The following is a 144,179-nucleotide window of genomic DNA, read 5'->3' as shown; positions in this document are numbered from 1 at the left end:
TAGTGGGAATTGTGGAGTCGCCAAGGTGATGAGGATGCAATCAAAATGTCTTTCCTCACCTACACAAATAGTGCTTGAATTGTCATATCCCAAGGGAAAAATACTTCGATAAGTCCTCGACAACGGTGCCAAAATATGTTTCCACTTCTAGAGACAGTCTCAGACTGCTTACAAGACCAGTGCCTAGAACATCTAGATTTTATGTGTCTCTTATAATTATCAAGAAACTCAAGACACCACATACATTTTTGTACACATTTATACATATATATAATACCAAAGAGCATGGGTTGGTTCATTCATCAAAATATATAAACCAAGTTTCTCATGGTACTTCTTCACAAACGCATTACACACACACACACACACACATATAAACTAGTGGAGGCCGAGCAGTTCAAGGTCCTACAGTTCAATCATTTTTAACAAAGCGATGAAAGGAGATGAAAAGATAGAATAACTCATTGCTTTAAAACTTCCAGAATTCTACATATATCTGAGTTAAAGATGGACCTGATGGATGAAAGAGGAATGAACGCAACGATTCATGGAGTGCGATTTAAAGATATAATTTCTAAGGCTCACACAGGCATGGGCATTAAGAAGTTAATACAAATGAAGTTGTGAAAATGTAAGAAACATTTCTAGCAACTGAATTAACATGACATCAGAGAGGAAACATGGAAATAATGGAATTTACATAGAGAGGCAACATAATGTACTTCTCAAACGTGGAATCACCACTCTTTCAATAATATTCTGAAATAAGCACATATTAAAGTCATAACATCAAAAATAACATGGCATTCTTCTTGCAAATTCTGAACCCGTTTTCTTTCTCTCTAATATCATATATACCCGAAACGATCTCTAAAGCATAGGCCGTTAGTGAGATATTCTTTCTTGATTATGTACATGATTACAAAAATTATGGATCATAATTTGAGCATGCACTAAGGCATCGCTCCTGTAATAGAAAGTTTTGCTAAAATCATAACAACTTAAAGTAAATGTAACTTAAGAGTAAAAAACAATTACCATTACTGGAAAAATAAACAAGATAATCAATGTCAATGAGAAGACCTAGATGCTTGGTGAGAAGTCGAATAACCCCATGCATGAACCATTTGAATCATGAGAGGATTAGTGAACTGCTCACATCGCTGCCACATATTCGGAGGAGGCGGTGGAATAGAACTGAAATGTCGGTAGAGGATTTTCAAATTGACCATTCTTGAGTAATCCAGTTTTTGTTGAGAAATACTTCTAACCTATTGAGGCCTCGAAAATCGCTGCCACAACAAAGGGGAAACCACCCGGTCCGTACCTTAGTGCAGCTCCTTTTCCGTTTGGAATAGTGGTTCCGACTGGGGATAATGGGACCAGTTTCCCAAGAACTATAAGTGAATGGGATGGATGAATGATTTATGACATAAGATGGTAATAAGCGGACAGCTAAACTATAAACAAAATGTAATAACTATAATTGGATCCCGGGACTTATCACTTGGCAAAGCGTAGCGTTTGATGATCTGTGCTTTAAGACAGGCATATAGATGACTCTAACACTTTAAGCATAGACGTTTAACCATTTAAACATTGCTCTACATAATTAGTTATGCAGAGCGATTAGAGCGAATTACTACACTTAATCATTCATATCATTGATACATACATGAGTGAAAGAGATAACAAATCACCAAAACATTCAATAGTGAAACGAAATGAAGATTCGCTGTTATATCGCATACATGCATTCAACAATAGCAAAGATAATAACACAGAAATTCATATAATAAGAAAGGACACAGATACAGATAATAGTACCATGTAAGCTGATCGATCAATCCAATATATTAATCACTATGTCGCAGTCCTTCCTTCCAATCGGAAAGCATTCCAAACAACAGACAGTCGTGCGCAATTGTATAAAACAGCCTTCTAATCAAAATTAAGAACCGTTGGTTGAGTTTCACAAAAAGAATATAGACTGAAGCACAATAGTGCAAACTTCAGCCTTTAAGTCTTATTACAAAATTTTACGACCCTTTCCAAAACAATGAAAGGGTCTATAAATACTATACTAATCTAAATATCTAAACAACTGAAAAGCTATTAAATCGGTATCAATAAATGTTTTTTTTTTTTCTTATCTTTCCTGGCGATCTGGCAGTTGGCGGCAATGATTCATTCGGTGGGTTCTTTTCCTTTACTCCTTAGCTGACATATCGCCAGCATTGGCTCTACTTCTGGTGGAGTGTTGAGACGCGAAGTCAGCTGAGCATCATATGTAGCATCCTGAATGTCAGGAATCAGGCATCCAAGGGCATCTGTTAAACACTTGAGAGCAGACCTTTGAGTATGTGGCTTAACTAGAAAGAGCCAATATGCTTCAGAGGTTAAAGTATTTACTCCGGTAATTAACTTCCTCTGTTCCTCTAAGCCAGGATAACTTGCTTGTTCAAGCATATCTGCTGTTGTTATACTTCCAGGTGTGCATTTAGAGATCATATTTGCCAGATAAAGTGTATCATTGACTAGGTCGATCATGTTGCTGGCAATTATTTTACACCTGGAAGCCGCCCTTTCTGCTTTCATTACCTGAGTATTCCATTCCGTGAAGAGTATGTCCTTATATGTTTCATGGATTCGGGACAAATTCGCCGCTTTCCCTTCCGGAGTGTCTTGCCACTCAACATATTCAGATATGGCATCTTCGGCCTGATCTAGCTCATTTCTGGCACTCTCTATTTGCTCACACACCGTTGTCGATATTTCGCATAATGACTCAGCCTTAGCAAGTTGTTGACATAGAAGTCTGATCTGAGACAGTAATGCGCTATTTATTTGAGTTGCCTCTGCCCTGAAATTTTTCACGTTCTGTGTGCTCTTGATGCCTTCAAGTTGTGCTGATAGTTGAGCTATTCGCTCATCTTTCGATTGCATCATCAGCTCATTTGATGCTTTCAACTGTGACAATGCCTCTAACAATTCTTTTGCCTTCTGTGCTTCACTTTGGTTTATCCTCTGTCTTTCAATTTGCAGTTGCTGGGTTAACAAATTGTTTTCCTGTTGTTGAGCCAACAACTGCTCTTCCACCTGCGCTGCTTTATTTTTTGCTTCAATTACCTCTGCCTGTAATGCATATATTTCATGATCCTTAGTCTTCAACAGAAGACTCACCTCCGATGCTTTGTCGATAGTTGCTGCGGAATAAGCTCCCGCGAATTGAGATAGTTTAGTTAGATCATCGGAGGGATCTAAATCCTCCTTCCAGACCATATTGCCCGTGACTGTTTGCTCAGGCAAGATAGAAGGTTGATCAAGCCTTCGTCTTTTCTTAGAGCGCTTAATAACGGCTCTATGCTTTGGGCTGTAAAAAATATCCAGGGGAGGAATTTCTTCCACCTGGAGAACAATTTGATCGGAAGGGTCCTTATTGATGATCTCAACATCCTGTGAAATGGGTGGGCCGCTGGTTCCTCCTAGAACCTGAGAAGAAGTGGTATCAGGCGCATCACTTGTTTTAGAGGAGCCTGTGTTTTTACCACTGATAATGGAATCGAATTGATTCCATTGCTTAATCAATTCAGGATCGATGGAGGTTTGCTTATGTTGCTCTGTATAGGCTTTGCTCCGTTCTTTCTCTTGTTCTAATTTCTGTTGTTCTTCAAGTGCTTTTCGTTGTTGCTCCTCTTGCGTTTTCCGCTGCTTCTCCTCCAATTCCTTTTTCTGCCTATCTGCTAGTTCTTTCTTTAATCTCTCTTCTTCCTTCTTCTTCCTCTGCTCTTCTTCCCTCTGTGCCTTTTGTTGCCTTTCTATCTGCTCCTTTTTCTGTTTCTCAGCCTGCAGCTTCTTCTGCCTTTCCTCTTGTTGTTTATCCTGTTCTTTAGTTGTAATAGGAGGTGAGTTTATCTGTTGCTGACCAGGCTCGCTTGAGGAAGAAGCTGGGGTTGTGGATAATAACTCTAGGGGCAGAGTTTGCAACCTCTGTTCCCTAAGTTTATTAAACTCTGTCAACGCTTCATCATTGTATTTCATTATGGCAAGCTGTTTGGCTTGGCTTATTGTCTCGGCACCTACGAACAAGTCATCAAACATATCCTCTTGATGATCAACTTTTGTTAAGTTTGCTTGTTCTAGGGCAATGTAGGCAGTTTTCTTCGGATCATAGAGTCTGCTTGGGAGAGTGGCCAGGGATAAAGCTTGGATTTTTGTCGCTTCTTTTTCTGCATGCTTGTAATTAAGCAGAGTAAAAACCCCAATTCTTAAAGGGAAAGAGGGCCAGCCTTTCTTCTTCTCTTCTTTGAGAGTTTGTGTGGCACTTTCGGCCATAATCTGGTAACAGATTTCCCGGGCTAACAGCTTGTCTGGGATATATAAAGGGAGGACATGTGGCCTAGCCTTACTCCCAAAAACTCTGATATAGGAGAAATACTCTTCCCCAAACCAACTCGCTACGGCAGGTAAGTCAAAGGAAGCTTCATAAGAAATTATGGAAATGGGTCTGTCATAAATAGAATAGTAAATGGGTGCCATGAAACCATTACAAATTTGGTACAAGTGGTCCTTGTAAGAGGACTTCCACAATTTCTGATGGTATAAATGAATGGGTGTTGGATCTTGGGTGGTCCATCTCCAACCGAGGACAGGAAACTCAGAATTAAGACACAGGGTATCCATAATGTAGGCAGAATAATAAAATGGCGGGATTTTCCTTTCGGAGACTATAGTTTTGTTTCTGAATTCACGAACAGCTACGACCAATTTATCAGAAAGAATAGTAGCCCAATCCATGATTATAGCATTGATAGCCGCTTCCATTAAGGGGACCATGTCAATATTGATATTAACGGAGTCATGTAATCCCCACAATCTGCACATCATAATCCCCGCATAGCAATAGGGAGAAGCCAAAGAAACGTTGGAGTACTTACCCAAACTTTCATGCTTGTGCTTGGCTGGGTTCTGCCTCCAATCTCGGAGGGGTTCGGATGGCGATTCATTTTCTTTTGCGAATTTCTCCACAAAGGTTTTGTTGTAGACTAGCTCCGGTTCAGGCAGATGATACATTCGCCTCAGGTCATCAGGCTTGAATGACCCGAAAATCCTTTCGTCCCTTGTATGGAAACTTCTATCAGTAATGGGGATTTCTTCAATTGTCCAGCGCACCACGTCTGTGTAAGGGAGAACCTGCTCTCTAGCCGCTATTCTGTGTAAAAAGGAGTCGGCCAAGTCTTTGAGCGTTGCATCAGACTTCCTTAATACATCTACACTAGCCGTTCTCATTGTCACTTTTGGTTGCTCGGCCTCCAACAGATTATATGTGCCCTGCCATGTGGTCCTAGCAAGACCAGTGCACGTAGTGTCCGAGATTAGGTCTTTCTTTGAAATTGAAGCAGCTTGTCTTGCAACAGGTGTTGTAGTAGAACCAGAACTCCTCTTATTTTTCTTCCCCATCATGTTCAGGCTTTCTTCAACAAACGAACTCTACACAAGTGCAAGAGAAATCGTAACACGAGGAATAATGAAGACAACGCATAATTGGAAAGATATATATCACTTGAAGCGTGGCGCTATTAATTTTCAAAAAGTGGCTGCGGATCCAATCACTGGTAAGAGATCGCATATGCATTAATGGTGATTTTAAGGCCTGCTACCCATTAAATGACCTTTACACTGTTATTCAGTTGAATGACCTCCCAACGCGTGCAACAGATATGATATGCCTTAAACGCAAGTATTCGTTAATCGAAGGGGCAAAGTTATTAATTACGCATGCATTACCTTATCCCTGCATTTAACGGTATTTTGAAGTCTGCGCCTTACCAACCGGATTTAAATATAACTTTAAAGCTTAAAACAATCACTTTTTGAAAATGTCGATTACCGATGAACAATGTCGCATCGCATGGGGGAAAGAGTTACACTATCGTTTGAAAGTAGCCCTGGCGAACGCCGATTGCGATATCGCATCGGACTAGCATGTGAACACATTACCAGATGCATATTAAGTGATTTGCCGACTTCCGATAGCGAATTCGCATCGCATCGGGGAAAGACCTGAGCGCCTTATAAAAGTGCATGGGATACCACCGACGGCCGATAGCGATATCGCATCGGGTCGGGGTTTATAACTTAAAGCGTTTTCTCACAAGAGGCAGTGCCGATAGCCGATCGCCGATATAGCGTCGCATCGGGGTATGAGATATGTGCTCTTTTTGTGTATGCAATGAATACCGCCGATTGCCGATAGCGATATCGCATCGGCAAAGACCAAAGTGCCGTTTAAGTGCATCTCTCTTGTCATTGCGATATGCGATCTTGCGATCGCTTTATCGCAATAACAAAAGATTGGTTTATTTTGGAAACATTGTTATTCGAAAAAGGCTTCAATTCACAAACACATTTGATTATCATACCTTTTTTCGAACAAATTCATTAATACCAATTAATTTTTAAAAGGGACCCATTTCATATGTTAATTGTTTGTTAATACAGATGGTATGAAATGGGGGGTTGTTGTAGGGCACAACAATTGGCGATTCATTGGTAGAACCAGTTATCTCTGAAATTAATATAAACACTCAAGCTTTTCCAAAAATAGAAACTCAATCAGAAGGAGAAATTTCTAATATAACTAGATATTCATGTGTTCTGACTAAAGTGAACTCCATTTCGTTAACTTCGTCCCATTCAGTTTCAAGAAACTAAAAACATAATAAGTTTCTAAAACAGGTCTTTATTGGTTCATAGTGATAAAAATAGAAAACTTTCCCAAATCAGCTTTTATAATTAACTCCTTTGTCATAGGTAGAGCCTCTGTTGCCAACAGACATTTATAGTCTCGACAGGGATACCTTTTAACCATAGTATTGTCAACTTTTCCATTCACATAAGAGTATGATTAACAGAGTGAATCCATAAAATATTGTCATATTTTATTTTTTTATCTGTTTTTCTTTGTAATGAATAAGATAAAAAGCCACTGTCCTGGTTTGGTAGACAGCTTATGACAATGCCATTCACTGGTAATAATTTAACTGATCAAGCTGGCTCGTGATGAGACCCCTTGTCTTGAAATTTCAAGTCATTACCCTGTTTTGGTAGGCAGTATTGGTAATGTCAGTTAAGCTATTTCCCTATGAACATGGTAAGCAGGCTTATGATAAGACCTCTTATCTTTAATCTTTTATATTTTAGAATTACACTCTGAATAATCATAACCTTTAGTGAGTGGGGTGAACAATTTTCTCCTTAAGAGCAGATGGATGACAGGTGAAGAGTTGAAGATACTGAAAATGGGTTAGCCTCTATCTTTTAACAGATAACCTTTGGAGACTAGTTTTGGAGACAGAAAATGATTCAGAACTTTTACCTCTTGAGAGGAGTTTTCAAAATTTAGATTATAGTTTCAGAGCACAAGGATATCTAATTTCCTAGAAACTATCTCTTTTGATTGAGGGTTCTGTTATCTAAAAACAAGTATTTTTATTATTTTGTGAGACAGCTCTCTCAAACACAACAAAAGGTCAATGGAGATACTCTACAGTTTTATTTTCTACTAATCCTACAAACTACGCAAATCTACAAAAGGGAGAAGGGGTTACCTTCTCAGTTAAAGAATTTCTTCAGGATCAGGCCATTGACGGGGAGAGAATCTCTCAACCCTGATAAGTCTTGCAATACAAAAGTTGAATGGCCTATCTTTTCACAGATCTGAAATGGTCCAAGCCACATTTTCTGGAATTTGGTATGCTTGCCTTTATCCTCATGGGCCTTGTCCCATTTGAGAACTAAGTCACCAACTTGAAGTTGTTTGGAATCGGATGATGCTGAGTCAAAAGATGCTTTGATGATTTGTTGATGTTTGGCATGAGTGATTCTGGCCTTTTCCCTTTCTTCTTCTAATTTGAGAATTTGGTCATGTCTAAGTTGGATAGAAGAAGACGGAGTCTCTTGAATGAACTGCACTAGGGCTAAAGATGGAAGAACAAGATTTGTAGGCAACACGACTTCTTTTCCATATACCAGATTGAAAGGAGAGGTCCCTATAGAAGCCTTGTGTGTTATTCTATCAGCCCATAATGCAAAGACCAAAGATTTATGCTAGTTTCTATGATTCTGTTCAATCGTTCGCTTAATGATTTTGATGAGGTTCTTATTAGTAGATTCGGCTAAACCGTTTCCCTGGGGATAATAATTGGAAGAATATTTCAGTTTAAACCCCCTTTTAATAGCAAAATCATATATAACGTTTCCTGAGAAATAAGAAGCATTGTCAAAAACAAGAGCGTTTGGAACACCAAACCTGGTAATGATGAATTGGTCAATAAACTCGATGATTGCCTCTGCATTTGCCGCCTTCAAAGGAATAGCCTCTACCCATTTAGTAAAGTAATCAGCAGCCGTAAGGATATACCTATGTTGTTTGGAAGATGGTGGAGTAATTTCCCCGATGATATCTAATCCCCATTGTTCGAATGGCTGTTCAATGTTGACAGGTTGAAGAGGGAAAGCCGCTTTTCGTTGTCTTCCACCAGATGTTTGGCAATTAAGGCATTTTCTTACGTGCTCGTGGCAATCTCTAAATAGAGTAGGCCAATAATATCCAGCATGAATAATCTTATGAGCTGTTGTGTCAGCTCCAAAATGTCCTCCAGCTGGTCCATCATGTAGCTCCTGCAAAACCTTTTGGGCTTCAGGTTTCTCAAGACATCTTAACAGGATAGAATCATAATTTTGTTTAAACAATACATCATCAATGAGAGTGAAATTCTTAGCTTTCAACCTAATGGCCCTCTTATTTTTGTAAGATAAATTTAGAGGAGCATAACCGTTCTTCAGATAAAATATCAAATCAGCATATTGAGATTCAGAATCAATGATGCTTATCTGATTGATGGATTTAATCTAATCTTCATCGCTTGATTCGTGAATGTTCGATGCTCCTGCCAATATCCTGCAAAAACCTTGGCCCCTAACAATCTTTGCTGGCTTTATTTCTAAGTCATACTCTTGAAGCGCTGTAACCCAATTGGCTCTTTTTTCACCCAACTCTTTCTGAATCAATAGTTGTCTTACCGCTGGGAAAGGAACTATAACTTTCGTGTGGGTTTTCAAAAGGAAGGGCCTATAATGTTTGACTGCTTTGAACACAGCAAAGGCTTGTTTCTCCACATCTGAATAATTCAATTTGGCACCTTGAAGATTTGAACTGAAAAATGATATGGGTGCTTCTAGGTTGTTATCATTCAGTTGTGTGAGTACTATAGCATATGAAGTGTTGGATGCGATAGTATATAGTGTAAAATGATTAGAAAAATTTGGAGTATTCAAGGCTGGGGCATTAATTATTGACTGTTTGATAACATCAAAACCTTGCTTTTCATCTGATCCCCATTTGAAGACTGAATTCTTCTTGATCATTGTCTGAAGTGGTAATACAATCTGTGAAAAATCTGGAACAAATCGTTTGACAAAATTAATCTGACCTAAAAAAGACTGCATTGATTTTTTGTTATGTGGGAAAGGGATTTCAGAAATTTCATTAATCCGATCAGGATCGATATAAATACCATCTTTGGATACTATAAACCCTAAGAGTTTTCCTTGGTCTAAAGCAAAGAAGGACTTTTTTGGGTTTAGAGAAATACCATATCTTTTGCATCTCTGAAAGATCTGATTTAAGTCGTGCAAATGATTATCTCTCTTCTTAGAATACACAGTAATATCGTCTAGGTAGACGACTACTGATCGATTAATTAACCCTCTGAAGGCCATGTCCATGGCTCTCTGAAATGTCGCTCCGGCGTTTATAAGACCAAAAGGCATTTTCTGATATGCATAGGTTCCCCATTTTGTTCTGAATGTAGTTTTAAGCTGGTCATCGGGATGTACCAGAACTTGATTGTACCCTGAAAAACCATCTAGAAAAGACATCAATTCAGAACCTGCCACCGATTGGAGAATTTGCTCCATAGTGGGCAATGGGAAGTTGTCTTTTAAGCTTGCTTTGTTTAAATTCCTGAAATCAATACAAATTCGAATGTCGCCATTTTTCTTCCTGACCGGCACCATGTTAGAGACCCAGTTTGAATGTTAGACTGGAAAAATAATTTTGGCTTTCAAAAGCTTATTAAGCTCTGACTTAATCTGGCTCTCCAAATTTGGGTGTATTTTCCTTAATTTTTGCTGAATTGGTTTTTTATCAGGAAGCATAGGAATTGTATGCTGGATAATAGAGGTATCATATGTCTTTAAGTCATCATATTTCCAAGCAAAAACCTGTTTGTTCTTTCTCAATAATTTAATAAATGCTTCCTTTTCATTCTGAGATAGCCCTGTTCCTAAATTGATGTTTTGAGGAGACTCGTTGGTTCCTAGATTTATCAATTCAAACCTAAGGGTAAAACTTTGAAGCTTTGTGTTGATTACAGGTCTAAACCTGTCTTTAATATCATAAAGATCTTCTAATTTTACCACTGGTTTGGGGATCGAATTTTCTTTGGGCACTCCTTTCATCTGGGAATCATGATCATCTTCCTCAATAACTTGCTTATCATAAGAATTCTCAGAAGTTAAAAACTGCAAAATATCATCATCATGATTAAATACTCTCCAATTAGTGACGTTGTCCGGAATTGAAGGTCTGAAAAGTAATTCAACAGAAAATCTATCAAGGCTGTAGTCTTCAGAAGGTAGAAGCTTTGAAGCTACATTGGCTAGTAAATCTGCGGCTGCATTTTGAGATCGAGGTATAGAAGAAATGTTGAATGCAAGAAAGTGTGAGGTAAGCTCTTGAACGAGCGATTGGTAATGTTTAAGGTGAGTCGAAAGGCAATGAATTGCATTTCTAACCTATTTGACAATGATTTCCGAATCGCCGAATACCTTTAGATATCGCACCTCCAGGCCGATTGCTTTGTATAACCCTTGGATTAAAGCCTCATATTCGGTTGTGTTATTAGTGCACTCGAACTCTAACCTACAAGATAACATTGTCTTTTCTCCTTGCGGACTAACCAATATACATCCAGCTCCTGAACCCTCCGGGGACTTAGAGCCATCAAAATACAAAGACCAAAATAAAGGATTAACTAAAGTATCTACATTTTTCTCAGCATCATTAAAACACCTGGACCTATCAGTTTGTGAAAAATTTTCTATTTGAGATGTAAAACGATTAACTGAAAAAGGAGATGGTTGGGCAACAAAGTTGCCAAAGAATGATTGTGCCGAATAGTTCCCCAAAATGTTATTATTGAATGCGACAGGCTAGTTTTCTTGCTCGAATTCAGTAACTGTGTGGGTCATATGCTTCTCACGATCGATCCTTATTTGATTTGGCTTTCCCTTGTAGGGAAGCCACATATGTGACCAATCTGTAGAAATATACCCGTGCAGTTTTTCGGACCAATCTCTGCTCAATATTAAACCATAAAATTCAGGTATGTCAGCGATTAAGATGTCAATTCTTTGAACAATTCTGGGGTCGGCTGACAACCTGATGGTTACAGAATTAATTTCTCCCACAACCTGCACTTTAGTTCTATCTAATTGTACAATATGGATTGCAGATTTCTGGGGTTCAATGTTCAACTTAGAGCAAACTGAAGCTGGCATTATATTAGATGAGGCCCCTGAATCTATTAAACAGTTGTGTAAGTTTCTATTATAAATCTCATAAGTGAGCAGGAAGGGTGGAGTATGAGAATTTGATTTATCTCCGATTAAGACTGAATCGGTAATTTCAACCATGCCTGCAGGAGGCTGGCCTGAATCGTTGGCAGCTCTTGCACTGGGAAGGGGGTTAGAGGGAACAACATTTAATTCTTTGAGGAGTAGCTTTTGCTGATGCTTCAGTTTACTGAGTTCAAACATGGTTATATTTGCCTTGGTTTTCTTCATATCATCAACAATGTTATATTCCATTGAATCGGATACCACTAGGGTCTTGGATGTCGAAGGAGCACTGGGAGTTGTAGGCTGGTTTTGAGGAACTACCACAGGTGACTTCTTTGGGGGAACTTTTTCTTTTGCTGTAGTAGCGCCTGCGCTCCTTTTCTTTGAAGTTGCCTGGGGAAGTTCAGAAGCAATTTTACTTCTTGTAGTAACCGGAAAGGCTTCTTCTTCATTTTCAGTGTCAGAGTTTGGGAGTATAAAATCCCACATTCCATGACATTCAACTAGCTCTTCTTCATCATCGGTCTGTGAAGGTGTTTCCTCTTCCTCTTCTTCCTGGTCTGAATCGGCGTTAGATATAACATTAGGTGGCTTTGATTCAGTTTTCTTAAAAGTCCTAAATGGTCTTTTGCTTGAAGTTTCGGCCACCTGCTTTTTAATCTCAACCATTTCATTAGACAATGTTTTAAGGACCTTTTGTAAACCTTCCATTTCATATGGGTCCTTTGGGGTTTTCTTCTTGGAATCTTCTTTAAATCAGACTTTTTTAGCTTTTCTATCTTCTAGAGCAGCTTTCTTTTCAAGAGCATTGATGCGCTTTTCAACTGCAAGTGCTTCTCTCATATTTTCAGCTAAGGTAGGTTTGCCAGCCCTGTCTACAAAGATAGCTATGTTGGCAGGTAGGGCAGTGATGTACCATTCGCTTCGGATTTTCTCACTTGGTTTAGAAGCGGTAGGGATTTTATCCAGTAGTTTATTAAATCTGGCATTAAACTCCTTTATTGGTTCCCTGTGCTCTATTCTCAAATTGGAGAGGTAATTTATTAAAGTTGCTAGGGACCGATCATCTCCATACTTGGTGAGAAACTGCTCTTGGCATGTAATCCAACTGGTAATTGAACCAGAGGGTAAGGAAAAATACCAGGATCCTGCTGATCCTTGTAAAGTGTAAGGGAACAGTCTTACTACGACATCTTGCTCTATTACTCCTTTTAGGTTAACTGCTAACATGAAGTTGTTGATGTGTTCTTCAGCTTGGGTTCCATTATTTGGATTAAATTTAGGTAGCCATTTTTCGGGTGCATCTGGTAGATCATGTAATGGTCCAGGCATGTTGACAGCACCCGGTCTAGTCCATGGATCTGCCATTATGCTAGCGACAGTGGTTGTCACTACTGTCGGGGTTCCAGATGTTTGGTGAGGTATTGGAGATGAAGAGTGAATAGGTTGGGATATTGAGGCTCCTGTTCCCTGATGAACAACAATTTGTAATGGAGGGGTGGGTGGTTGACTTTGCAGATGAGGAGATGAAATGGATGATGTGGAAGAAAAATCCCCACTGTCAGATCCTTCAGTATTTTTCTTTGGCTTTTTCCTTTTGGGTAAAGGAAACTCAGTAGGTTCAATACCAAGTTTTTCGCTCTGAAGTCTGGTAAGGGGATGAGTGAGGTTGAACAGCGAAGTCGCACTGCTTTCTGATATCTCAGATTTCTGTGGTGAGATCAAGAAGCTCTGAAGTTTATGGATTAGGGACTGAACTTCAGGAGATTCAAGACTTAGTTGTTCTGGGATATGATGGGATTGAGCAGTGGTGATAGATTCCTCTTCTTCTTGGTTATGGGCTGGCGAACCAGTATGTAATTGAGAAGAACGAGGAGATTTGGAGGGAGAATTACTCTTAGAATGACTTCTCGATTTGGGTCGGCTTGCCATTCACAGTTAGGCCCTCCTTCTAGCGCCAATTTTGTTGAGGCCTCGAAAATCGCTGCCACAACAAAGGGGAAACCACCCGGTCCGGACCTTAGTGCAGCTCCTTTTCCGTTTGGAATAGTGGTTCCGACTGGGGATAATGGGACCAGTTTCCCAAGAACTATAAGTGAATGGGATGGATGAATGATTTATGACATAAGATGGTAATAAGCGGACAGCTAAACTATAAGCAAAATGTAATAACTATAATTGGATCCCGGGACTTATCACTTGGCAAAGCGTAGCGTTTGATGATCTGTGCTTTAAGACAGGCATATAGATGACTCTAACACTTTAAGCATAGACGTTTAACCATTTAAACATTGCTCTGTATAATTAGTTATGCAGAGCGATTAGAGCGAATTACTACACTTAATCATTCATATCATTGATACATACATGAGTGAAAGAGATAACAAATCACCAAAACATTCAATAGTGAAACGAAATGAAGATTCGCTGTTATATCGCATACATGCATTCAACAATAGCAAAGATAATAACACAGCAATTCATATAATAAGAAAGGACACAGATACAGATAATAGTACCATGTAAGTTGATCGATCAATCCAGTATATTAATCACTATGTCGCAGTCCTTCCTTCCAATCGGAAAGCATTCCAAACAACAGACAGTCGTGCGCAATTGTATAAAACAGCCTTCTAATCAAAATTAAGAACCGTTGGTCGAGTTTCACAAAAAGAATATAGACTGAAGCACAATAGTGCAAACTTCAGCCTTTAAGTCTTATTACAAAATTTTACGACCCTTTCCAAAACAATGAAAGGGTCTATAAATGCTATACTAATCTAAATATCTAAACAACTGAAAAGCTATTAAATCGGTATCAATAAATGTTTTTTTTTTTTTTTTTTTTATCTTTCCTGGCGATCTGGCAGTTGGCGGCAATGATTCATTCGGTGGGTTCTTTTCCTTTACTCCTTAGCTGACATATCGCCAGCATTGGCTCTACTTCTGGTGGAGTGTTGAGACACGAAGTCAGCTGAGCATCATATGTAGCATCCTGAATGTCGGGAATCAGGCATCCAAGGGCATCCGTTAAACACTTGAGAGAAGACCTTTGAGTATGTGGCTTAACTAGAAAGAGCCAATATGCTTCAGAGGTTAAAGTATTTACTCCGGTAATTAACTTCCTCTGTTCCTCTAAGCCAGGATAACTTGCTTGTTCAAGCATATCTGTTGTTGTTATACTTCCAGGTGTGCATTTAGAGATCATATTTTCCAGATAAAGTGTATCATTGACTAGGTCGGTCATGTTGCTGGCAATTATTTTACACCTGGAAGCCGCCCTTTCTGCTTTCATTACCTGAGTATTCCATTCCGTGAAGAGTATGTCCTTATATGTTTCATGGATTCGGGACAAATTCGCCGCTTTCCCTTCCGGAGTGTCTTGCCACTCAACATATTCAGATATGGCATCTTCGGCCTGATCTAGCTCATTTCTGGCCCTCTCTATTTGCTCACACACTGTTGTCGATATTTCGCATAATGACTCAGCCTTAGCAAGTTGTTGACATAGAAGTCTGATCTGAGACAGTAATGCGCTATTTATTTGAGTTGCCTCTGCCCTGAAATTTTTTACGTTCTGTGTGCTCTTGATGCCTTCGAGTTGTGCTGATAGTTGAGCTATTCGCTCATCTTTTGATTGCATCATCAACTCATTTGATGCTTTCAACTGTGACAATGCCTCTGACAATTCTTTTGCCTTCTGTGCTTCACTTTGGTTTATCCTCTGTCTTTCAATTTGCAGTTGCTGGGTTAACAAATTGTTTTCCTGTTGTTGAGCCAGCAACTGCTCTTCCACCTGCGCTGCTTTATTTTTCGCTTCAATTACCTCTGCCTGTAATGCATATATTTCATGATCCTTAGTCTTCAACAGAAGACTCACCTCCGATGCTTTGTCAATAGTTGCTGCGGAATAAGCTCCCGCGAATTGAGATAGTTTAGTTAGATCATCGGAGGGATCTAAATCCTCCTTCCAGACCATATTGCCCGTGCTTGTTTGCTCAGGCAAGATAGAAGGTTGATCAAGCCTTCGTCTTTTCTTAGAGCGCTTAATAACGACTCTATGCTTTGGGCTGTAGAAAATATCCAGGGGAGGAATTTCTTCCACCTGGAGAACAATTTGATCGGAAGGGTCCTTATTGATGATCTCAACATCCTGTGAAATGGGTGGGCCGCTGGTTCCTCCTAGAACCTGAGAAGAAGTGGTATCAGGCGCATCACTTGTTTTAGAGGAGCCTGTGTCTTTACCACTGATAATGGAATCGAATTGATTCCATTGCTTAATCAATTGAGGATCGATGGAGGTTTGCTTATGTTGCTCTGTATCGGCTTTGCTCCGTTCTTTCTCTTGTTCTAATTTCTGTTGTTCTTCAAGTGCTTTTCGTTGTTGCTCCTCTTGCGTTTTCCGCTGCTGCTCCTCCAATTCCTTTTTCTGCCTATCTGCTAGTTCTTTCTTTAATCTCTCTTCTTCCTTCTTCTTCCTCTGCTCTTCTTCCCTCTGTGCCTTTTGCTGCCTTTCTATCTGCTCCTTTTTCTGTTTCTCAGCCTGCAGCTTCTTCTGCCTTTCCTCCTGTTGTTTTTCCTGTTCTTTAGTTGTAACAGGAGCTGAGTTTATCTGTTGGTGACCAGGCTCGCTTGAGGAAGACGTTGGGGTTGTGGATAATAACTCTAGGGGCAGAGTTTGCAACCTCTGCTCCCTAAGTTTATTAAACTCTGTCAACGCTTCATCATTGTATTTCATTATGGCAAGCTGTTTGGCTTGGCTTATTGTCTCGGCACCTACGAACAAGTCATCAAACATATCCTCTTGATGATAAACTTTTGTTAATTTTGCTTGTTCTAGGGCAATGTAGGCAGTTTTCTTCGGATCATAGAGTCTGCTTGGGAGAGTGGCCAGGGATAAAGCTTGGACTTTTTTCGCTTCTTTTTCTACGTGCTTGTAATTAAGCAGAGTAAAAACCCCAATTCTTAAAGGGAAAGAGGGCCAGCCTTTCTTCTTCTCTTCTTTGAGAGTTTGTGTGGCACTTTCGGCCATAATCTGGTAACAGATTTCCCGGGCTAACAGCTTGTCTGGGATATATAAAGGGAGGACATGTGGCCTAGCCTTACTCCCAAAAACTCTGATATAGGAGAAATACTCTTCCCCAAACCAACTCGCTACGGCAGGTAAGTCAAAGGAAGCTTCATAAGAAATTATGGAAATGGGTCTGTCATAAATAGAATAGTAAATGGGTGCCATGAAACCATTACAAATTTGGTACAAGTGGTCCTTGTAAGAGGACTTCCACAATTTCTGATGGTATAAATGAATGGGTGTTGGATCTTGGGTGGTCCATCTCCAACCGAGGACAGGAAACTCAGAATTAAGACACAGGGTATCCATAATGTAGGCAGAATAATAAAATGGCGGGATTTTCCTTTCGGAGACTATAGTTTTGTTTCTGAATTCACGAACAGCTATGACCAATTTATCAGAAAGAATAGTAGCCCAATCCATGATTATAGCATTGATAGCCGCTTCCATTAAGGGGACCATGTCAATATTGATATTAACGGAGTCATGTAATCCCCACAATTTGCACATCATAATCCCCGCATAGCAATAGGGAGAAGCCAAAGAAACGTTGGAGTACTTACCCGAACTTTCATGCTTGTTCTTGGCTGGGTTCTGCCTCCAATCTCGGAGGGGTTCGGATGGCGATTCATTTTCTTTTGCGAATTTCTCCACGAAGGTTCTGTTGTAGACTAGCTCCGGTTCAGGCAGATGATACATTCGCCTCAGGTCATCAGGCTTGAATGACCCGAAAATCCTTCCGTCCCTTGTATGGAAAGTTCTATCAGTAATGGGGATTTCTTCAATTGCCCAGCGCACCACGTCTGTGTAAGGGAGAACCTGCTCTCTAGCCGCTATTCTGTGTAAAAAGGAGTCGGCCAAGTCTTTGAGCATTGCATCAGACTTCCTTAATACATCTACACTAGCCGTTCTCACTGTCACTTTTGGTTGCTCGGCCTCCAACAGATTATATGTGCCCTGCCATGTGGTCCTAGCAAGACCAGTGCACGTAGTGTCCGAGATTAGGCCTTTCTTCGAAATTGAAGCAGCTTGTCCTGCAACAGGTGTTGTAGTAGAACCAGAACTCCTCTTATTTTTCTTCCCCATCATGTTCAGGCTTTCTTCAACAAACGAACTCTACACAAGTGCAAGAGAAATCGTAACACGAGGAATAATGAAGACAAAGCATAATTGGAAAGATATATATCACTTGAAGCGTGGCGCTATTAATTTTCAAAAAGTGGCTGCGGATCCAATCACTGGTAAGAGATCGCATATGCATTAATGGTGATTTTAAGGCCTGCTACCCATTAAATGACCTTTACGCTGTTATTCAGTTGAATGACCTCCCAACGCGTGCAACAGATATGATATGCCTTAGACGCAAGTATTCGTTAATCGAAGGGGCAAAGTTATTAATTACGCATGCATTACCTTATCCCTGCATTTAACGGTATTTTGAAGTCTGCGCCTTACCAACCGGATTTAAATATAACTTTAAAGCTTAAAACAATCACTTTTTGAAAATGTCGATTACCGATGAACAATGTCGCATCGCATGGGGGAAAGAGTTACACTATCGTTTGAAAGTAGCCCTGGCGAACACCGATTGCGATATCGCATCGGACTAGCATGTGAACACATTACCAGATGCATATTAAGTGATTTGCCGACTTCCGATAGCGAATTCGCATCGCATCGGGGAAAGACCTGAGCGCCTTATAAAAGTGCATGGGATACCACCGACGGCCGATAGCGATATCGCATCGGGTCGGGGTTTATAACTTAAAGCGTTTTCTCACAAGAGGCAGTGCCGATAGCCGATCGCCGATATAGCGTCGCATCGGGGTATGAGATATGTGCTCTTTTTGTGTATGCAATGAATACCGCCGATTGTTGATAGCGATATCGCATCGGCAAAGACCAAAGTGCCGTTTAAGTGCATCTCTCTTGTCATTGCGATATGCGAGCTTGCGATCGCTTTATCGCAATAACAAAATATTTTTTTATTTTGGAAACATTGTTATTCGAAAAAGGCTTCAATTCACAAACACATTTGATTATCATACCTTTTTTCGAACAAATTCATTAATACCAATTAATTTTTAAAAGGGACCCATTTCATATGTTAATTGTTTGTTAATACAGATGGTATGAAATGGGGGGTTGTTGTAGGGCACAACATAACCATACCAAGAAGATCAAATTCATTTTCCAAAAATTTCGTAATGGTTGGTCCCTTAAGGATGATCATTCTTTCAGGAGCTGCACCTGTCTTACACTTAACCAACATTAGATTTTTATTGTTCACCTCCTATGAGAGAAGTTCTCCATGATTTCCCCAACATTTATCTAGGCTGGCCTCAAGAAGTTGATTGAATGTGACATCAAAGTTTGATATCTCTTTATGCATCTTAGTCAGACTTCTCTTCGCCTTAGACTTGGCTTCCTCTTTGGAGATGAATTTGTAAATCAGGGCCACTACTTCCAACCTGTCCAATATATCAAGAGACCTGAGCTCCTGAGTCTTCCTTTCAGTCAAGAACTGAATGTATTTTCTGACACATTGAGAGTTTTTGATACTTTTTTGTTTGTTTTTTTGAACAGTTGGGGAATATTCCTTGCAAGAGCTTCATTTTTTCTTGTATCATAACTAATTGTTCCTAGCATTGGTCAACCCCATAGATGATCTTATCCCATACCTCTTGCCTTGATTTTGTGAGTGCCATATTTCCTTTTAGCTCGGTCTTCAACTCCTTGATATCTTGGGTTGCACTATGTAAGTCTTGAGTGAGCTTATCGACGTTAGAGTTTGTTGTTAGGAGTTTTCTTTATTTCTGGGTCACCTGGGCCTTAGATGCATCTAACTCCCTCTGAACTCTCCCCAACTCATCTTTAGAAATATTTAGTTCTGTCAACACCTTAATAAGGTGATCAATGGGGTTTTGGGGATCGTCTTGAACCAACACAGTACAAACATGAGAGTCGACTCAGCTCTGTAACTCATCCAGTCTTCGTTGTATGGATTCAAATCTTTCCCTACTTTCATTCAGTTCTCTAGTCAACACCTCCTTCTCCTTCTCACTTTGTATTAGCTCAGGAGTTTGAACATGCTAACTTCCTGTTAGCTTCAATTGTCTTCTCAAGGGTGAGATCTTTGTCTTGGTGTCCTTCATCACATCTACTACTGCTACTTCATCTGTAAGATCCAATCCCATCTTTACGATCAAATCTTTATAATAATCATTCTATTTGAAGTGAGCCCGAGACAAGGCCTTCTCAACTTTCACATTCTCAGCGAGCTTATCTATGTATTCTTGGGCCTGATCAATAGTCATTTGGTTCCTATTGATATCACTGTATAACATTTCCCCCACTTGCCTATGTAGGTTGACCTTGTCCACCAGAGGGATATTGGTCAAGTCGAGAGACACATCTAGGTCCTGAAACTTGGGGCCAGAAGGAAGGGTTTGGACAGACAGGTGTTTCAACATGATCGTCATCTCCTCCTTCTCTAGATATGTAGCATCTAATAACCTAGTGTGTCTAGGGGTGACCTATGAAGTCATGTCTTGATGCATCTTTTATTTTTCCCTTATGCTCCTCACATGTATGTTTATGCCCTATGCCCAGCCCATTCCTACTACATAAATACTTTCCTCTTATTCTAGAATAGCAACCTCAGTTGAGGATTTGGTTGATACCTCTGGAGGTATTTCCAAATTAACCTAAAAGCCCAGGTTCTTAATCACCTACCTTTGGAGTTGGATGCTTGGTTCTTCCTCTTCCTACTCTTGTTCAAGCTCTTGTTCCTGTTCTAGTCCTTACCCTTGACTTTTGGATTTTTTATGAGCGGTACTTCTTCCATGTCAGTTGTCCCTGAAGTGTGTGTAGCCGTCTTTTGTGACTTGTCCGTGCTGACTGGGGATTCGCTCTCCGTGTCTGTATTCAGAAGCCAAGAATCAAAGTTAGCTTTCCATTCGACCTCGGGCTTAGGATCATGCACATAAGATGAGGCTTTACTATTTTCCCTTCTTTGAGCAAGGAAAAATTGGGGATCGTAATGCTGGATTTGACCTTTCTAGAATTCCATGCCTTCAAGCATAGTTTCAATTGTTTTAAAGGCTTTCCATGTATTTATCACAAAAGGGCCTATCGGCTATCCCATTTTAAAGATATAGCCTTTCTTAGCCCATACAAAGTGGAGCAGATCCACATCCAGGATTTACCACAAGGGCTTCACTAGGGGAGCAATACCATACGATGTGCATTCATACTAGGGGATATATATTGAGGGAAAAATGACATAATATATTAGGGGATATGTAGGGGTAAAGAGTTTTTATATTAGCAAGTATAAAAAATGGAGCTCAAAGTTAATGACAAAATATAAAGGGGTATAAAAATTGTTAATGAAAAAATGGATACCTACAATATCTAGTGAAAGTAGGGGTTTTTTTAATTGGGAAGGTGTATTGGATTTGCATTGCTAGGGGGTTAAATGATGTGATTTTTAGAGGTATTTTCCAGTATGTAGTCCAATTAGGGGTATTGTTTACTATGCCACGAACGCACATGATATGTTAGAGGTTCATTAAGTGAAGCCCCTGTGGGATTTGCCTAATAAATTCAAGGGAAAACACTATCATTGGTAGGAACACTGGAAAATGATAAGGGGGCAGCTTGCAACAATAAACCCAGATCTCTATGTAATCATCATAGAGGTACCAGTCTCCAATTGCAATTTTCTCATGAAGTTGGAGAAGATATTTTTCCTTAGGGAAGATTATGGGGGGGGGAGATTTCATGAATGATTCTGTATGCAATTGGCATGAAGGACGCGAGGAATTGAGAATAGCCTCCCAAGCCTAGCCTTTTCCTTACAAAAATGCTCTATAATAACATTGAATTTATTTCCTTGTCGGGGGTAAATGCATCTATGTGAAGGCATTGGAATTATTCAATGTGAGTATAAAGAAACAAATAAAATAATAGTGAATAGTAATAGAAGCAGGCAGCTATTCTGAGGTAGATAAATTGAAAAATAGATGGAGTCTGCAAGGTACTCTGGTATGTTTAACTGGCGTCTGGGTTGCTTCATCTTGTGCAGACAACTTAGAACCATCCTGCTTAATTGTAGAGTGGTGTTCTTTCCTAAAATACCGATGATAATAGCTAGGATTGGTTGAACAGAGGGTTTAAATAGAGTTAGAAAGAGCTAAATGTCTAAGGGCAAGGCTTTTGCCTCAAGAGTGAGAATTTTCTCTAGGAATGAATGCATTTCTCTTTCAAGGAGTGCAATGAAATATCTCTCTAGGGTTGAGTCGGTGAAGGAGCACATGGAGGAAGATCTGAGGAAGTTGAGAGCTCTATGGATTAAAAGAGGGGCTATTTCCAGGATGACATTCCCTGAAGGGGAAAAAACGATTCCTCTCAACTTGGTAGGAATCTAGCAACCAAACTACAAACTCGGGGAGATGATGAACTAGGGGAGCAATATGGTAGTATAACCCAGAAGCAACAACTTGGAATGGGTCTTCATTCTTCACATGGCTCGAGATTATTCCATAATGAAGGTTGGTGAGGGAAAAGGGGCAAACAAGGTCCAGGATATGAGCCTCAGTCTCGGTAAGAGGACTAGTACCATGGTTTTTAACCTCATGAGTGTTTGGGGTTGTAGGCGCAGCATGTTTCCTCCCTTCGAGTAAAACAAAATGAGCAAACAAGGAAACTTGGTGGTTTTAGGTTACTTGGAGCCTGTAGGGGAATGAAAGCGACTTGGTAGGGTGCCCATGGTTTTCGGGAGGATGGACAAAAATCTCTTGTGTAGTTTTTCCAGGTGGGATACTCTTTGACCGTGGTGAAAAGAAATCGTTGTCGGGTAATGATTTTTAGGGCTCTGTTTTCTTTATGTAGTGTTAAGGCTTTATGCCTAGGTGGTAGGAGATGGAGGTGCGAGAGGATGACATGTGGAGGTGGAGGGTTGGTTGGGAAGGGAAAGGCATTAACTCAGTTCATTAGACCACCACTTTAACTTTACCTTTTACATTTTACCTTTTATACATTGACACAGATGATGCAACCTTGCAGATACCCTGAATCTTCCAACCATGAATGTGAGGAATCCACATGGCAGGTGGTCCCTACTTGTTTCGGTGGGGCACATCACAGCATGGAGCAATATTATATCAAGGCCAGAATCACTTGGGGTCGTCGTTCAGGCGTTGAATTATTCAGCACCAAGGCTTGTGGTGGTGTTAAACTGCTTGCGGTTATGCAGCCAGAACTGCGTTTGGACGCAACCACATGTGGGTTGCGGGGAGGGAAGAAGCTCGTACTTTAACTACCTTAAAATTTAGACACTCTTTCTCCCATATCATTAGTTTATGCCTTATTTCTTTACCTTAAGTCTGTATAATTGCTTTATCCTCCTGTAAATGTGTAATTTTCGCCCTTTGCAGGTTAGTGTGCTCCCTTTGAATCTGGCTTATGGCCTTTATGCTCGTGGCTTATTATATCGATCCTAAGAAGAAGCCTTGGTGATATCTATTGATAACACATCCTTTGCCAAGGCTTCCTCGCATCGAAAGATACAAAAACCAAGGCATATCCCTGCCTCAAACCATCATATTGGTCATAGAATGCTCATGGTAATAAATGGACACTATTGGGTACCAGTGTCGCACAATGGCCCCGTTCCTGAATACTTTACCAGCATACTGTTGCATTTTCCAATTCCTTTTGTTGTTTTTCCACTAGATTTAAAATAAATTGAAATAAATTCACATCATACCTCATTGGTAGCTTCTCAATAAGGTACACTTGCAATCTTGTTTACTTCCTGCCACAACAAGTCAAACTAGCATCTTTGACCAAATCAACATGTATAAAAATATCACATCAGGCTAGCTCAAAACAAAACCATCATAGATCAAAATCATGAATCACATGTAATCATCATAAACCAGAATCATAGCTCCCATTTAATTAGAATACACTAGATTCATAAATCAGATGCATAATAAAACTAAAGTAAAATTTTGATACTTATCCTTTAATCAATCCTTAGCTTCTACCTTGGTCTTTATTCCTTACGCACTCTAGATCAGTTTCCACACCCGAAAAATACCCAGTGCCTTCTCCTCAACAATGTGCACATACACGTAGTGTGCATCACACACATACAACCACACACGGCATAAAACATCATCCAATACATACACCTACACCTGGCATACAACACATACACCTACATTTAGTGTACAACAAAACACATACATACACCTACACCCGGTGTACGACACAACGCAATACATACATACACCTACACCCAGTATACGACACAACACATACATTCTCCTACATCCGGTGTACAACATAATACACATATGTACACAAACTACAACACAACGAATGCACATTTCATGATACCACGACCACACAATGCACATACGTAGTACTGCATGTATACAACACAACATGTATGACTTGCACATAATACCACATGTACACTAGTACCATATGTACAACATGTACACAGTACAACTTGTACACAACACACCCTGCACAAAGTGTGCACAGCATAACATGTACATAGCACCACTTGCACAACGTGTACACAATGCCACATGTACATCGTACCACCTACACAACGTGTACACATTGCTAGGCGTACACAACACCGCATGCACAACATGTAAACGAAACCACATGTACACATCACTATATGCACGACATGTTTACATCACCTCCTACACATAGCACCACATGTACAACATGCTCACAACACCACTTGTACAATCATGCACACTACACCATATGTATATAGCAGCACATGTACAATATGTACACAACACCATATATACATAGTACTATGTTGATCAGGAAAAATGACCCTTTCAACATTCTAAGGGGACCACTCGGTCGGGAACATAAAGTAACTCCTTTTCCGTTGAAATGGTGGTTCTGATTGTTTCATTTGGGCCCAGTTATCCTCTCTCTATCTCTACTAGCTTAAAGTATGACTTTCACCTAGTAATAGAGAAGAGACATCAGATTGGATCTTCTTGTTGATCAGGCAAGAAATTGATCCTTAAGCTAACTTTATGGCCTAGCCAAACCACTCTAAAGATTGCCCCTATATGAGGGGACTTCTAGGATGCAGAAAGTAGAACTAAATACAAAGTATAATCTAAGATGCATTTAATCCTAGACCTATCTCGATTGAAGGAAGGATTAGTCCTTCTCTCAATCAAGAGAAAGCTAAAAGGATAGGAAAAGAAGCATGTAGGAATTGAAATAAAATGAAGGAACTAGACCAAGGAAATAGTTCACAAGATCTAATCCTTGTTCAAACAATTATGAACAACTAAATACCGAATAAGTAGTTACTAGACACTTAACTGTAAATAAATCCAACTCCTAATAAACATATGCATAAGAACGAGAAATTCATGTCATAATACTGAAGTAGTTCAAATAAAATTCCATGTAGAAAAGAAGGAAATCTATATCTTTAAACTGTTAGATAGCTAGCCAACCTAAAGAAATAAAATTTTGTTCTTATAAAATTTTCAGTTTTCAATGATACATTTCCAATAATTATACAAGGTAGCTTGATCAAAATTTTAAATGAGCTAATAATTAACATTTCACAATAGTGCTAAAGCCAACTAAAATACTCATACAACAGGAATGAAATTGAAATCTGAAGAATTCATTTCAATAATTGATGCAAACAGTAGTGCTATGCATACACTTACATAAATAAATTTTATTACAAAATTGAATCAAGTTACATGAACCCCAAAAGACTGTAGTAGTGAAAATCCCCTACTTCCAGCAACTCGATCCCTGTCTATAAAGAATGGATTTGACCCCACCACAGCAGTGTGAATGAGAATTAAAACTCCTCTACAAATGGGTTGAAAGCTCTAATATAATTCAGCCTCTTCTCCTGGATTTGAATCCCCTTCTCAAAATCAAAGATGGGTATTTATACATAATGGAAATATTAACAGTCCCCCTCTATTTCTCAAAAAGTGAGTTAATTAAAAGAAAATGAAACAAAACGATTCCTTCAGTTTGGGTTCTGGCCAAATGTATATGGCCATGATTGAGAAAAATTCCCAGTTTAGTTTTCTCTCTGCTAAGTTTGTCCAACTTGTTTCAAACTGATAGGAGGAATTTAACTACTTCAACAACTTTTGTTTATTAAGAAATCCTTTTTCCATCTAGATGGGTTTCTTTGGAAATATTTACTGGATCTATTCAATATCGTCATTCATGGAAGCCTCTCTACTACAACGGATAATAAAATCAGTTGCAAATAGAGGAAAAATGGCGAAAATAGGTCAAAACGCTATAATACTTATAAAACTTCATTTATGCCATGAGGCCCTTTTCAAATTAATTAAGTGGAATTTTATTTATAATGATAATAATGGTCAAATCAGGAGTGACACATGGCAAGATCTAAGTGGTATCAAAGGTAAGCCCATCAGAACTTTTTATAATGTTCACAAACAAAAAATGTCGATACACTGGTATTAGGAGGCTCCGATATGGAGCAGATGCAATATCTTTATAGACCAGAATTAATACCATATCAAGTCTGACATATCAGAGCCTAGCATATATCAGAAGTCGGAGGGGAAGGAACATTTGGATATCGATGATGGATGTTTATCAAAGTATTGACAGAGTGTTATATTGGAGGTTGAAGGGGCATGGATATCAGAGTATCGGTAGAGTGATATATCGAAGGTTTTAACAATGTGACACACAAAAATCTCCAATATGTAAAAGATACAGGGTTGCTATAAGGAATAATGCACGGGTGGTTATGGTTGAAATACCCTCTCAGATCTTCCCAAGATCCAAGGCAAATTATTTAATATTAGATGCAACTGTCACAAAGAAACATACATACTCATATCAATCTATGATTGAAAAAGTGAAGGGAGAAGCATTACCTCAGTCCTTTGTGTAGCCCTGCTAGAGAACTCAATGTGGAAAAGTGGAATACCTCTCCGCCAACTCCTAGATCACAACCTACACATAGACAAGACAAACTGTAATCCTACAACATATAAACCTTGATAATTAAAACACAAATATATGATAATATAATCTATCATGCATATAAGTTGCTTATTAATCACAAAATCGAATCAACATGTAAAGGAACACGATATCGACACCATCAAGTAGAAAACACATAAGTAGATCTATATTATTAGGTAGAGGAAGAATGATTACAACCATCTTGGTTACATCAAGCCTCCTCTAGTCCTTCATCTCTTCTCTCTCTCTCTCTCAAATTCTTGGTAGCATAACAATATTAAATCTCTTTCAGAGTTTCAACAACCATTCAACCTCTTTCAAAATGACTAAGTCTCCAATATATAGATGGAGAGAGTCTCATCCTTGCCAATTCTTTCATGAGTTCCATTGAGGCAAAATATTGGATGTTGCCTCACTTTATTGCTCTTTCCCTTCCCATGAGACTCTGTTAGGAATAGAAATGTCCTTAGTTAGGCTAGAGGTAGATGTTTCCTACTTTTCAAGCTGAAATTTGAGTGAAAAGCGGAGTGTTAGTCAGCCAGTTCGCGCTTTGACCTCCAGAATCTCATAAATATCCAGTAACTCTACCCTTTAGGAAAACCAAAGCATTAACCTACGAACTAATGCCTTTGGCTAAGAGATGGAATGTGTTATAACTCTCCTTGTCTATTTCTGAGGTGCGTACCCTGGAAAATAGGTATGTGATTGAGATTGTTTCTTCAACCAATGTATATTTCTCCTCTAAGATGATGAGTAGGTCATTTTCCTGTATAACAGATGACCCCTAAAGTGTTAGGTCATAGACGAAGACGATGGCCGAAATAATTTATATATATTGCAATAAAAGAGAGAGAGGATCGGAGCTTCAGGACTGTGGGAGACCTAAAATAAACCAAATATGTCAAAAAAATGTATAATATCATGTCCTGAGTCGAGAATTCCCATGCTCAGTAGTTGTGTCAGAGTGATTTCCCAAAAAGAGATATGACGATCATGTCCACTGATAAGCACAATGTGGAATTGTGTCATCATATGATCATCTTGACGAGTTGTCTCCAAAAACAATATACGCAGCTTGGGAGTGGAAACAAGGCTGAGTGATGTACGCCTATACCCAAGTTCTTAGCCGTCACTTATTTGAACAAAAAAAATTTGCACATGTGAATAAAAGAGTTGAAGTCTTGCACGAGTAAATGATGAAAATTGTTAACAAACGTAAAGATGGCCACCAATAAGGATGATGGTCTCCAAGATACACAGTATAATCTAGCGAGTGTGAGAAGGATGTTGTTGTAAAATACTCATAGAATCATTCAACTGGGATCCAATGATGAAAACCCACAATCAAACACAAGGTAACCTGCCATTAAGGACTGCAAATTCTAGGGTACTGATGTGTTTGTAGATCTGCTTCCTAGATAGAGGTTTGAAGTCGATAAGAAGAAATCTGTCAAAAGGCGAGCAATGAGGTGTCTGACATCAATGGACATGAAACAGGACAAGAATGATTGTTTTGGAGATAAATTTTTAGTAATGGGTCAAACAGATGGAGGGAATTTTTGAAGTATATGAGGGATGGTCGATACAGGAAGCAGAGGATAAATAGGTCCCTTGAACAATAGAAGGCATGACACAAAGGTTTACCAGGAAGCTTAGACTTATGAACACCAAAGAGTGTTAGGATACAAAGATGTAGGAATATCATAGTATGAAGTCTAAACTCATGGGATGGTAAGGTTCAATGAGAGGTTGACAAAAGAGGTTTGTTGAGGGAGTGCCATGTTCAAGGGGTAGACTACTGCCAAAAAATATTTATGAATACAGATATTGAGTCACTGCGTTGTCCAATTTTTCCCCATCTGATTAATTTTAACGAGTCCATATGGGTAAACTCGATGGTCTTTTCATAATTAGAGAGTGTGAAAATATCTTTAAGAGAAAATCAGGGGGGTCCCTTTGTCATCGTTGATAACCAAGTGCGACAAAGGTTTAATAGTATAGCTCGCAAAGTTCCTTTTCCATAAGTTAGTCTACTGAGTCCAGAGAAAGTGATAAACATATGCTCAATAGATGCCTGCCTCATTTTGTTACGAGTACGAGGGGATGGAGGTAATCCTTCTCCCTTCACTTTTTCAATCATTATTGATATGAATATATGTATGTTTATTCATGATAGTTGTAGCTAATCTTAAACAATCTGCCTTGGATCCTGAGAAGATCAGAGAGGGTATTTCAGCCACAAATACCCGTGCATTAATCCCTATAGCAAAAATGGAGACTCTGATGGGGAAATCAATGTGGCAAAGTGGAAGACCTCTCCTCCAACTCTTAGATCAGAACCTTCACATAGATAAGACAAAGCATAATCCTACAACATATAAACCTTGATAATCAAAACATCAATAGATGATAATATAATCTAGCATGCATCTAAGATACTTATTAATCATGGAATTTAATCAACATGTAAAGGAACATTATATTGACACCATCAAGTAATAAAACATAGAAACATATCTATATTATTAGATAGAAGAAGAATGATTACAACCATCTTGGCTGGATCAAGCCTCCTATGTTCCTTCAGCTCTTCTCTCTCTCTCTCTCTCTCTCTCTCTCTCTCTCTCTCTCTCTCTCAACTTCTTGGTAGCATAACAATACTAAATCTCTTGAAAAGTTTCAACAACCATTTGATCTCTTTCACAATGACCAAGCCTCCAATATATAAATGAAGAGGGGCTCATCCTTGCCAATTCTTTCATGAATTCCATTAAGGAAAAATATGGGATGTTGCCTCGCTTTATTGCTCTTTCTCTTCCCGTGAGACTCTATTCAAAATAGAAATGTCCTTAGTTAGGCCGGAGGTGGATGTTTCCTGCTTTTCGAGCTGACATTTGAGTGAAAAGCGGAGTTTCAGTTAGTCAACTCATGCTTTGACCTCCAAGATCTCATAAATATCTAGTAACGCTACCCTTTAGGAAAAACAAAGCATTAACATAGGGATTAACGCCTTTTGCGGAGAGATTGAAAGTGTTATAACTCTCCTTATTTGTTTCTGGGGTGTGTTACCTTGGAAAATAGGTTTATGATTTATGTCTTATGTTCAACCAATGTGTCTTACTCCTCTTAGCTGATGAGGAGGTCATTTTTCTGTATAAAAAGGGCCCTGATATGTATTACAAAGGATTAAACTACAACCACTCATTATAAGCCTTCAACCATGTTATATGACCATTTTGTAATATGAAAGGCTTTACAAAAAGGAACATTTTTAATAATAAGTGAATTATAATGGCTCAAAATCCAAAGCCACTTTGTTTTGTTAAATAATGAAACTATAGCCACTATATAATTAAAAAACTTGGTCTCGAGGACTATTTAAGGGATAAAAATAAAAACACTATTTACAAATATAAACAAATATTTTACAAATAATAGTAAAAATAAAGAATAAAACCTATAAAACAAAAAGGTAAAATGCATTATATACATATCATTAGGCCAAGGTAATGAAACAGCTAGTTTTCTTTAAACAACTAGTTTTCTTCCTAATTCTCATGGACCAGGTCAACCCTTGCTTTTAATATTATTTTATTAAATTATTTTATTATTTAATTAATAAATTTCAACTATTTCCATAATAAATAATTATTTACTACATAACAGCTAGTTTCTAACTAAATAATTTTATTTCACCAACGACTAATTATGAACGGGGAACCCTGAACAGTGATTCATCCATGCTATTTATTCTCCCAGATCGATTGATTTCTCACCTTCTCCTGAGGATAAACCACATTAGTTGGTTTGAAACGTCGACCCAATCATTTCAATGTGATTAATCCAGAAGACTGCTCTCTAAAAATATCTAATCGACAATGTTGTGTGTGGAGCATGATTGTTCAGAGGTCTTTGTTTCAGCCAGATGTATACCCCAGGAAGTTTGTACACCCCTCCACGTGGGGGGGTGCGGGTGGGACTTGTCCCCCCCGCAGGGGTCCGGGGGCCAGCAGTCCCCCGTCGGGGACTCGAGGGCAGCGCCCCCGAAGCTAAAAACAAATGTAAAATTTCCTTCTAAAAGTATAGTAATTTCTAGTCAATCTGGGTCATTCATTAGGCAGATGATCTGACGGCAGAACTTATGTTTAGTTTAGGGTTTTTTGCCCTAGAAGGCAACCCCTCTCTTTGTATGAGGGCATTGTATTTGAGGCTGAGATATAGATGTGTATTCTGCATGCGAGAAACTGAGAGGTGAGACTGTGAGAGAAAACAGAATATATTACAACGGATTTGTTGTAGGTTGTGTCTCTTCATTTTGCTGGATAATAGAAAGGAAGGACTGGCTGTTCGGGGTGGACGTAGCCCAAACTGGGTGAACCACGTATATCTGTGTCTCTCTTGTTTTATGCATTTTCTATGTTTATATTTCTGCAATATTTTATGTGTTCCATTTCTCCGTAATATATAATTTCTAACAGACAATTGGGCGCCATTCAAACCAAATGTCCAAATGAGATCAAATGAGTTATGATATGAAGATAATAACAGATTGAACTCATTGAGTCCATCCAAATACTCCAAATCAAATAGTAATATGACCAAAAATTCAATCAAAGGGTCCCCATAATGAGAATTAAGTTAATAATGGGGGGGGGTTGTGTTTTTACCACAACACACTGCATAGACAACATGTACATAGCCCCCTATGTACACATCACTGCATATCCAACATGCGCACAACAACATATGCACACAACATCACATATCCATCATGTGCACAATACAATATGTACACAACACAACATATCCAACATGTACATAGCACCATCTATACCCAGGACTGCATATGCAATATTCACACAACACTATCTGTACCACCCTGTACATAACATTGTATAAACAACATGTACACATACTATATATACACAACACTGCATGTGCACAACATCACAGATGAAACTTGTACAATATATACAACATATGCACAACAGTAGTACCACACATCCAAAACCACATTATCTCTACCAACAAACTTTCTTTAAGTGTCTCTCTGCCATCCATGCTTATCTCAACATCTCGAAGACCACACTACTTTCATTTCGTTGATGTATCCCTTGGTATAGCCTGTCCATAACATAGAAATAATATAATCACATAATATTAACTCATAACCACATGATACTGACCTCATGTATTTGTCATGACTACTCTTCCACTTGATTCCTGATAAACCAAGAACCTCGTCATGTCATTCACCTGCATAAGAAATCATTCCTCCACAAGAATCATTCTTAACGACCCTTTCAGACAACAACATACATACATACATATATATACATATAAATATCAGCATTAATAATGATGATCCATGATGACCCTGTCATACATGACTGAAATACATACATACATGTATACACATATAGACATCAACATAATCATGGTCACAACATAATTACTATATATCATAAGGTCAAGGTTAAGAGAACTCCCTTTATGCATGCAACACATGTGCAACATCGAGAACAACAGTTCCAAACATAGCCAAGGCATATGACGCCTCAAATCCATTCACCTTATCTTTCTTGATTACCTTTCCCATGATTATCCTACCATCATCCATTTACACCAATCGACCCAACCAGTCCAACTAGTTGTCATACTCTTCCCTTCAACTACCCCTATACATGCACCGAGCTTCATCTACATCTTACCTTATCTTTTGTGTACCACACATCTCTCCCCAAGCTCCATTAACTTCCTCCTTCCCTAATCAATTCCCAAGACTCTCAAAACAATAAAGGGAAGATCGAGAAGCAAACAAGAAGAAAACCATGGAAAACCGACAACAACATGATACCACAATCAAAGTTGCATGGACATGCACAAGACACAAACAAAACCACAATCAAGCACAAAAAATCACGAACATACCAAAAGAAAAATACTAACAACAGATGCCATGACTCAATCCCCATGGTTCCTAATGCTTCCAAGGGAATTCAACCTGAGCCTTCTTCAATATTTCATGGCAGTCTCTTTTTCCATGAAATCCCCTGCATCATACTTCTATAAACACACAACTATCAGTGCATAAATAAAAATAAAAATACACTAGTTACCTTAACTTGTTGCTCCAAGTATGTTGTCTTGCATCTGAACACATCCATGTCATCTCTCAAGGGACTACAATTTCTTTGACAAATCTAGCTATAACTAGAAACCAACTATTATACCTTCCAAATACATGTCCATGAATATTGCACATATCCACACAATTTCAGACAAAATCAAGGTTAAGAATACTTCTTCTATACAAAGCACTCATTTGTTTGGAATTAGGGTTTCCAATCATAGCCAAAGGAATCCTTGCCCAATTCCTTTCTTTTACCCTTTTTTCCTTGTTGTAACTGAGTCTTACTATGTAATATCATATCACCCAATTGTTAGTTATATAAAACATCAGCTATCACATTGTCAAACTAATACCAATCATGTTTCCCTACAACTACTCACATATGTCAGTCTCACGTTCCAAAGATCAAGACATCATGTATATTAATTTGAAATCAACTTTTACCAAGTCCAAAAACCATGTCATACTCAACAATCAACTCACATTCATCAGTCATAATACATAATGCTACAACTATCACCTACTTACACGCAAATACATATCAGTTTTCTCAATGCATATGTGTTAGTACAACCATCTTAAAACAAAATCATTCCTTCAGGTAATATTACATACACATAGTCATATTATGCAATTCATCAAACATTCAACCAAATTGCAAACATGCCATGTTAAATAAATCAATTAGATGATATGATTAAACAATCAAACATCAAATAGGCGACATAATCAAACATTCAAGGACAAAGTAAACGACATATGCAATCCCATACCTTAATGTATCTCAGGGGAGGCTATCTTGTATGCACAATCAATCTAGATTAGCATGATATAACTTCAAAACATATCAATTCAACCATAAATAATATCATTATGTCCATGATAGTAACTAACTAACATGTTCACATCATAAGCTCATAAACATTTGTCGTTCATGCATAACAATCACATATGTACGATCAGTCTAGATTAGTACAACACAATGTCACAATAATTCGACTCATACCTGAATGTCATAACCCTAACCATCTGCATAGGTCAATCCAATTTAGCATGATACATATAACATCAAGATATTAATGTTATAACCCTAATCATCAAGTTAACTAACATATAACAACAATAAGTTAACATATAACATGCTCATCAACAACATATAACATAGTCATCTAGTTAACTAACATAAAACAACAACAGCAATGCATAGAACCATAGGTTATTATCATTCATGACTATCTGACACGTGTATATGACTACATTGATCAACTAGCATTTATCATACATGTAACCATAATAATAATAAAATGACAAACATGTATATAACCCTAATGGATATTACAATCCATTAACTAACATAGTTGCATGTCAAACATACAATACATGTATGTGTAGGTTTTAACCCCGTACAGAAATTCCCTGCATACGAATTCTAAAACACACAAAAAATAAACAATGCTAGTGCATAACACATAAAACACATATACATAGAGATTTTCCCCTGGATCCCAAAACCGAGACTACCAGCTTAATTTTTCATTATTTTCTTTTCAATGTTATAATACATATTTATACATGCTGAAGCATCCAATACCATGGACCAAAAACCATCGCGTCCAAAAACATGTGCAAAAATCATGCACAAAACCATAGGTGGGTCTTCCCATCCTAACATAGGGTCCAAAACCAAAATTTTTTGGGGCACTGCTTTGGACCCCATAAAGTAGGGTTACGGGTACACCTCAAACCCCCTGCGACCCCCCCCCGCTACACAATCGGTGCAACAAAAGGGGGCTCTGCCCCCCTTCTAACCCCTCGGTTAACTATGTGGGCTAGTCGTGGAAAGAATAGAACACAACCCAACATTCTCCCACTTGTTGTTTTCTTTCCATAGGGTGCCACATGAGAGCTTAGTCATTTTTCCAGCCCTGAAATGCCCATTGTCTCTCTACACCAAGAGAACTTCTCAGAGCTCAAAATTTTTTTCAATGCATCTGCAGCATTCTTCAAAGTGTCCACCTTTACCAGCAACACCTTTTTTTCTTCTATCATATCCCTCACAAAGTGATACTGAACATCAATGTGCTTTGTCTTTGAATGATATGCGGGGTTCTTTGCTAATAAAATTGCACTTTGGTTGTCATAGTCTATCCTTATAGCTCCCTATACTAACCCCATACTTGAACACAATCTCTGCAACCAAACTACTTCCTTGCTTGCATGAGTGGCTGCCATGTATTCTACCTCTGTAGTTGATAGTGCCACTATAGATTGTTTCTTACTAATCAACCTGACTGCACCTCCAAATAGGTTAAACACATACCCACTTGTAGATCTTCTCTGATCCAGATCTCCAACCCAGTCTGCATCAACAAGGCCACGAATATCCAAAACTCTGTCCAATCCTGGTCTTCCTTGGTATCACAAACCATAATCACTAGTGCCACGCAAATACCTAAAAACCCGCTTCACTGCTGTCCAATGCTCCTTCCTTGGTTTTGACATAAACCTGCTCAATACTCACACTACATGTGCAATGTCTGGTCTAGTACAGACCATTGCATACATCAGGCTACCGACTGCACTTGCATATGCAACAAGGGACATGTCCTCTTCCTCTTCTTATGTCTTGGGACACTGTTCAGCAGATAACCTCACACCTACAGGAATAGGAACCTTCACCGGTTTACTATCCTGCATATTAAACCTCTGCAATATTGTCTCCACATACTTCCTCTGGTTTAACCAGAGCTTCCTCTATGTCCGATCTCTTTTAATTTCCATGCCCAAAATATAGTTTGCAGCACCAATATCTTTCATGTCGAATTTGGAGGACAAGTGGGTCTTCAAATCCTAGATAATTTCCTTTTCATTTCCAACCAACAACATATCATCCACATACAAGACCAAATAAATAACACGGTCACCAATTAATATAAAATACACACAGTGATCTGCTTTACTTCTGGTGAAGCCAAGTCCCCATATAAATGTATCAAATTTTTTATACCACATCCTTAGTGACTATTTTAACCCATACAGAGACTTGTTTAACTTGCACACCAATTCTTTCTTACCCTTCACCGCAAAGCCTTCAGGTTGATTCATGTAGATTTCCTCTTCCAGATCCCCGTGAAGAAATGTTGTCTTCACATCCATCTATTCGACCTCAAAATCAAAAGCAGCAACAATAGATTAAAGTAATCTAATAGAAGTTACCTTGGCAACAGGAGAAAAAATATCACCAAAATCAATTCTTGGCACCTGGGAATAACCTTTTGCTACCAACCAAGCTTTGTATTTCTCCACTTTTACTTCTGCATTTGTCTTCTTTTTGAACACCCATTTGTTGCCAATGGGTTTCCTTCCAACCGACAACTCCACCAGATCCCAAGCCTCATTTTTGTGCAAAGATGCCATTTCATCAACCATGGCCTCTTTCCATAGTTTTCCATCCTCTGAATCTATTGCTTCCTTCACAGTTCTAGGATCATCATCAGTAATAGATAAAGAAAAATTTGAACAGAAAGCAGATGGACTATACCTTTCTGGTTGCTTTCTTTCTCGAACTGATCTTCTCATGCCTAGAGTTTGTGGCTCTTCATCTTCTGATTCCTCCTCTCTTTAGAGTCTGATTCTTCCTCCTTTAGTTCAAACTCTATCTTCTCAAGTTCCTTTGGTTGTAATTCATATTTAATAACATCTTTCACCTCTCTAAACACCACATCTTGGCTGTACACAACCTTCCTTGTTACTGGGTTCCAAAGCTTATAACCCTTTAAACCATCCTTATATCCAATAAAGATTGTTATGAAACCAGCTCAAGAAAAGATAGAAAAGATAGATAAACACCTTAGAATTCAGCCTCTTCGAGGGGGCAACCTCCTTTACATTACATAAATGAACAATTCTTGGATGATACAAATGAAAAGACCTCCTTTCTATATATAGGAGTCTAAGGGGTTATAACATAAACAGAGCCGACATAACAATAATAATGTAAGGGTACAATAATAACAATAGTGGGCTTTTATGGGGCACAATAGTAACAATATGGGCACTACATCGGTACATCAATATAATAAGTGGGTTATACTAATAACAATAAGGGGTTACACTAGTAGTATAGGGGTTTAACATGCCCCTCTCCTTCAAAAAGCGTTGTCCTCAACACTTGAGTAGTTCTTGATGCTTTTGTATAAAATTCTTGTCCTCCCATGTGGAATATTCAGTGGGTAAGTTCTTCCACTTGATGAGATACTTTGAAATTGATTGATGTAGCTGTCGGGTTCTTGTTTCTGTGACTGCTCCAGGTTCCAATATGATTTTTCCTTCCTCTTCAATTTCTGGCAATATTGCTTGAATTGGGATCTTTTGCAACTTTTGAAAAAGTGGCCATACTTCTTCATCCTTCTTCCATTCATCCCTTGCTTCGTTTATCCAATTTGGTTGGATAATATAAATAGCACAAAACAATGCTTCCACATCCTCATCCTTGAAGAGTCTTCCCATTCGGTAAGGTCGCCATTTTCTAAGTGCATGTAGTATTGCCAACATTTCCTTCTCATAAATAGCTTGCTTGAGATGTAGCAGTAAAAATACCCAATCACCTACATCAAAACATTTTTCACTACGATGTTGATCTACCTGTTGTTTTGTTTGATTTTGCACCGAAGTGGCGTTATCCTTTAAAAGTTGGAGAACTTGTTGTTGATGCTCGATGTAATCTTTCTCTGCTTGAACCTTTTTCTTCTTGATATGTCCTTCTATCTTTTGAGGAGTGGTAATTTCTTCCAGTCCTTTACAACATATGGTCGGATTCATTTCTTGATGCTCGATGTGATCTTTCACTTCTTGAACATTTTCCTTCTTGATGTGTCCTTCTATCTTGATAGTTTGAGGAGTGGTAATTTCGTCCATTGAATAACAAGATATGGTTGGATTCATTTCTTCTTCCTCGATGTGATCTTTCACTTATTGCAGCTTTTTCTTCTTGATATGTCCTTCTATCTTGAGAGTTTGAGGAGTGGTAATTCTTGCCAATGCTTTACAAGATATGGTCTGATTCATTTCTTCTTTCTCTGGGGTGGTGTGCTGGCGTGTATCCTCTTATTTTGATGTTTCTTGATCCTTTTCTTCCTCCTCTTCATATTCTATGTAAAATAATTTCTTCTTGGTACACCTATGACCTTTAGTGCATTTGCTATCACAATTGTAACAAAGCCCTTTTTCTCTTTTTTCTTCCAATTGTTGTGGTGTAACCCTCGTAGGTTGTGGAAGGCTGGGAGAAACAACACTTCCATCTTTATAGTTGTGAGGGGTATGCTTCCTGGTTTCCATAATTTTTCTTTCCATTATGTCACAAATCCCTTTTACTCTTTCCAATTGTTGTGGTGTTGCTCTAAAGAAGGTGTTGCTCTTTGTATCCTCATAATGTGCTATCATTTCCTCCGTGAAAATTGACCAAGTAACAAGTTTTTTACGAGAATAAAGCCCTTCATACCATAAAAATTGATCTGGTTCTAAATATGAAGATGCAATGCATACCTTTTGTAACCGTTGTACACCATGTAGATCAAAATATTTCTCCATCTGAAGTATCCAACTTACCGGATCCTTGCCATCAAACTTCCTCATCTTGCTTTTTCTTGATTTTAGGAGTTCGACCTTGAAACGACTGTAACTCTGTACTTTCAGATCTTTAAGTTCTGAAATTTTGAATTATAGTAGCCCTCTGTGTCCTCTTTCCAATGCCACCAGTCTGATCCAAATTGGATTCTCTAAGAAAGAGTTATGCACAATCTCCCAAGATGACCTGATTATAGACCTTTCCAGAAGAGCGAAATTGTATGAAGTGCCATGTGTCACTGTTTCAACCTTTGGATCTGAAAAACACCCACAAGAAACTACAGTCCGTCATATTTCTGTACCTTCTTATGAAACTTCAATCCGATCCCCAGAGAGAAAGTTATAACGATTTTCCCCAGGTCACTTGTTTTGAATGTAATTCAGGAGTCTACAAAAAAGACCAACTTCCTCAGATCATATCTCCACAAATATCGCGCGAAAAGCTCTGAAATTTGGACCCAAGGTTCAGCGCGATTTCTTCTCAAATGGGTTTTTTTTGCGACTTCTGAAACGTCACAGAAAATAAGTTATAGCGAAAATTCCACGATGACCTGTTTGGAGCAGCGAAACCCTAGAATCCAAAGCTCTGATACCAAATGTTATGAAACCAGCTCAAGAAAAGATAGAAAAGATAGATAAACGCCTTAGAATTCAGCCTCTTCAAGGGGGCAACCTCCTTTACATTACATAAATGAACAATTCTTGGATGATACAAATGAAAAGACCTCCTTTCTATATATAGGAGTCTAAGGGGTTATAACATAAACAGAGCTGACATAACAATAATAATGTAAGGGTACAATAATAACAATAGTGGGCTTCTATGGGGCACAATAGTAACAATATGGGCACTACATCGGTACATCAATATAATAAGTGGGTTATACTAATAACAATAAGGGGTTACACTAGTAGTATAGGGGCTTAACAAAGATGCACTTTTCAAATTTACTATCCAACTTGGTTTGATTCTCATTTGGAAATGTACATATGCATCACATCCAAATACCCTCAGATGTGAAAGAGAGGGTTTCTTACCAGTCCATACCTCTTGTGGAATCTTATCCTCCAACACTGATGAAGGTGATCTGTTGACCAGGTAACATGTTGTCTCCACCGCCCCTGCCCAGAATTCTTGTCCTAACCTGGCACCACTAAGCATGCTTCTTGGTCTTTCCATCAACATCTTGTTCATTCTTTTTGCAACTCCATTTTGCTAAGGTGTATATGGAGTAGTATTTTTCCGTGCTATACCACACTTCTTATAGAATTCTTCAAATTCCTTACTTCAAAACTCTCCACCGTTATCTGTCCTCTGCATCTTTATCTTCTTCTCTATCTGGTTTTCCACAAGAGCCTTGAATTCTTTAAAATTGTCAAAGACTTTAGATTTCTTCTTAAGGAAATATATCCATGTATTCCTTGAGAAGTCATCTATAAATGATACATAGTACATAGACTTACCCAATGATGGAACCTTCACAGGTCCAAACACATCACTATGCACAAGCTCTAATATATGTTTCGCCCTCTTACTACCAGAGGGGAAACTCACCCGATTCTGCTTCCCATATACACAATTTTCACAGAAATCAAAATCCAGAGATCTATTACTCATACCTTCTACCATACCTTTACCATGAAGTATTCGAAGGCCATTATCTCCAATATGTCCAAGCCTTTGATGCCATAACATGGTCTTCTCTCCAGAGACCACTAGATTTTCTGCTCCACTTTTAGGAACCACAAAACTATTGCACCCATCAATAACAGTGCTACCTTGCAGCTTGTACAGAGTTCCAATTCGAACTCCCCACATCAATACCAGTGCTCCTGAACCATTTTGTAGGTATCCTTCTTGAACACTTTTTTTACACTTGCATCATCTAGCTTGCTTACAGAAATCAAATTTTTGGCCAATGCAGGAATATGTAGAACACCCGGAAGTGTTCTAACCCTTCCACCTTGCAAATTCAACTTTAATTTTCCATGACCAATGATTCTAGCCTTCCTATCATCCCCTAAGAAGACATCACCACCATCGTATTTCTCATACTCGCAGAACCACTCTCTATGGGGACTGAAGTGAAAGGATGCACCTCAGTCAATCAACCATGCCTCATGATCTACATGTGTACTTGAAGAAGCCAAGTACACATCCCCACCTTCATCTGAGGTGGTTTTCGCCTCTGCAGAAGGAGCAACATCAGATCCCTTTCCTTTATCAAGAGCTTTAGATTTACAGTCCCTTTTGTAGTGCCCTTCCTTTCTACATTTCCAGCACACCACCTTTACAGGTTTTCCTAGAGATTTAGATCTGCCTCTAGATTTATATCTCCCACTCGATGACTTATTTTTGTTTCTATTCTGGTACCATCCTCGTACAGAAAAGGCATCACCATTTTGTCTCTCCATATTTTTTTGTCTCATCTCCTCCGTCAGCAAGGATGAGACTATTTCATCAAACTGCAAGGCAGTTTCATTGCTACCTATTGCAATAACCAGACTATCCCATGAATCTGGTAGAGAACACAACAAACTGATGCACTTATCTTCATCTAAAATTTTAATATCAACAAATGCTAACTAAATTACCACAGTATTAAATGCGTTCATGCGCTCTGTCACCGAGTCTCCATCTTTCATCCTCATCTTATACAGCTTTTTCCGCAGGAACAGTTTATTCACCAGAGACTTAGATTGGTACAAAGTCCCTAACTTGTTCCACAAAGCCTTCGTCGTAGCTTCCGCTGATACATTTAGCAATACTGAATCTAAGACACACAATCGTATTGTGCTCTTTGCCTTCCGATCCAACTTCTTCCATTCTTCATCAGACACTCTCATTCGTTTAGTACCTAGATCTACCATGATCCATTGATCTTTATCCACCAACAGATCCTCCATCTTGAGTTTCCACAACTCAAAACTCTGACCATTAAATTTCTCAATCTCTATCTTTCCACTGCTCGCCATCTTCTTTCACCACCAGAATCAATCTCGTAGATCTCCCACTGAACAGGGTCTACCACAGGCTTGAGCGAAACCCCTCAACAACAAAAGCGTCCCCCTGAAGCCAAAATTGCACTGATACCAAATGTAGGTTTTAACCCCGTACAGAAATTACCTGCATACAAATTCTAAAACACACAGAAAATAAACAATGCGAGAGCATAACACATGAAACACATATACACAGAGATTTTCCCTTGGATCCCAAAACCAGGACTACTAGCTTGATTTTTCATTATTTTATTTTCAATGTTATAATACATATTTATACATGCCAAAGCATCCAATACCATGGACCGAAATCCATCACGTCCAATACCATAGACCGAAAACCATCACGTCCAAAAACATGTGCGAAAATCATGCACAAAACCATAGGTGGGTCCGCCCATCCTAACATAGGGTCCAAAACCAAAATTTTCCAGGGCGCTACCCCGAACCCCATAAAGTGGGGTTATGGGTACACCTCAAACCCCCTGTGACCCCCCCTGCTATGCAATCGGCACAACAAAAGGGGGCTTTGCCCCCCTCTAACCCCTCAGTTAACTACGTGGGCTAGTCGTGGAAAGAATATAACACAACCCAATAGTATGATGGTATTCTCTCACCCCAAAATCTAGTGTTGCAACTTCACTTTAATGGTTTACATCTCCTGCTCTATCTCAGTCAACACATTATAATCATAACATAAAAAATACATCATGATGAAATAACCACACCCAATGACCTCACAATGCATATCTAACCTATAGACACTCACATACATAACAAATTCATATACAGCCCTACACTCATGACGACACATTCAACAACAACACCATCAACCTTCACATGGCGACATCACTACAACCATGATCAACACCATGAAAATGTAACAATCACATGGACTACAAACATAAGGAACACATATGAAATCGACATGAATGCATGACCAACCCACCACCCATCTAGTCTGAGGGGTGAACCATGCTTTGATACCACTGTGTAACACCCTCCTCCCACATCTACCCATGTAATCGTCCAATCAGGGTAAACATGTGATGATAAGTTACTATGATATTATTTGACCTCCTAAGTCATGTTAAGGAAGTGGAACCAATGGAAACACACCATGTAGACCTTCCACAACAACAATAAGACTCTTAGGAAACATCCCAACCTATTAGGTAACCAATCCCTCAGTCCCACTAAGTTTTTAGACCAATTAACCCCTGACACTCCCATGATATGGGTATGCCTGCATCCAAAAGGATTTGGACACTCCCACAACATGGTATGCCAACCTTCAGGGACTATTTTTCTTAGTGTTGTGATAGCGTCACCAGGATTTGAGCCACTTTTTCAGGCCCAGAGCCCAAGTCACTGCCCAAAATTTTGTGATACCTTCAGAACATAAATATAACAATGGAATGATGATACAAATGTCATTACTTAAACAACCCTTGACTGGACCCCTACCAGCCATGACAAGCATTTCGTCAAACATATCATAGATATGTAATCTACAGGTTTAAACAACATATCTGAGAATAGGGGTCTCATACTTATCTGAGAATCGCTAAGAAGCATTGATGCCTCAACACATTAGTTGTAGTTTCATCCATTAGGCCATAGATACATTGTTCATTCATATACAAGTAAAAACATGATGGGAGCCATACATAGCCATTCTCATAATACATATTCATAACCAACATAATAACAACAGAATTACCAAGGAAACAATAGCCATATAATCCACATATAAACCAGTATAATACTCATGAGATAACAAGGAGAAATAACCTCATATTAATGATGTAAAATCCACCCTGATATGGGACTACGACATTCCACCCGACCATAGACATGGCTGAGCCAAATATCTCTTCAGCCAGTCACCCTTGTGCCATATTCCAAGCATGAATGTGGGATCACATAAAACAAATCAATCAAAACCATACAGAGCTTCCAGAGGTGAAACCACCTCAACTCATCAAACAGTGATTCCACCTCACAGTTAGAGATCACAAAACCATCATTAGATTGGTCTTTACCCAAGACTTCTAGGGCTCTAGAGCATTTGCTCCAACCCAACCTCCAGGACTAGTAACTCAACCCATGACTGTTGTCGGGCTCCACAACATTTGTCCAACCAAGGCTCCAGGACTAGTAACTCAACCCACATATTTTGCGAGATTCCAAATTGTTTGTCCAACCAGGTATTCCAGGACTAATAATTCATCCCACCAAGGGCTTCCAGAGCATTTTTCCAACCAACGCTTCCCGGACTAGTAACTCAACCCAGGTTGTTACAAGGCCTCTAGACGTTTGTCTAACCAAGGCTCTGAGACTAATAACTCAACCCAAGTCGTTACAGGGCTTCGACCATGTTTTTCCAACCAAGGCTCTAGGAACTAATAACTCAACCCAATATAAAGGAAACATGATAACCAACAATAAAAATAAAGACATGAACCCACAACACCATGGCTATCTAGGAAATGGAAAGGCTAGACAAATCCACTGACAATCCAAGTAATTCTCCATGCCAAAGATAGATCATAACCACGAAACCACATGCATCTTCCATGCATGCCAAAACTAGTGAGGAAAACATACATGCAACTTAGTACCTACAAGGAAAACTCATTGTAGTTATTGATCATGATGTCCTCTTATGCTTTCGTACCCTTCCTTTTCCTTCTTGCTCCAAAATTCCAAGTATTCCACACTCTACCAAGAGTGCTCAAAGAAAACTATAAGTGTCCAAGAGTATGAGAGAGAGAGAGAGCATAGAAGAGAGTTCCACCAAAACATGTCAACAGCTTGCCAACTAATCCTCAAAAGCCTTTTATCAATGAGGCCTCTATTTTCTTCATTTTCTATTATTTTCTTTCAATTTCCTCCTCACATGCAACATGTGACCTTTCACCTTCCTTTTCTCCTAATTTCCTTTATTTTCATAAATAGAATGTCAATTAATACCTCATTCCTTTCCAAAGCCTTTTTCATTGTCTTCTCTGGTTTCCTTAGCCATAATAACTTAAATGAACACCCACTAGGATGTTTTTTCCCGCCATTCATCTTGGAAGATATGTCCCATGATCGTGTTCTTATATATTTTTACATGGATTTTTAACCAAGGTGTTACAGAACGCACCTTTGAATGGTCAAATCAGGCCCAATTTTGTGTAGTTCTCCATCTATCCAAGAATAAGGTGCACCATATTTGATAACTTTCTGCTTTTCTTTGGCTGGTAACTGTGGGGGTATCATTCTTGTAGCCAATTAATTAACAATATCTGCAAACCAGGGAGTATTAGTAGATACTGCAAAAAGATATTCAGAAGGAAAATTATCCTCTACAGGAACATCATCATTATTATTCTGCATTCTAGAAAGAAAATCAACAACTGTGTTTTCTTTTCTTGGTCTATCAAGGATAGTAATGTTGAATTCCTGCAATAATAACAACCATATTCTAATTTTACTATTAGTAATTAGTTTTTTCATTAGATACCTAATAGTATAATGGTCTGTATGAATGAAAGTTTCATAACCAGTGATATAATGACTAAACTTATTAATGGCGTGCAGAACAATTAAAAACTTCTTTTCTCTTACAATGTAATGTAACTATGCAAGAGTCAAATTTTTTCTTATGTAATAAATTCCATAAGGAGTTAGATATTTATGTCCCAACACATACCATAAAGTTGTATCTGAAGAATCATCTAAAATGTGAAAAGGAAGAGACCAATTAGTTCCTCTTAAAATTGGTGCTTCAGTGATTTTCTGCTTCAAAGTCTCAAATTCTTTCTGGCAGTCAGAATTCCAAACAAATTCACAATATTTTGTGAGAAGTTTGAAAAGTGGAGGGGATATTTTTATGAAATTTTCTATGAATATTCTATAATAACCAACAAAACCAAGAAAACTTCTAACATCTCTTTGACAAACAGGAATTGAAATTTTAGAAATTACTTCTATCTTAGAGGTATCCACTTTAATTCCATCACTTGAAATATGGTGACCTAAAATAATTCCTTCATTAAACATCATAAAACAATTCTCATGACTTAATGAAATATTTTCTGCTTTACATCTAATGAGAACTTTTTCTAATTTTTCAAGAGATTTTTTGAAAGTATTTCCATAAACAGTAATTTCTGTTAGGATATTCCGACACATAGGATATAGTTAAGTTCAACTTGGTCTAGTATAGAGTTAGGTTAGAGTTAGGTAAAGTGTGTTTCTTTACCGTTGTACATTTTGTAACTTACAATCCGACGGTCACGATATGTAGTGATCCGACGGTTCACTCTCACCTCGGTATTACCGACACTTGATCCGTGGCTTGACACCCGATTGGTCCATGAGTTCTATTTAAAGCGCATGGAGGGTCATTGTTCGGGTAATCCGTGCATGAGAGAAGCTTATGTAAATTTTCATTCTTTGATTAATAAATTGTCTGTACCCACGTTGGGACAGGCCGTGGACTGTTTCCCTCCTTGCACTCTGAGGGTTTTAACCACGTCAAAAATACTGGTGTATTGATTTGAGATCTGGTTGTGAGCGGTGTCCTTTTGGTATTCTTTCTGAGGAACTTACCCTGTAAATTCCTACATGGTATCGGAGCTATTTGAGGGCCGCGTCCATTGGTGATCCAAATCTGAAGCCGGTAGAACTGCATGCGGCTGTCGTTTCCTAGATCTGCTGTTTCTGACTGCTTTCGGGCCGAGAGGACTGCTCTGTTGCGTTTGGAGCATCTGTTTCAGTGAGGAACCCCTTTCGTTTCACGCGAAAAGGTTTCCGGTAGCCCTAGTTGCGTCATTTTTCAGATCGGGAGGTATACAGTGTTTTTTTTGCAGTTTACTGTCATTTTCTCTCTGCTTATTTCGGTTTCGGTTTATTTAGCCTTTTTTTTCCCGGATCTATACCTTTCATTTCTGCGTATGCTCTTTGCCCTGCGACTCTGTGCGATCTGGGCAAATCAGAAACAGAAAGAAAGGATTTTTCTCATGTGTATGCTCTTTTCCCTGCACCTTAGTGTGATCTTGGAAAATCAGAAACATTGAGAAAAATATTTAGTTTTTCGGTAAAAGCTAACTTTGAGATTTTTTTTTAAAATTCTAGTTTTTTGGCTAAAGCTAACTTTGAGCCGTAAGGTTCGTTTTTCTTTGCATATTCGTGTTGGGTTTTGTGTTTTGTGTTTTGTAGGGGAAAAGAGCCTTCCCAAGGCAAGCACGCAAATCGAGGCCCCCCCCCCCCCCCCTTCTCTCTCTCTCTCTCTCTCTCTCTCTCTCTCTCTCTCAAATATTTTGTATAGATCAATTGGTTCAAAGACTTTTTAAGAGAGTAGAGGTCTTGGGTTCAAGTCTCCATTTTGTGGGGGCGGATTTTTTCATTCCCGCACATTCGCGCACTTTGCCGGCAACGTCAACAATTTTTTTTCAAAAAGCCATAACTTCTTCATCCGGAAGCCTTTTTCAGAGCCGTTTTTTTTAAAACCGCCTATTTTTTCGAGATCTATCCATTGGACCACTTACTTTCAGCATCTTCAGCTTCAGTTTTTTTCAAAAAATGGAAAGTCCATGCCAAGTCATTCTTGACAGCACTAACTACTTCCAATGGGTAGCCTACATGGAGATTTACTTAGAAGTAAAGGTCTCTTCAGAATAGCCACAGACCAAGAGAAGAAACCCAAAGATGAAGACAAGGCCGAAAAATGGGAAAATAGACAAGATCAAGCACGTGGTTTGATAGGAATGTCTGTTTCTCCTGATCTTAGATTCCACATTGCAGAAATTGAAACTCCTCATGAAGCATTAGAAAAACTTGCTAAAGTTTTTGGGATTAAAAATGAAATTAGAGCCCATCAACTTGAGAATGAGTTGCTTACTTTGGATCCTAATAATTTTTCTTGCATTGAAGATTTCTTGTCCAAATTCAAGACCCTTAGATATCTCTTGGAAGGTGTTAAAGTTAAGAAAGAAGATGGTAACCTTATTTATTCCATCCTTACTAAGTTGGGACCAGCCTACTCTGTATTTGTTTCCACTTTCCATTCTACAAGGGAAGCTTTCATTTGTCAAGGCAAAGACTACAAACCCCCTTCCTTTGACTCCTTTTGTGATTCCTTAATAAGAGAACAAGAAAAACTCTTACACCTTGGTCTTCTTAATCTTGGAAACTCTTCCTCGAAAGCGTTAGCCGCCCAGCAGCAACCAAATTCAAAGAATCCTAAGAAGTCTTATCCTCAAAGGAATGGTCCTAAACCAACTCAGCCTCAAGATGAAAGATCATTTCAGCAAAATGACAAGACCAATAAAAAAAAATGGAAGAGGACTGACAGACATTGTAACTTTTGTAATCGAGATGGCCACTTAGAATCTAAATGCTTTAAGAAGATGGAAGCCTTGGAAGCCGCAATGAAGAAACATAACATCCATCTGGAGCCTACTTCAACTTCAACTTCCGGAACGGCACTTTCTGCATGTCATCGTCAATCATCTCAGTCTGGTTATGCATTAAATGTATCTTCTTCTTCTTCTCATTCTCATGAGTGGCTCATTGATTCTGGAGCCTCTTGTCACATGGCCAAAAACCAAGCCATGTTTTCTTCTTTAAATGATTGTAACACCAAAAATATATATGTTGGTGATGATAGATCTCTTAATGTTGTAGGGACTGGAACTGTTCATCTAGACAATGGTCAGTTCAATGATGTATTATGTGTTCCAAACTTATCCTGCAACCTTCTATCTGTCTATCAGATAACTCATTCAGGTGAAGGTAAAATTGTTGAATTTTCACCTCATGATGTTGTAATCAAGGATCTAAAAGATCCTAAACAGATTCTAGCTACTGGTCTTGCTGATGATTCCAAAAGGTTGTATAAGTTTCACAACTTTGGGTCATCCCATCTTCCCTCAGTGTTTGTTGCTCATAATGATGAAGTGAGCAAACTTTGGCATGAGCGGTTTGGTCACTTAAACTATCGCTCCCTTCAGCATCTATGTAAAGAAAATATGGTGACAGGTCTTCCTATGGTATCTTGCAAAGATGGTGTTTGTTCCGGATGTGTACTCGGAAAACATCATCGGGACAGTTTTGACAAACGTGCCTCTTGGCACGCCTCAGCCCCTTTACAGCTTGTGCACAGTGATTTATGTGGTCCTCTTCCTGTTGCTTCATTCTCTGGCTGCAAGTACTTCTTAACTTTCATTGATGATTTCTCTAGACGCACTTGGGTATACTTCTTAAAACTCAAGAGCGAAGTATTTAGCACTTTTTTGGCCTTCAAAGCATTTGTTGAAAAACAATCTGGACATCAAATTCTTAAGCTAAGAACTGATAATGGTGGAGAATATGTTAAAAACGCATTCATCAACTTTTGCACCGAAAATGGAATTCAAATGCAACATACTGTTCCATACACTCCACAACAAAATGGTGTAGCTGAAAGGAAAAATCGCACCTTAAAGGAAATGGCTAATTGTATGCTGCAATCTAAAGGACTCAGTCTTAGTTTTTGGGCCGAAGCAATTAATTGTGCAAATTATATAATCAATCGCACTCCTACTAAGGTTCTAGAGAATATCACTCCAGAAGAAGCTTGGAGTTCCATTAAACCAGATGTAAGTCACTTTCGTGTGTTTGGAAGTGAAGCATGGGCCCATATTCCAGATGAAAAGCATAAAGCTTTAGAACCTAAGAGTGAGAAATGTACTTTTGTTGGATATTCTGAAGATGTAAAAGGTTATAGACTTATTCCATTTAAGTCCAAAAATGTTATCATTAGAAGAGATGTAAAATTTGATGAAAATAAATCGGCCTGCGAGCCTAGTCCGGCGGATGTGCCACCTCTTCCTATCTCTTCTATCTTTGAAAACATTTCTTCTTCTGATGATGAAAGCGAGGATGATAATCCTCCCCCACCTTCTCAGGATCCTCAACTTCCAAGATGGGTCCGTGCTACTCGGGATGCAGCAGGTGATCTTGCCGGTGATCCTACAGATCAGCGACGTACACGTTCTCAGTTTGAAAGAGCCTCTTCTTTACTGGCTCAAGCTCCAGTAAATCATGATCCTGACACTTTTGCAGAAGCTTCAGGCCATCCACATTGGGAAGCAGCTATGAATGAAGAATATCATTCATTGATGACAAATGATACATGGGATCTTGTTCCTCTACCAAAGGGACGCAAACTTGTTAGATGCAAATGGGTTTACAGAACCAAGTATGGACCAGATGGGAAAGTTGATAAACATAAAGCTCGTGTAGTTGCTAAGGGCTTTTCACAGGTTGAAGGCATTGACTACACTGAAACCTTCTCTCCAGTTGCCAAAATGAACTCTATCCGCCTTGTTCTTTCCCTTGCTGCCTCTTTAAAATGGGAAGTCCATCAAATGGATGTTAAATCTGCCTTCTTGCATGGGGACTTGCAGGAAGAAATCTATATGGAACAACCCATTGGCTTCATACAAACAGACTCCAGCCTCGTTTGTCGACTTAAGAAATCCCTTTATGGCCTCAAGCAAGCTCCTCGGGCTTGGTATGCCAAAATGGATAGCTTTCTTTTAGAATCTGGCTTTTCTAGGTGTCATTCTGACAATACTGTCTACACCAAGAAAGTGGGCAACTCTCTTATCATCCTTGTTCTTTATGTTGATGATCTTATTCTTACTGGTAGTGATCCCAACCTTATAAACCATGTGAAGTCCAGCCTTAAAAAGAAATTTGAAATGACAGACTTAGGACACTTACACTATTTTCTCGGTCTTCAAGTCTTGCAATCCCAAGAAGGTATTTTCCTTTCCCAGTCCAAGTATGCTTGTGATATTCTTCGTCATTTTCACATGGAAGACTGTAAGCCAGCCCCTTCTCCCTTTCAGTCTGGAGTCAAACTTTCAGTCTCTTGTACTTCTCCTGAAGTTGATGCTACCTTATACCGTCAACTTGTCGGAAAACTCTTGTATTTAACCCATACTCGTCCTGATCTTTCCTTTGCTGTTGGCCTTGTTGCTCGTTTTATGCAAAACCCCCGTGAAAGTCATTGGAAAGCAGCTAAAAGAATACTTCGTTATGTTCGAGGTACAGTACAGTTTGGGATTCATTACAGTGCCAAAGCAGCTCCTCTGTTAGTTGGTTTCACTGATTCTGATTGGGCTGGTGACCTTGATGATCGGAAGTCTACTGCCGGTTATGTCTTCACTCTTGGTTCAGGACCTATTACATGGGCTTGTAAGAAACAGGCTGCCATTTCTCTTTCGTCAGCAGAAGCAGAGTATCGTGGTGCCGTGGAAGCTAGTAAGGAAGCCTTGTGGCTTCGTCAGATCCTATCAGAATTTGGCTTTGAGCAGCAACATCCAACCACACTTTGGTGTGATAATCAAAGTGCCATTCAGCTATGCAAAGATCCAGTCCAGCATCAGCGCAGCAAACACATTGAACTACACATGCACTTCATCAGAAAGCTCATTCATGACCATGTTCTTGAAGTGCAATATTGTCCAACGGATGATCAGGTTGCAGACATCTTCACAAAGGCTCACAGAGGCGAAGTTCACTAAACTTCGATATATGCTTGGAGTTCAGGAAGTTGTCACTAAGGGGGGATAGGCTCTAGTGCCTCCTTCCTTCTCCTATTGTGTCATATTTGTAAATCCTTCAATCCTATCCCAAGTTGTTCTTAAGGGGGGATGTTAGGATATTCCGACACATAGGATATAGTTAAGTTCAACTTGGTCTAGTATAGAGTTAGGTTAGAGTTAGGTAAAGTGTGTTTCTTTACCGTTGTACATTTTGTAACTTACAATCCGACGGTCACGATATGTAGTGATCCGACGGTTCACTCTCACCTCGGTATTACCGACACTTGATCCGTGGCTTGACACCCGATTGGTCCATGAGTTCTATTTAAAGCGCATGGAGGGTCATTGTTCGGGTAATCCGTGCATGAGAGAAGCTTATGTAAATTTTCATTCTTTGATTAATAAATTGTCTGTACCCACGTTGGAACAGGCCGTGGACTGTTTCCCTCCTTGCACTCTGAGGGTTTTAACCACGTCAAAAATACTGGTGTATTGATTTGAGATCTGGTTGTGAGCGGTGTCCTTTTGGTATTCTTTCTGAGGAACTTACCCTGTAAATTCCTACAATTTCATCCATATAAACCTCCAAACAATCATGAATTTGATCAGAAAAGGTACCCAGAACTGCTCTTTGAAATGTTGCAAGTGCATTACATAATTTGAAAGGGAGTACCCTGTAAACATATGCTCCCCATGGACATGTAAAGTTTATTTTATCTTGATCTTCTGGTGCCAATTTATTTGCTTATACCCATTGAAACCATTAAGAAATAAAAATAATAATATTTCTTCTTTGCTATGGTATCTAATACTTGATCTATAAAAGCTAGTGGAAAATGATCTTTTAAAGTAGATTTGTTCAATTCCCTATAATTAATGCACACTCTCCCTTTTCTATTCTTCTTTGGAATAATCACCAAAAGTGACACCCATTGACTATCTAATATTGGATAAATAAAATTCACATTAACTTTTGTAATTCCTACTTAACAATATCTCTCATATTAGGATTCATCCTTCTTTGAGGTTGTCTAACTATCTTGACATTTTCTTGAATATAAATATGATGCATAAAAATTTTAGGATCAATTCCTTTCGTATCAGTATATTCTTATGCAGAAGCAGAGGAATTTTTTTGTTTCATATTTATCAATTCTCTTTTGAAATTCTTCAAAGTTATTATTGATGTTTAATGTTTTTTTCTGGGAAGATTTCTACTAGATAATTCCCAAACTTTTCCATAGAATGAAAATCCATTTGATGGGATGATAGATATTCAATATTACATTGTTTTTGAAAAATCTAATCTTGTGCATAATATGAAGAGGAATCATTATTATTCATTAAATTTATTACTTGGCCTTCTTCATCTATTTGTGAAAGAGTAAATACTGGTTGAATATCATCAAAGTCTTCATTATCATCATCTATCTAGACTTCACTTTCTACTTCAGTTATTATTTTTGCAAGTGGATATAATGTGAATTTCTTAGTAGAGTTTCCATCAAAAATATACATATCACCAGATCTACAACTTATGAATGCATCAGTTGTAGCTAGCCAAGGTCTACCAAGGATCAATGGATGGCCTCCTAAATTATTCTTGGGAGCTAAAATCATAAAATCAATAAGATATTCCCAAGAATCTAAAGAGACAGATACACCTTCTGATATTCCATCGGGCTTGATAACATATCTATATGTTAATTGTAATACCATAGGGTTATATTAAATATTAGGAAGCTTTAATTGATCCATAGTTTGTTTTCTCATGATATTTATAGTTGCTCATAAATCAATCAAGGTGTTTGGAATCTTAATACCATTGATGTAAATTTTTACAATATGGCTACAGGGATCTAGATATTTTTGAACTATCGGTTTCCCCATCATAATATAAACAATGTTTCCTACCAATTGATTTTTTTTAACATCTTTTATTTCCCTTCCTAGTTTTCTAATGCATAGCTCCTTAATGGTTTTTGCAAATATTGGTATTTCCTTTATAGCTTTAAACAAAGGAATTTTGATGCAAATATTTTTTAGTTCATCTAGAATGTCATATTCTGGTAAAACAATTTTCCTTTCTATTCCTTTATCAATTTTGAGCCTTTCAGGAAAAGGCGAGTCTGGAAATAGAAAAGTTGTTCTACTAGAGGAACTATAGGAGATGGATTTATTTGGTCATCCTTCAAATGTATAGGAACATCTTCCTTTTGAGGAGTATTTTCTTGGTCAAGGAGTGTTTCTTTTTCAAGTACCTCATTCTCTTTAGATTTTTGGATGGAAATTGGTGGTGACTTCCTTTTCAAAACCCTACCACATCTGAGTTGAACATCATTTAAACCTAATGGGGCTATCATAAAAGTTTGAAATTTTTTAACCTTCTATAATATAGACAACTTGTTGGTTTGTATTGTTTGGATTTGGGAGTGGTTGAGCAGGTAGTTGATTGGATTTTTTAGGAAATGGAGTGGATGGTAATGAAAGTTGTTGATTTGGTGGTTGGGATTGGAATTTAGGGGATTGGTTTTCTTGACGAGGATAATATTGAGGTGGAAAAGGGGAATAAGATTGTTGGAATTGAGGATTTTTGCCATAAGAATTTGACCAACCTTGTGCCTAAGATATATTTTGGGGTTGAGGAGGCCAAGGTTGCCAACACATAGGTGCAGTACAATTATTTTTTGGTTGTGCATATGGTTTATATTGAGTATTAAAACCTTGAGTCATATTTGGCAGTTGATTTGCCATGGTGTTTTAGCAACAATGCAAAGTGATTCTACTTGGCTTGTTCCAAGCTCATCCTAAAAGAAAAATTTAAGACCAAGTATTAAGGGGCATTCTTTTTATCTGATTTTCAGCACATATGACACATATTTATATACTATCAAGAGGATATTCTCTCAAATCATCTTTCTTCCTACACCTAGGACAAAAAGTAGATAATGCATCATTTTCATATTTTTTCTTGTTTTGTATTTTGAGAGTATCTAATTGTTCACTGAGATTCCCAAGGATATATGTTTTAAAGATATCAATAAAATTTCCTAATTATTTTCTACTTATTGTTCTAGTTGTTGATTTACTAAGTCTTGAAATGATTGGATCTCTTGAAATATGTTTACACAAATCACATATTTCACCAAATGAAAGTTGAGAAACATCTCGTTTTCCCATTAAGTTGATAAGGTCAATACACTCATCTCTTATACATTTTAACAAAATATCTTTTAATGTTTTTTCATCTAATTCATGCGTCCTAGCCCTTTTAACATTATGGCAAATCTTTGAACTAAGTCTTCAAGGTTGTCATCCTCCTTTTGCATCATCTTAAATACTTCATCCTTAAGGTTATTGGGAATACAATAATATGTATATTTTTCTAGGAACACTCTTTTCATTTATTCCCATGTTCTAATACTATGTGTTCCTAGTCCCATGAACCATTTAAGTGCTCCATCTTTTAGAGTAGCTGGAAATGATTTTATTTTTTGAGTAGCATGGAAATAATCATAGGATCCACATAATAATTCAAACTCAAAAAGAAATGTTTATCGATCCTTAGTTCTCAAGACATGAAAATTAGGAAGAATAGAAGGTGAGATATTCTTCAATGTGGTTGTGGTATCTTTAACAAACATAAGAAATCCATAAGGATTTGGTTCTCCCCTACCTCCTCTACCACCATGTCCTCCACCTCCTCCTCTATTTCCTCCTCTGCCTCTTCCACCTCCAATCCTAAGTTCACCATTTACATTGTGTACTTCTCCTTCCCCTTCCCCTACCATTCTAGATTCTTTAGAGCTGATATAAGGTTCAATGATATGATTATCTAGCTCTTCCTCGGATTCCTCTACTAATGGTATCTCAGAATAAACTTCCTCTTCTTCACTAGCTACCTCTAGCTCTTGTCCTAATAGTTGCTCCCCTGTTGAAGAGGGAAATATTACTCATTTTGTTGGGAATGTTGGTCCTTCCACTACAACTTCAGTAGAAGAATTTGGTGAATCCCTATGTTGTATTTCAAATCTATGCACCTCAAGAAGTCTATGTCTACCTACTATGAATGGAATATGAGTATCGTTGGATGATGTGTCACTACGTGGTCTAGCAGGAGTGAGTGGTGATGTAGGAATTGAACTTTGTCCTCTACTTCTATTTAGAAATATACCCCTAGAATCCCTTTCTCTATTCATGCATTATAAATTATTTTTCTCATGCTTTAATTATGCATCTATAAGATTGAATGCATATAAAATTATGTGCAAACCAAATGAAAAATGAAATGCTATATATACTTTTCTAGAAATGACATCGAAATGTTGGGTGGTTAAATTACTTCATTAATTTAGATAATTGTCTTTCAGATTAATCACATTTTTAGGATTGGGTTGACCTTTCGAACCAACTAATGTGGTTCATCCACATTAGTTGGTTCGAAAGATCAACCCAATCCTGAAAATGTGATTAATCCAAAAGACATTTATCTACATTATGGATCACAAAAATTCTCAAATCTAACAATACTTCATTAATTGTCAACCAAGGTTCGTGTACTTACGAAGTGCATGTGCACAAGGTGTTCTAGGAATTCTATTTTTGGTTTTAAAAGATGAAATTATCTAAATGTGAATGAAGTTAAATTGAATCAAAGTGTTCCAACGCACATGTTCTTTCCATTAAAATTACTTCAAGGAAAAATGAAATCAGAATTTTAATTACTAAATTGAACTTAAATTTTAATCTATGAATTCAAAATCACAATTTATTTTAATTGCATAATGGAAATTCTAATATTAATTGTAGAATGGAAATTCTTAATTCTCATTTTAGAATGGAAATTCTAATTCTAATTGTAGAATGGAAATTCTAATTCTAATTGCAGAATGGAAATTATAATTTTAATTGCAAGACATTAAAGCATTCTAACTATTTCTACTCTGCTTGATAGAAGGAAATAAATCAAAACTAGACTTCTTCAACAAAATATTAAATTGAATTGTAACTTCAAGGGATTACTAGGGATTACATAATTCATGAAATCACTTAGAAAAATTAACTGAATTACTGAATGAACCATGGGAAGAAAATATTTTTGTATTTTTATGAGCACTCTGTTTGTTTAAAAAAAACAATGAAAATTAAACTAGGAATTGATCAATAAAATGCATTGACAAACTATAGTGAAAGAAAGTTATTTATCCCCCAGATGAGGGTGTTTAATGGAACTGGTATAGTGCAGCTCATCCGAGCGGGCAAGTGGCGTGACCACATGGCCACCCATGCTGCAACCAAGACGCCCACCACCACAATTTATGGCGTTTTAATGCTGTCTGAAAGCCAGAAAACATTAATGATGGGTGAGGGCCAAGGTTACCTAACTCTGATCCTTAAGATGGAGAATGTGGAGCGCATTCCCCCTGTTCAACCTCCTCTAGCCTGTAACTGCCTCCCCGCTGTTGCAAAGCCAAGCTCTCGCACGACTACGGGGAGAAGGTGCCAGATCCTCTGTTGCATTGAAATGGTCGAAGGTGCCCACTTCTCGCACAACCTGCTTTGCTACTACAGAGTTGCTGCTTCGGCCCTGAACTCTGCCTCTGGTAATCGAATTCCTCACTCTCCTACCTCCACGAGCCATTCCATCCCTCCTCCTGCTCCTCCAAGCACCCATCGAACCAATACTTACCAGGAAAATATGCCTCGTTTGAGGCACAAGATGAGATGTAGAAGGGGTAGCAGCAGAGGCAGAGCTACTCACCCTCCCTCCTCACCCTATAGATTCCTCCTATAGATTCCTCCTCAACTCCTATAGATTCCTCCTCACCCTTGACGACTACTCACTGCACGGATCGGTATCCCAACACCCGCAGTGGCAGAGGGAGTGCCCAGATGATTGGCTTTAGGCAAGATGCAGAAGCCCAACAACCCCTTGATGACTCTGTGCTGATGATGAATCCCTGTCATTCTACCCAGTTCCAGTTCAGGTGCACTTTGGAACGCCCATGTATTATTGCTACCATCTATGTCGCCTTCAGAGAGGAGCCACAGAGCACTGACGTCCCGGCACGCATCATTCAGGACAGGACTGGTACTAGCAGACGACAAACTCATGGTAGCAGTTCGGGGACGCGCAGAACTCATGGTGAAGCTCTGAACCAGACAGACATAGCTCAGGTTCACAACACTCCAGATGACAAGGCGAAGATGGAAGCCACGACGAGCACTCCAGGTGGCAGCTCACATAGTAATTTTCGACTGGTTTCCCCTTGAGGGCAGTCTCTTTTTCAATTACTATTTGTTAATACTTGGTAAACTCTGAGACAGGTTCTGAAAAGGCCGGTGCCTCCATGTATCATTATTTTTTGTCGCTTTAATAGATTTAGTCTTATTTAGAAAAATAAAAATAAATAAATAGATAAATAAATAAAAATTATTTAGCAAATGAATTGTAATGAGCATAATCAAAATCTATTCTATTCTTACAGCTCTCCAGGTGGCCCTCCTGTTGAGTGAAAGTACCCAATCAGATATCAAATCACTTAGCCACGCATTAGTTACAACAAAGTATTTATATTAATTGCCAAAGTCTTCAACATAGAATAATTATAGAAATTAACAATGATGATGGATGTCTCAATTCTTTCCTCGGGGCTTTTTATACTCTTTCTTTAAATAATTGTTTCAGATTCACAAGTCGAGATGTAATCAATCTAATTCAAGAACTAAGAAGTAAAATGGAAATAAAAGATTTATTCTCGTGATTTGCTACTGAAAGATAAAATCATGAGGGATTCCCTAAAACACATTAGCTTCGAATATTTCTCGATCATTTCTATGCTTGCTTAATCTTGCTATGAACCGCCTTCAAAATTTGCTTGTCGTTGGAGCGTCAAAACCAGAGTTGAATTAGGGTTTGACTTCTAGATCTCTCGAACCATGTAGCTTGCTAGATCATCAAGACAGGTGGATATCCATTTATTGACCATTTTCCATCTTCATGTACCTTTTTATTCATTCTCAAATGTACGGGAACCTGTCTAACCATGACAATAGTTGTTGAATCCTTGGTTAGCTACTGAATCCTTGGTTAGCTGCTAAATCCATGTGATTTAGTATCTATAATACTTTTTGAAATAAATTTCATAAAGAAACAATATATTATAAATCATGGATGTTTAATACCTTTTTGGAGCTTTGAGAATGTCTAGGATGACCTTTTAGCTTGAAACTGCAACAAAATTATTATGGAAAAGGATGGAAAGGAAGGCAAAATGATTGTCAAAAAGAGGAAAATTTCAAACTTCAACACTAAGTTATTCTGAAACTACCTCCTTCTTAATTTCATTAGAAAAATTACCCAAAACAATTATCCTCTCATCAATATACAAGCAAAATTGCATGAAATAAGGTGACATGAAGAGGTAGCATACATTGGTCAAAATGAAAATTGATGGAGTAGAATAATGCGATTATAAGGGTGAAATTGATTAAAAAGGTGAGGAAATGATGGTAAAAAAGATGTCAATTCCAAGACCGAACATCTACCCCCAACTAAAGTAACTACAGGTCCTCATGCAGACCCTTTAAGAAGCTCCCAATGCATGTTGTAAGTGTGGATCAGAAAAATTGTAGGTGGTTGTTGTATGCTCTGTAATGGCCCTGCAACCTTAGGAAATACTCAAATTTAACCTCATTTCTGCATCTGCAAGTTTTAATTGAAAGTGGTGTTGATACGTCAATGCAGTAATCCAACTTTATGGAAATATGATATTTAACTCAAGCAAATTGGGCCATGTTGATGGTGTTGGACCCACCAACATTTAGGGGATTTCCCTAATATGAAGTCCCAATTAGACCTCACACCGTTTGGTGTAGAAGTACCATCTAGGATACAGCTCGATTGTCGATGCAGTGGGTTTTAATGATGTGCCTTGGCCACAATAACACATAGAGTGGTGTACGATGACTTTGGTGGGAATAAGTGTGTGACTCTGCGGAAGGTCAAGTGCAATGCATTAAGGTTCTACCATATGAAGGGAAAATGAGTGAGTCCCTTAGAAGCCTGTAACAGTATGCAGCTTGAAAGGAACACATGAGCATAAATAAATCACAATCTAATCTTCGAAATAGTTCACAAGTTAATAGTGATGGAATTATACAGCAACATGCATTCAAAAATAGTTGTACCAATGGAAATGAAATAGTTCATAAGCATAAGTGTAAGTTAAATAGCATACATTGAAAACATAATAATAATAGTCCTACTATATTCACAACATATGCATGAAAATATGTCAGCTCTGAGTTTTTATTAAGTGAAATTTCCCATCATACATCTACCATTGACAGACCACTAGCCCCAATAGTGGAACATGAAGTCAACACCCACTCCTCCAAAGAAAGATACTCCCTCTATGCTATGGAGAAGCCAAGGCTCTCACAAACTCCCAAGATCCTTATGCTAAGCCAAAGCCTAGCCAAAATATTGGCTCCCAAAAAACCCTTTACATGAATTATGAGGGTCTATTTATAACAAAAGGGGTTCACTTCCCCTTATGACCCTTGGCCTTCCCTCATGACTCTTCCACTTCTTTACAAAATGACTCTTTACATTCGTTACATCATGACTCTTCACATTCCAATATTGAAAATTGGAATTCCACTCACAAATTAATTACAAAAGAATATTATAATACACGAGTACCCATATAAGACAAAATCTATTAGAGCCAAATAGACAGCCTAATAAGATAAAATAGTTAAGCTTGAGTTTGGGGGAACTCCATCATAGCAATTTCCACTTGATGTTTCTCGGTTACATAATGGTGCTAATATTTGTACTGTGTGACATCCCAAAACTATGTGATGGTGTCAAGAAGGAAGTAGACTCTAGCCTCCATGGCATTTGGGTACACTAACTTGGAACTATTTTTTGTTTCCTTCTTGAGCAGGAGCAACATTGTGTTGATTTGGACAGGGCCACCAATATAATTCTGCATATTTTGTTTGTTTACTTCAAGGCATTCCTTTATTTCTATCTATCTCAAAAGTATTCTTCAATCTCCAACCTGACCTAATTCTTGTCTTTGATCTTCGTGAGTGAGTCGACTGATGGGATCCCATGTAATTTCACCAAGAAGTCTAAGTTATTGTACAATCATGCATATGAGCCCTGAGTGTTGGCAATGAATGAGGTGAGTTGTTTGTTATTTTGGATGAGCAACCAAATTGTTGGGTGTGTGTTATATTATTTCCATGAATAGCCCCACGTGCCCGGGGAAAAAATTGGACCCTATATTAGGTGGGCAGACCTACCTATGGTTTTGTGCAGGGGTTTCGCACATGGTTTTGGGCATGATGTTTTTATACCTATGGTATTTTGTAGATCTATTCAAGGGAACTATGATTATGTTCTAATCCAGGTTTAATGGATTGGGGTTTATGAATGCTTCGATGTGTATATATATGTATTGTAACATTGAAAGGAATATAATGAAAAATCAATCTGGTAGTCCCAGTTTTGGGATCTAGGGGAAAATATCTGCATATTTTTTTTGTGTTTATCACCATTATATATTTTCTAATTTTAAGAATTCGTTTGTAGGTAATTTATGTATAGGGTTAAAACCTACATTTCGTATCAAATTTGTTTCTCCTTCAAGGGGACGCCTTTGCTGCTGAGGGGTTTTGCTTGGGCCTGTGATAGAAGTTCTTCAGTGGGAGATCTGTGGGATCTATTCTTGCTCTGAAAGAAGATCGTGAGCAGTGGAAAGATAGAGATCGAGAAATTTAATGGTCAGATTTTTGAGATGTGCAAGCTCAAGATGGAGGCTCTATTGGCCGATAAAGATCAATGGATCGCAGTAGATCTAGGTACTAAACCAACGACAATGGCAGCAGAAAACTGGCCAAAGTTGGATCGGAAAGAAAAGAGCACAATACAGTTGTGTATTACAGATTTAGCATTGTTGAATGTATCACGGGAAGCTACGGCGAAGGCTTTGTGGGACAAGTTAGTGACTTTGTACCAATCTAAGTCTCTGGTCAACAAATTGTTCCTGTAGAAAAAGTTTCATAACCTGAGGATGAAGGATGGAGACTTGGTGACAGAGAATTTAAACACATTTAATACTATGGTAATCCAGTTTTTATCTACTGATATAAAACTTTCAAATTAAGATAAGTGCATTAGCTTGTTTTGTTCTCTACCAAATTCGTGGGATAGTCTGGTTGTTGCAATAGGTAGCAATACAACTACCTTGAAGTTTGATGAAATTATCTCATCCTTGTTGTCGGAGGAGATGAGACAGAAAAATATGAAAGGACGGAATGGATATGCCTTGTATGTATGAGGACATTTCGAGAACAAAACAAAACAAAACAAATCCCTCGAGTGGGTGATATAAATCTAGAGGGAGATCTAAATCTCCAGGAAAACTTGTAAAGTTGTTCTGGAAATGTAGAAAGGAAGGGCACTTCAAAAAGGACTATAGATCTAAAGCTCCTAAGAAAGGAAAGGGATATGATGATGCTCCTTCTACAGAGGCAAAAACCACCTCAGATGAAGGTGGGGATGCGTACTTGGCTTCTTCTTCAAGTAGATCATGAGGCATGGTTGATTGACACAAGTGCATCCTTTCACTTCCCTCCCCATGGGGACTGACTCTATTAGTATGAGAAATATGATGGTGTTGATGTCTTCTTAAGAGATGATAGGAAGGCTAGAATAATCGGACGTGGAAAATTCAAACTGAAGATGCAAGGTGGAAGGATTAGAACACTTCCTGGTGTTCTACATATTCCTGCATTGGCCAAATATATGATTTATGTAAGAAAGATAGATGATGCAGATGTAAAAATATTGTTTGAGAAATATACCTACAAGATGGTTCGAGGAGCACTACAAGCTTCAAGGTAGTACTGTTATTGATGGGTGCAATAGTTCTGTGGTTCCTGAAAGTGGAGTAGAAAGTCTAGTGGTCTCTATAGAAAAGACCATGCTATGGCATCAAAGGCTTGGACATATTGGATAGAACGAAATTCAAATACTTCATGGTAATGGTATGGTAGAATGCATGTATATTTTCTCTCTAGATTTCGATTTCTATGAGCATTGTGTATATGAAAAGCAGAATCGGTTGAGTTTCCCCTCTGGTGCTAAGAGGGTGAAAGGGATATTAGAGCTTGTGCAAAGTGATGTGTTTAGACCTGTGTCAGTTCCATCACTGGGTAATTTTGTGTATTATGTATCATTTATAGATAACTTATCAAGGAATACATGGATATATTTCCTCGGGAAAAAAATCTGAAGTCTTTGATAGGTTTAAAGAATTTAAGGCTCTGGTGGAAAACCAAATAGAGAAAAAGATAAAGGTGTTGAGGATAGATAATCATGGAGAGTTCTGAAAGAATGAATTTGAAGATTTATGTAGGAAGTGTGGCATAGCACAACAAAAGACTGCTCCATACACACCTTAAAGAAATCGAGTTGCAAAAAGAATGAACAAAACGTTGATGGAAAAGGAAAGAAGCATGCTCAGTGGTGTCGAGTTAGGACATGAATTCTGGGTAGAGGCAATGGAGAATGCATGTTACCTGGTTAATAGATCACCTTCATCAATGATTGAGGATAAGACTCCACATGAGGTATGGACTGGTAAGAAACCCTCTATTTCACATCTTAGGGTATTTGTCTATGATGCATATGTACATGTTCCAAAGGAGAAAATGATAAAGTTGGATAGTAAATATGAAAAGTGTATCTTTATTAGGTATAAGGATGGGTTAAAAGGTTATAAGCTTAGGAACCCGGAAACAAGGAAGGTTTTTTTCAACCAAGATCTGGTGTTTAAAGAGGTGAAAGATGTTATTAAACATGAATTCCTACCAAAGGAACCTGAGAAGATAGAGTTTGAGCTAAAGGAGGAAGAATCAAACTCTACAGTAGAACATGAATCAGAAGATGAAGAGCCACAAACTCAAGTTGTGAGAAGATAAATTCGATAAATAAGGAAGACGGAAAGGTATATTCCATCTGCTTTCTGTTCAAATTTTGCTTTATCTATTACTGATGATGATCCCAGAACTGTTAGGGAGGTATTAGATTTAGAGGATGGAAAACTCTGGAAAGAGGTCATGGTTGATGAAATGGCATCTTTGGAAAAAAATTAGGCTTGGGATCTAGCAGAATTGTCGGCTAGAAGGAAACCCATTGGAAGCAAATGGGTTTTTAAGAAGAAGATGAATGTAAAAGGAAAGGTGGAGAAATACAAAGCTCAATTGGTAGAAAAAGGTTATTCCCGGGTGCTGGGAATCAATTTTGGTGATATTTTTTCTCCTGTTCCCAGGTAGCTTCTATTAGATTACTTTTATATGTTGATGTTGCTTTTTATTTTGAGGTAGAACAGATAAATGTGAAGACAACATTTCTTCACAAGGATCTAGAAGAAGAGATATACATGAAGCAACCTAAAGGCTTTGCGGTGAAGGGAAAGAAATAACTGGTATGCAGGTTAAAAAAAAGTCTATTTATGGGTTAAAATAGTCACCAAGGATGTGGTATCAAAAATTTGATACATTTATACGAGGACTTGGCTTCACCAGAAGAAAAGTGAATCATTGTGTATATTTTAAATTAATTGGTGACCATGTTATTTATCTGGTCTTGTATGTGGATGATATGTTGGTGATTGGAAATGACAAAGAAATTATCAAGGATTTTAAGACCCAATTCTCCTCCAAATTTGACATGAAGGATTTTGGCACTGCAAACTATATTTTGGGCATGAAAATTAAACGAGATCGGGCAAAAGGGAAGCTCTAGTTAAACTAGGAGAAGTATGTCAAGACAATACTTCATAGGTTTAATATGTAGGATAGTAAACCGGTGAAGGTTTGTATTCTTGTAGGTGTAAAGTTATCTGTTGAACAGTATCCAAAGACAAAAGAAGAGGAAGAGGACATGTCCCATGTTCCATACGCAAGTGTAATTGGTAGCTTGATGTATGCAATGGCTTTTACTAGACCATACATTACAAATGCAGTGGGAGTATCGAGCATGTTTATGTCAAAACCAGGAAAGGAGCATTGGACAGCAGTGAAGTGGGTTTTCAGGTATTTTCGTGGCACTAATGATTGTCATCTGTGTTACCAAGGAAGACCAGGATTGGATAGAGTTTTGGACATCTGTGGCTTTGTTGATGCAGACTGGGTTGGAGATCTGAATCATAAAATATCTACAAGTGGGTATGTGTTCAACCTATTTGGAGGTGCAGTCAGTTGGATGAGCCAGAGACAGTCTTTAGTGGCACTTACACTATAGAGGCAAAATACATGGCAACCACACATGCAAGCAAGGAAGTAGTTTGGTTACAGAGGCTGTGTTCAAGTATGGGGTTAGTACAACGAGCTATAAGGATAAATTGTGATAACAAAAGTGCAATTTTCCTCACAAGTAACCATAACAATGTAAACTATGAAACGGGAACTATAAACTCAAAACGGGAACTCTGGCCAAAAAACCCCAAAAAAACATCAAAAACAGTGCTCAAAACGAAAAGTGTGTATACTGGAACGATGTTTTTATTTTTTAGGCGTCAATTTTGAACATGTTTTAAAATTGGCAGTGACTACAAAATTTACTATGAAATTTTCGTGCAAAATATAGCTTCAAAATGAAACTGATGACACTGGAACAATGATTTATTTTTTAGGGTCAATTTTCAGTATTTAAAAAAAATGCTAATAAAACCAAATTTCTATGTGTCAAACAAAGTTGTTTATGCGGGAAAAAACACACTAATGTTTTTGGTAGAATATCATTTTTCTTTCCTAAGTATAAATTTAACATGTTTTCAACCATAAGATGCTAGATACAAAAAAAATTGAAATTTTTTCAACTATAAAATAAAAAAAACCATGACATTATGAACAAATTACATCACTAAATGCATTCAAAAGTCATTATTTGTATATTGAATAAAACATATTTTATATCTCTAATTTAATATTGCATTGTAGATATTTTAAACAATAAAATTTATCATAACTAAGACATATAATCCAACAACATAAAAATGCCTCATAACTTCTCATTTAACACCATATGGAAAACATTAATTTTATTTGAAGATACGATGCATACATCAGTTATATAAACTGTCTTAAACAACAATTCAAAATCACTCATGTTTTCTGGCACACCATCAGAATTCACATCTTCAGATGAGTGACTGGATGCTGACGAAGATGTTCCATATTCTTCTCTTTCATCAACTAGTGCCCCATCTGAGTCCACATGCATGCCCAACATTTCAGGTCTCAAAATTCTTCTAGATCTACGACTGGTTTCAGGTGACTCTCATGTCAACACTGTTCCTTCTGGTAACAACCTTTTCAGAATCTCTATCGTCTTGAAGCGAAGAGTTCCTCTCTTTGTTAAATTGAAGTCATAAACAAGTATGTCTACATCCTCCAATTTTAATATGTCTGTGCGGCGGCGATTTACATTTGTACCCTTTCTTTTTCTTTTTCCGCCATTTTTTTTGTCAACTACCATCTCTGGCTTATACACACCATTGAATGGGTGTGTATTTGTGGCATACCAATGTACTTCAACACTTGTAACATCCACATTTTCTGTAAAGACCTTTATAACTTTAGCAACCCAAAATGGATAGCCATTGGGATCTCCATCTGCTAGCACTGCAATCATGCAACCCTCCTTAATATCCTGTACTGAACCCCTATAAAGGTCTTCCATGGCTTCACGTTGTGCACGAGATCTTCTGGAACCAATATACATCTCTCTTTCCTCTGCCTGTGAAGAATTAATAATACCTTGAGATTGTTGCTGTTCAACAATTTTACTTCCTCATGTTCATTCGACACATTATGTGGCCAAATAAATGGATTTTTCAAAGGTATATCTTCATTTATTGTTGTCGAAATGATATCACTTTGATTACTGAAAAATGACTCCCACCAAACAGAATCAGCAATGTCAAAGTACTCATATGTATATCTAATACATTTTTTAATTTCTTCCAGGCAATCAGAATAATTTATAGCCCTGTTCTGTCTACGTGCATTCTGAACTTCACCAACTGATTGTAATAACAATATTTTTGATGCAAATATTGGATGATCTGAAATGAACTTCAAAAATTTCAATCCTGATGACGGTGCCCATTCTGTAGTAGTTGAATACTTCTTGCCCCATATTAGTGTGTTCCCATCAATTTTTTTGATACGAAATTGATGTTGGAAGCTAATGTCATTAATTTGTTCAATGCATCTCCCCTCACCATATGATCCCAGAATAAACCTTCGCATGTCAATAGTTTCTTCCAACACATCAAAAGTAGGCTCTGGCATGTATGATTTCTTAATACATTCAATTAGTGATGGCAAGCTACCAACTTCCTTCCTCCTCAATGTGACTGAAAAACGGCTGAACATCTGATCAATATGGTCATGAGTGTGCCCAACAAGAAGGAAACCAACCTTTACCTTCTAAAAAATTCCCAATTCAACAAGCATGTTTAGATATCCAAAAACAACCTGATTTTTGTTTTCACGGCAAGTGTTGTCCAATTGTAGATACAAAACTTCAGGAAGATTACCAGACCAATGAGAAATCACATCATGAATTATAGTTATGGTCAGATTTGCATCATTGTGAATATTTGGAGCTGTGAAGTACACCCTTGGCAACATTTTCCCATTGAAGACCATACAACCGACCAAGTGAAATTGAATAAAGTTTTCCTCCTGTAAATTTTTGGGTGTGCGAACAAAATGTGGTAAAAGTGTTTTCTTCTGGTCCATACCATCAATTATCAAACCCAAATATTTATTCGGATTATCATAGCACTTTTTTCGATGCTTGTACAACTTCTTCCTTTCGTTTGTTTGTTGTTCGCGATGCTCCTGAAGTTGTTTGACAATTAAATCTACACAACATAAAAGAGATTCATTAAGAAATATGTTTTCATAGTTGATGACTATACAATTTTAAAAGTTAAAGTTATAAACGCTTACCTCTTTCTAAGCCTTCACTTTTGTCCCTTTTTTATTTAAGAGAAGCACATGTACTGCAAATCCCCATCCTTGTCTTCTTAGGAATACGGACATTGTTGAATTCTTTCTTCCATACCTTCACAAAATATTGATATGTAATAAACTGGCCATGTCCCTCAGCACCTTCTGCATATTCTTTGTATAAGTTGTAGATTTCTCGTCTTGAAAAATTATCTGGAATATGTATTGTCTCTCCATTTGGCATACACTCTCCATGCTTTGAAAAGAAATCTTTCATCCATGACATTGCAATATTTGATAATGGACCAAAGTGTTTTTTATGACGTACTTCTGAATAAAATGTGGGATCCTTTTCCAAATTTTCTTGAATTCTCGAGAGACGAAAATTCCCAATCGAATGAAACATTTTGAAACCTTTTCTACAGATAAAAAAAGTCCGAATATGATAATCATAACCTGACAATGTAGATTGCATGCACCCAACTAAATATGAATTTTGCATGCTTTTATCCATTGACAAATATCTCTTCCTGCTTTGTAATGCAAATTTGAAATCCATATGTTTCAAGCAATCTTTTTGGCAACATTCACTTGAAATGAGAGCACTGATAGAACTTCTTCTCGTCAGATATTCTGCTCTACCCCTTGTATAACTAGAACAACTTGCATTGATACGAAAAGGCCTGCTCCTACTCCTTGATACAATGTTTCTTGGCAACATCTCCATCATTTGATCATCATTTGTATAAGGATTTTCATCATCATTAAGAGGAATGTTATCCACACTATGATCATCCTTGCTTTTCAAATATTGACTTGGAGGATATTCTTCATCTTCTGCTTCTTCAGTGCTACTGTCGTAGTCCTTAGAATTCGGACTGAATGGAAAATCTGACTCGATGTTTAATGGATATTCTTCCTCATATGCATTGCCAGTGCTACTCTCATAGTCCATAGAATTAGGACTACGTTGAAAATGTGACTTACTTATTGAAGATGCTACATCCCGTCCTTTGTCACTGCTACCTTTATACTCATTAGAATTAGGACTAAGTGCATCATCCTGTCCTTCATCACTGCTGCTCTCATAGTCCGCAGAATTAGGACTAAGAGGACACAGTGACACTCTATTATTTTGAAATTCATCATCACGCTCTTCATAACTATTGCTCTCATAGTCCGCAGAATTAGGACTAAGTGGACACTGTGGTACTCCAAAATTTTGAATTTCATCATCCCACTCTTCATCACTGCTGCTCTCATAGTCCTTAGAATTTGGACTAACTGGACACCGTGACACTCCATTCTTTTGAAAATCAACATCATGCTTTTCATCACTACTGCTCTCATAGTCCTTAGAATTAGGACTAAGTGGACACTTTGACACTCCATACTTTTGAAAATCAACATCATGCTTTTCATCACTGCTGCTCTCATAGTCTTCAGAATTAGGACTAAGTGGACACCGTGACACTCCATTCTTTTGAAATTTGCCATCATGCGCTTCAAAACTGCTGCTCTCATAGTCCTCAGAATTAGGACTAAGTGGAGACCGTGACACTCCCTTCTTTTGAACTTCACCATTATGCTTTTCAAAACTGCTGCTCTCATAGTCCTCAGAATTAGGACTAAGTGGACACCGTGACACTCCCTTCTTTTGAACTTCACCATTATGCTCTTCAAAACTGCTGCTCTCATAGTCCTCGGAATTAGGACTAAGTGGACACCGTGACACTCCCTTCTTTTGAACTTCACCATTATGCTCTTCAAAACTGTTGCTCTCATAGTCCTCGGAATTAGGACTAAGTGGACACCGTGACCCTCCATTCTTTTGAACTTCACCATCATGCTCTTCAAAACTACTGCTCTCATAGTCCTCAGAATTAGGACTAAGTGGACATCGTGACACTCTCTTCTTTTGAAGTTCACCATCATGCTCTTCATCACTACGGCTTTCATAGTCCTTAGAAGTAGGACTAAGTGGAATATATGACTCTTTATTTATTTGAAATTCTCCATCCCCTCTTTCATCAGTGCTACTCTCATAGTCCTTAGAATCAGGACTAAGTGGAAGAAGTGACTTTCTATTCATAGTGGAAGAATTCCCGCTATGTTCATCAATATGAATAGAGTTGTTATGCGATGCAGAAGTTGATGGTGTATAAATCGAAACTTCACTATCAGAACAATCCATCCCTTTCAAATAGAAGATGTTGAATGATACAAATGGAGAGTCTCCTAAAGATATTATATAGCTTAAAGAATGGAATTTTCCCTCCAAAAAATTTCGCGAAAATATTTCCCTCCAAAAAGTTTCGCGAAAATATTTCCCTCCAAAAAATCTATTAAATTTATTTACCTTTATTACTTTGTTCTACAATTTATTGGAAAATGTAAACTAAATTTTTTTATGAAATCATAATTAAAATTGTACACTACAACTTCTACAATTATTATAATAGTTAAACCATATAATATTCGCTTTCCAATACTACAATATTCACTTTAAAATATTTTAAAACAAATTATCCCACATTCAACCTGTTGTAAAACAAATCAATAATATTCACTTTATAATATTGTAAAACAAATTATCCCATATTAATTGTACAGTAAAACATCCTTGTAACTTCACTTACATATTAAAATTTCATTATCACTACTACTAACATCACATCCAGATTTTCTGAAAATCGTTGAAAGAGGTCGTGAATTTGTGGAGCAGCTAAATCGCTATCAACAACATAATCAACGAAGAATTCTCGTAATTAAAAGGTAAGTTAAATTTTTTTCTTGAAAACTTTCATATTAAATTAGTTTCATGAAAAATCGTGAGCATGGTGGGCCCGGTCAACCTCATTTTCTTAACACCAGTGGGTGCTCCACACCCCCCCTCGCCCGCCCGCCCGCCGGCCCCTCCAGGCACCTTAACAGCGCCCCCCCTCACCCGCCTGCCCGGCCCCTCCGGGCGCCCTGACAGCCCCCCCTCACCCGCCTGCCCGGCCCGGGCCGCCTCACCCACCTGGCCCACACACACCGTCCCCCCTCACCCGCCTGCACGGCCCGGGCCGCCTCACCCGCCTGGCCCACACACACCGTCCCCCCTCACCCGCCTGCCCGGCTCGGCCCAGGCGCCCTAACCCCCCAGCCCCACCCCTCCGGTCGAACCACCCACGCCCCCCTCACCCGCTCGCCCGGCCCGGGCGCCCTCACCCGCCCGCCCAACCCCTCCCGGCGCCCTCACCCGGGCACCTCATCCCTTTGGATGGGCCACCCACCCCCGGGCGCCCTCACCCGCACGCCCCACCCACCCCCGGGTGCCCTGACCCGCCCGCCCGCACGGCACGGGCGCCCTGACCCGCCCTCCCCAAACGCCCGCGGGCGCCCTGACCCACCCGCCCCAAACCGCCGGCCCGTTCGGCCCACCCGCACACGGGCGCCCTCACCCGACCGCCCGCCACACCCGCCCGCCCCACCCGCGGGCGCCCTCACGCGGCCCACCCACCCGCGGGCGCCCTCACCCGCCCGCCCGACCCACACCCGGGCGCTTTCAACCACCCGCCCGACCCACCCCCGGGCGCCCTCACCCGCCCATCCGCCCGACGCCCGCCCGCCTCACCCACCCTCCGCCCTCGGCCTCACCCGCCCTCCGCCCGCCCACCTCACCCGCCCTCCGCCCTCGGCCTCACCCGCCCTCCGCCCGCCCACCTCACCCGCCCTCCGCCCTCGGCCTCACCCGCCCTCCGCCCGCCCGCCCCTCGTGCAGGCGCCACCCGGGCCGCCCGCGCCCTCGCCCGGCAGGCAGGGTCACCCTGCCTGCCGGGCGAGGGCGCGGGCGACCCGGGTGGCGCCTGCACGAGGTTGGGCGCCCTCGTGTAGGCGCCACCCGGGTCTCCCGCGCCCTCGCCCCGCAGGCAGGGTCGCCCTGCCTGCCGGGCGAGGGCGCGGGCGGCCCGGGTGGCGCCTGCACGAGGGTTGGGCGCCCTCGTGCAGGCGCCACCCGGGCCGCTCGCGCCCTCGCCCGGCAGGCAGGGTCTCCCTGCCTGCCGGGCGAGGGCGCGGGCGCCCCGGGTGGCGCCTGCACGAGGTTGGGCGCCCTCGTGCAGGCGCCACCCGGGCCGCCCGCGCCCTCGCCCGGCAGGCAGGGCGATTCCCGGAATCGCCCTGCCTGACGGGCGAGGGCGCGGGCGGCCCGGGTGGCGCCTGCATGAGGGGGGGCGCCCTCGTGCAGGCGCCACCTGGGCCACCGCGCCCTCGCCCGGCAGGCAGGGCGATTCCCGGAATCGCGCTGCCTGCCGGGCGAGGGCGCGGGCGGCCCGGGTGGCGCCTGCACGAGGGCGCCCAACCTCGTGCAGGCGCCACCCGGGGCGCCCGCGACCTCGCCCGGCAGGCAGGGCGATTCCCGGAATCGCCCTGCCTGCCGGGCGAGGGCGCAAGCGGACCAGGTGGCGCCTGCACGAGGGGGGGCGCCCTCGTGCAGGCGCCACCCGGGCCGCCCGCGCCCTTGCCCGGCAGGCAGGGCGATTCACGGAATCGCCCTGCCTGCCGGGCGAGGGCGCGGGCGGCCCGGGTGGCGCCTGCACGAGGGAGGGCGCTCCCTCGTGCAGGCGCCACTCGGGCCGCCCGCGCCCTCGCCCGGTAGGCAGGGCGATTCCGGGAATCGCCCTGCTTGCCGGGCGAGGGCGAGGGCGGCCCGGGTGGCGCCTGCACGAGGGGGGATGCCCTCGTGCAGGCGCCACCCGGGCAGCCCGCGCCCTCGCCTGGCAGGCAGGGCGATTCCCGGAATCGCTCTGCCTGCCGGGCGAGGGCGCGGGCGGCCCGGGTGGCGCCTGCACGAGGTTGGGCGCCCTCGTGCAAGCGCCACCCGGGCCGCTCGCGCCCTCGCCCGGCAGGCAAGGCGATTCCGAGAATCGCCCTGCCTGCCGGGCGAGGGCACGGGCGGCCCGGGTGGCGCCTGCACGAGGAGCGCCCTCGTGCAGGCGCCACCCGGGCCGCCCGCGCCCTCGCCCGGCAGGCAGGGGGATTCCGGGAATCGCCCTGCCTGCCGGGCGAGGGCGCGGGCGAACCGGGTGGCGCCTGCACGAGGGGGGGCGCCCTTGTGCAGGCGCCACCCGGGCCGCCCACGCCCTCGCCCGGCAGGTAGGGCGATTCCGGGAATCGCCCTGCCTACCGGGCGAGGGCGCGGGCGGACCGGGTGGCCCCTGCACGAGGGGGGGCCCCCTCGTGCAGGCGCCACCCGGGACGCCTGCGCCCTCGCCCGGCAGGCAGGGCAATTCCCGGAATCGCCCTGCCTGCCGGGCGAGGGCGCGGGCGGCCCGGGTGGTGCCTGCACGAGGGAGGGCGCCCTCGTGCAGGCGCCACCCGGGCCGCCCGCGCCCTAGCCGGGCAGGCAGGGTCGCCCTGCCTGCCGGGCGAGGGCGCGGGCGGCCCGGGTGGCGCCTGCATGAGGGTTGGGCGCCCTCGTGCAGGCGCCACCCGGGCCGCCCGCGCCCTCGCCCGGCAGGCAGGGCGACCCTGCCTGCCCGGCGAGGGCGCGGGCGGCCCGGGTGGCGCCTGCACGAGGGAGGGCGCCCTCGTGTAGGCGCCACCCGGGCCGCCCGCGCCCTCGCCCGGCAGGCAGGGTCGCCCTGCCTGCCGGGCGAGGGCACGGGCGGCCCGGGTGGCGCCTGCACGAGGTTGGGCGCCCTAGTGCAGGCGCCACCCGAGCCGCCCGCGCCCTCGCCCGACAGGCAAGGTCGCCCTGCCTGCCCGACGAGGGCGCGGGCGGCCTGGGTGGCGCCTGCACGAGTGTTGGGCGCCCTTGTGCAAGCGCCACCCGGGCCACCCGCGCCCTCGCCCTGCCTGCCGGGCAAGGGCGCGGGCGGCCCGGGTGGCGCCTACACGAGGTTGGGCGCCCTCGTGCAGGCGCCACCCGGGCCGCCCATGCCCTCGCCCGGCAGGCAGGGTCGCCCTGCCTGCCGGGCGAGGGCGCGGGCGGCCCGGGTGGCGCCTGCACGAGGGTTGGGCGCCCTCGTACAGGCGCCACCCGGGCCGCCCGCGCCCTCGCCCGGCAGGCAGGGCGATTCCCGGAATCGCCCTACCTGCCGGGCGAGGGCGCGAGCGGCCCGGGTGGCGCCTGCATGAGGGGTGCCCTCGTGCAGGCGCGGGCGGCCCTGGTGGCGCCTGCATGAGGGTTGGGCGCCCTTGTGCAGGCGCCACCCGGGCCGCCCGCGCCCCCCTCGTGCAGGCACCACCCGGGCCGCCCGCGCCCTCGCCCGGCAGGCAGGGTTGCCCTGCCTGCCGGGCGAGGGCGCGGGCGGCCCGGGTGGCGCCTACACAAGGGTTGGGCGCCCTCGTGCAGGCGCCACACGGGCCGCCCGCGCCCTCGCCCGGCAGGCAGGGCGACCCTGCCTGCCGGGCGAGGGCGCGGGCGGCCCGGGTGGCGCCTGCACGAGGGTTGGGCGCCCTCGTGCAGGCGCCACCCGGGCCGCCCGCGCCCTTGCCCGGCAGGCAAGGCGGGGCGCCCGGCGGGCAGGAGCGGGCGGGTGAGGGGATGCGAGGTGTGCGGGTGAAGGGGTGCGGGGTGAGGGGGTGTGGTAGGGAGCCCGGGCGGAGGGGGGTTCAGGTGAGGGAGGCGGGTGGGTGAGGGCGTCGGGCGGGGGGGCGGGCGAGGGCGCCGGGAGGGGTTGAGCAGTTGGGTGAGGGGTGCATGATGGGGTGCGGGGTGGGCGGGTTGGGGGAGAGGTAGGGAGCCCGGGCGGAGGTGGGTTCAGTTGAGGCGGGTGGTTGGGTGAGGGCGTCGGGCGGACGGGCGGGCGAGGTTACCCGAAGGGGTGAGGGCGCCAGGAGGTTTGGAGCGGGCGGGTGAGGTGGTGCGAGGTGGGCGGGTGTGGGAAGAGGTAGGGAGCCCAGGCGGAGGGGGGCTCGGGTGAGGCAGGCGGGTGGGTGAGGTTGCCGGGCGGGGGGCGATTGTTGATTAAAATTTATGATAAGTTTTCTTTGTTACTTTAAGTCAATATGTTTTTATTATTTACTGATTTATGTGTTTCTATTTTTCAGGAAAATGGCATCAAAGAGAATTTCAGTGAATCTTTCTGGACCAAAGACTCATAAAGGTGCATCTAAAAGAAACATTGGTGAACGAACTCCACCTGAGCTCATGACTACAAATCTATCAATTGCCTCAAGTGATAAGAAGATGATTTCAGACTGGAAGAATTCGAAAGAGGTGAAATTTCCATCAAGAATGTGGTATGTGAAAGAAAGAGAAAGCACAAATGTGAATATATATCTATATATCGATATACCGAATGATAGTGGAATTTTTGAGGTGATGGGAAGAGTCGTAGATATGTGTTCGGTAACGAACACTGAAGTTGTTTACGTACTTACAAAAGCTCCCAAGTCACATGAAAGGGTTAAATACCAACTGTCATATTCATTGTATGACACGAGCGAGGTATCTACAAAGTTGTGTAGTCAAATCGTAAATGAGATGACAGATAACATCGTAAGTATTATTATTTATATTTGTATTTTGCTTTTTTTAAAGTGTCTCACTATATTTTTTAACTTTGTTTTTTATTGACATATGATATTTTGTTTGGCAGAATTTCGTTGAAAGTTGTTCAATTAGGTTGGGAGGCATTCATTTCATTGAGAATGATATCATGAAAGTTGTCAGCAGTTTTTACTCAGTGTCAGAAGAAAATATGGAAAAGAGGCAAAATGAAGTAATTGATAATGCTACAAAACTACATCCAAAGAATCAGAAAAAAAGGTCTCTGGTGGATAAATCTAGCAAGGGTAAACAAGTTACTTTTGAGAACGATGAAGTTGAAATTGACAATGAAACATATGTTGTCATTACTGAAGATGACATTGGAACTGAGAAGAGCCATAAAAATCCAAAAGTAACAATGCCCAAGAATAACTCTGGTGGGAATGTTATGACCAAGAAAAGTAGAGTTGATGATTTTGAAGAAGTCATTACCAGCAGTCAAGAACCTAGTGAAACTTCAAAAGAAAACAGAGAAATCATTACACCAGGAGTTGATTTAGAAGATGGCATTATCAAAACAAAACAAAATGTCATTCGAGAGAATTTGACAAAGAGAAACTTAATTGATGGTGGTCGCACATTTCAGCTTAATGTCAGGCAAACCTATAAAGCAAGTGAAGGACAATGTCAATATCAAGTTAGAAAGCCACATCATCTGCATGTTCACAACTTGAAGACATTGATGAGGTACAATCCATATGCTCATGTGGTTAGTTATGTGCTTCTTGTTGATCCACTTCAAGTTCCCAACAAAGAAGCATTTGATAAGTCAAAATGTTTTGAATACAATTATTATGTGCTTGGGGGGAACCATTCTGTAGAAGCTCAAAGACAATTGATGGAGGAATATCCTAATAACCCACGTTTTGAAACAATGAAATGTATCATTTACGCTGGTTTATCTGATACAGAAGCAAAGTTAGTGGCATGGGATCATAATTCAGATAATGAATATAGGATGTCTATGACTTTCATCCAAAGGGTTAGATTTATTCATAGTGAATTTGAAGAAAAATGTGGTGGGGATAGGACAAAAGTTACTGCAGAGTTCCGAAAGGAATGTTGTATGGAAATAGGATATCAAATTGAAGAGAAAACCAATTCAAAAGGTAGAAAGGGCAACAAACATAGTGATTTATTCAGAGGTGTTGATAACATTTTCCAATTGGCATTTAGAACTGGAGATGTTTGGAGGTTGATTGATGAGATTTTTGGCATGTGGGAAGACATTGCCATTAAAAACCAGAAGGTCAAAAAGTCTAAGCCATTCATATGTGGCAACAGTAAATTAGCTCCTGAAATGAAGCATCTTCCAGACGATATGACTATCACACCTTGGAGGGCGATGCAAGGAGTGAAAGATGAGAAAATTGTCAAAACAATATTATCTCGTGTGAGGTCAGGGGAATTATCAATGGAGGAAATGTCTGAAGAATTTCAAAAGTAAGTTTCTTGAAATACTCTTATTTATTTCTAGATTATAATTATATTTTTAATAAAACATGCTATTCTTGGTAGTATTTGTTATACATATCATTATATTAACTTTTTGTTACTTTATCTATGCAGTCACAAAATTTACATGAAAATTCAAGAACAAATGGTTAGATTGTTGAATGAAGATAGTTGGGATGATGTCGTACGCAACTATCCAGATGCAAGTTCTACATCAACATTAAAATATTTTTATCTTGCATTTAAAAAGGTATCTTGATTTATACATTCATTTTTATTCACCTGTGTACTATTTTTAATTTATAACTTACACATATATTTGTTTATTTTATAAAAGATGAGGAAGGATGATAATGGAGTGCCAGATAGTTTCAAAACCTTTATCGAAAAGATAAAGATCGAAAGACTGAGGAAGCAACGTATTAAGGATATTCAACTTGATCCAACTCTTAATCATTTCATTTGGAATGGGCTAGACACTATTCAATATCAAGTAATACAAGGCGACTGTGAAGACATTGCTAAACTCATACCTAAAAGGGATTATGCCATAGTCATTGCAGATATTCCCCATGGTTTCAATATTCCAAACATTGACTATGATAGTGACCCTTATACTTATCAAGCTTTTAGTAAAGTGGTTGCGGGATTTGTAGAAGTCACGTCATCACCATTATGGAGATTTGTGACATTTCATTCAGACACACAATTGGCAATGATATTGTCAAGCTTCAAGGGGAAAACAAATTCAAGGATGCAGCTTACATGGTAAGACGTTTAAAATGTATATTTGATTAATGTTGAAAAATTTATTTATGTACAAGTTAATTTAACTTTTACTATTTCGTGTTACAGGGAAAAGCCAAATCTTCTTCACAATGAAGATCAACAATTTATAAATGATTGTGAGTTCATTCATATTGATAGTTGGGCAAAAGATGATAGCCATATGTCTATGATTTTTAATCGGGTAGACAGAAAGAGTCATAGCCAAATACTGAGTTATGATGCTATTGTGAGAAAACTAACATATGAAGACAAAGAAGCAAAAGGAGAGATAGTTAACATTTATCAAAAACCACAGTTATTGATTAACTATCTTATAGACATTTGTTCAAATGAAGGAGATTGGGTTTTGGATTTATTTTCTGGCTCAGGTAAGTTTTATTATATGGAATTGAATTTCAATATGTTATTTTTTTAATTAATATGTCATTGTACTAATTTAGTTCATTATTTTTTTTGTGCTTGAAAATTAGGTACAACACTAGCATGTTGCCTTCAAAAGGGAAGAAATTGCATTGCAATTGAAAAAGATCCAGTACAGTGCAATTTCATTCAGCAAAGAATTAATGCTCTTCAATTTCTTCCAGATGCAATGCAAGAAATTGGGTTGAAGAAAGGGGACTTTAGTGAATCACGTGTGGCAAAAAAGGCAAAGGAACCCCAACCACCATTACATGGAATGTTTGGAAAGACATACATTGGGAGTTTCGCAGACATCAAAGACCCATTAGAAGAGGAAAATGAGCAAAATGAAACAGAAAATATTGTGGAAGAGGACAATGATGAAACTCTAGAGGACGAAGAGTTTGGATTACGTGACATTGTTGATTAAATTTAAGATGCTTGTAAATCAAGCTTTGCAATGTTTTGACTTTGACATTTTATGAGAAGAATAAACACTCAATTATGGTTGTTATACGTTCAATATTGGTAATATGTGATTTTTGCATTGATTTTTAAGTTAATCATTATTTTTTGAAAAAAAAAAAGTGATTTTTATTATTTTTTTGACATGAAATTCATAGAAAAAACTATTATTTATCCATTTTTAGTTAAAATTATCGTATAAAAATTGTGATTTTGACATGTCAATTCTAACAAAAAATTATCAAAACGTGTAGTTTTTTAGTTATATTTATGTTAAAAATGGTTATTTTTATGTCCATTGTTAAAAAATATTGTTTTTTAGAAACAATTATTTCATGTTGATTGAAAAATTAATTAAGGATGTATAAATATGTAGAATATCGAAAAGTCTAAATATCGACCTTCTAATTTAAAAATGAAAAATAGTAAAAACCTCACGAAATTTTTTTTTTTAATTATAATAAAAAACAAGGAAATGTGAAGAAAACGACCACTTCAAAAATTATCAAATTTACTAAATAATTATTTACATTTTATACATTAAAAAATTTAAAGCCAAAAAACAGGGCTTTTAAGAAAGGAGTGTGATGCAGAATGCTCACTTTTTAAAATCAGCATGAAAATCACTACCATTCTAAAACGTGATGTACATAAAAAAAACTAAAGTGCCAAAAACTATGCTCTAGAAAAAACATGTGCGTTCTGCATCACCCATTTTCAAAATCAGGTCACTTTTTAGCTATCTCTACGAAACGGGTAACAGTATCAGTTCCCGTTTCATAGTTAACACTGTTCCATGTTTATCATTCAAAGACAAAGAAAATTGATGTTTAGTATCTCTTTGTGAGGGATATGGTTGAGGACAAAAAGGTATTGCTGGTAAAGGTGGACACTTTGAAGAATGCTACAGATGCATTGACGAAGCCTGTGAGCACTGAAAAGTTTTCTTGTTGTAGAGAAACAATGGTCGTTGTAGGGTTGGACCAATGACTAAGCTCTCCTGTGACCCCCTTTGTTGAAAGAAAACAACAAGTGGGAGAATTTTGGGTGTGTGCTATATTATTTCCATGACTAAACCCATGTGCCTGAGGAAAAAAAAATGGGCCCTATATTAAGTGGTGGACCTACCAATGGTTTTGTGCATGATGGTTTTCTACCCATGGTATTTTGTAGATCCAATCAAGGGAAATATGGTTATATTCTAATCCAAGGTTTATGGATTGGGGTTTATGAATTCTTCGGCATGCATATATATGTATTGTAACTTTGAAATGAATATAATGAAAAATCAATTTGTTAGTCCCGATTTTGTGATCCAGGGGAAAATCTCTGTGTATTTTTTTGTGTTTCTCGCCATTGTATATTTTTGTCTTTAAGAATTCATTTGTAGGTAATTTCTATATAGGGTTAAAACCTACACAAACCTTTACTTTCTCAATCTCTACCTCTTGCATTATCTTTTTTCCCAATTCAAGTAGTGACCCTTTGTATTTGATTGACCATTAGTGCACGGAAATAATAATTGATTGCACAGCCTTGAGAGTTTTGAGATAATATTTATAGTTCTGATGAAACCCATGCAAGTGGAAAACTACCTTATGCATGGTAGGAATCTCCTCATAAAAACTCTACATGGTCTCTCCCAGTGTCAATACTTTAGCAAGTATCGTTGCCTTCAGTTTTTCCAGATAGACCTGTGTGGGAGCTACGTTCTTTAACCCTGCTCGAAGTTTTTCAACCTCTTTCCTGGAAGCCTACAAGTTTTTCCAATTGTTTGTTATCGGCTATCAAGTAGTATGTGTTTGAATTTGTACCACCTACGAAGGCCAAGTTGGCTACGACAATGGGACCTGGATTCTTCCTGGTGTCTGTCACGATCACCCTTTCTCTGATGAATTGATCTGAACTTAAATAGGAATGAAAAAAATTACAGATATAATCATAAATACAAAGATGCAGCAGAAATAACACTTCATTTCATTAATATCTAAATATTGAAATATGCTTACAAACAGAATGGAAATAAACTAGCTCGGGCGATGGTAGCTTATCTCTGAGAAGAGATGTGGTGGCTACAGATCTCTAAAATGTGTTACAATGAGGTTCAAGGGCCTATTTATTATTAAAAAATAATTTAAAACCATAAAAAACAAAAACCCTAACCCCAGGAGATAGAACAACAAGAGTTTATGGGCCCCATCGGGGTTAGTTGGGCAGCCAACTTCCTGGGGTCATAACTTGGTCATATTATCTCCGTTTGGCACATATGATACCTTGTTGGAAAGGTATCTCTAAGTACTATAGTATTTGCAACAAGCCATTTCCCATGGCTATGGACTTTTTTCGGACCTCAAAAATATTCCGTTTAGGGGGTCAAAGCTACTCCAGAAGATTAGGACCAAAAAAAATGCTAAAAATAGTAAATGCTGGAATAAACAAGGAAACAAATGAAACTAGCTAGAGGTCTATGTGGAATAGGAGGGTGGCCACCAATATCCACCTAGCTCATTTCTCCTTCCTTAGGAAGCAATGGTCCCCATTGCCTGTAGAGCCTCCATGAGGTGAGGAAAATTTTGTTGAACCTAGTCGCTGGTGAACCACTTGCCTTGGTGAAGGGTTGGTCTACTTTGACAACTCAATATAGTTGGATCCTCTGTTGGCGAGTGTCATTGATCTTTGTATCCATCATCTGATCAGTTGTTGCATGTTCCATTCAGTCTGGGTTTAGCTCTGTTAGTGTGAGTTGTTCTGCAATATCGAATGCATCCAACAATGGTGGAAAGTATGGTTGAAGGCAGTCTACATTGAACACTAGGTGTAGACCAAGGAATGATGGAATTTTGAGCTCAAAGGAATTATCCCCCATGACCTTGGTGATGGTGTATGGTCCATATCGAAGTGGGCAAAGCTTGCGGTGGGGTCCATCGAGGTGATCCTTCTGTAAATGTAGCCAAAATTTGTCGCCCACCTAGAACTTGTGCGGAACCTGATGTTGATCATGGCACTACTTGTACTTAGCATTATTTCTGTCTACTTGTACTTAGAATTGGTTTTGTCCAATATGTCATGGACCTGTTGGCAAATGTGTTGAATGCACTCAATGAAGTTTTTAGCCCTATTGGGTTTGGACTTGACATGAGCCGATTCCCGAATCTTCCTGAGTAGATGCAAATGGTATGGCAACATCAATGGGACATAATGGCTAAAATCCCAGCCCTACCTAAAAGGGGATGTGGCCCATTGAGTTGTGGATAGCTTTGTTGTAGTTGTGCTAGACATAACTGAGGCTTTCATCCCATGTGCGTGAATTCTTCGAGTTGTAAATGTTGAAATAAACAAGGAAACAGATGAAACTAGCTGAAGGTCTATGTGGAATAGGAGGGTGGCCACCAATATCCACCTAGATCATTTCTCCCTCCTTAGGAAGCAATGGTCCCCATTGCGTGTGGAGCCTCCATGAGGTGAGGAAAATTTTGTTGAACCTAGTCGTTGGTGAACCACTTTCCTTGGTGAAGGAGTTGGTCTGCTTTGAAAACTCAATATAATTGGATCCTCTATTGGCGAGTGTTATCGATATGTGTGTCCATGATCTGATCAGTTGTTGCATGTTCCATGCAGTCTGGGTTTAGCTCAGTTGGTGTGAGTTGTTCTACAATATCGGATGCGTCCAATAATGGTGGAAAGTACGGTTGAAGTCAGTCTACATTGAACATTGGGTGTAGACCAAGGAATGATGGAATGTTGAGCTCAAAGGAATTATCCCCCATGACCTCGGTGATGGTGTATGGTCCATATCAGAGTGGGAAAAGCTTGTGGTGGGGTCCATTGAGGCGATCCTTCTACAAATGTAGCCAAAATTTGTCGTCCACCTAGAACTTGTGCGGAACCAGATGTTGATCATGGCACTACTTGTACTTCATATTGGTTCTATCCAATATGTCATGGACCTGCTGGAAAATGTGTTGAATGCACTCAATGAATTTTTTAGCCCTATTGGGTTTGGACATGACACGAGCCAAATCTTCTTGAGTAGCTGCAAATGGTATGGCCACATCAATGGGACATAATGGCTAAAATCCCAGCCCTACCTGAAAGGGGATGTGGCCCATTGAATTGTGGAGAGCTTTGTTGTAGTTGTGCTAGACATAAGTGCGGCTTTCATCCCATGTGTGTGAATTCTTCTAGATGTGCATGCGTATAATGTCTACAATCATCTTGTTGATGACTGTTGTATGCCCATCAGCTTGGGGATGGAAATCCATGGACTTAGTAAGTTTGGTATCCACCATCAACCATAGACTTGACCAAAATGCACTTAGTAATCTGTTGTCCCGATCTGAGACAATAGACTATGAGATCGCGAAGTGTACCCACACTTGCTCAAAGAAGAGTTTAGAAGTGGCCTTTGCTATGATACTCTTCTTGGAGGGTGCCATAATGGCCATCTTAGAGAATCTATTGATGAACACGAAAATGAAATCGTTGTCATGCTTAGAAGAAGGAAGGCCCGACATGTAATCCATGGAGATGGATTCCCAAGATTGACTAGGAGTAGGAAGAGGAGTATATAAGCATTGCTTCTTGATGCTTGGTTTGGCAATGGCATAATAAGTGTGGGATTTAATGTATCTCCCAACATTGTGATGAAGGTTTAGCCAATGAAAATACTTGTGTAGTACCGTCATTGTTTTATCTACCCTGAAATTTCCAGCAACTTAGCTGTAGTGCGCCTCCCAAATCATCTTGGCATGAACACTTGAAGGAACACAAATATATCCCAAGTGGCATAATAGTGTATCCTATAGGTGAAAAATTGGAACTTTCTTACCTTCCAAGAGTGTCTGGTATGTGCTACTGAATTTTGGATTGTTCTTGTAAAGATGCGGCTACCCCGAAGTCTTGTGCCCACAGGAATTGAGCACAGTGATCAGTGCCATGACTGGTGGTTGAATGAGGAAGTCTGCAGCATTATTGGTGCTACCTTTCTTGTACTTAATGTTCAAATGAAATTGTTGCAGGTATGTGGACCATTTATTATGGTGATTGTTATGCAACTTCCCTTGTGTCCGTATGAACAGCAGGGGTCGGTGGTTTGTGTGGATGACCGTTTCCTTCCCCATAATGTAATGCTTCCATTAATGGTAGGCCTGCATAAAGGAATACATTTCTTTGTCGTAAGTGGGATAATTTCGGATTTTGTCTGAAAGTGTCTCATTGTGGTAAGCCATTGGATGCCTCTGCTAAGTAAGAACTGCACCAATAGAATAGTCAAAGGCATCTATCTCAATCTCAAATGGTTGTTGTAGGTCTAGTAATGTGAGCACTGGTGTAGATCAGAGGCGATGCTTCAACTCCGCAAACGCATTGTGTTGGGTTTCAGAACCAAAAAACTTTTCTTTCGCTCTACACATGGTGACTTGACTTAAAGGCCAACTGATATGTGAAATTGGCAAGACCCAGAAATATGTGGATCTCTATTAGAGTGGTTGGGGCTAGCCAATCCCAAATTACTTGGATCTTGGCCAGGTCCACATTTACACCCCGATTCTCAATGATGTACCCAAAATATTGAACCTAGGTGATCACAAAATTGAATTTCTCCAAATTGGCACACATCTTGTGTTGTCTCAAGTTTTTAAGGACCCTTCGAATATGGCAGAGGTGCTCTTCCCAACTCTGGATGGAGATCAAGATGTCATCTAAATACACCACCACGAATGCATTGGTGAAGGGTTGCAAGATCTTGTCCATGAATATCAAGAAGGTTGCAAGGGCATTCATCAACCCGAAAGGCATGACAAACCATTCGAAAAGGCCCTCCTTGGATTTGAAGGTAGTCTTCCACACATCGGAGGCTTCGATAGGCACCTTGTGATAACCACAGCTCAAGTCAATCTTGCTAAAATATTTGGCCCCCTTGAGCTGGTCCAGAAGGTCGTCAATCTGTGGGATTGGATACCTATTCCATACAGTGATCTTGTTCAACATCTGATAGTCAATACAAAGTCTCTAGGTCTCATCCTTCTTCTGTACCAATACAATCGGGCTCCCACAGGGTGATGAGCTTGGCCTGATGTGCCCTTTCTGCAACAACTCTTGAATCTTCCTCTTAATCTCATCATTCTCTATAACAGAGTGTCGATACATTAGCCCATTGGGTAGCTACGCGCCTGGGGTCAGATCAATGTAGTGCTTGAGCTGGCAGTGCAGAGGTACCCCTGTAGGTGAGGCAAAAATGTCCCTATACTCCTCCACGACCTTGTCCATCTGTTGTTTTTGTGTGGAGGAACCCCATCTTGAATATGTGGCCACAACCTTCTTCTTTCCCTAAGGGTGAATCATAAGAAAAAGAAAATTCCTAGTCTGGGAAATGATCTTACTGCATTGCTTTTCAGTGATCAAAGAGATGATGGTAGGCAAGGCTACTATTGGTATCCTCTATAACTTATTGCCCAAAGTAATAACCACATAGCGAGCTTTAGACTCATATATAACATGTCACTTCCAAAAGTATGGTTGTCCTAATAATACATCACAAACTTCAAGAGGAGAAACATCACACAGTACCTCATCCGTGAAGGGCTTGATGTTGTAGGAAGGCGACACTACTGGCTGACGCGGAGATATCGTCCTTGATGAAGCCACTCAATGGTGTATAGATGTAGATGTTCTATCATTGGTAGGCCTAGCCACTTCATGACCTCTGCTGAAATTAGGTTCTTTTGGCTTCCGCCGTCGACAATGAATTGCAGCGAAGAACTCTTCACCCACATCTATGAGTGGAAGAGGCATTCTCCCTCCTCTGGATCTTCAGGCTCATTCTTCTAGATCTTGGTGGTAGCCACGATGGCACTGGGTTCTGTGTCAATGATATGATTCCCTTTTCATTCCCCTTGTCGAATTCTGACTCGGATTCAGAACATGCATCTAATCCGGAAGCCTTCATCTCGACCACAGATGACTGCTTGGCACGACACCCATTTGTGTTGTGAGTGGAAATCTTATGGAACTCACACCATTTTTCTATGTCCTTCTTTGTCTTTTGGTTATTTTTATTTTCTTGTAGCTTCGACGAGTTTTCCTTGGTCGCCCCGCCTTGGCTTTGGCCTTTTCTATATGGTTTGATGGTGCCTTTTCCTTGCTTCATATTCACAGATATACTTATGTAGGCAGCCACGGTATTTGAGTACCAAATTCTGCTCTGCATCCTTGATACCCAATTTTGTGCGGAGGGTGTGGAAAACATTTTTGAACTTCAACACATCTTGGTCCCTTCACTACCTTAGCATGGTGCAGTTTATGTAATTATCTTCATATCTCTAGATAGGGTAATAATTTTCCTTGATGGCATCTCAGAAAGAATCCTAATTCAGTGTTGCTGAAAACAGTGAGGATTCCCTCTCATCCTTTTATTCACGATAGGTTTCCCACTAGTCCTTGATGTGTGGGGTGGCTTTGAGAAGTGAAAATATATTCTTTTCCCGATTGTAAAAGTCATGAACTAAAATATATCCTTCCAACAGATTCAACCATTTATCTACGACATCTACATCTAACTAGCCCTCAAATATAGGAATGTAAATGTTAACTTATACCTTAAAAGGAGTGGCACCTCCAGAGTGGCTGCTAGATGAAGATGTGTCACTTGTGGGTAGTCATCAAAGTATCTGGGCAAAGTTTTCTTTCATTGTGTTCCTCTGTCACTCGAGGGTTTCCTCAAGCAATATTTTGATAGGATATAATTCCCCCTCATCTTTCTTTTCTTCCACCATAGGAGGTCATCGGGGTTTGCAAGGTTGGTCTTGAAAAGGTTCACCCAAATCGAGCCCTAACTCCTTATACCACTGATCCAAACTTAAATAGGAATGTAAGAAATTACAAATATAACCATAAATATAGAGATGCAGCAGAAAAAACACTTCATTTCATTAATATCTGAGTAATGAAATATGATTACAAACAAAATGGAAATAAACTAGCTTGGGCGATGGTAGCTTATCTATAAGAAGAGATTTCGTAGCTACATGCCTCTAAACTGTGTTAAATGAGGATGAAGGACATATTTATTATTGAACAAGAAGGGAAAACCATAAATTACCAAAACCGTAACCTTAGGAGATGGAATGCTAAGAGTTTTTGGGCCTCGTTGGGATTAGTTGGGCAGCCAACTTCCTAGGGTCGTAAATTGGTCATATTATCTCTGTCTGGCGCATACAATACCTTGTTGTAAATGTCTCTCTAAGTCACACAGGATTTTAGGTGGCAATGGACCTACTACAGACCTCAAAGAAATGCCATTTAAGGGTTCAAAATTGTTCCAAAAGTTCAAAACCCGAAAAACTGCTAAAAATAGTAAATGCTTAAATAAACAAGGAAACATATGAAACTGACTGGAGGTCTAGGTGGAATAGGTGGGTGGCCACCAATATCCATTTGGATCATGAATACAAGAGATGCGGGTTCATCCATAAAATGCTTCTTTCGTTCTAGTACAATATTTTTTTAAAGCTTGTCATAAGTTAGATTGTACATGTCCATAATTGGATCATCATCGAGAGGAACAATTTCCTCTTCCTCGCTTGGAGCTTGCTCTATGGGAGGGTGGGGAGACTAAATGGTGACTTGTTGTGTATTCGTTATTAGATCAACATCTTGGTTTTGTGACTCCATTTCCTCCTCCATGTCTTGAATCTCGATCAACTCTTAAATCTCTTGAGCGAGCTCCTTGTCCTGCATCTATTTGCTCTCCTCTTCTAGTTGTCAGTTCTTCCCTTTCTCTCCATCTTGTCTTTATGTTTTTTCTTCTGTTATTACTTTTCACCTTTATTATTATTCTTGTCTCTTCTTTTCTTACTCCAATTTTTTATGCTCTTATTCTTCCCTCCACTTCTGTTATGTTTCCTGGATCCTTTGCTTCCTCTTCTTCTATGTTGTTATGTCCACTTTAAGTATGACTAGATCTGCTTTCATCTTGCGGGTTCACTCTCCTCCTAGATTGTGCACAAATTTCCTCTTTCCCTTCTCATGCATTAGATTGCACCTTTCCACTGGTACTACTTCTGCAGTGATTTATTTTTGCGGAGTAACCTGTGAAGTTCCTGCAAAACTGACCACCTTGTTGGATTTGGCGGCATTGTGATAATTCTTCCATCGTTCCTCCTCTGGCTAGTGAAAGGACTCACTTAGCCACTGGAAATGAATCCTCACATGGTGGTTTTTGTAAACATTCTGTGGATCATACAGATTGAATTCCATAGTACTGAATGCAAACTTTTCTATCACCTTTCCTTCGGTATCCACAACTTTCAAATTCTTGATCTCGTACAATCTGATTTGCATAGAAAGAGTTGGCCAAGGGGCTTTCTTCTTCCTATGAAAAGTTGTTGACAACCCTGTGGAGAGAAGATATGCAACTTCTTTCACGACTAGCTTATCAGTGGCATACCTCGGTAAAATATGGAGAGAATTCTGTGCACTGAACACCCTTAGGAAAGTGACATCCGGTGAGGCAAACCATTCTGTTATCTCTGACACTGCTTCTATTGCCCCATGTGACATGTAAGGTGGCTCTTCCTCAAAGATCAACTTATACAATGGAATGAGGAAGTGATCAGTTGGCTTCTCCATTACTCCTCTACATCCACACTCTAAAAGTAGCTTGCAATAAACATACATGACAAGGTCTCATGGTGTCCAAGTTCAATTCATGCCAGTGAATGCATTGTGTGCACAAATTGCATCCAGTGGATATGTAGACATGTTTGGGAGGATTCATGGCATTAGCTACATGGATCTGCATTTTCTAAGCTAACAAGTATGACCAGTTGAATGGTTTACCTTCATTCACAACCTGGTTCGGTGAGAATTCCCACCCTTAAGGAAAGGTCTCATTGCTCTGCTAGTCATGGATTCTGCAACATAAAACTATCAAGAGTTGATAGGTCCTCCTGGGATATTTTTTCTTATAGGTGTTGGTGGGTGCCTGACAATTGTTTTTGGCTCTTTCACATAGCCTTAACAATATCCTTGGTGCTCAAGTGGTTGATTGTCACATAAAAGTATGAATCCATGAGCAATTCTAGTTTCGACAAATGGTACATAAGATGATAATTTGGTGCCAAAAAATAAGTAAGACTTTGTTTGTTGGAACTATTGAGAGTCATAGTCTTTGGATATGTATCAGATAGTATCCAGCTGACAACATATGCACACAGAAAATTCAGATATCTGCATGCAATCCTATGCAGACCTAATCGTTGCACATTGACATACACCTGTTGGTCTTCAATATATGTTTGAAGGTTCCTCCTAAGAAAAATTAATTCACGTTCTTCCATGTGATATTTGATTCCTTTTCTACAAATAGTTGAGTGTATAAATAAACTAGAAAGTAAACTGGTGTACTCTCAATTTCCTCCTCGGTGCTGCTCTCTGTGGTATCATTTGAAGCAAATCTCTTTGGTGCCATGATGTGAAGGACCGATGAAGAGAAGTAATGAAAAATTGCAATACCTGTGGGAGGAAAATGCACTCATGGAAAAGAAAAATTAACTTCAACAAATCAACTTACAAATCAAGACCAAGAAACATCTAGTGGGTTGAGTAGGAGAATTGTGCAATTTTTGAGATGAAGGAGGGAGACTGGCTACTTGAATTGCACATTGCACAATCTCAGTAGCCAATGGTGCAGCCTGAGTCTAGAGACTCTGAAATGCGTAGCTCTTTCTAGGAATACTGAGGTGGAGACTATGCATTGCGCAGTCTTAGTGGCCAAGGGATGGGCTTGAACCTTGGAACTACGCAATGCGTAGTTGGGTGTAGTAGGTACTATGCATTGTGCAGTCTTAGATGCCAAGCAGACAGCTTCAGCCTTGGACTTGCACAATGCCCAGTGAGACAAGAAAAACACTGACCAAGGAATGAGCAGATATGTCGGGTAAGAGTGTGGGAAACAAAAAGGTATGAGTGATGGTGAAAGTTGAAGTGTAGATCTGACTAAGTATGGATATATCAGTGCAAAACAAGTGTGAAATATCAACATGATAAAACCAAACATGAATGGGGAGTCATCGAAATGGAAACCACTGATGGACAAAAACAAGAAAACGAATGCGACATATGTAAAAGGCGAACAAAGGACCGACCCAACACTTGTACAAGCTAATATACATTAATTCACTAGCAACCATGAAAATCAATAAGAAAAACAAAACTCACAGAAACCAAACGACAAAAGGATACGGAAAAAGTGACAAAAGACGACAAAAGAAAAACTCACGCAGAAAAGCCTTGCAAACTCCACCGAATGCTCCTTGATCTCCTTGGGAATGCTATAGATACAAGATCAAATATACTAATGAGCTCTAGGGGCATCTATTATATAGACCTACACTGATTATGGTTTATGACACACATGACTAAAATCAAGGAAAAAGCGACACTTAGTGGAAAGTTCCAAAAATAGTAAGTGTGCCACCTTCGGAAAACTAATTAGTGAACCCCTATTTTCTAGGGATTTTTTTTTTCTTTTTTGCTTTTTTTGGGGAAATTTGCATGCACACTTCCAAGAAGGATTGCGCCATTCCCGTGGACTAGGAAACTTACTGACTCAATGTATTGCGCAGTTCCTGAGATCATGAGATCCTTTATGCAATTTCCATCATCATACTAGGCTACCATCCAAAATTGCATAGTTTTTATGCTCAAGTCTAGCCTGCCAAAAATAATTGTGCTATTCCTAGAGGCAAGGTTGGCCTGCCTTCCAAGATTGCATAGTTTTTGGAGGCATGATTTGCCTACTTTCTAAGATCGTACATTTTTTGGAGGAAAGCCAAATAATGCTGCTAGGTCAAGTCATAAGTTATCTTGTGTTTGAAATATATCAAATCGGGATTAGTCCATCACAAGCAAAGCATGATAATATAAGTCTTTTATTATAGGATAAATACTTGACAACAATAAAATATAAGCTCCTATAGACAAAATGAAGGCTCCAAAATCAAAGCATGGGAAACATTTTGGAGGGCGGTTGTAGCAGCTACAACACTTGGCAACACACTACTAGAACTCCAGCTATTTGTATGGATATTAGCTCATGCAAAACAGGTCTAACTCTTCATAAAGTATTTTTCAGTCATTTATCATCGTAGCTTCTTCACTTAGCTTGAGTTAAATATATAGTCCCTCCCATTCTCTTTATCAGTAGCACACTTAACCAAGCCAAGTCAAACTCGGTTATTTCGATTGGGGATTAGGAGTATATAGATATACAAGGAAATATATTGTCAGAGTCTTAGTTTTCATCTTTGGTGTTGCTTCGCTTCTAGCAGGCCTGGACAGTATCTGGCAAAGTCACTTAAGGGACAGTGGGGTTGCTTTCTTCACCTCTTTTCACAGGAGGCATTTCTCTTCTTTCACCCTTTATTTTTTTTTCATTTTTGTATTTTTTTTTCAAATAACTGTGCATAGGCACTTATTAATTTCATACGGTGGAAGAGGGATCCACACTTATTGAGAGAAAAAGAGGTTGTCCCTTTAGAGAAGGATATCTTATATACCTCTGACATACTTGTTAAATTTTCCTCCCTTCCTTACTCTACTCAACTCAGTTGAAAAGCAATCAAAAATTATAAAATACTGATTAGAGTAGGCAGTCCTAGTTATGGATTCAAGCATCATGGTTTCACTATGGCTTTCTCTGAAAAGAACATATTTTCCATCAGAATATCATCGACAGAAAAATTCAAGATTCACGCAAAGAGAGGGAATAAAAAGATAACCAAGCATTGATAATATCACAACTTCCTCTTAAGCTTCACCATGCTTGATTCAAAAACCAACAAGGTATCATGTGGAAGTTATCCTATAATTGGAAAGAAAATAAAAGAGTGGCATGGAAAGTAAATAAAAAAGAAACAAAAAAAAAAAAAGAGAACAACAAACTACCCCTACTCCCACACTAACCGAGAATAGGCCAGGCCTACGTAAAATGAAACTTCCAATGTAACCATTGATGCATCGACTGACCTATATGGGCAATGGAATGTAGATCAAGAAAATATTCAAAAATAACAACAAAAAAGAAATATAAAGCGATACATACCATAAAATTTGAAGTTTGAAAATACACGCAAAGGATTACAAAAGAAAAGAACATGAAAAACACTATGCAGAAGCATTATGGTGTTCAAACACACTGTGACAATATGACAAGAAAAATCAATCTTTCAAACTTCTAAACCGGGTGAACATAAAGAAGGAATAAAATTTGAGAGGATGTGAAATTTGAGATAATGACTGATTTTCAATTTGTGCGAAGGAGTGATGAGGAGCCTTGAAATATACAATGATATTTTGATCAAGACTGGAACTGATCTTAAGAGTGTCAGAACATCAGAAGGTAGATCATCAAAAGCCGGTGGCTTAGAAAGATCAACAACAACAAAAAATAAGAGTCATGACCAAATGAATCAGTGAAGAGATCACAACAACCATGATCATCATGTTCAAGATAAAAAATAGAGACATCCCCATGATCTGATGAATCGTAAAGAGGGGAATATTGAAAAAAAAAGAAATTGCGCCTTATATTTCTTCATAATGATTAGATGATGGATTAGACAGATAAAGAAGAGAATATTTTTTCTCTCCACATTCGGATTTAAAACTAACATCCCATGAGTTCTTAGTGTGATAGAAAATTACATCATCAGAAAATGATTCTTTGGAATATTCAACGAGAATGGTGGAATTGTAGAATATGTCAAAATAATGAGGGATAGGTGTGAAAGGTGAAAAATCAACCAAAAAATTCACACTTAGGAGGACCAAATGAATCAAAGGATGGAGGATGAGGAGATAACACATCATCGCAAACATCAGATTCATAGTCCAAACTTGTGCTGAAATTCTGAGTGTGTGGGGTGGGAGAAGATGGTGGTAAATCAGTGGATGAACTCTTAAGTTCTCCCTCCTCAACCTGCAGAAATGGAGTTGTTTGATGAGAATAAGATGAAGAGTGACCTGGGATAAAAACTTACCCCATCGCAGATTTAGAAGCTCCATAACCAAGGTATGTTGGGTGATTCTTGAAAGACTCATATTCTTGTGGATTTAACGAAATATGAGCAAGAAATTCAAATTTATTTTTCATCAAATTCCAATTGATATCATCTTCAAAAAATTCAAAACAAAAATGAATGAAATGAACGTGGACATCCTTAAGAGATTCATCAAGTTCTTTTCACAATTGCATGATTTGCTTCAAAATATATTTGTAATCATACATGTCTAAGGCGCAGTAAATATTCTTGACAATATGTTAAAAGGAGTGAATGGAAGCGACAGGAAATGTGTAACAACATTTCTTTATGCACGCTTTAAACATGAGGATGAAAAACTTGCACGCAATATCCTCATAATGAATATTATGTTTAGTGCAAAATTCAAAAAAAATGAGGAGTGTGCTCGAGAATGGTTGTTCCACCCTCGCCATCGAATTTCAAATTTGACAAGTCATTGATTATTCCCAAGGTCACTTTCAAATTTGCAGTTCTAGAAAAACATGTCAGGGTTACGATATGGGAAGAAGCCAATAGAGATACAGAGATTTAAAATATACTTCATGGGCTCAGCTTGTCATATGGACTAGAAATGTTGATGGTGTTGGACCCGCCAACATTTAGGGGATATCCCTGATATGAAGTCCAAATTATACCACACACCATTTGGTGTAGGATTCCCATCTGGAATATGGCTCGGTTGCCAATGTAGTGGGTTTTAATGATGTGTCTTGGTTGCAATAATGCATAGAGTGGTGTATGGTGACTTTGGTGGGAAAAAGTGTGTGACTCTGTGGAAGGTCAAGTGCAATGCATTAAGGTTCTAACACACAAAGGGAAAATGGGTGAGTCCCTTAGAAGCCTATAATAGTACGCAACTTGAAATAAACACACGAGCATAAAGACATCACATGCTAATATGTGAAATAGTTCACAAGTTAATAGTGATGGAATTATAAAACAACATGCATTCAAACATAACAAGAATAGTCCTACTATATTCACAACATATGCATGAAAATGTGCCATCTCTGAGGTTTTATTAAGTGAAATTTCTAATCATACATATACCATTGATGTACTAGTAGCCCAGATAGTGGAAAATGAAGTCAACACAGGCTCCTCCAAACAAAGATACTCTCTCTATGCTACGGAGAAGCCAAGGGTCTCACAAACTCCCAATTTCCTAATTCTAAACCTAAGCTTAGCCAAAAGCTTGGCTCCCCAAAATCCATTTACATGAGTTATGAGGGTCTATTTATAACAAAAGGGGTGACTATTCACTTCCCCTTCTGACCCTTGGACTTCCCTCATGACTCTTAAACTTCTTTACAAAATGACTCTTTACATTCATTACATCATGACTCTTCACATTCCAATATTGACACTTGGAATTCCACTTACAAATTAATTATAAAAGAATATTATAATACACTCATACCCATATAAGACAAAATTGGGTAGAGCCAACTAGACAGCCTAATAAGACAAAACAATTAAGCTTGAGTTTGGGGAAACTCTATCTCAACAACTTCCACTTGATGTTTCTCGGTTATGTAATGGTGCCCAACTTTGTATTGCATGATGAAATCCCCAAATTGTGTGATGGTGTCACTCTGGAAGTGGACTCAAGCCTCCATGGAATCCGGGCACACTGACTTGGAACTGGTTTGTGTTTCCTTCTTGAGTAGGAGAAACATTGTGTTGATTTGGAAAGGGCCACCAATGTACTTATTCATATTCTGTCTGTTTACTTGAAGATCACCCTTGATGACTATCTGTCTCAAATTTTCCAAGTATTCTTGAATCTCCTGCCTAACATGATTCCTGCATTTGATCTCCATGAGTGAGCTGAATGATAGGATCCTGCATGATTTCACCAAGAAGTCCAAGTTGTTGTACAATTGTGCATATGAGGCCTGAGTGTTGGAAATGGAAAAGGCAATATGTTTATTATTCTGGATGAGCATTCGAAACTTTCCTTTCTCCAACTCTACCTCTTTCCTTGTCTTCTTTCCTAATTCAAGTGGTTCCCCTTTGTATTGCATTGACTATTCATGCATGACAGCATTAGTTGATTGCACAACCTTGAGAGTTTTGAAATAATCTTTACACTTCTAGTACAAACCATGCAAGTGGAAAGTTATCTTACATAAATTACCTGCATACAAATTCTAAAAGCAGAAAACAAACAATGGTGAGAGCATAAAACATAAAACAAATATACACATATATTTTCCCCTGGATCCCAAAACCAGGGCTACCAGATGTATTTTTCATTATGTTCCTTTCAATGTTACAATACATATATATACATGTTGAAGCATCCATTAACCCCAATCCATTAACCCTATATTAGAACATAAACGTAGTTCCCTTGACCGAATCTACAAAATACCATGGATAGAAAACCATCATGCCCAAAACTATGTGTAAAATCCATGCACAAAACCATAGGCAAGTCCACACACCTAATAAGGGGTATTCATGGAAAGAATACAACACAACCCAACATCATGCACGGAAACATTAGTTGATTTCACAACCTTAAGAGTTTTGAAATAATATTTACACTTCTACTACAAACCATGCAAGTAGAAAGCTACCCTATGCATGATAACAGGGTCCTCATAAAGACTTTGCATGGTCTCTCCTATTGTTGACACTTCACCAAGTATCACCACCTTCAATTCTTCCGAATAGACCTGTGCGGGAGCCAAATTTTGTAACTCTGCTCGTACTTGTTCAACCTCTATCCTAATAACCTACAAGTTCATTGCCAATTTTTTGTTCTCGGCCATCAGGTAGTCTGTGTTTGAATTTGTAGCACCTGTGAAGTCTAAGTTGGATATGACAATGGCACCTGGATTCTTCCTAGTGTTTATCATGGTCACCCTATCTTTGATGAAGGTAGGAGATGTGAGGTCATCCAGAAACATCTTCTTTCATGCTTATACAATCTTTTTCCAAAGCTCATCATAAGTTGTATTGTACATGTCCATAACTGGACCATCATCAAGAGGAACAATTTCCTCTTCCTCCTTTGGATCTTACTCTACTAGAGGATGGGAAGACTGAATAGTGACCTTCTATGTACTTGGCATCAGATGAACATCTGGGTTCTGCAACTTCATTTCCTCCTCCATGTCTTGGATCTAGATCAATTGTTCAATCTCTTGAGTGAAATCCTTGTCCTGCATCTATTTTCTCTCCTCTTCTAGCTACTGGCTTTATCCTTGTTCTTCATCATGTATTCATGTTGTTCTTCTGTTATTACTTTTCACCTTTCTTCTTCTTCTTGCCTCTACCTTTCTTCTTCTTCTTGCTTCTTCCTTTCTTCCTCTAATTTCTTCTCCTCTCGTTCTTCCCTCTGTTTTTGTTATGTTTCTTGCATTCTTTGTTTCCACTTCTTCTCTACTGCTATGGCTGCTTTAAGTATGACTAGATATGTTTTCATCTTGTGGCTTCACTCTCCTCCTGGATTGTTCACAACTTTCCTCTTTCCCTTCTCGTGCACTCGGTTGCACCCTTCCGCTGGTACTTCTTTTGGAGTGATTTATTTCTACGTAGTAATGTGTGAAGTTCCTGGAAAACTAACTGGCTTGTAGGACTTAGAGGCATTGTAGAAATACTTCCATGGTTCCTCCTCCCGTCACTGAAAGGTCCCTCTTAGCCACTGGAAATGAATCATCGCACAGTGATGTCTATAAACATTACAAGGATAATATGGATTGAAGTCCATAGTGCCAAATCGAAACTTTTCTCTCTACTTTCCTTCAATATCTGCGACTTTCAGATTCTTGATCTCAGACAATCTGATTTGCATACGAACAATTGGTCTAGGGGCTTTCTTCTTTCTGTGAAAAGTTGCTAACAACCCTATGGAGAGATGATACGCAACTTCTTGCATGACTAACTTATCGTGGCATACCTCGATAAAATATGTGGAGACTTTTGTCCATCGAACACCCTGAGGAAAGTGCCATCCAGTGAGGCAAACCAATCTGTTATCTCTAACACTACTTCCATTTCCCCACGTGACATGCAAGGTGGCTCTTCCTCAAAGATCAACTTATACAATGGAATGAGGAAGTGATCAGTTAGCTTCTCCATTACTCCTCTATGGCTGCACTCTGAAAGCAACTTGCAATAAACATACATGATAGGGTCTCATGGCATCCAAGTCCAATTCATGCCAAGGAATGCATTTTGTGTGCAGATTACATCCAGTAGATATACAGACATGTAAAATCTAGCTTTCCCACCCTTGGGAGGATTCATGGCATTGGCTACATGGATCTATAGTTGCTGAGCCAAAAATTCTAACCAGTTGAATGGTTTACCTCTATCCACAACATGATTCAGTAAGAATTCCCACCCTTCATGAAAGGTCTCAGTCTTTGTGATGGTCATAGATTCTACAACATAAAACTATCAAGAGCTGCTAGGTCCTCCTAAGAGATTTTGTCTTGTAGGCTTTGGTGGGTGTTTGATGGAACTTTTTTGGCTCTTTCACCCAGCCTTTAACAATATCCTTGGTGTTCAAGTAGTTGGTTATCACATAAAAGTATCAATCCATCTTTTGGTTCCAGAAAATGGTACATAAGCTGATAATCTAGTTCCAGAAAAGAAATAAGCCTTTGTCTGCTTACACTATTGAGATTTATAGTCTTTGGATCTGTATGGGATAGTATCCATCTGACAATGTATGCACATGGAAAATTCAGATATCTACATGCAATCTTGTGTAGACCTGACCGTTGGAATTTGACATACATATATCGGTCTCCCAGATTGATGAGCCTCATCAATGGGTAAAATATATGGACCTTAATGCACCTCCAGCTTACTAAAATAAACTCTTCTCATGATTCTTTACGTGTTTTAATTATATTTGGCTTAATGAGATGAGTAAAAGTAAGATGTCATGTCTAGTGGTCTAATGTGCATTGATTGCAGGTTTTGGGAGCAAATTGTGGCTAATTAGGGTGCAGGAATTCGAATGAGACAAGCAGGAGAGATTATAGGAGATAGGATCTCCCTCCTTAACTCCTCACTCACTCGAAGATCCCTCAATCAAATCACACCATCTCAGAGTTGCAAACAGCCAAGTCATGAGGATCATTGGCAGCCAAGCTAGTGATAGTTAAGAACTAGTTGATCTCAAGATTGGGAGCCAAGTCCCCCTAGATTTAAGGAAGTTGTTGGAAAATTTAGTTGTATAATTAAAGAGGCCTAGAGCCTCATTAGGATTTGGATTTTTTGTGCAATATAGCTAAGCATTTTTCGAGTTGAAGGATTGTGACCAAACACTTTTATGTGTTTTTGATATGTTAATGAAAATGAGTAGCATTCCCTTGATCCAGCACTTAGTTGACTCAAATGGTTGAAGCTCTTGGGTTAGGACCCAACCCTAGAATCAGAGGTTCCTCTTGTTGTATATGTATGTTTAGGTTTGTACTCATAGTTAGTTGCTACACTGATTTATCTGTTGTTAGTTTGCAAGTATTGGTATGTTTTATTAGTTTGCTTCCATTTGTGGACAGTTCTAACAGTAGCATTATAGAGAAAAGAAAATATTCAAAAAAACTAACAAGTGGATCTTACCTCATTTCTCCCTTCCAGGGATCGTTGCATGAGGATCATTCCCCATTCAGCCCAAAAAACACAGAATTTTGGTTTCTTATGAAATTTAGGGTTTTCTACTAATTAGGTCATCATCTTTCAGTTTTAGAAGATAGGTTGCAATTGACATTTCTGATATAGGTTAAAAATGATATTTATGATATCTTAGGTCTTACATTTATTTCATGTTACTTTCATAATGGTTTCAAGCATTCCCATGCATGAACTTGGAAAATAAATGATGAAAATTCTGTTTTCTTCTATTCAAGTAAACCCTTCTTGTTTTGAGATGAATTTATGGATAAATGCCAACAATGATGCATATGCCGCAAGGGTTTCTACATTGCAGGAATACCTCATATCATTAGCCTCAGCTGAACCATATCCACCCATGATCACCAAAAGCCACTAAGGTCTCAATTCAAATTATCGTTTCACAAGGAAAACTTGCCATGCTCATTGAGCAAATATAACCATCATAATGCTTTGGTTTGAGTTCTGAGTGAGTGCCTACAATTCCCTTCCCTTATTCCCTCCTTACTCATATTTTCCAAGCTCCATCCCACCTTTTAAACCAATCCATATGCTTTCAACCTGTTCCTGTAAGAAAACAGGGGATCTTGTAAGTGAACTAGGACATCCTATAGACGTCCTGCTGGAAAACCTGTAGTGGCCTATTTTGAGCTTGAATTGTGAAAAAAACATCATTAAAGCTAGGAGTAGAGCCATGCTTTCTCTCCAAGCCATCTGAACCATTTCACCCATCTCCCTCCACACCTATCTCACCTGCCATGCAACCAAGAACGATTAGCATTTACATTTTTAGAAAAAGATAAAGAGAAAAAGGTATTTATATATTTATTCATGCATACAACAGTTAAGTGCTTGTTTAGATCAGACTTCAAGCTTAGACTAGTTAAGACTTCACATGTGTTAAATTAGAGTTCTTTTTCAAGCAAGGTATGTTAACATATAGCTAGATGAGTTATGTTGTTTTTTAGGCATTTCTTTTAGTCTTTCATTACTACAGTAAGTAGCATTTCAATCCTCTCAATTAGGGTAAAATTCTCCTCTCTAAGTTGGTAATCATACTTCTTCTAATCAATAGAAGGTTGGTTTGAGAAACCCTAGTGGTCTATTGCCCCAGCTCAGTAGTGAAAAAGAGTGGACCCATTACATATATTTGTGTATACAGCACTATCACCTCCAAGTTTGTACGAACCTCGAGTTGATGAAGTAAAGTTGGTAGCCCTAGGAGTTGCAACATCCTTGTTGCAATACTAGTGCTCATCACAGATATGATTTTAAGGTTCTTGGTGAGAAACTTTTATTCACCTTATCCCATGTGATATATGATTCCTTTTCTACAAACAATTGAGTGTCTTAATAAATTAGAAAGTAAATTGACATACTCTCAATTTATTCCCTAGTGTTTCTCTTTGTGGCATCTTTTGAAGAAGATCTCTTTGGTGTCATGATGTTAGTGATTGATGAAGAGAAATTCTCAACAACTGCAATACTATGGGAGGAAAATTCATTCATGGAAGAGACAAATTAGCTTCAACAAATCAACTTACAAAGCAATATCAAGAAAAAACCAATGGACTGACTACGAGAATTATGCAATTTTTCAGGTGAAGAAGGGAGACTCGCTGCTTGAATTACACATTGCGCAGTCTCAGTAGCCACTAGTGTAGCCTAAGGCTAGAGACTACACAATGCGCATTTCTACCTAGGTAGACTGAGGTGGAGACTGTGTATTGCACAGTCTTAGTGGCCAAGGGATAGGCTTGAACCCTGGAACTCCACAATGCAAAGTTGGGCGAGCCAGGTGATGTATTGAAGCTCTTTTCCTCAAAACAAGTAAACTCATGTAAGTACAGATTACAGAACAAATGTTGTTCTACAAAACTATTTTTCTTGAATTCCTCAAGAAATTATGTAATGGTAGTCATTTCATATGGTATTTCTTCTTTCATAGTTTTCAACCGAAAAAAGAAAAAGTTTCTCTAGAAGAAACAAGGAGAAGGAGAGAAAGGGTCTTCTACAAATCAATATATTATATAAAAGCATATGCATTTTTTCCTTAGCTTCCTATAACTGTTGAAATTTCTCTTGAATATTCAGCACTTGTGTCTTTTCTTCCTCCCTTTCCTCTTTTTCCTTGTCCCATGTCAATATTTGTATTATCATCTCTCCATCCCAGTTGAGATCATGGATGATTCTCCTATGCTCACTTAATAAAATTACCCCTCCTGTAATGATACTATCATTTGTATCCATTTACTTAACTCGTCAACTAAAAATGATATACTTAAATGATCATTAATTTTGGGTTGTATTGTTACTTCTGCTATTAAAATAATGTCTTTAATAGATTTCTATAGATCCTCCCAATTTTCAATCACCTCCTCTTCTCCCACTAGAATTACCTTAGCTACTAGATCTTGTGTTTCAATAGCATCATTGGAAGATTGTTATGTCCCTACATTTTCATTTCTCCTAGGATTCTCTACTTCAATTACAGGTTCTTATGTGAATGTAGCATCTTCAATAGGTTCTTTTGTGGCATCCTGAAACTCCTCAGACCACTCTACTTAAATTATTGGCTCTTGTGTGATAGTAACATATTTAGAAAGTTCTTGTGTGGCAACCCGAAACTCCATATCATTAAATTCAAATTATGTTTGTACTTCTATTGAGACAAATTTAGGGTCTTGGACTTCATCATTTGTATATCCTGCCTATTTAAGGATTTCCCCAAAAACATCACACAATGTTTTTCTAGTCTTTACATTTTCAGAGGGAGAAAGATGTGAATTCATCATTTCTACTACCTCAACTAAGTTTTCTAGTCCCGAAGGTATCTTAGTCTGAGACTTTTCTTTTAGCATGCCAAGTTACTTTCTCAAGTCATCATTTTATTTCCTTATATTATAAAATTTCTAAAAAAGGAGGTTGATTTCAGACTTACCAGAATGAGATTTATCATATTGTTTATCCTTAGACTCCTCTTCTTTATCCTTATTGGGTTGCTCCTTTAACTCCTTCACCTCCTCTATAGTAGTGGGTGCTTTAGATGACGAAATAGGTGATGCTATGACAATGACCTTGACCCTCTCTTTAGAAATTTTCCACCTACAAAATTTCTCAACAAGATTTTTTTACTTTTGTCTATGGGGGTTGTTCCTCCACAATAGGACAAGCCCAAAACTATGAGCCTTCTAGTTTCATGTTGGTCATATAAATTGATACTTCAATATGCAATCCTTCCACAACATGAGAATCCCATGTTGATGTATCGACGGGATGATTTTCTTTAGGGGTGTCAACATGAGGGTCTTGAACAAGTGTGTTAGTAGGGGAATCACTTCTCCTTCTCGGTGCTGCTTCCTCTGTTTCAGCATCCTTGCTCTACTTTTCAGACTCGATTTCTACCTCTTCTCAGGATATTCCTCTAGAAGCAACCAACAAATTTCCAAAGTGCTCCCTTATCCTTCCAATGAATCAATGATAATGAGCTTGATCAGCCCATGATTTTTCACATTAGGGTCTTTATCCTATCAAACAACAAGTTCCATGTGTTGCAATTACTTCAAAAGAAAAAAATGCATGTTAATTGTTTTCCCACTGGGAAGGTGTGCTAGCAACTAAAAAATGATAGTTGAAAATTATTCAAAATCAACCCTTGCGGGTGAAAAAATTATGAATAAAATATGCTACATCCTCCAAAGTGTGTGGGAGTGAGGTTTTGTCCACTTCCCTTCCTTTATTTCTTATCTATTCACCCACCTACAAAAACTTATCCTTGGTTGTTGGGACTTAAATATTTCTACTCAACCAATGGATCTCAATATGAGGCAAAGTTGTCACCCTGAAGATGACCTCCTTTATAACTGCTATTTGAATTCCCTTCAGAAATAAACCTTGCTTTGTAAAATTATACACAAACTTTGGAGCAATATCTTGATGAACCCCACACAACCTATAAAAGTATGCCAATGAACCCGCATTTTGAAAATTTGTTGTAGGATCTTAGGTAACCTCTCAGTGCATCAATGGAATTAGGTTCATGACACACAGTTTCTCCCCCCATACCTCTAGTTGGTGATGCAGAATATTGTTACAAGTGTGGCAGTCATCGCATGTGGTTATTTATTTGTAGAAGGATCTAGAATTTTGCAAAATTTAGAAATTTAGCTGTTGTGCAACATTAATTGGTTTCTGAGGTGCCATAATTGGAAAGTGATTCAGATAATACAAATAGGTATTGAAATAAATCATGTTATAGTAACGATGACAAGGTAGTGGGTAAGGATGGTTTGGGAAATGGTGTTGTGCATGCAAAATTCAATTAACCATCATTCTCAGTCATGCTACTAATAGTGTATTATACGAAGTTACTACATGAATCCTCCCGCCCAACTGAAATGGAGGTCATGATCAACCATCATCGTATGGTATTCATGTCACACTTATATACAAGATTGCGAGTAAATGAGAGTGATTACTTGTCAAGTACATTCCAATTTTTCCGATGAATTGGTTGATGAGGACAATCCTAACTCACCTAGGAGTGTATGTTGGCAGAGCTCGTGGAAAAGGACCTTAGTAGGTCCCCTTTAAGCGATTGCATTGGGAGCATCGGTGAAACATGATCAACAACATCCATTGTAACAGTGGGAGAATGTTATCAGCAAGCATGACCACAATGGGTTGTCAAAGGTAATTGCAGTACAAGGATCAACAATCAACACCTACTCTTTAATATAAGAAACAATATTCAATCTCTAGTATTAGTGGAAACATTTTTTTTCAATATTAGTAGGTACTTTTGGTTTTTAGTGTTACTAGTATCATTCGGCCTTTAGTATCAATAGGTACATTACAAATTTTACTACATTTGATAAATATGAAGTTGTTAATGAAAAGAAAAATAATGTGAGCAAGTTGGTTTTCAATCAACACTTTATCTAACTGTGCCTGAAGGGGCTTTCACCACTATAATTTTATTTTATTTATTTATTTATTTTTATTTATATATTTGAGAGTGGAAGAAAACAAACTAAATGGTTGGCGATGGAGGAAGATTTTCCCTTTCACCAACAATTTTGAGATATGAATCTAGGCAATGTGAACAAATGAATCCTTAGAAGATGGATTATGGTACAACCGAAGATGCTTCCCGTAGGAAAGAAAAGATGTGTACAACTCCTCGATGATTTTCAACTTAATAGTTCCATTGTCAAATATTATATCCACTTCATAAGGACCTAGCCACCTGATACAGAGATTTTCATTAAAATCCTTGAAACTAGAATCATATAATAAAGCCCAATCACCTTTCTGAAACAATCTCTTTTTAATTTAACTATCATGCCACTTAGCGCATTGTTGTTGGATGTTATCAGTGCGTTGTATGGAAGCAAAGCACTTCTCTCCCAATTCATTTGAATAATCCATACAATTTCTGTGTTGTAGACAAATCCAAATTCACTTCTAAATTAGTCTTGAGTGTCTTTATTTAAAACCCAATGAGAAAAATAAGACCCTTACCATAAACAAGCTCATATGGAGAGAAGCTCCTAGTGTTTTACCAAGTAGTTTTGTAATCCCAAAGTGTCTCTAGAGTTCTCTCAACCCAATATTGGAGGTGACTAGCCATGGTATTTGTAAGAATTAACTCACTCACTTAATTAGTACTCTCCACTTGTCCATTATCCTATGGGTGGTAAGGAAAAGTAATTTGGCGATTAACCTTATATATCTTGACAAGCTTCTCAATCAAGTGGGAAGTGAATTGTGGCCCTCCATCTCTAACTATATCCTTGGAATTCCACAACAAACAAATATGTCTTAAAACAAAAAGTATGAAAAAACCCATTCAATAGCATTGTAATTGACTTAGATCCAACCCACTTGGTGACATAACCTCTACATACTAAAATGTAAGACTTCTAATGAGATAGGGAGTTGATCAGTCCAATGAAGTCTAAATCCCACCTCTGTAAAGGTTTTATCACTAGTTGAGGTTGTAATGGAATGTCATCTAATTGGATAAGTTGGCCCATCCTTTAGAAATTGTCACACCCTTGCATATACTTTCTTGCATCCTGGAAAATGGTAGGTGAAAAATAGTCGATTTGAAGCAACTTATGACATATTCTCCTATTGGAAAAGTGTCCACCACAAGGCTCTTCATAACAAGCCTTGAAAATTTCATGGATTTCATCTTCCCTTATATACCATCTAAGTTGATAATCTGGCCTAATATGAAAGAGATAGTTATCCACCCAAAAATATCAGATGCTTTTTTGAATGATTTTTCATTTTTCCCTAGGAGAAAGCTGGTGTGGAAGTTTTTCTGCAGCAAGATAATTAACAATGTCTACATACCACAGTGAGTAAGTGGAAACAACAAGGAGATATTCATTCATAAAAGAATCCTCAACAGGTAAATTGTCATTATTGTTAGGAAGTCTAAAAAGGAAGTCAACAACAACATTATCCTTTTCATGCTTGTCCAAAATAGTGATATAAAATTCTTTTAGTAAGAGTAACCACCTAGTAACCCTCCCATTGGTAATTTGTATGTTCACTAAAAAATGAATACTATAATGGTCAATATGTAGAAAAACCTGATAACCTGTAATCAAATGTCGAAACTTGTTGACAACATGTGCAACAACAAGTTCCTTCCCAGTTACTGTATAATTTAATTTTGCATGGGTTAAATTCTTGTTGATGTAATAGAGAACATAAGACTTGCATTTTACTTGTTGTCCTAGCACACCCCTAATAGTAGTGTCAAAGGCATATGTAAAGATAGTGAATGGCAAGGCCTAATTAGCTCCTCGTAAAATAGGGACTTCTATTACACACGTCTTTATACCTTCAAAAGCATTTTTTCATTTATCAATCCATATGAATTATTTGTCCTTTGAAAGTAAGGCAAACAGACTAACAGTGGGGATGAAATTTTAGCAAGTTTTTCTAATAAAACACAGATAGTATCCTACATGCCTAGAAAGATATGTACCTCTTTCTGTGTCTTAGGAGTGGGAATTCTTAATATTACCTCAAGCTTTGCTAGATCAACCTATATTCCTGCAATAAATAGATATTGTCCCAACACAATCCCTTTATTCATCATCATATGGAATTTTTTAGTACTAAGAGAAAGATGAATTTGTATACATTATTCAAGCACCTTTTCAATATTATTTAATGCATCATTAAATTCATCACCATATAGTGTAAAATCATCCATGAAAATATCTAAGTAGGCATTAACTCACTTGAGCTCCCCTTCTCCCTTTCCATGTGCTCCCTTCTTTCTCATGTATTCTCCTTATATACATTAACACCATTTAATTTACTTTACACCTACTTTTTTAATTATAGTTTTATATTCTTTCTTTTTTATTTTGTATTAACCTAATAAACATTAACACCATTTAATGTACTTTACCCCTCCTTTTTTTAATTCAAATTTTATATTATTTCTTTTTTGTTTTGTTATTATTTAATTTTGATATTATTTAATTTAATAAAATTAATTTAAATATTATTAAATTTTAAATTTATTAAAATTAAAAAGTTAAAAAATAAAAATATAAAAACATAAATAAAACTATCTCGAATTTTTTAATGATCAGAACAATATTTAATAAGTTTTGGAACCTAATATTTAGTAAGTAATAATTAGAATTTTTCATCCACGAAATGAAGAAAATGAGGGCTCATTGGAAAGCTATTTCCATGGATAACCATATGGAAACAATAATTCAAGTAGATTTGATCATCTATTATTCCAAAAAATCAGCAAAAGTCAAGGCTCTGAATTTGCAACTAAAAATGGATTTTCTGAGTTTGTTTTGGAGAGTTTCCACTGGCCTGAAGTTTTTTGTTGTAGCAAATTAATTTGATATTACTTGTTTGCCAGAAAAATCTCTACGGTGAGCAATGGAAAACATAAATATTCATTTATTTAATTTATTTAATTCAATTTTAATTTGTGAATTTGTTTTGACAGTTTTGTATTTTGGTTTTGTGTGCAATTTTAAGTGGTTTTTAATAATGTTTTTGGATTTTTTTTGTAAGGAGGTTGTTGGAGAAGATCGAGCATAGGAGCCTTGGAGGGTTAGGATTGAAGAAATAAAAAAAAATTAAGGTATTTTCTAGCATATGGAAATATAATCTAAAATCCTCATTAAACCATCTTTCAACAACTCTCCTTTTAGATTTCATTTGTAAAATTATAAATAGGTTATTGGAAGAGGAGATCAGGTTCCTTTTTGTTGCAAGGGACTATTTGCACTATTGTGAAAAGGATTTTTACTATAGATTTATTAGGAATGCTTAGATCTGGGCTTGGGGTTTTTTTTCTTAAAATTAGATCTTTGTCTGAGAGGCAGATCATGCACTATTGCATCTCTATTCTCCATTGAAAGAGACGAATATTTTGGGACGATTATTGGAGTAATTCATTGTAAAGACAAAGCACAAGATCCAGGTTTATCATTGTATTACAAATATTATTGTTTTCAAATATAATTTCATCCTTTTACGGCAGATTTATGCAAATAATTCCATGTTATAGAAATACGGTTAAAAATGTGAATTGTTGTTTATTTGATCAGCTATCTAATCTTATATCGCATAAATATTCTATTTATTTCTCAATTTTCTCTTGCATGCAATCAAATTTTTAACTATTTACTCATAAATTTATCATCATAAATCAATTGTAATGATGTGTCCCCTCATATCTACCCACTTTCACCGGCTTACCCGGGGTAAACATGATATGAGGAGCTACTATGACAAGACTCGGTCTCCTAAGTCACCTTAAGGAAGTGGAATCGATGGAAACACACCACAAAAAACTTCCATATAAACAACAGAAATCCCAGGAGCCATCCCAACTACTCAGGTAACTAGCCACTAAGGCCTACTGAAGTTTTAGTGCATCAAACCCTTGGACGCTCCCTTGATATGGAAAAGGGTGCATTTGGGAGGCTCCAGAATCTCCCACAACAAGGGCAAGGGAGCTTCTAGGGACATTTTTCCACAGTGTTGTGCCTTTGACTTCGATATTTGTGCCACTTTTCAAGCCTAGAATCCAGGTCACTGCCCAGAAACCCTTGTATCTTCCAAAATCCATAATTTACATGACAACAATACTTGCAAGCCAAAAACTATCTCTAGGACTAGGCTTGACCATCCCCAACGAGGACTGACATTATGTCAAACACTTGGAATCAATGCAATCTATAGGACATCAATACAATATAGAGCATAAATCACTGATAAATCATATGATAGTTGACAAGAAGGATCACCACCCTCTTCCCTTAACAATTTTAACATCAATTAGGTCTTGCATCCATTATCCTTTCAGTTACCAGTAAATACATGACTCATAACCATGACTATAACTAGTCATATAACTATGCTTATAACCAGCATTAACTATGTAAATAACAATGAGACAACATCCATTAAGTTCCATAATAACAAGTACAAAATCAAGAGAACTTAGCTTTTATTAAACATAGGCAAGAGCCAACTAGGTTCAGGACTTCCATGTACCACCCAACCATAGACATGGTTGAACCAAATCTTTCTTTCAGCCAGTCACCCTCGTGCCATATTCCAAGCATGAATGTGGGATCTCATGGATAAACCAATCCAAAAGGAACCCAAGGGAATCCAGAGGTTAAACCACCTCCACCCTCACCAAACTATGATCTCACCAAAACCGGCACTGAGAACACAAAACCAAACCAATCTTGGAATGCCTTCAGACTCCATCACTATCCTTGAGGAATTTTCCATCTCCTTGTCTCTTAGGATTTACCGCAATCCACATTGGATCACTAGGCCCTAAACCATGACTCCACCCTCAGGTTTTATCGTATATCTTGCCAAAGCTAGTCAAGGGATTCTTAAGCCTTTCATAATTTTCCTGAGACCACCTCTGCCACATATTCCAAAGCCATCCGGCAATTCCAAAGCTCAAAACCAAGCAACAATCCCATCACACCATGTCTATCCAAAAAAAGGAAAGGTAAGGCTAAAAACCACTGGCATAATGAGGCAAGACCATGCCACCGACAACCAGAGAACCAAAAACCAGCATGCAAAGCCATGCATATCAAAGCCATCTAGGAAATCACACATGCAATATGTTACCTACAAGTATTCTTGTTGAAGTTGCTTGATCTTTCTCTTCCTTTCTTGCCCTTTTCTTTCCTTTCTTTTCCTTCTCCTTCCTTTGCTTTCTTTTCCCTTCCTTGCTCCAAAGCTATAATGCTCCAAGAAAACTCTAAGTGTCCAAGAGTGTGAGAGAGAGAGAATAATGAGAGAGCTCCAAAATTGAACTGAAAAAAGGTTACAAACTAATCCTCAAAATCCTTTTTATCAATGAGGCCTCTATTTTCTTCATTTTCCATTATTTTCCTTAAATTTCCTTGTCACATGAAACCTGTGACCTTTCACCTAGTTTTCTCCTATTTTCCTTTATTCTCGTAAATAAATGTGCCACAATATCTTTTTTCCCTTTTAATGCCTTCGCCAATTTCCCTTAGCCATAAACACATCTAGTGAGGGTGAGGTGAGTGCGCCCCTTGGAAACTTGTGAAAGCACGGAGTTAAGAAGGGAACACACGAGCAAAGATGCATCACAACATGGAAGGAAAGTAAGCTAGTAATCCAAAGTGATGGTTAAACCAACAACAAATTTCAGTAAGATTCATACATACATATACAGAAAATAGCTACACATGCATGCGTAAGAAAACGTATACATATAACATTTAGAGTAAACAAGATAGATGAAATACAATACGACATATACATAAAATGTGTCGTCTTTGTTATATTAAGAAGAGAAAGTTCCAGTCATATAATATAACCATGACCAACCACTAGTTCCGATAGCAGAACGTTACAGTCACTGCCGCCTGTCCCTCCAAAGAGATATACTAGCTCTACACAGTGGAGAAGCCAAGGCTCATTACAATACTGTCCAAGATTTCTCTAAGATACTCCTATTGGAAGCTTAGCTGACTGAAAGCCTTTACAATGAGTTATGAGGGACTATTTATAGCAAAGGGTGCGGTGACCCATGACACTCCCCTTTGTGGTTGTTCATCTATCCTCATGACACTTCAACTACTCTATGACTATTACATTCAACTATCTACGCTTGAACTTCCACATGACAAGACATTACATTACAATGCACATGTGCCCATGTGAGAAAAAATGGATTGAGCAAGCCATGCAAGACATCACTAACACTTGGACCGTTGTGGTGAGACCAAATCTTTGACATCCTTGTGATGGTCGATGGTGGTGAGCTAATGCCAAGCTTGGTTGTTTGTGATGGTGTCCATGCACTCAATGGTGACATCTTGTTGAAGCAAACTCTTGCCTCTATTACATCTGGGTACACTGATATGGCTACTCCATCCAACTCATTTGATAGCATGCACATGGTTGTCCTGGGTGCAACCAGGTCGACAACATTTTAGTGTGTAGTGTTTGTGCTGATCTCCAAGCATGTGTTGATGGCTGTGCACATCAATTTGTCAAAATACATGTTCAGCTCCAATTGGACTTGCTTCTTATCTTCGCCTCAATGAGTGTGCCAAATGGGTGGGATCACATGCATGCACATAATGACATGCATGTTGTTGAATTCCTTACATGTGATCAGCAACATTACTCACCTTGTCTACTCCGTACCAGCTGCTGGGATGGATCTATAACTTGTACGGGTGCAGTTTCATTCATTTGTGCATGTTGCACCCCCGGATGTACCTATTCCTGTCGTAACTCATTCGCTCATCTATGCAGCTCCTATTCTTCTTTGAGTTGTTGCTTCAGCACCTGTAACTCCTCTATTTCATTCTCCGCCTTCGTATGATCTTCATGTCGTGCTATCACCTCATAGCCTCAATCTCCAAAACTTCTTTCGTCATGAGTGGATATGCTTTGAACTTGCAGCTTTGCTTTGCCTCTATGATGTCAAAAACCTTCTCTTCCATTCGTCGTGCATGGGTGTGATGCCTTTTGCTGCTATTGATGGTGCTGCTCATGGTGATGTTGCTGCCATATCATCTTGATGTCCTTGTCTACGAATAAATTGATATATTCATAGGTAGGCAAGTTCATAGACACTTGCCTGGCTGGAAACCCCGTTGTGCTCTCAATGGTGTCCTTTGAATCTGCTCTCTTGAAGGCCATTGTACTTGTGCTGCTGAGAGATAGACGAACACTTGTGATTCCTAGAGACAAAGAAACACTCATGGCAAGCAATCTGTCAGTCGAAAACCAAAAAAAACTTGAGGACTGACTTGCAACATACCTATGTGATTGATCGTGAAGGTTCTACAATCTTCACCAGGAGGTCAAGAGACTAACTACCAAAACTATGCAAGGCACAGTTTGGGTTGTCAGGAGGTTGACTGACTGTTAGAACTACGCAATGCACAACCCATCTTGGCCTTCTGAGGACTAAAACTGTGCAATGTGCAATTTCAGTCAGAAGTGACATGCAACCAACAAACTACATTGCGCAGTTTCTAGGGCCAATAGGAGACTGCCTCCAAGAATTGTGCAATACAAGCCTGGAGGTTAGTGTTGGGTTAGGCTTGTGCAATTTCTAGAGGGAAGGTATAACCTTCACTTCCGGAAACGCGCAGTGCTAACAGTGAAAAGCACGGTTCGGGCCAAGGCAACCCAAACCGGCCGATAGGCAACTGAAAACATGAGAAGCCCGAATGCATGATGAGATGAGTGCAAACAAGAGTGAATGATCATACATGTAAACAAAAAGTGCAGGATTCAGAAAATAGGAAAGCATGCATGTGTGTGAAGCGAGTCGTTGCAATAGCGACCGTTCATGCAGAAACAGTGTAATGCATGCAACAGCAGTGACATGCGAACAAAAACTGAAACCCTTCTTCTACAAGCTAACATACATCAAAATGACATCAAGCACTCACTAAAAACAAGCAGATAGCACTCACACAAAGAGAAACACAAAAAGCGAGAGAAACGTCGCACAAGACATGAAAAGTGAGCTTACCCCGAAAGCGATGAGTTGAATGTACTAACGACTCCTAGATGCAATGTGGGATGTCAGAGTTGCAATATCGATGTGAGGAATGGGCTCTAAAATGTCCGAAAAATGAGTTTTTATCAAATCAAGGTTATGACACGCATGCCACAAATCTAGGAAAAACAACACTTGGCAGGAGGTTTCTAAAGTGATCCATGCATGTAACCTCCAACTTCTAAAAATAGATCCCTAAACCTAAGGATGCATTTGCATGATGCCTTGGGAAAAGAAATGCATGCATGCAAATCAATTTTGCTCGATCCCGGAGGGAACCAATCAATCCTTGGAGAGGGATTTGCAGAGTTTCTAGGTTGAGCAGAGATGGTTGTCCCAAAGGGGTTGTGCAATTTCTGGGAGGAACCCTCCCATGATTGTGCAATTTCTGGGTTGAGCAGCTGTCCTGAGTCAGACTGCGCAATTTTCTCAAGGAAGCATGTCTGACTGCATTCTGCAATTTCTTAACCCAGCAGGCGGCCTAGCTTATTTGTGCAATTTTTGCTAGCTACTGGGCTGGTTATCCCAAAGGGATTACATAATTTATGGGAGTAGTAGGTGATTTCTGCCCAGAATTGCACAATTTCTAGGCTGAGCAGTTGTCCTAGGATGAATTACACAATTTTTGAGAGGAAGACTGTCAGGAAGAATTTCGCAATTCTAGAGCCCAACTAGGTGTCCAGCTGGGTTTGCGCAATTTCTGGAGGGAAGGTTGGTTCCCCTCCATAATTGTGCAATTCCCAAAGGGAGCTACTCAACCAACAACTGACACTAAGTCTGGAAATTAGCCTATGAAGGAGGTGGAACAAACTTGCCTGCACAGGCTAACAAGACTCTATGAAACAATTGAAGCTGGTGTGGTTGACGATGAAAACAAGATGTTGAGGATGGGCGGTAGGGAGGCTCCAAAATGAAGCTAAGGCAAAATTTTGGAGGGTGGTTATATCCGCTACAACACTTGGTGACACACTGGTAAAACTCCAGCTCTCTTAATTGACCTTATTCGTGAAAAGAAAGCCTAACACCTCTAGAAGTATTGTTCAGTTCTATGTTCATCTTGGTTTCCACACTTTCTTGATTGTAAGATGTAGCATTTGTCGGCTCTTGGTTGGTCAACACACATTCCAAGACAAGCCAACATAAGTGTTTCGATTGGGGATGAGGATCATATTGGTGCACAAGCGTATAGGTCGTCAAAGTTTAAGTTTCATCTCTAGTGTTGCTCAGCTGCTAGCAAGCCTAAACAATACCCCGCGGAGTCACGTAGGAACACAAGCATCACTTCACTGCCAGCAAGCCTGGTCAATACCCTGGCAGAGTTACTTGTATTACCTCTCTGCACAAGAAGCCTTTATCTTCTTTCACCTTATTCATTTTTCATTTTTTTCAAATTTTTTTCACATTTTCATTTTTTCCATTTTTTCATAATTGTGCATAGCACTTATTCATTTCAAAGGAGTAAGAGGGATCTCGACTTAATGAGAGCAGAGGAGGTTTTTCCTTGAGTGAAATAGTTTATTTATACCTCTGATGTGATTTTTAAGGTTTTCCCCCTCACCTTACTCTACTTGAATGAGTTGAAAAGGATCAACCCAAAAACAACCGACTAGATTAGGTGATACTAGTTCAAGCGCAAGCGTTGTGTTTTCACTGAGGTTCACTTTGAACAGTACGTATTTTCCATTGATGTATCATGGATAGAAAGTAAAAATTTATTCATGAGAGAGTGAACAACAGATAACCAAATGTTAATAGTTATACAAGTCCTCTTGTACTTTACCCATGCTTGTTTCAAGAGTCGCACACGGTCCATGCGAAACTAACCTACGAACGAAAACAAGTGAACAAAACAAAATGAAAAACAAGAAGCAGAAGAAAATGTGTATGCAAAGAAAGTAAGAAAACAAACAAGAAAGCAAGCAAACACACAAAGAAATAAGAAAACGTGCATGCAAGAAAAAAACTCAATGCAAATACTACTCATACTCCTAAGCTAACAGTGCATGGGTCGTCTCACGTGAAGTGATACTTCCAATGCAGCCACCGACGCATTGGTCAACCCATGTTGGTGAAGGCATGGTTTGCAAACATCGCAATTGCACAAACCAGAAAGCATGAAAGATATAACGATGAATACGTACACACTCCGAGCTTACAAGCATCCACAAAACAAAAATGAGTGAAAGTGCATGGCATGCACTCTGTGGACTTGCCATGGTGTTGTGCTACACTGGATACAGATGTTGAGTGTATGCATTCTCTTGACTGTGACATGTAAGAAAACCTGAGAAAGGTAGACCACTTATGTTTTGCAAGTGTGCTTGTTGTGTAAGATTCCTCCAATGCATGAGAGATGGGATCGTGTAGCTCGAGTGGAGGAAGAAAAATCTGGGTGTTTGGTTGATCTTCAATGAAAATTAGAGAGTGATGAGGAGCCTTGCATGTTTCAACAATTTCCTGATCGAAAGTGAAACAAACATCAAGACAATGAGGACCTGACATAACCATCAGCTCGAGCTGAAGTGCCTCAACATTCTACCTGGTTTTGACTTCGTCGACAAATAGATCATCGTAGATCAGTGTCTTAGAGAGGTTAACAATGATTGAATCAACATCGTGATTGGATGAAGAAGTAGAGATATCATGACAACCAAGATGAAGAAGTAGAGAGATCACTTGTGACAACAACTATTCCTGCCTGTGATTGCGTAGCTCCATCACCGAAGTGTGTTGAGCGAGGTTCCAGTGATTTCAAGAATTATGGATTTTCGGATATGTGAAGAAGATACTCAAATCTTCCATCGAGAAATTCCCAATCAATTTCATCTTTGGAAAATCGGTATGCAAGATTACAAAAGCGTGTGTGAAACTGTTCAATGGATTCATCGGGTGCTTTTTGTAATTTTAGAATTTCTTTATCAAGTTCTCTATGGTTAGAGTGATTGAAATTACGGTCTAACTCTGTGACTAGATGAGAAAGAAAATGAATATATTTTCCAAACAGTGTGGCACACTAGTGCATTGGGTGCCCTCGAAGCGTGTAGATGAACAGTGCGTAGGTCATGTATTCTTCAAAGATTCCATGTCTTTCGCATGAGCCAAAAACGCCTACCGCGTGCCTAACCAAGGCTACGTGGCCTCCACCATTGTATGTTTTATGTGACAAGTTATCCGAGAGATTTTTCGAGATAATGAAGTCATTTCCATAATACATACACTCTCGAAGAGAAAGTCTATAGTTAGCCATGATAGATATGTAGAGATTCAAAATAGATGTGAGGACTGAGCTTGTCATTTTCCCTCCTTCTAGCACCAAAAATGTTGACGGTGTTGGACCCGCCAACATGTCAGGGGATCTCCCTGGTAAGAAGTCCCAACTAGACCTCATATCGTTTGGTGTAGGAGTCCCATTAGTGGGTTCTGTAGTGTCGCCTTCACCACGATTGCGCATAGAGGCAAGTAAGATGTCCTTGTTGGTAGCAAGGGTGTGACATATGCAGCAAGTCAAGGAAGGTACATGAGCGGTTGTAACACAGGGAGGCTGAGGTGAGTGTGCCCCTTGGAAACTTGTGAAAGCACAGAGTTAAGAAGGTAACACATGATCAAAGATGCATCACAACATGGAAGGAAAGTAAGATAGCAATCCAAAGTGATGGTTAAACCAATAGCACATTTCAGTAAGATTCATACATACATATACAGAAAATAGCTACACATGCATGCGTAAGAAAACATATACATATATGATTTAGAGTAAACAAATAGATGAAATACAATACGACATATGCATAAAATGTGTCATCTGTGTTATATGAAGTGAAAGTTATAGTCATACAATACAACCATGACCAACCACTAGTTCCAATAGCGGAACGTTACAGTCATTGTCGCCTGCTCCTCCAAAGAGATATACTATCTCTACACAGTGGAGAAGCCAAGGCTTGTTACAATACTGTCCAAGATTTCTCTAAGATACTACTATTGGAAGTTTGGCTGACCAAAAGACTTTACAATGAGTTATGAGGGACTATTTATAGCAAAGGGTGGGGTGACCCTTAACATTTCCCTTTATGGTTGTTCATCTATCCTCATAACTCTTCAACTACTATATGACTATTACATTCAACTATCAACACTTGAACTTCCCCTTGACAAGACATTAATTACAATGCACACGTGCCCATGTGGGACGAAATGGCTTGAGAAATCCATGCAAGACATCGTTGACACTCGGACCATTGTAGTGAGACCAACTTTTTAACATCCTTGTGATGGTCGATGGTGGTGAGCTGATGCCAAGCTTGGTTGTCCATGATGGTGTTCGCGCACTCAATGGTGACATCTTGCTGAAGTGAACTCTTGCCTCAATTACATCTGGGTACACTGATATGGCTCCTACATCCAACTCGTTTGATAGCATGTGCATGGTTGTCCTGGGTGCAACCAGACCGACAACATGTTGGTGCGTAGTGTATGCGCTAATCTCCAAGCATGTGTTGGTGGTCTTGAGCATCAACTTGTCAAAATAAATGTTCAGCTCCAGTTGGACTTGCTTCTTGTCTTTGCCTCGGTCACTGTGCCAAATGGGTGGGATCGCATGTGTGTGCACAATGACATGCATGCTGCTAAATTCCATTGCATGCAATCAGCAGCACTTCTCACCTTGTCTTCTCTGTGCCAGCTGCTGGGATGGATCTATAACTTGTACGTGCGCAATTTCATTCGTCTATGCATGTTGTTCCCCCTATTGTACACGTTCTTGTTGCAACTCATTCTCTCATCTATGCAGCTCATTTTTTCCTTGAGTTTTTGTTTCAACACATGCAACTTCTTCTCCATTATGTTCTCTACCTTCACGCAATCTCATGTCACACCATCACCTCATAGCCTCAATCTCCAAAGTTTCTTTCGTCATGAGTGGATCTACTTTGAACTTGCAGCTTTGCTCTACCTCTATGATGTCAACAACCTTCCTGTTCCATTCGTCGTGCACAAGTGTGATGCCTTCTACTGCTACTAATGGTGCTACTCATGGTGATGATGTTTCCATATCATCATTTTGTCCTTGTCTATGAACAACTTGATGTCTTCATAGGTAGGCAAGCTCATAGACACTTGCTTGGCTGCAAACCCCATTGTGCTCTCAATGGTATCCTTTGACTCTGCTCTCCTAAAGGCCATTTTACTTGTGTTGCTGAGAGACAAACGAACACTTGTGATTCTTGAAGACATAGCAACACTCATGGAAAGAAATATGTTAGTCTAAAACCAAAACATACTTGAGGACTGACTTGCAACATACCTGTGTGATTGATCGTGAAGGTTTCGCAATTTTCACCAGGATGTCGGTAGACTGACTCCCAAAATTGCGCAAGGCATAGTTAAGCCTGTGAGGAGGGTGACTAACTGCTGGAATTGTGCAATGCATAGTCCATCCTAGCCTACTAAGGACTGAAACTACGCAATGTGCAATTTCAGTCACATGCAAACAACAAACTGCATTGCGCAATTTCTGGGGCCAGCAGGACATGGCCTCCAAGAATTGTGCAATGCAAGCCTGAAGGTCAGTGTTGGGCTAGGCTTGCACAATTTCTGGAGGGAAGGCAAAGCCTTTGCTTCTGGAAATGCGCAGTGCTAGTTGGGAATGGCACAGTCCAGGCCAAGGCAACCCGGACCGACCGACGGGCGACTGAAAACATGAGAAGTCTAAATGCATGATGATGTGAGTGCAAACAAGAGTGAATCATCATACATGCAACCAATAAGTGCAGGATTCCGAAAACGGGAAAGCATGCATGTGTGTGAAGCGAGTCATCGCAACAATGACATTCGTGCAAAAATAGTTTCATGCATGTGACAGCAGTGAGATGCGAACAAAAACTGAAACAGTGCTTCTACAAGCTAACATACATCAAAATGACATCACGCACTCATTGAAATCAAGAAGACATCACTCACATAAAACAAAACACAAAAAGTGATAGAAACATCACGCAAGACATGAAAAGCGGGCTTACCCCAAAACAAGTGAGTTGAATGTGCCGACAACTCCTAGATGCAATGTCGGATGTCAGAGCTATAAGATCGATGCGAGGAATGAGCTCTACAACGTCCGAAAAATGAGTTTTGATAAAATCGAGGTTATGACGTGCATGCCACAAATCTATGAAAAATGACACTTGGCAAGATGTTTGTAAAGTGATCCATCCATGTAACCTCCAACTGCTGAAAATAGATCCCTAAATCTAAGGATGCTTTGCATGTTACCTTGGGAAAAGTAGTCCATGCATGCGAATCAATTTTACTCAGTCTTGAGGGAACCAGTCAACCTGAAGGCACATGCATCAGTTTATGAGCCTGGGAGAGGGATTTTCATAGCTTTTGGGTTGAGCAAAGATGGTTGTCCCAGAGGGATTGCACAATTTCTGGGAGGATTAGGTGACTATCTCCCAAGATTGCGCAATTTCTAGGCTGAGCTACTGTCCTGGTCAGACTGTGCAATTTTCTCAGGGAAACCTGTCTGATTACGCTGCGCAATTTTTTAACTCGGAAAGTTGCCTAGCTCACTTGCGTAATTTCTGCTAGCTTTTAGGCTATCTGTCCCAGAGGGACTGTGCAATTTTTGGGCTGAGCAGCTGTCTTGGGATTAATTGTGCAATATCTGGGAGTAGCAGGTGACTACTGCCCAGAATTGTGCAATTTATAAGCTGAGCAACTGTCCTAGGAAGAATTGAAAAAAAAAATTATAGGAAGACTATCAGGAAGAATTGCGCAATTATGGAGCCTAGCTAGGTGTCCAGCTGGGTTTGTGCAATTTCTAGAGGGAAGGTTAGTTCTCCTCTAGAATTTTGCAATTCCTAGAGGGAGTTGCTCGACCAACAACTGACACTAATTCCAGAAATCAGCCTATGAAGGAGGTGGAAAAAACTTGCATGCACAGGATGACAAGACTCTATGAAATAGTTGAAGTTGGTGTGCTTGACAGTGCAAGACATGAATCTGAGGATGGTCAGTAGGGAGGCTCCAAAATGAAGTTAAGGCAAAATTTTGGAGGGTGGTTGTAGTTGCTACAACAAATGCCCACTAGGATATTTTTCCCAACCTTCAGCTTGGAATAAGTGTCCCTTAACCATGGTCATATTTTGCCTTTATTAACTTTTATTACCTGAACTTTTAACCAGGGGTTGTTATGAACCAGCTCTCAAAAATATAGAAAAGATAGATCAACAACTTCAAAATCAGCTTCTTCGAGGGGGAAACCTCCTTTACATTACACAAATGAACAATTCTTAGATGATACAAATGACTAAACCTCCTTTCTATATATAGGAGTCAAAGGGGTCACAATATAATCAAACCCGACATAAAAATAATAATATAAGGGCACAACAATAACTATAGTGGGCTTCTATGGGGCACACTAATAATAATATGGGGACAATATGGGCACAATAATAATAATAAGGGCTACAATGACAATAGTAATGTGGGGATCACTAGTATTATACGGACCTGACATGCCCCTCTCCTTCAAAAAAGTGTTGTCCTCAATGCTTGAGTAGTTTTGGATGCTTTTGTATAAAATTCTCATCCTCCCATGTGGAATCTTTAGTGGGTAAGTTCTTCGACTTGATGAGATACTCCGAAACTGATCGATTTCGTAGCAGTCGAGTTCTTGTTTCTGTGACTACTTCAGGTTCCAATATGATTTTTCCTTCCTCGTCAAGTTCTAAAAATATTGTTTGAACTAGGAGCTTCTCACCTATAACCTTCTTTAAACATGAACATGGAAAACTAGGTGCACTCGGGAAGCTGCATGAATCTCCAATTTGTATTCCATAGTACCAATCTTTTGCAACACCTTGTATGGACCATAATACTTTGGTGATAATTTATTATCCTTCTTAGCTTGCTTGAGGGACATTTAATTATATGGTTGTAGCCATAGGAATACCCAATCAGCTACATCTACATTTCTTTTGTTGTGATGTTGATCTACCTGTTGTTTCATTCTATTCTGCGCCAAAGTGAGGTTATCCTTTAAGAGTTGGAGAACTTGTTGTTGATGCTCGATGTGATCTTCCACTGCTTGAACCTTAGAATTTTCTCTTAAATATGATGTGATGGATGGTGCATGATATCCATAAAATTCCATAAATGGGGTCATTTTTGTTGCAGTGTGGAAGGAAGTGTTATACCACCATTCAGCCAGAGGAAACCATTTGACCCATTGTGTCTGTTTATCAAAGACAAAGTAACAAATATATCATTCCAAACATTTGTTAACTATCTCAGTTTGCCCATCAGATTTAGGATTATAAGATGAGCTATGAATTAACTAAGTACTGAGACAAGAAAATAATTATGTCCAAAAAATTCCAGTGAAAATGGGATCTCTGTCGCTTACAATAATCTTCGGGTTTCTATGTAGATTTTGAATTGTTTCCATAAATGCAGTAGAAACTGTAATGGCTTTAAATGGATGAGATAATGCACAAAAGTGTGCATACTTGGTAAGTCTATCAACTACCACCACGATGACACTCTTTCCTTCAGAATTGGGTAAACCTATGATAAAATCCATTGAAAGCTCCTCCCAACGTTGTCTTGGAATGGATAAAGCTTGTAATAGACCTGGGGTCTTAATTGTTTCAACTTTATTTTGTTAGAAAACCAAACATTCCGCCACAAACTTTTGAATATTCAATTTAAGTCCATCCCAAAAAAAATCCTTCTTATCCCTGTGGTAAGTTTTTAAAAATCCTGAATGCCCTACTAAGGGAGAAGTGTGAAATTCCATAAGAATATTTTGTTTGAGATGAGAATTATTACATAGGTATAAGCGATCTTTGTACCATAACAAATCATTTTTCCAACTACATGTATCATATGTACTAGGATCTTGTTGTAACTTTTGAATGAGTTCCCACACTTCTTCGTCATTCTTACATTCATCCCTTGCTCCATTTATCCAATCTGGTTGGATAATAGAAATGGCACAAAAAAATGCTTCCACATCCTCATCCTTTCTTGAAAGTGCATCTGCCACAACATTTTTCTTCCCTTTTTTGTAGCTGATTTCAAAGTCATAACCCAACATCTTTGTGACCCATTTTTTCTGCTCTTCTGAAGATAATCTTTGTTCTAAAAAGTATTTAAGACTATCATGATCCACTTTTACCTTGAATTGTCTTCCCATTAGGTAGGGTCATCATTTCCTAAGTGCATGTAGTATTGCCAACATTTCCTTCTCATAAATAGCTTTGTGTAAATACTTTCTTTTGATTGGACGACTTTCGAAAGCAATGGGTCTTTCTTCTTGCATTAAAACAGCACCAATTCCATTTCCTGAGCCATCACATTCCACAATAAAGGTTTTTGTGAATTTAGGCTTAGCTAAGACCGATTCTTGGCACATTGCCTCTTTAAGATGTTCAAAGGAATTTGTTACTTTTGGAGTCCATGAAAATGCATATTTCTTCAATAATGTTGTTAGAGGTGCTGTTATTCTCCCATAATTCTTATTAAACTTGCGATAATACCTTGTCAACCCGAGAAATCCTCAGTGATGCTTTATGGATGTGGGGATTTTCCATTCCTTAATGGATTTAATTTTGCTGGGGTCTACCTTAACACCTCCATGAAATGCAATATGACCCAGATATTCTACCTCTTGTACTCCAAAGAAACATTTGGAGCTTTTTGCATATAATTGTTTCTCCTCCAAATAATAGTAGTTTGAGCACCCTATCAACATGTTGAACATCATCCTTCCAAGACTTGATTTAGATTAGTATATCATCAAAAAATACCAACACAAATTTTCTAAGGAAGGGTTTGAAAATTGAATTCATCAAACCTTGAAATGTATAAGGTGCATTGGTAAGGCCAAAATGCATGACCAAAAATTCGTAATGACCCTCATGAGTTCTAAATGTTGTTTTCAAATTTTCTTTAGTCTTCATTTTGATTTGATGATATCCTGAACGAAGATCCAACTTAGTGAAGTAAATTGATCCATGCAATTCATCCAATAATTCATCAATGACATGAATGGGAAATTTATCTTTAATAGTGAGCTTGTTGAGCTCCCTATAATCCAAGCACATGCACCATGATCCATCCTTCTTGTGTACCAATACTACTGTATTAGGGAAAGAACTTTGACTAGGTTGAATTATACCAACCTCTAGCATTTCTGCAACCATACGTTCAATTTCACTCTTTGGGGCATATGGATATCTGTAAGGCCTGATGTTTGGAGGAACACTTCCTGGAATCAAATTAATAGCATGATCATGATCATAAATAGGTGGGAGGCCTTTGGGAGTCTCAAAAACCTTGGAATGATTATCCAAGACTTTTTGGAGATATTAGTGTCGGTATCTTCATCCCTCCATTAATGATCAAATTCTGTTTTTGCATGCATTTTAGGTGTCCCATCCGATCAGTTGCATTCCATTAGGTCATGGATCAACTGATGGGGTTGGTTCATTATCAAGCTTTCCCTCATGGTCTTTACCTTCTGGCAAATTTTCACAAGTTCAGGTCATTCACAGTCGTCATTACATTTGCAAAGCCATTTTTAGGGTTTTAGGTCTCATTAGGTCTAGGGTTTGTCACCATAGTCATGCAAAAGCTCAATAAGAGTCAGTAGGAACATGAGGAGGTCAAATAAGGTCTCAAGATCAAAATTTCAATGATATTATACTCAATAAGTGATTTTTCCCTCAAAACCCTGTTTTGAGGAAAAACAGAGTTGTTATTTTCTATGTATAAAAATTTCATGTAATTTTAATTTTCCTATATGTAATAAGTTCAGAGTTGTTTCCCTTGGTCACCTTGCCAAATCTAGCTTCTGCAAGAAACAAAAACATCAATGCATCAACTCATCGAGTAAAGTTCAATTCATGAGTCAAACTGCAAAAAAGAAAAACAAAGCTTTTAAAAGCAAAGTGACTTTAACATTGGCAAAGTGGGTTTGAGATGGATGAAAAATTAAAGTCATGCATATTTAAAGTGAAAAAGGTCCTCTTTGTTATTTCATTGTGCAAATTCACTCTTGGAGAACAAAAATCGGGTTTATGGGAGAAAGAGGCAAAGTCAGGCAAAAATCACGAAAATTTGGTGGCGCTATGCATCTGGGCACCGGCGCTACGCACCTACCTGGTGCTACACATCTAGCACAGGTTTTACAAAGGAAATTGAACGGGCGCTATGCAGATGGGTGTTGTTGCGGTGCATCTGTTGTTGGAGCTTCAAAACCAATTTTATCACCCTCCTCTGCCTCAAAATGCACCAATAACCTCTTGGCAAGTAAGTACACCCTCTCATATAACCTAGCAAGAGATTTTTTGCATCCATGGTGGTGATTTGAATATTGAAAAATGAAACCCTTCCTACTCTCAAAACTTTCTTGCCAAGCTTGCCAAGGGTTTTGTTGTTTTTGCTATTTTTACTCCCTCGTGATTATTTTCCTATATCCCATCCCCCTGCACTAAGTTTCCCTATATCCCTTCCTCTTTTCCCCTCCCATTGACACTCACCTTACTCCCTATCACCAAACCCTAAACCCTATACACAATTCCTACCATTCTCAAAACCATAATTTCCATTTCCCAAACCCTATCATTCCCCAAAACTCTACTGCCATCATCAAACCCTCATTCACAGTACCATTATCAGTCAATCCCTTTTATCCCCAAAAGAAAAACAATAGTCTTCCTATACTTGAGAAAATCTCTTCATACTCATCCACATTTGCAAAAATGGAAATAGATTCAACATATGAGAAGGATGATCAAACTGTCAGTGACTCTTCCCAAGAGGTTCATGCACCAAGAAAACCACACAAAGGAGGAAAACAAATCTGGGAGGAGCCCACCACTCTCACAGAGTTACTAGCTTGCCCTCTTGTAGTAGCTTGTTTGAAACATCAATCATGTTAATGGATTTGTGAAATGGTGGAGAGGGTGCAATTTCACCATGAGCTTGCTAGGTTATTTTTTCTTAATCTTCACAATGGCCATGTGAACCTAGCTAGTGTTTCTTTCACTTTGACACTTGAAACTATTCCAGCAGCAACAGGCATTCCAAATGTGGGAGAACAATGGCATAAGGCGCAGCATGTGGGTAGAGAGCATTATGAGCCTTACATCAAGGCTCGTTATCAAAGGCAAATCAGTAGGGTCTTTCCTTTCAAATTCTTACAAGACACTTATGCTCCACTTATCAAACTCATTATCAAGTATTTCCCCTGTGAAGGGAGGTTTTCTCGTCTGTATGCTTACCATGTTAGATTGTTGATGCACTTCACTAGAGTGAGGATGATGAACCTCCCCTATTTCATATGCCGGAATATTGAGAAAATGGCTCCTTTTGTGCAAAGGAAACCTCTTCCTCAGCAATTTAGTAGCATTTACCATTTCTTCTTGATTAAAATTGTTGTTTTTCATCAGCTAAGCTTGCTGAATGTTTCATGGGATAATTTCATTGAACATGATGTCTTCAAAAGCCCTCAGGTGACTCCATCAGTGCTTCATGAGGAAGGAGGGCCTTCAAACCAACTAGATGTTCATGAGACTGAATATATAGGTGTGCCAGTGTGTATCACTTATGAGAAAAGCACAAGGAGACTATTTGCAGCTGCCAAATGAGTATTATCTCCACCAGGGGTGGAAGGGGTCTCGTTCTCTTCACCAGACAACAGGCAAATGCTATCTTCACCTGAGGTGAAAGGGGATTTTCCTTCTTCTTCAGCATAGTAGGTACAGGACAGAGGAAAGAAACCATTGCATGATGAAGGGCTTTCTGAAGGCCAAGACAAGGATTTCATTTTGATTGAGGATGAGGACACTGATTTGGGCTCACTCGAGGATGAGATTATCAAGGAGCAGGAAGCTGAGATCCAAAGCCTATCAGTAAACATTAAGAGGGATAAATGGCTCCTTAATTACCTTGAGCAACAAAAAAAGCAACTGGAGGAAAAACAAACAATCATGGAGCTACAAAACATAAGGGAAACCAGAAATTGGCAAAAAGAAGGAAAGTCAAGCTAACTTCACTAGAGCAAGAAATTGAGGCTGACCGGGAATCATGGTTAGAGAGGGAAAACATGCATTTGGAAAAGATGCTAGACAAGGCTAACAAGGAGAAGAAAATGTTGTGCCACATGGCTTATCACTATTTGGCCCGGAACAAAATTTGCAAGGCAAGGATAAGGAGCCTAAAATTCAAGTTAGAGAGAGCTTTGAGGAGAAAAAAAAAAGCAAGATAAGCTCAAGATCTTGGCTGAAGCATCATTGGCCCAGAATAGCACCTAAGAAAGATCACTCATGCCAAATTTCAAGAGATTTGGTAAAGTTTTTGTCATTTTTGAATTTTTGAGGCAAAAAACAGGGTTTTCTAATAGGTGCGCGCTACGCTTTTGATGGGGGCATATTTTTGCAAAATGGCTTGCATATTTGGAATCAGCATGAAAAAATATACTTGCTCAGAAATTGTTGGAAAGATTTGACAAGTTTTGGACCTCCAAAAGGGCCAAAAACACCTCAAAAATGCCCTTTCTGCCACTTTTTTGACACACAAGAAGCAGTCTTGGGAGATTGCATTTTTGGAGGGGACAATGGACACCAAATTAAAAAATTCCACTTGTCCTAGAAAGTAGATAGACAGAACTTTCCAAAAAGAAATTTTGGAGCAAATTTGGTGAAGGGAAGGCCTCCAAATTCAGCTGGGAAAAGGTGATATGCATACAATCAGCGACACTACGCATAGGAGAAATTTTTTCCAATTTTTCTCAAAACTCAAAATTTTCGCCTAGTTTTTTCTCAATTTGACTTTTTCTCTCTTATGGTAAAACTCATGATGTAAATTGATGTAAAAATGATGAAAATTGATTCAATAAAGTAGATACATCATGTATAGGTAGTTTTGAACTGAATGAATTAGTTTCCATAATATAGAGGCAAGCTGTTCCACTGCCTATTTTTCAGTTCCTAGTTTAGATCTTGTTGAAACAGCTCCTAGACTCATGGATTCGACCCCTAATGGCTAGCATTGGTGGTTTGATTCCTATATCTTGTACTTTCTGAGTCATTTTTCGAGGTTGGACTCTTGTGGTTGTATTGAGCATTATTGTACATCACTTCTGCAGTTTGGCAAGGAAATAAACCAGGGTTTTGCAACATTTTGTGGGATTCTTGTGGTAATGTGAATTAGCATTGTTTTATTCTCTGTAATTTAGTTTATCTTATGTTTATGTGTGCCATCAACTCTCTTATTCTACATAACTAAATGAATCAATTGTAAAAGGTAGAATCCATTGGTATTTCAGTGCTCTGCCTTAGGGTTTATTTAGTTTTAAATGTTTTCTATTGTCTCAAGAGGACTCATGACATTTGCATGCCCTCTCCAGCTCCTCACCAGTCTTTAGACTCACCATCACACTCAATTCAAAGTGCTAAAACACTTGCCTATCTCGCCCCACAAAAACCTCTACAAATATGTGTTCATTTCCCAGACCCAAAGCTGCCTTCCTCATCTGATCTAGCAACCAACCATTAAATTCAATCAAATTCCTCTGAGCAAGTATACCTAGCCTAAAATTAGTTTTTATATTAGTCATCTCAAGCCTTCCTTGATAAATTTTCATTGAGATTGACAAGGAGAGAGCCCTCTCCCGACCTGGTAGGGCTAGCTATCAGGTTAAGCATGGTTTGATGTTACCTTAGACCTGCCTTTCTCAGCCTGAGGTAGATTTAGGTCCCAACATAGTGGCGACCATACTGGGGAACGAAACTTTTGCTTGTTCATTAGTGTTATTTTCTTTATAAACTACAGACGGAGCCTGAAGTTAGGCAGGTAGCCTTGGAACTTCTCTTGATCTGCAAGTGCATAAGTAGATGAATGTTGCTTCAGTCAATCTCCGGTATAGTTTTATAAACTGAACATCTGACTTGAAACTTGCCCCAGTACAATTAATAATTCTAGACTTTTGGATGATCAGTTTAGAATTCATTAGGCTGATCAGATTGTAATTTCAATTTGATTTTTGGGAATAATTCAACACACTGGCTTCCAAACGATACACCAGAGCCAATCTTGATCATGATCCCCCTCCCATGTATGAAAACCCAAATCTCATTTCAAGAATTCTCCGCCAAGAAAGTTTTGTGATTCCTATGTTTAGATCTCATTCATGCCCGGTTGTTTTTGAATATCTTGAAGATCTCCCATTTCATGAACATTTTGATCTATCGTTGTTTGAAACTAAGTTTGAAAGTGCAATCGGTGCTACTGTTCTAAATCCGGAGTCTGTGTGATATCTTGAAACTGAAAGAGCAAATAGATCAATTAATGCGTATATTCTAAATCTCCAAAATTAAATTGTGGCTACCAATATTCCCCAAGTTCTTAGAATCTGCATCTGCTACACTTGTTTCATCCGCTATTGTGTCTGGTTCAAAAATTCCTAGTGAGCCTCCTTTTATTCCCACCATTCCCGTGCAGCCCACCATATCTTATCAGAGATCTACAGTCTCTTCACCTCCATCAACCCCTTCTGCACCTCAAACATCACATATTTCTTCATCCCCTTCGACACCTCATACACCCGTCACATCAACTGCTATCGTTGTTCCCACTCCTCCTACATCCCCAAGGCCAGTTTTAAATCCACCCCGAGCAATGGCTGCTAGATATGCACCTCTTGTTTTGCCACAAAACTTGGATGCAATCCCTGCTGATTATCAAAGTAAAATCCCATTGTTTGATGCTTCCCAAGGTATCATAGCACAACAGCATGTTGATTGGATGAGTGATTTCTTTGATCTCCACGAGATATCTTAAGAGAATGTGACTATGAGATTATTTGTGCAAACTTTTGGAGGTGAATTCAGAAAGTGGTTCAGAGCACTGCCTGCTAGAACTATCAATTCATTGGCAGCTCTTCATAGACAATTTCTAGATCGTTGGGAGGTAAAGAAAAATCCACTCCAAATCCCTTTCGAGTATGAAAACATAAAGAGAAATGTTGGTGAAAGTGTTCAGGATTATTGTGTTGGATTCAATACTGTTTATAATGCCATTCTCGTTGATATCAAGCCACCAATGGGGCTATATTTGATCAAATTTCCTGATGTCTTTGATCCCGACATGGCATATCAATTGAGAGAAAGAGACACAGCTACATTGGAGGACATGCAGAAAATTACAGTAAGTGTTGAAGCAAATCTGCTAGCTAAGAGAGCTAGGACAAAGACTGAGAGGAAGGTGACCATAAAGGAAGAAACTTCCACCTCATATCATTTGCTCCGTAAGCTTGAGAAGATGTTTGATAAATTCACCATTGCAGATAAGCCAGAGCCACGGGTCAGAAATCCAAATTTTCGTGGTCAGCAGCAACCACAGTTTAGAATCAAGCAATGGAAGCAAAGAGCTCAAGATCCATTAGCTCAATAACAAGTTAAAACACCATTACAGCATAACTATGTCCATGGCACTGAATCAGAGGATGATGAGACTCCAATAGGAGAGGAGAATCACTTTTTTACACCAGATGATTTGCCAATTTATATCACCAAAGATGAGGAGTATTCAGAAAGTCCAGCTGTACAAAAAGATGAAGATTTTATATTGGCAAATGAAACAGTCCTAGAAGAGGAATAAGATGAATATCAGAGAGGATACATGAACGCATTAACAGTGCAACAAAGACAATACTCACTCAGGAGTAGGGATGTACCGATCAATCCAATTCAGAAGCAGAAGGAAGCAACACCACCAAAGAATGATTCTCAAAATGTGTAGAAAAAGGGAAAGGAGTTAGCAAATCCTACTTCCAGCAAAGTGCAATCAGCAAATGAAAAGTCAAATCAGCCAAGTGCAACAAAGGAGAAGACTGAAAAGAAGGATGCTCTAGTCAAAGAGGTAGAGAAAACTACAGCCTTTAGCTTAGAAAATGAAATTTCTAAGTTAAAAGTGTCAATACCTTTGACTGAATTAATGAAGAATAGTAGCTATAAAGGTCAAGTGGCAAAGATTTTGAATATAGATCCTCTGTCTGATATGGTTAATGTGAAAGATGACCAACCTAAACTTATCTTTGGTCCGGCATTAGAAGGCCAATCTGAGGATAGTGATGTAGCTCCTTTTTACATCAACCTTAGATTGCATGATTATGTTTTTCACAACGCCATGTTTGATTCAGGAGCGTCTTATAACCTGATGCCAAAGGCAATTATGGAAAAATTGGGAGGACATCACTCGAAAGTATCATGATCTTTATTATTTTGATTCGGGAAGGGTTAGGTGTATTGGTCTTATTAAAGATTTGGTTGTAACTTTGGATCAGATTTCAGTGAAAAATGTTCTTATGAATGTAGTTGTGGCTGACATTCCTCCTAGATTTGGCACGCTTCTATCTAGGTCATGGGGTGCAAAACTCAAAGGAACATTACAGTTAGATTTCTTCTATGCCACTATTCCCATCTTTGGTCAATTGAGAAAATTATATAGGGATAAAAATATGAAATATATGATCACAAGCAAGGAGAAACCGTTGAATCAACCAATTAATTATGTACATACAGATTTAGTCTTTTGTTCTTTATTATAACAGCGGTTTCAATGATGTAAATAGTTAATTAGTTGAAGTTAAATATATACCGAAGATAACAGAAAATTTATGAGTTGTACTTGATCAAGAGAGGCAAAGGCTTGAAAGTATCATTGAACAGTCAACATCCCACCAGCAATAAGAAATTGATGGACAACAGCCAAAGGTAGAAAAGCGGGCAGAATTCTAGCACTTGGAAGAAGAAGCCGGTTTGTGGAGTATGGACTTTGATGGAGCAGTAGGTAGGGAAGGTGCCGGAATTGGTATTTGGATACGCATCCCTGTTTTCTCACCAAATAAAGTCTCAAGTAATGTAAGAGTTTGTTCGTACAAGTTGGCTTTTGATTGCTCCAATAATGAAGCAGAATATGAGGCACTAATTGCAGGCTTGAAAATCCTCAAAAAGTTGAATGCAAAAAGAATTTCAATTTATGGCGACTCCGAATTAGTAATCAAGCAAGTCAAGGGTGAATACCAAGCCAAACATCCTCGAATAAGGGCCTACCATAATGCGGTTTTAGATATTTTGAGGTTGTTTCTAGATTACACTTTGACATGTGTTCCTCGTGTACACAATGTTATTGCAGATTCCCTTGCTACAATTGCAAGTAACTTAAAGATTCTGATGAATTCAAACAATAAGTTTGAAATTCATGTGAAGCATCACCTATCTATCCTTGATAATCAAAGATATTGGCAGGTGTTTCAGGATGACAAAGAGATTGAAGAATTTCTGTGAAATGAAGGCAAATATCAAGAAACTTCTATAGATGGCGAGCAAGATAATGGTGAACCAGACTTAGAAGTAAATCAGATGGAAGTTTTGTAGCTGAAGGAAAATGTCATCCCTAAAGGCCTTATACCTTTAGAGGAATTATTTGACCAAGATGATGTAGCCCGGAAACCAAGTTTGATGCCGACTGAAAAGGGAGTTGAAGATATGAATATCAGAATAGCAGAAAATCCAAAGATGGTGAAGTTGTCAAAGGCATTACCTCCTCAGGTAAAGGCAAAATACATTAGTTTATTGTCTTCATTTACTGATGTATTTGCATGGGACTATTCAGATTTGAAGGAGTACAATAAAAGTATAATTTAGCACATCATTCCAATCAAGCCAAACCAGAAACCATTTCACCAAAAGTTGAGAAGGATCAATCCAAAGTTGTTGCCACCATCAATAGAGAAGGAGGTGAATCGATTATACAAGGTTGGTACAATCATTCCAATAAGATTTTCAAAATGGATTTCCAATTTTTGCCCGTGCGGAAGAAGACATGTGAGATTAGATTATGCATTGATTTTAGAAATTTGAATAAGGTGTCTTTGAAAGATAATTATCCATTGCCAAAAATGCACCACATACTCCAAAGAGTGGTTGGGGCATCTCGAATGTCGCTACTTGATGGGTATTCGGCTACAATTAAATTTTGGTCCATGAGGATGACAGGGACAAAACAACATTCACCACTCCGTGGGGAACTTTTCATTATGCCAAGATGACATTTAGTTTAAATAATGTTGGTGCAACTTTTTAGTGAGCTATGGATATCACCTTTGCTAATGAGAAAGATGTATTTTTAGTAGTTTATCTTCATGATTTGACAGTTTTTTCCAATTCAAATGAGGAGCATCTTTACCATTTGAAGGTTTTTTTCAGTGGTGTAGAAAGTATGGCATATCTCTTAATCCCAAAAAGAGATTGTTTGCCATGGATGAAGGCAAGCTTCTCGGTCACATCATATCCAAGGAGGGCATCCGCATCGATTTGGCTCAAGTGGAAGCCATTTAGAAAATTGATTTTCCTCGTAGTAAAAAGGAGATCCAAACATTCAACGGTAATATGAAATCCTTACGCCGTTTTGTGCCAAATCTAGCTGAACATTTGAGGGAAATTACAAACATGTTGAAAAAAGATAGTGTAGTGAAGTGGACTGAAGAAGCTATCAAGTCTTTCAATTTGGTAAAGTTGGCTCTTTCTTCAGCTCCAATTTTGATCAGCCCAGATTATTCCCAAGATTTCATTTTATTTTCATTCGCTTTATAGCATACTATGGCAGCGGTCTTAATGCAGAAAAGAGACCAACTTGAGAAGCCAATTGCCTTTTTCAACAGGACAATAAGAGATGCAGCCTTAAAATATAATATTATTGAGAAGCAAGCTCTTGCCTTGGTGAAAGCTTTGAAAGATTTCCGAGTATATATTCTGCATTCTCATATTCTTGCTTATGTCCCTAATGCAGCCGTCAAAGATGTTTTGGTACAGACAGATCCGGAAGGGAGACGAGGCAAATGGATCGCAGCTTTGTTAGAATATGACTTGGAGATAAAGCCAACAAAGCTCATCAAGGGACAGGGTCTAGCAAAACTGATGGCGGAGTCTAATTTGCATGCCTTGGACATAAACTTGATTGTTGCTATGTCCGAAGAAGATGAAGACAACTCACTCGTTCAGGTATCTGAAATTTTTATCCATTCTCCTTGGTATTCAGATGTTGTATATGTGCTCCAACACCTTTCACCACCACTGGGGATGGCTAAAAACAAAAGTAGAACTCTGAAATTAAGGGCTGCTAAATTTTGTATTATGAATAATGCATTGTATTGGAAAGATCTCGGAGGTATGTTGCTGAATTGTTTGGTTGAGGAGGAAGCAAAACAGGTCATGGATGATTTTCACAATGGAGATTGTGGAGGTCACCTATTTTGGAAGGCGACGACAAATAAAATTTTGAGAGCAGGGCAATATTGGCCTACCCTCTTTGCTGATGTGTATAAAGCTATTAAAAGCTGTCACGAATGTCAAATTTTTCAGGGAAGAAGAAAATTACAGCCATTACCTCTCAAGCCGGTTGAAGTAAGTGCTTTGTTTCAGCAGTGGGGCCTAGATTTTATTGGAGAGATCCACCCTACATCTTCAGCTCAGCATAAGTGGATCTTAACAACAACGGATTATTTTACAAAATGGATTGAGGCAATCCCCACTCGGTGGGCCACAGATACGGTAATAATTCAGTTTCTCGAAAATAATATTTTGTCACGTTTTGGTTGTCCTAAAAAGATGATTACAGATAATGTAGCATCTTTCAAATCTAAAAATATGATTTATTTTTGTAACAAATATCAAATTAGCTTGGGGAATTCTATTGCATACTACCCACAAGGTAATAGATTGGTGGAATCTTCAAATAAATCATTGGTTAACATCATCAAAAAGCTGCTTGAAACAAACAAAAAGAGTTGGCACAAGAAGCTAGTTAATGCACTATGGGCGGATAGAGTAAGTCAGAAGAAATCAATTGGCATGTCTCCGTTCGAAATAGTATATGGTATTGACATGGTGTTCGCGAAATCTCTCACAGTCTTGGTGGTAAAACTTCTACAAGAAGCTGGCAGCGAGGAGGATCATTTTCACCGAAGAATAAACCAAATGCTCCATTTACAGTAGATGAGAGAGCAGGTTTTCCAGAATACTTTCAGGCTGCAAGAGAGAACCAAGAAAATCTATGATCGAAGGCAAAGGCAGATAAGTTTCAGATTGAAGACATAGTGCTAAATTGGGATGCTAGAAACGAGGACAAAGACAAGCACGGAAAGTTTGAGAATCTGTGGAAGGGACCATATAGAATTTCTGCATATCGAGGTAAAAATGATTTCCTCCTCAAAGAAATGAACGAGGAAGATTGTCCAAGAGGGCCAGTCAATGGTTGGCTGCTGAAACAGTATTATGTTTGAGAAATTTTATGCTGTCATAATTTGTCATTGTACATACCATTTTATTTCCTTCATTGCAAGTGTGTACTATTGTCATTCATTCAGTTTGGGGCCTGAAGTGAAGGCTATAAAACTGAAGGTCTGATGTCAGTTTTTGATTACTTAGTGTGGATTGTTTGAGTCAGTTTTCAGTCTTGTAATTGAGTCAGTTTTGAGTCAAGATAGTGGTTTTCATTTGCTGAAGTTATTGACTCCATTTAGCCCAATAGAAGAGGCACTGTTTGCTTTCCAGAGATCTGTAGTTCTTGGCACCTCCAAGGAGCTACCATCCCCATTGGAGCCAATGTTAGTGTCGGTATCTTTATCCTTCCATCAGTGATGAAATTCTCTTTTGCATGCATTTTAGGTGTCCCATCTAATCAATTGCATTCCATTAGGTCATGGATCAACTAATGGAGGTGGTTCATTATCAAGCTTTCCCTCATGGTCTTTACTTGCTGGCAAATTTTCACAAGTTCAAGTCATTCACAGTCATTTTTTGTCATTACATTTGCAAAAGCCATTTTTAGGGTTTTAGGTCTCATTAGGTCTATCGTTTGTCACGATAGTCATGCAAAAGCTCAATAAGAGTCATCATGCACATGAGGAGGTCAAATGAGGTCTCAAGATCAAAATTTCAATGATATTATGCTCAATAAGTGATTTTTTCCTCAAAACCCTGTTTTGAGGAAAAACAGAGTTTTTATTTTCTATGTATAAAAATTTCATGTAATTTTAATTTTCCTATATGTAATAAGTTCAGAGTTGCTGCCCTTGGTCACCTTGCCAAATCTAGCTTCTGCAAGAAACAAAAACATCAATGCATCAATTCATCAAGCAAAGTTCAATTCATGAGTCAAACTGCAAAAAGAAAAACAGAGCTTTTAAAAGCAAAGTGACTTTAACATTAGCAAAGTGAGTTTGAGATGGATGAAAAATTAAAGTCATGCATATTTAAAGTGAAAAAGGTCCTCTTTGTTATTTCATTGTGCAAATTCACTCTTGGAGAACAAAAATCGGGTTTGTGGGAGAAAGAGGCAAAATCAGGCAAAAATCACGAAAATTTGGTAGCATTACGCATCTGGGCACCGGCGCTACGCACCTTCCTGGTGCTATGCATCTGGCACAGGTTTTACAAAGGAAATTGAATGGGTGCTACACACAGAAAGTGCGCTACGCACGTGGGTGTTGGTGCGGCGCATTTGCTGTTGGAGCTTCAAAACCAATTTTATCAGCGTCCTCTGCCTCAAAATGCACCAATAACCTCTTGGAAAGTAAGTACACCCTATCATCTGGCTTGGCAAGAGATTTTTTTCATCCATGGTGGTGATTTGAATATTGAAAAATGAAACCCTAGTTACTCTCAAAATTGTCTTGCCAAGCTTGTTTAGGGTTTTGTTGTTTTTGTTGTTTTTACTCCCTCGTGATTATTTTCTTATATCCCATCCCCCTGCACTAAGTTTCCCTAAATTCCTTCCTCTTTTCCCCTCCCATTGACACTCACCTTACTACCTATCACCAAACCCTGAACCCTATACACAATTCCTACCATTCTCAAAACCCTAATTTCCATTTCCCAAACCCTATCATTCCCTAAAACTCTACTGCCATCATCAAACCCTCATTCACAGTACCATTATCAGTCAATCCCTTTTATCCCCAAAAGAAAAACAACAATCTTCCTATATTTGAGAAAATCTCTTCATACTTATCCACATTTGCAAGAATGGAAATAGATTCAACATATGAGAAGGCTGATGAAACTGTCAGTGACTCTTCCCAAGAGGTTCATGCACCAAGAAAACCACACAAAGGAGGAAAACACATCCGGGAGGAGCCCACTACTCTCGCAGAGTTACTAGCTTGCCCTCTTGCAGTAGCTTGTTTTAAACATCAATCATGTTACCAGTTTTGTGAAATGGTGGAGAGGGTGAAATATCACCATGAGCTTGCTAGGTTATTTGTTCTTAATTTTCACAATGGCCAGGTGAACCTAGCTGGTGTTTCTTTCACTTTGACACCTGAAACTATTGCAGCAGCAACAGGCATTCCAAATGTGGGAGAATAGTGGAATAAGGGGCAGCATGTGGGCAGAGAGCATTATGAGCCTTACATCAAGGCTAGTTATCAAAGGCAAATCAATAGGGTCTTTCCTTTCAAATTCTTGCAAGACACTTATGCTCCACTCATGAAACTCATTATCAAGTATTTCACCTATGAAGGGAGGTTTTCGTGTTTGTATACTTACCATGTTAGATTGTTGATGCACTTCACTAGAGTGAGGATGATGAACCTCCCCTATTTCATATGCCAGAATATTGAGAAAATGGCTCATTCTATGCAAAGGAAACCTCTTCCTCAGCAGTTTAGTAGCATTTACCATTTCTCCTTGATTAAAATTGTTGTTTTGCATCAGCTAAGCTTGTTGAATGTTTCATGGGATACTTTCATTGAACATGGTGTCTTCAAAAGCCCTCAGGTGACTACATTAGTGCTTCATGAGGAAGGAGGGCCTTCAAACCAACCAGATGTTCATGATACTAAACATATAGGTGTGCCAATGTTTATCACTTATGAGAAAGGCACAAGGAGACTATTCGCAGCTGCCAAATGAGTATTATCTCCACCAGGGGTGGAAGGGGTCTCGTTCTCTTCACCAGATAACAGGAAAATGCTATCCTCACCCGGGATGAAAGGGGCTTTTCCTTTTTCTTCAGCAGAGCAGGTACACGATAGAGGAAAGAAACCATTGCATGATGAAGGGCCTTCTGAAGGCCAAGACAGGGATTTCATTTTGATTGAGGATGAGGACACTGATTTGGGCTCACTCAAGGATGAGATCATCAAGGAGCAGGAAGCTGAGATCCAAAGCCTATCACTTAACATTGAGAGGGCTAAATGGATCATTAATTACCTTGAGCAACAGAACAAGCAACTGGAGGACAAACAAACAATCATGGAGCTGCAAAACATAAGGGAAAACCGGCAATTGGCAAAAAGAAGGAAAGTCAAGCTAACTTCACTAGAGCAAGAAATTGAGGCTAACCAGGAATCATGGTTAGAGAGGGAAAACATGCATTTGGAAAAGCTACTGGACAAGGCTAACAAGGAGAAGAAAATGTTGCGCCACATGGCTTATCACTATTTGGCCTGGAACAAAATTTGCAAGGAAAGGATAAGGAGCCTAAAAGCCAAGTTAGAGAGAGTTGTAAGGGGCAAAAAAGAGCAAGATAAGCTCAAGATCTTGGATGAAGCATCATTGGCCTAGCATATCACCTAAAAAAGATCACTCATGCCAAATTTCAAGAAATTCGGTAAAGTTTTTGTCATTTTTGAATTTTTGACGCAAAAAATAGGTTTTTCTGACAAGAGCGTAGCGCCACCGGCGCTACCCTTTTGATGGGGGCATATTTTTGCAAAATGGCTTGCATATTTGGAATCAACATGAAAAAATATGCTTGCTCAAAAATTGCTAGAAATTTTTGACAAGTTTTGGAGCTCCAAAAGCGCCAAAAACACCTCAAAAATGCCCTTTCTGCCACTTTTTTGACACACAGGAAGTAGTCTTGGGAGATTGCATTTTTGGAGGGGCAAATGGATACCAAATTCAAAAATTCCAATTGTCCTAGAAAGTAGACAGACAAAGATTTCCAAAAAGCCATCTTGGAGCAAATTTGGTGAAGGGGAAGGCCTCCAAATTTATATGGGAAAAGGCGTTATGCATACAATCAGTGGCACTACGCAAAGGAGAAAATTTTGAAAATTTTGCTCAAAACTCAAAATTTTCGCCTAGTTTTTTCTCAGTTTGACTTTTTCTCTCTTATGGTCAAACTCATGATGTAAAGTGATGTAAATTGATGTTCTTTGATTTAAAAATGATGAGAATTGACTCAAGGAGGTAGATACATCATGTATGGGTAGTTTTGAACTGAATGAATTAGTTTCCATAGTTTTAGAGGCAAGTTGTTCCACTGCCTATTTTTCAGTTCCTAGTTTAGATATTGTTGAAATAGCTCCTAGACTCATGGATTCGACCCCTAATGGCTAGCATAGGTGGTTTGATGCTTATATCTTGTACTTTCTTAGTCATTTTTCAAGGTTGGACTCTTATGGATGCATTAAGCATTATTGTACATCACTTCTGCAGTTTGGCAAGGAAATAAACTAGGGTTTTGCAGCATTTTGTGGGATTCTTGTGGTAATGTGAATTAGCATTGTTTTCTTCTATGTAATTTAGAGTATCTTATGTTTATGTGTGCCATCACCTCTCTTATTCTGCATAACTAAATGAATCAAGTGTAAAAGGTAGAATCTATTGGTATTTCAGTGCTCTGCCTTAGGGTTTATTTAGTTTTACATGTTTTCTACTGTCTGAAGAGGACTCATGACATTTTCATGCCCTCTCCAGCTCCTCACCAGTCTTTAGACTCACCATCACACTCATTTCAAAGTGTTAAAACACTTGCCTATCTCGCCCCACAGAAACCTCTGCAAATCTGTGTTCATTTCCCATACCCAAAACTATCTTCCTCATCTGATCCAGCAACCAACCATTAAATTCAATCAAATTCCTCTGAGCAAGTATACCTAGCCTAAAATTAGCTTTTATATCAATCATCTCAAGCCTTCCTTGATAAATTTTCATTGAGATTGACAAGGAGAGAGCCCTCTCCCGACCTTGTAGGGTTAGCTACCAGGTTAAGTGTGGTTTGATGTTACCCTAGACCTGCCTTTCTCAGCCTGAGGTAGATTTAGGCCCTAACAAGAGATTTGGAGAAATAGATGATTCCAATGTGGGAACCTCTAGCGAACATAATTGTGCAATTACACCTCGTTGTTTTTTATTTAGAAGCTTTTTCATTCTGTTAGAGTTGATTATCTTTCCCGGTTTCCCTGTGATACCCCATAATTCAACTTCCTTTCCTTTCGAACAAAATTTCATGAAAATTTATCGAAAATTAAAAGCTCTTGTACCCAAGGATTGTAGCCATTGGAATCCTAGTACAACATCAGCACTACCCATTGGAATGGAAATCATTGGGCTATTCAATACATATTCTTCCATGGATAGCTTGATATTATGGCAGTTTCTATAGCAATTTATGGTTCCTCCACTTTCAACCATCACTTGACACTCTAGAGCTGGATATAGGAATAAATTCAATTCCTTGGCTATCTTACAATGAATAAAATTATGGGTATTGCCTAAATCAATCAACACTATTACCATTTTCTTCTTGATATGTCCTTCTATCTTGATAGTTTGAGTGGTAATTCTAGCCAATGAATTACAAGATATGTTCAGATTCATTTCTTATTTCTCTAGGGTTTTTTCCTGGTGTATATCCTCTTCTTTTGACATTTATTATTCCTTTTCTTCCTCCTCTTCACAATCTATATAAAATAATTTATTCTCAACACACTTATGACCTTTAGTGTATTTTCTATCACAATTATAATAAATCCCTTTTGCTCTTTTTTCTTCCAGTTGTTGTGGGGTCAACCTTGTAGGTTGTGGAAGGATATGGGCAACAACACTTCCATATTTATAGTTGTGAGTGGTAGGTTTCCTGATTGCGATAATTTTTCTTTCCATTTTTCTTGCCAACCTGAATGCCTTCTCCAATGAATCAAGTTCCCAAAGGTGAACCTCATGTTGCTTGTTATCCTTTAAAGTCCCTATGAACACATCAATCCTATGCTCCTATGGAATATTGTTTACCCTTATATTCAATTTTTGGAAGTCCTTAATGTGCTCCATCATTGAACCCTTTTGTTTGAGATTTATCAATTGGCTAAAAAAGGTGTTGTTTTTTGTCACCTTTTTGTATCCTCATAATGTGCTATCATTGCTTCCGTAAAAATTACCCAAGTGACAATTTGTTTATGAGAGAAAAGTCGTCGGTACCATACGAATTGATTTGGTTCCAAATATAAAGTTGCAATGTGTGCCTTTTATGTGTTTTTCACATTATGGAGATCGAAATATTTCTCCATCTGTAGTATCCATGTTATGGGATCCTTGCCATCAAACTTCCTCGTATCGATCTTTGGATCATGGTGGGTCTTCAATCCAAAATTAGAGTCTATGAAATCATGATTAACATTTATTTTTTTCTCATCATGAGTTTACTACCCTTTCACCATTAGTAAACATTTATTGTAGCAACTTTGTAAAATCTGTCTTCAAATCTTCCATTTTTCCTTCCACATCATTCATCTTAGCTTCCATGCCTTTCTTTAAACTATCCATATTAGCTTCCACGTCATTAATATTAGCTTCCATGCCTTTCTTTAAACCATCCATCTTATCTTCCACGTCATCCATCTTAGCTTCCACGCCTTTCTTTAAACCATCCATCTTAGCTTCTGTTACTTTTTGTGAGAGTGAATTTTGTTGCACTTGGTCTCGCAATTTTGATATATCATGTTACATTTCTTCCTCTTCTTCATGAGTCATGCTAGAGCTTTCAGGTTGCTTACTAGGTGTTTCCATTTTCTTTCTTCGGGCCATCAATTGATGATAATTATTCTTCACTTTGCCCTTTTAATTCCTTCAAACTAAATTTTCAAACCAAACTTATGAAAAATTTAAAAAAAAAACTACACACATTTTTTCACTTTGTACGAGCTAGATATTGAATCTGTTGTATCTCTAAAATTTCAGATATCCAAGGTCTAAAATTGTGAACTGTGGTATCCCTCTGATTCCTCTTTCCAGCGCCACCAGTGTAATCTAAATTAGATTCTCTAAGAAATAGTTATGCCCAATCTCCCAAGATGACTTGATTATACATTTCTTCAGTAGAGAAAACTTGTATGAAGTGCCACATGTCACTGTTTCAACCTTCAGACATGAAAATGATACACAGAAAACTACAGTCCATCCTCTTTCCGCAACTTCTTATGAAATTTCAATGTCATACTCATAAAGAAAGGTATGATTATTTTCCCAAGGTCACTTGTTTGGGATGTAATTTGAGAGCCTGTAAAAACCCTAACTTCCTTAGATCATATCTCCGAAAGATATAAATATACAAGATCTGAAATTCGAACCCAAGGATCATCGAGATTTTAGCTCAAATGGGTTTTTGTTTTAGCTTTTGAAACTTCACAGAAAAGTATATAGCAAAAATTCCAAAATGACCTATTTGGAGCAGCAAAACCCTAGAATCCAAAGTTGTGATACCAAATGTTATGAACTAGCTCACAAAAGGATAGAAAAGATAGATAAACGACTTCAAAATCGGCCTCTTTGAAGGGGAATGATCCTTTACATTACACAAATGAACAATTCTTAGATGATACAAATGACTAAACCTCCTTTCTACGTATAGGAGTCTAAGGGATCAAATTATAGTCAAAGCTAACATAACAATAATAATATAAGGGCACAAAAATAACAATAGTGGGCTTCTATGGGGCGCACTAATAACAATATGGGAACAATAGGGGCACAATAATAACAATAAGGGCTACAATGGCAATAGTAATGGGGGAATCACTAATATTATAGGGACCTAACAGGGGTTGTTACAGACCCCTTCCCCTTATGGAACATGGTCCTTGGCGTTAAACCACAATAAGAACTTAGTAAAAGCACTGAAAATAAAACATAATCCCCATGGACCTTTATAAGTTAGCTCGTTGTAGTATTTACAATGAATGACTTGCTCAAAAGAAAAACATCATGACAAGATAAAAAACCATACCGCTTATTGGAGCTTTATAATTTAGCTCATGGCAATATCTACATCCATATACATATGTACATATGCCAAAACATCAACAAAACATATGCAAAACATATACCATCTCCCATATAGCTTCTTCGGGACCTGTTATCACTCAGAAATTTCTCTAGAAGTTATTAGAAGAAAGAAAATGATCGAGGTAATCACAAACCAACTTTGGAGCATAGGCTCTAACCAACCTATGGCTCATAGAGGGCTCTCTCTATATGATTTATCTTTGTTTGTTGGGATTTCAGGCTAGTTATGAATGTTCAAGGGTGTTTTTTTATTTGTATTGAATATTGGATGGTGGAATCCTTAAAATAGATGGATAGAATGATGTCTTTAGACCATTGGGCTATGGAGTCAACAGAAGGGCAGCAAAACTGGGTCAACTCACTAAAGGGAATGTTCAAAGGGAAAGTTGGCAGAGTAAAGTGCAGGTCTTTGGGATAGGGGGGATGAAATGGTTTTAATCAGGGTGAGAGAGCAATTAAGAATTTTCAGACCGGGATATAAACGAGGAATAAAAGGTAATCGAAAGCAAAGGGCAATTAAGAATCCTTTGGTCTAGATTAGCAAGAAAACAACCTAAACTAAGGAGCAATTAAGAATTCCTTAACTTAGATATCAGTGGAAAAAATTTATATGTCTAACTCTTAAAGTAGAGTGTAATTAAATAAATTCCAAGATATTATTCCAGTTATAGCATTCAGATTCAGAAATACATTAAATATTGTGGAAAAACTTTAATAAAGATAAAAATAACATGAGAAAATACTTGTATGCACTTCACTTAACACATGAATCCTGTGAAATATCTTGTCTTTATTCATCAATCCAGGTTGCTGGCTCAGTCAGTGATATAATAGCTTTATAGTCTTTTGATCAAGAAGTCTATAGAAATGTCTAAGAATCCACCCTACATACTTTGAATTGTGAAGTATTTATACAAAAAATATTACAAAATATATCAAACTAACTTGAGATTTAATCTAGGAAATACAATATCTTCTTGCAAAAAGATAGAGACAGCTATTGAACTTCTTTCATGCTGTCCCATTTATTGTGGTGTTATTGGCCTTTATGGTTTGGTTTTAGCCCTTTATTCTCTTTGTTGTTTGATCATTTACACTGGAAGCTTCATTTACTTTTGGCTTTCATCTAATACTCTTTGACACTAATACTCTTTGACTTTGATGACCTGTCAATATCCTTTACTGTGTTTTTAATTTTACTGTACATTTTAACTTTTTACTGTGTATTTCAACAGTAAATTATTTAGTTTTTTATATGTATCAGATATGGTAATGGATATTGATCAACTTTCTGTATGTTTGATTTGTTTGTCTTTTGACTGTATGCTCTGTCTGGTTCCTTTGTTTTAACAGTCAATGTCTCTGTGTGAATGATTTCTTTCTCTGTCTTGTGTATAATTGTTTTCTTCTTCTGAATGAAGGTTTTTAAATAGATTTCCTTTCAAGTCTTGGAGTAAACAAGTTTTGTGACTAGTATCAAAACTGTTTATCCAAGCTCTGGTCTTCTACTAATTACCTGCAAAATACAACAATCATTAAGAAAACATAGGTTGGAAGGAAAGGCAATTAATGGCTTTATTACACAAGGATGTCTGGGGAAGGAGTCGTGGTAATGTTTTAAAAGTAATCAAACGTCGAATTGTGTTGCAGAGGTTTAGGGTGGCGCCAGAAGGGTTTGATAGGTTTTACTGTGAAACAGGGCAAAATGAATGAAAACGAGGGTTTTCAAGGTTTTAATAGGAAATATTTTAAATTTGGCGTTGGATTACTTAAGTGAACAATGATGGTCTTGTCTTATGCAGGGAGGCAGTTTCCCAGGCCATCGCACCACGTTTGTGGTGAAGGCGGTATTGAGGAGGGGTCACCCTATCTACTTTAGTGATTAACACGTAGCAGTTGGGGAGCGAGGAAAACCGCTTTATCGGGTGGGTAAATATCGGCCATCGAGCGCGGCCGATATGGCTGTGGACCATCGGATGAGGGGGATGGTGATCAGACGGCAGTCGAGCTAGGGAGGTGCGTAGATGAAATGAACTAAGGTGTCGAGGGGGGCCAGGACTTTAATCTTCGGTGGTTTATGATTAATTAAGACTTTAATCATGGGTTTAATCGATCAGGCGGGGTTTAATGACGAGGTTTAACTTCGGGTAAATATCTGGCATCGAGTGAGCCCGATATGGATGTGCGCCATTTGATTTGGGCGCATATGATCTGGTAGTAGTCGGGTGGCAGACTAGCACAGAGGACATGGACAGAGGTTTGGGGGGGGCTAGGGGCTTTAATTGCGACGGATTGTCATTATTGCGGGGTTGATCATGGGGTCACGGGATCGGATGGGTTTTAATGAAGGTTTAACTTAACTTCGCAAAGAATTGATGGGTTAAGTGGCTTTCATCAAGGGAAATGTAATAAAACTATAGTTTATAGTTAAACTATCAGTGGGGATAATACATAGGGATTTATTTATATAGGAGAAACAGGGGATTATGGGAGCTATATAATTAAATTAGAAATTAATATGAAATGAAATGAGCAGAGATGAAAATAGTATTAAGTGTAATGTAATATTTGTATATTTCCTTTACATACAATTAACTTAGGATAAAATATTTTGTGGGTTTTTTGAGTGAAATAGGATTTACATGGGGGTTTTCACTTTTCATAGGCTAATGGATTTTAACCTTAGGAAAAAGAGTTTTATTAGGGAAATTAAGGGGGATGACTTTTATGAAGTGGATTCTAATACTTGATGTCCATAAGTCATTAAGTTGAGGGTCCGATCCCACCAAAAGTCAGAGAAATGCTCTGAGCCTCTTTGACTTGAATGATTTAAAGTACTAGAACATATTTTGTGGATGGAAAATTTGTAAGGGGAAAAATGAATGAGGGGGAGTTAATCATATTAATTTGAAAACCGTTGTTTTTTCTTCCATAGTTGATCATACATATAGAAATGTGTGTCTAAGCATAATGCATGTGTTTTGATCCAACCAATTTTATACTTCAACAACCTTTCTTCTACTTACCCATTGCTTACCCTACCATTTTTTCTTCATTTTATGTGGGTGCATATAGACTAGCAAACCCTTAACATCCATTTTTCTTTTGAAAAGTAATCTATCTAATTCTAACCTTATCTCATCCAAGCGCTCAGATTAAACTGATGAGCACCTTTTATTTTCTCCAACTATCTAATGATCTGCCAAGATTAAATTGTTTGGTCAGATTTTATTTTCTAACTATAAACATAAAATTCAAAGCATGAAATAACCAAGATTAAACAGTTTGATTATCATGGATTGTGGCATGAATAACAAGCTGCACACAATCATTATTATTCATAAAGTAAATAGTAGTGGAATTTAGACTTGCACACTTTCATGGTCTCTTGTTGTCTTTTGGGGTTCATATATTTTCATTTTTTGACCTTCTCTTTTTCTTTTTGTCCTTTGATTTTCTTTTAGGACATACCATCTTTACATTTTTTATTTTTTTAATATGGAAACATTTGTAGAAAGCAAGGTATGTACAATATTACAAGGCTTAACCTTAGTCATTCAAAATTATGATTCATATTGGTATAGGAACCTAACAGTGGCTCCACTTGGGGATGGCATTTTCTAGTGAAATGTCAAGAACTCTAAATATCAACAGCCTTTGAATTGTTGTTGATGCTACCTTGCAAAGTGTCCTTTTGTGAATCTGCATTATTGATACTTATGACAGTAAATCTTTTAACGCTTAGGGCCTTCTCTTCAGGTTTCAACTTCAAAGATCACCACCCAATCCAAACTACACTTTGTAAATAAAGTATCTACAAATGGGAAATGAAAATTAGTAACTTGGTTCAAAGTAATGTTTTAGCATTCGACCATTCACTGGCCCACCTTCTGTATCTATACCATTAATTTATCTCAAGAAGAAGGCATTATTTCCTCTGTAAGCATAAATGAAATAGGGACCATTCCATTGGAAATCAAATTTCCCATGTTTGCCTTTGTCTTCCCTCCTAGAATCCCACTTGAGCACTTTGTCACCAATGTAGAAATCTTCAGCCTTGTTTCTCTTGTCAAAAATCTTTATAATCTTTTCCTGCACAACTTGAGACCTGACATAGACCTCTTCTCTAGTTTGTTGTAGATGAATAGTTTGGTTGATTCTTCTTTGGATACTATTTGGCTCAACCTACAGTTCTTGAAGTATCTTCATTACTGGTACTCCTAAAGAGGATGAAAAGACAGCTTCCATCCCATAAACTAGTTGATAAGGAGAAGTACCAATTGATTTCTTAGTAGTCAATATGTTTGCCCATAAGGCATTGACTAGCTTTTTATTCCAAATTTTCTTATTGTCCTCTAGTAACTTCTTGATGATGTTTACTAGGATT

This window comes from Pinus tabuliformis, chromosome 7 (assembly GCF_031772625.1).
Source record: "Pinus tabuliformis cultivar Carrire ecotype Pingquan chromosome 7, CPIR1, whole genome shotgun sequence".
NCBI lineage: Eukaryota > Viridiplantae > Streptophyta > Pinopsida > Pinales > Pinaceae > Pinus > Pinus tabuliformis.
Note: the sequence above shows the minus strand (reverse complement) of the source record.